The sequence below is a fragment of the Ahaetulla prasina genome, chromosome 2 (assembly GCF_028640845.1).
Source record: "Ahaetulla prasina isolate Xishuangbanna chromosome 2, ASM2864084v1, whole genome shotgun sequence".
Lineage (NCBI taxonomy): Eukaryota > Metazoa > Chordata > Lepidosauria > Squamata > Colubridae > Ahaetulla > Ahaetulla prasina.
In genome coordinates, this window is record NC_080540.1 from 92226107 (window position 1) to 92348002 (window position 121896).

The 121896-nt window shown below is 38.4% G+C and overlaps 1 protein-coding gene across 3 annotated transcripts; it reads left to right on the top strand.

Moving 5' to 3' along the window:
* The first annotated feature begins 22165 nt into the window (after window positions 1–22165).
* Window positions 22166–121684, top strand: RASGEF1C (RasGEF domain family member 1C). 3 transcript variants are annotated; one of them, XM_058168496.1, is made up of 14 exons: window positions 22166–22469; window positions 66723–66904; window positions 68141–68263; window positions 72523–72660; window positions 86388–86600; window positions 88529–88642; window positions 95243–95338; window positions 97606–97708; window positions 97808–97887; window positions 98354–98449; window positions 108397–108492; window positions 109995–110118; window positions 112930–113002; window positions 115461–121684. In XM_058168496.1, exons 2-14 carry the CDS (start codon window positions 66725–66727, stop codon window positions 115483–115485), a joined length of 1461 nt encoding a protein of 486 aa, XP_058024479.1. In that variant the 5' UTR covers window positions 22166–22469; window positions 66723–66724; the 3' UTR covers window positions 115486–121684. The 3 variants fall into 3 exon arrangements, with proteins under 3 accessions (XP_058024479.1, XP_058024478.1, XP_058024480.1); XM_058168495.1 differs by having other exon boundaries at window positions 22167–22469; window positions 66719–66904; XM_058168497.1 differs by having other exon boundaries at window positions 22171–22469; window positions 66719–66904; window positions 88568–88642.
* The last annotated feature ends 212 nt before the right edge of the window (window positions 121685–121896 follow it).

Consider the following 121896-nt stretch of genomic DNA (forward strand, 5'->3'; position numbering starts at 1 on the left):
ATACATGCAGCAGACTGACACCCACTACGAAGATGTAGCACCACGAACACGAAGCCAAACAGCAGCAGTGCAGCTCACCAGCTCAAATCCCCCTGCAGCACAGATTAGACTGAGCACAACCAAGCCCCCACCAACACAGGACACACCCCCAGCCAATCAGAGCACAGAAAAACCCCCATCCAATCAGAGCACAGCCAAGCTCCCACCCAATCAGTTCAAACCCCACTAGCAGTTAAAAGGAAGAAACAGCTGCGATCACACATTGCTCCCAGAAGCACTGAAGCCTGAAGATGACGAATGAGACTTCGTCAAACGCCGCCAAGACACTTCCAATTTTACACGGGAGAAAACCCGAACAACTAAAGAATATAATACTGAAAACCTCAGAAAACATATATATATATATATATATATATATATATATATATATATATATATATATATATATATATATATATATATATATATATATATATATATATATATATATATATTTGTTTTCTGAGGTTTCGGGTGTTTGATTTCTGCTGCAATGGGCATCTGCTCAATGCGCATGCAGCTCCTTTCAGGTTGCTGCAGCTTAGAGGTGTGAGCAGCTGTTTCTTCCTTTTAACTTTAACCAGCAGTTAAAAGGAAGAAACAGCTGCAATCACACACTGCTCCCAGAAGCACGGCTGAAGCCTGAAGATGACGTAATGAGACTTCGTCAAACGCCGCCAAGACACTTCCAATTTTACGGAGAAAACCCGAATAACCAAAGACCTATATATATATATATATATATATATATATATATATATATATATATATATATATATATATATATATATATATATATATATATATATGTGTGTGTGTTTTCTGAGGTTTTCACGGGTGTTAGTATATAGGTCTTTGGTTGTTCGGCAAAGCACAGATCAACTGGCAGCTGATCAACTCAGAGCAAGACACTCATCTCCAGAACAAAATGCTTAGCTGATGAACAACACCTAAAACCCGAACTAGACACTCTCACTAACGTACTAACATCTAATGGATTCCAAACAAATAAGATTACCAAGCTAATCCAAAAAGAACCCCCCACTAAAATCCAAGACAGAGAACAAGAAAACGGCACAGCCCTCCTCCCATATATAAAAGGCACCACAGACAGAATCAGCAAGATCCTCCACAAACACAACATCAAGACAGCATTCTGCACAAACAGAAAAATATCCACCATCCTAAGAAACCCCAAAGACAAAATTGAGTTAGAAAATCAAGGAGTATATGAAATCCCATGCACCGCCTGCCCCACCACATACATTGGACAAACCAACAGAAGAATAAGTGCACGCATTGAAGAACACAAGAACTCATTCAAAAAGAGGAACTAACTTCTTCCTGGTCCAACACTTTAAAGTCACAGGACATGATATTGACTTTAAAAAGACCAGAACTATCGCCAAAACTGAACACTTTAACAACAGAATAATCAGAGAAGCCATTGAGATAGAAAAACGCCCACACAGCATGAACAAACGAGATGACACCTCCCGCCTACCAGCCATTTGGAAACCCGCTCTTATTGACAAACGAGTCCCTAACACGAGGAATGATACCAGACCCATACTCACAAGGTCCACACAGGATGTCACCACCGCACATCCACCCAGAAAGCAGAACCAAACCCACACTGATCATGAAGCACGACCAAGGACCAGAAGCCAGACCGCAGCTGCAACATTAGCCATTTCAAACCCCTCCAATCCATTCATGCAGCAGACCCACTATGAAGATGTAGCACGACCACAAAGCCAAACAACAGCTATGCAGCTCACCAGCTCAAATCCCCCTGCAGCACAGACCAGACTGAGCACAACCAAGCCCCCACCAACACAGGACACACCCCCAGCCAATCAGAGCACAGAAAAACCCCCATCCAATCAGAGCACAGCCAAGCTCCCACCCAATCAGTTCAAACCCCCACTAGCAGTTAAAAGGAAGAAACAGCTGCGATCACACATTGCTCCCAGAAGCACGAAGCTGAAGCCTGAAGATGACGAATGAGACTTCGTCAAACGCCGCCAAGACACTTCCAATTTTACACGGAGAAAACCCGAACAACCAAAGACATATATATATATATATATATATATATATATATATATATATATATATATATATATATATATATATATATATATATCTTTTTGTCACAACAGTATACACAAACAATTGTCATAGATAAAACAACATATTTTGAAGAAAATATATACATATATGTAAAAAAAATGCATCAACTATATCAATTTGATATGATGAAGGGAACAATAAGACAGGAACGGCAGGCACTTTTGTGCTCTTATGCACGCCCCTTATTCTCTCTAGATATCTGTATCAAAGAGGCAGAATTGTCCCGAGCCAGTGGAAAGAATATTTTAAGTAATAAAGAAGGACAATCCCCAAAAGCACTTGGTGATTCCAGATTTAACATTTACAGGTAGCCCTCGACATACAACAGCTCATTTAACATAACATAACATAACATAATAACAGAGTTGGAAGGGACCTTGGAGGTCTTCTAGTCCAACCCCCTGCCAAGGGAGGAAACCCTACACCATTTCAGAAAAATGGCTATCCAACATTTTCTTAAAAATTTCCAGTGCTGGTGCATTCACAACTTAGTTACAGTTCGAAGTTACAATGGCATTGAAAAAAGTAAGTTATGAACATTTTTCACAATTATGATAGCTGTAGCATCTCCTTGATCATGCAATCAAAATTCAGATAGTTGGCAATCGACTCATTTATGATGGTTGCAGTATCCCGGGGTCATGTGATCCCTTTTGCAACCTTCTGACAAGCAAAGTCAATGCAGAAGCCCAGTTAACAGCCATGACACTTAAGTGTTAAGTAATACTTAACAGCTCTGTTACTAACTCAACAACTGCAGTGATTCACTTAATAACTGTGGCAAGAAAGGTCATAAAATTGGACAAAGCTCACTTAACAAATGTCTCATTGATCAACAGAAATTTGGGGGTCAATTATAGTTGTAAGTCGAGAACTACCTGTATATGTGTAATGGTAGCAGAATAGAATTAGAAAGTAGGATACCAAGAGATTCTCCTTTCTGTTGTGCACCACAAAAACAACAATTGGATGGAAAGGAGGAGGAGGAGGAGGAGGAGGAGTGGTAGTTATCCAATACTAACAACATACTGGAACAGTTACATTCCCTGTCTCTTGTCATTGCTATTGATTGCTATTTGTTTCAAGGAAATCAGGCATCCATTTGCACCAGCTGGTCTCTTTTGCTTGTCCACATGCTGCTCTGGAAAACTGGTGTTGGTCCTACACAGTTGCTGACATTTCAAACTGTTTTTTTTTTAATAAACTCCTTTGATTTTAATCCATTATTTTGGTGTTTGTGAGCTTTCAGTTCTCTCCAGCTTCCCACTGGCTGCCTTTTAGCCTATGTCAAATTTTTCACACATTTTTCTAATAATACATCAATACTACTTGGTGCCATGGTTGGATAAATTGTCAGTTTACTGGAAAGCAAGTCCCTTAAATTATTAACTGGTCATACTTCTAGAAATCAGGCATAGCAGTGCACTGTAGCAGGCAGCCCTAAAAAGATTAATGCAGTGTAACAAAACCAGAAGTGTCTCAATGTGTTTTTGTTGTCTGAAGCCATATCAATTTTCAGCCCATTGTAAACAGCTTTTCCCCATAGGCCCCTGGCAAGGAATAGTTATGTGATTTTTTTTTCTCACAATACAGTTGCATACATAAAGAAAAATATAGCAACCAACTAATCAAATATTGATTAACGATCAACAAGAGAATTTCATGTATTTCATTTACAAATCCCTTTTGTCCACTACTCTGTATGTATCATGTGGAATTTGATCTCCTTACTTATACATTAATCTTAATTTGTCTCAAATACATTTTCTTTGTACTACCTGCGCCTAATGAATGTTCAAAAAGACAATGGCTGATATTGTGCTTAACAGGCTCTCTGGATAGCAGTTTCTCTGAAGGTTCTTATTAGCAATTACAATTGAATTTTTTTAAAAAATCCGTTTTTGCTGCAATTGAAATTGCTTAGTTGGTAATACCTTTGTTATGTTCATTTTGCTACAACTAATGGAACAGAAGAGATTACAAAATATTCATACTGCTAATAGGTGCATTCTAAACATTTCACAGGTCTCTGAATATTTCTTAGGGATAAATGTCAAGCTGACAAGTGTTAGGCGTAGCCTAAGAATGACATAGGATAATCCAGCCTAAGTTCAGTTCTTTATTTGCTAATGCCAAATAAACAGAACCCAATATCCCGCGGCATTTCAAAAAAGTCCCGATTTTTTCCCCCACTACCATTCTGAAAATGGGAGGCGGCAACGCAAGAGGAGGAGGAGGAGGCGGAGAAGGGGGAGTGGCGGAGAAGGGGGCGCGAGATCGCCCGCTGCCTGGAAGAGCCGAGAGGAGAGCCGAGCCTGCCTGGAAGAGCCGAGAAGCAGCAGCCGCTCCTCCTCCTTCAGCCAGGTGGCGAGACTCAGCGCAGCCCCCCTCCCCCCGCGTCAATGTTGTCCCGCTTTGCCATCACTGAAATCTGGTCACTTTATTCAAACACTAAAATATATTGGCCCACTGAACCAAGAAATTCCACAGCTGAAATTTAGGCACATTGGGTTTGTTCCAGGGGTGAAATGCTCTCAGTTCAGACCGGATTGTGCAATCTGGTAGCGATCGTGGCCGCTGGTTTGGCGATCCAGTAGTGATGGTGGAGCGATGCTCCACCCTTCTGCCTGGGTGTCATTTTCTTGGTTTTAACCAGGAAGTAATGTGTTTTTTACCTTCTGCGCCTGCACTCAGGGCGCATGCACTTCCAAACCGGTAAGGAACGTAAGTAGATTACAACCCTGGTTTGTTCTAGTGTATGGGTGTCAAACTTGATCACGTCATGTGACGTATCATGACATATCGTAATGTTTTCTACTTTTGTGGAGCTGGAGTGGGCATGGCCTATGCATGACACATCCAGACCATGGGCCGCCAGTTTGATACCCGTCATCTAGTGGGTTGTGAAAATCCAGCCAAACATCTTGTTGTAAATCCTCTTGTATCTGAAATCGATGTGTCTTTTTGTGTGGTAGAGTGTTGGATGGTTTCCCTAATAGCCAAGTGAAGCACGCTGAACCTCTTTGAATATGCAGTGTGCACATTCCACACGGCCAGCTGCAGATTCAAGTCATGATTGACCCTAATTGGTACATTCTTATATTTCACTAAGCCAACACAAACAAGTCATGTTAGTAGCTAGAAGAACACATATTCCAAAGTAGTTTTTAAAACAACCTGTGGCATGTATCTGTGCAAGTAGCGCTCAATAAGAACATTCAGATATAAGAACGAAGAGATACGTCTCAGTATCTTATAATTTATTTTTCACATTTTTGAACTTCCCATCTCCCTGACTGAGGGACTCTGAATGATGTACAATAAAATGTTAAAAACTAAAAACAGCATGCAAGAATTTTAAAAAAATTGAAAAAAATAGAATTTAAATAATATTTTAGGCACAAGGTGGTCTAAATTGGGGTTTGACAAACTTTCTACTCTAAAGGGCCATATTTCACCTCTCCTCTGCCTCCTAGGCACAGCTGGGAAATCCTTGGTTCTTTGTTCTACCCCTCGTCAGGGGAGTTCAGCTGAGGAATCGGTCACCCTCCCATCAATTCTTAGCTTTTGGGTCTTATAAAAAGAGTTGATGGCTGGTTGTGGCCTGCAAGCCATTGTTCGCTAATTCCTGATTAAGCCAGTAGCAATTAGCTCATTCTGTGGCTGTGGAATCCATGTGTCATAGCAATAGAATATTTTCACTATTTTCTGAAGTACTGTCATCCCTTGCCTTTAAACTATAAGAATGTATAAAGATGGTCTAGAGAATGGCACAAGGGTTTGTGGAAACAAATAGAACTTCATTTTGTGCACCTTATTATATTCCTCTCTTTGATCACAGCCATAACAATAGCAATAGCCCTTAGACTTATATACCGCTTCACAGTGCTTTACAGCCCCCTCTAAGTGGTTTACAGAGTCTGCATATTGCCCCAAACAATCTGGGTCCTCATTTTACGGATCTCAGAAGGATGGAAGGCTGAGTCAACCCTGAGCCTGGTGAAATTTGAACTGGCAAATTGCAGGCAGCCAGCAGTCAGCAGAAGTAGCGTGCAGTACTGCACTTTAACCACTGTGCCAACCTGTGGCATCCTTGGTGCTCTTTCAGCAAGGTGGTTTTCTAGCAGAAGTTTCTTTACCAAACTAGGTAACATCTTCAATGGTCAACCTGTATCAGACAAGTTTGACCAAATAGATCAATGCAAAGCATTGTACCCTCACTAATTCCTACCTAGAATTAAAGTATCTTGAGAAGAACTTCTGGTTGATGGCGACCAGGAAGGTTGCACCGGAGAAATGCTCTCTGTAAAAGGGCTCTTTTGAGTTCTTAGGAGAGCAGTTTCCCCGAAGATTCTTTGCTGGCGATACTCCAGAGCCGAAGGTTTTTCCAGGCTGCCGTGGATTGAGGCTGCCGAGGTTCTTCCAGGCTGCTGAGGACTCAGGCGGTGGGCGAAGAGTCGGAGACCGCCGGAGCCTGGACTGCCGCAGCCGTGAGGCCGTCGACTGAAAGAGGCTGGAGCCGCCCGCTACCGCGGAGCCGCCGCCAGCCCTGTGACTGCCGCTGCCGCTTGTGCCGCCACGGAGCCGCCAGCCCCGAGACTGCTGCTGCCACTGGTGCCGCCGGAGCCGCCGCCAGCCCCGTGAGTGCCACCGGAGCCGCCGCCAGAGCTGCCGCCAGCCCCGGGATTGCCGCTGCCGCTTGTGCCGCCGGAGCCGCCGCCAGACCCGAGACCACCGCTACCGCATTAAAGGCGGCTGGAGACGCCCGAAACCACAAAAGCCACCCCGCCAGACCCGGGACTGCCGCTGCCGCTGCCGCTACCGCTACCGTGAGTCGCACCGCTGCCATCACCGCCCTCCATCATCGCCCTCCCTCATTGCTACAAACTTTAAATTTCCCACCAAGGAGATAAAAGCCCAGCAACATTTAAAACAACCCTAATCAACCTATCCCCCAATCGGCAGGACTGCTGCAGGACTACTGGTGAGTTCCTAGGAGACTCCAGTCTCCCGGCCTCTACTGACTTTTTGAATCTCCCGCCATTACAGCCACCTGTAAAGAAGCTTCTTCAACCACCCTATCTCACCATTTTAAATTTCCCGCCAAATCTCACTGTTACCATAGTGACTCCCCATTACCATAGCAACTGCCAAATTGACTACCATTTAAAGTTAAAGAGACAGATATAAAATCAAAGATAATTGATTAAGTGACAGACACTTAATCATTACTAAAATAAAATAATAATAAATAAATAAAATAAAATAAAATAAAAATAAAATAAAACAAAGGAATAAGAAAGATCATCATTATGCCAGCCAGAAAATCAAACGCTGATAAAATCTTAGAATCAAGATTAACAACTATTGAACAAAACATAGATAAAAGATTACAAGCTATTGAACAAAACCTAGAAAAAAGAATTCAAAATATTGAACAAAACCTAGAAAAAAGAATTCAAAATATTGAACAAAACTTAGGAAAAAAAATTCTATCAGTTATTGAACAAAGTTTCACAGATTTGATAAAACAAATTTCAACACTAAAAAATGAAAACTCTAATGATCTAAATCTCTTCCAAACTCATCTATCTCCACAAAATATACAACTTACAACTCTACCTAGACAACAAATTAATACAACACAACCCAAACAACAAACAACTACTAATCAACTAATCAGAGATGCAATGGAGAGAGGACAAAAAATAAATAATGCAATATTATTTGGACTTGAAAACACAAATGAACCAGATATCAATAAGATTCACAACATCATTGGAAATTATAATTCATCAACCATCTCCCCAAATGAAATAATTGCTGTCTCCAGAGATGGACCAGAATATAAAAACAGCGATGGGACAACAGCACCAAGATTTTGTAGAGTTATATGCACTAATGAGGACAGTAAACGCAAATTCATAAATACTATAAACTCAATTGCTAAATCCAACCCTACCTACAGTAAACTTAGATCACGTCCTGACCTATCCTTTCTACAAAGGATACGCTCTCGTGAACTTCGCACAGAACTTAAAAGAAGACAAGACAATGGTGAATCCAACCTATACATCGACTACCATGCTGATTGCATAAAAAATAAAACCTGCAATCAAAAAATCACCTCCAAACCCCCCATCACCCATAACAATCAACCAGCCATCCCAGTATTCAATCAAGTACCCATCCCCCTACCTCCCATTCAACCAACCATCTTACCAGCTATCCAACCAACAGCCATCCAACCAACAATCCAACCAGCTATCCAACCAACCATCCAACCAACCATCCAAACAGCCATCCAAGCAGCCATCCAAGCAGCCATCCAAACAGCCATCCAACCAGCCATCCAAACAGCCACCCAACAATCCACCCAACCAGCCAGCCATCCAAACAACCATCCATCCAAACACCCAAACTACCATCCAACCATCTATACAACCATCTATTGTCCACAACCCCCAACCTACTAACACCCAAATCTAGGTATGCACGCCCCTTACCTCTTCAACACCAATCATATCAGATCTCAAATGCAAATTGATAAATGCAAGAAGCATAGTCAACAAATTACCTGAATTTATCCTCTTATTAAACAGTGGCACATTTGATATCATTTTTGTTTGTGAAACATGGCTGAATGCTTCCCTTCTTCCCTCCATTATCTCAAACAAAGAATATCAAGTCTATCGATCAGATCGGGAAAACCAAGAGGTGGTGGAGTGGCTATCTTTACAAAAGACACTGAATCTAAAAATATCCAAGTAGCACATAAACTCTCTCTTCCTGAAACTATAGTATGCGACCTATCCTTTCTACAAAGGATACGCCTCGTGAACTTCGCACAGAACTTAAAAGAAGACAAGACAATGGTGAATCCAACCTATACATCGACTACCATGCTGATTGCATAAAAAATAAAACCTGCAATCAAAAAATCACCTCCAAACCCCCCATCACCCATAACAATCAACCAGCCATCCCAGTATTCAATCAAGTACCCATCCCCCTACCTCCCATTCAACCAACCATCTTACCAACTATCCAACCAACAGCCATCCAATCAACAATCCAACCAGCCATCCAACCAACCATCCAACCAACCATCCAAACAGCCATCCAAGCAGCCATCCAAGCAGCCATCCAAACAGCCATCCAACCAGCCATCCAAACAGCCACCCAACAATCCACCCAACCAGCCATCCAAACAACCATCCATCCAAACACCCAAACTACCATCCAACCATCTATACAACCATCTATTGTCCACAACCCCCAACCTACTAACACCCAAAACTAGGTATGCACGCCTTACCTCTTCAACACCAATCATATCAGATCTCAAATGCAAATTGATAAATGCAAGAAGCATAGTCAACAAATTACCTGAATTTATCCTCTTATTAAACAGTGGCACATTTGATATCATTTTGTTTGTGAAACATGGCTGAATTCATCCCTTCCTGACTCCATTATCTCAAACAAAGAATATCAAGTCTATCGATCAGATCGGAAAACCGAAGAGGTGGTGGAGTGGCTATCTTTACAAAAGACACTGAATCTAAAAATATCCAAGTAGCACATAAACTCTCTTCCTGAAACCATAGTATGCGACCTATCCCTTGACACTACTCTTGATTCTTACTATGCTACAGAGCCCCGACTATGACATTACCCACGCAAATATGCTAACCTCAATGCTAACATGGACTACCTCTTGCCCATACCCTCTTATCTTCCTTGGTGACTTAAATCTACCTCTCATTAACTGGACAACCAATGAATGTTCAACTGACCCAATCCATACTACACTATACAACGCTGTTACAAACCTAGGTCTTGAACAACTTGTAACTAACAATACAAGACTCAACAACTGCCTTGACCTCATCTTCTGCAACAATCCAAACTCAATTTACGGACTACAAATTAAAGAACCTTTTTCAAACAGTGACCACTGCATGATTGATTTTCGTCTCAATATCGTCCATACTTAAATCGTCATAACACCAGAACTCCCAACTACAACTTCAAGAAAGCCAATTACGACCTTATAAACAACGATCTTTCACTTCTGAACTGGCAAAATCTGTTTGCAACCTGCATAACCGCTGATGACCTCTATAGAATCTTCCTACTTGAAATCAATAGAGTCATTAAATTATATGTACCACGAATGACTACCATGTCCAAGAAAACAAACTACCCATATCAATAAAAAGCTTCAATCAAAAAAAATCCTCTGGAAAAGAAACAAAAAGGCTATGTTACAAACTTCAGAAACCGTTACAGAAACATATGCAACCAAATAAAACTGAATGCACAAATTACCACACCAAGCAAGAAGAAAACCTTCTACGCACAAATTCCAATCGTGCCTTTTATAATTTTGTCAACAGTAAACTTAAAGATTCAAGATCCATCCCACCACTAAAAGATTCTAACAACAAAGAATGCAATGACGAAACAGTCAAAGCAAACCTCTTCAACATTTTCTTTGGCTCAGTTTTGTTAACTCCGATAACACATATCCAACATTCCACAAACGAACCAGCAATGACTATGATGATTTAACTCATATAGATTTCACAGAAGACAACGTTGGTAAAGCTCTTCACAACTTAAAACCATCGCTTTCTATTGGACCTGATGGTCTATGTGCATATTTCTTAAAAAAACTTTCCATTAATATAGCTGAACCCCTAAGTATTATCTTTGATAAAGCTTTCACTACCAGTTCTCTTCCCAAACTTTGGTCACTAGCCACAGTCATCCCCATCTTCAAAAAAGGAGACCCCAGCTTAGTCGAAAACTACAGACCGATCTCCCTTTGCTCGTCACCTGCAAAGTCATGGAATCTATCATCAATCAATCCATTACCTCACACTTAGAAACTAACAACCTACTCTCCAACAAACAATTTGGTTTCAGGAAAAAGTTATCATGTAACTTACAACTTCTCCACTGCAAAAACATATGGACTTCAAATCTAGATCAAGGCAAATCAATAGATGCAATCTACATAGACTTCTGCAAAGCTTTTGACTCAGTAGTACACGATAAACTTCTCCTTAAACTAACATCCTATGGCATCTCAGGACCCCTCCACAAATGGATATCTGCTTTTCTGTCTAACAGACAACAAGTGGTCAAAATTGGCAATGCTTTATCAAATCCTGTTCCTGTCAAGAGTGGCGTTCCTCAAGGCAGCGTCCTTGGACCAACACTCTTTATTCTATACATTAATGATCTTTGTGACCATATCTCAAGTAATTGTGTTCTCTTTGCTGACGATGTCAAACTATTTAACACCACAGACAACACTTCTATCATTCAAAACGACCTTGACCATCTAACCGCTTGGTCTAAAATTGGCAGCTCAAATTTCAACCAGCAAATGCTCAGTCTTACATATAGGAAAAAGAACTCTAAAACTAAGTACATACTAGATGGACATTACCTTACAGACGACCCCATCCCGTTAAAGACCTTGGAGTTTTCATGTCAAATGATCTAAGTGCCAAAGCCCACTGCAACTACATAGCAAAAAGCTCTAAGAGTTGTAAACCTAATTTTGCGTAGCTTCTTTTCCAAAAACACCACACTACTAACCAGAGCATATAAAACATTTGCTAGACCAATTCTAGAATACAGCTCACCTGTTTGGAACCCTCACCACATCTCTGACATCAATACAATTGAGCGTGTCCAGAAATATTTTACAAGAAGAGTTCTCCATTCCTCTGAAAACAACAAAATACCTTATCCCACCACACTTGAAATCCTAGGCTTAGAAAACTTGGAACTCCGTCGCCTTCGACAAGACCTAAGTTTAACTCACAGAATCATCTATTGTAATGTCCTTCCTGTCAAAGACTACTTCAGCTTTAATTGCAATAATACAAGGGCAACCAATAGATTTAAACTTAATGTAAACCGCTTTAATCTAGATTGCAGAAAATATGACTTCTGCAACAGAATCATCAGTGCTTGGAATACTTTACCTGACTCTGTGGTCTCTTCCCATAATCCTAGTAGCTTTAACCAAAAACTTTCTATTATTGACCTCACCCCATTCCTAAGAGGACCATAAGGGGCGTGCATAAGCGCACAAACGTGCCTACCGTTCCTGTCCTATTGTTCTTCTTTTCTTCTTCCTATATATGTTTATATGTGTATATACTATATAATCTTTTTGTATGATGTTGTGACAAAATAAATAAATAAATAAATAAATAAAGATAGCTTTTCTTCTTGTCCCCTGAAGTAATAATGATTGAGGAGGCTATTTTCTAGTGATCTGTTCAATAACATTGTTTTTTTCTGGACAGTTGTTTTAACCTATGAAATAGTAATCAGAAATGAGAATGTGTAAGAAAGGGAATGGGTTCACACAATATAATAAAGCATAATGTTAGTTTATAATTTAACATGTGTGAATCTAGATACTATGGTCTGCAAAACATGGTTTATGGCTAAGCACAATGTGTGAGCCCAGCTAATGGTGGTTTATTCATAAAGAAAACTATAGTTTATACTATTTATATACTGCCAGAAACAGGTATTGTATATCTCACTAAACAATGTTTTAATTATGATTTAGTAGCAAAACCATACTTAGATTCACATCACATAGTATAAACCACATAATAAAGAGCTAAAGTGTGTATTTCATTAGTCATTCATTTAAGAATTTGTAGCTCTTTTTAATGCTTTTTATTTTCTTTATAGTTCCTGGGCTAAGTATGTTCTGAACAGCCAGAAAACTAAAGCATCATTCTGTCTTATAATGTTCAAATTCCACAAATCATAATCATAAAATTCCAGTCTATGCTGATAAACAGATTCTTTCCACAGAAACACTGGGTTGGATAGTAAAATTCTGGGCAATAGAAGTCTTCTGAACTATAATGTGGAATTTCTTGTAAATATCCCAACTAAAGACTTTTTGTTGAACAGCCGGAGACTTGCTGATTATTTCATCGTTCTCAATTGTGCCTTTGTTTAAATTCAGAGGAAAAAAATACAAATGGCCTTGAGAAGACAAGAACTCATCCTAAATAAGGGAGCAGCAAAGATAAAACATAGCCTGCAGCTAAAGCAGTGCAGTAACTAATTGCATTCAGACTTTGCCACTGTAACAGCCATCATCGATTTCTACTTTTAGTTATAATGGCATTCCAATGATACTCATCACTTTTCACCTGATGTCTTCTGCATCTACAACTTCCATCTTTCAATGAGCATTCTAAGTTAGAATATCTGGAGAAGTGAAGATGGAGAAAAGCTACACTAGTTCACGCCAGCAAGAAGACTATGCAGTTGAAACATCCTAAATTGCATTAACAAAGGGATTCAATCAAGATCACATGAGGTACTAATACCACTCTATAAACCTTAGTAAGACCACACCTAAAATACTACCATGTTTCTCCAAAGAAGCCCGGGTCTTATTTTCTGTTGACTCCCAAAAAAGTGGCTAGCCCTTCTTTTTGAAGGGTTGTAATCAGGGGTAAAATGCTCCTGGTTTGGACCGGCTCACCCGATCCGGTAGCGATGGTGGCTGCTGGTTCGGAGGACCAGTAGCAAAAATCCCTGGCCCCGCCCCCTGCCTCTGCTGAGCCGGACCATCAGCAGAGGTTGTTTTTTTTTTACTTTTAAAAGCAGTTTTTCTTCAGCCGAAAACATGCCTTTAAAAGTAAAAAAAAAAGCCTTTGAGGATCCTGCGGCTCAGTTGAGATCGGCAGAGCCTTTAAACTTTTTTTTAAAACTTTTTTTAAAAAAGTTTTAAAAGGCTCCTCTGGCGATCTCACCTGAGTTCCTCATCACCAGAACCTTTAAAAACATGTTTTCTACAAGCTCTTCGGCTGAAGAGCTTGTTAAAACAATTATTTTAAGAGGTTCTGGGCTGCTATGAGGGAACTTCAGCTGAAATTGTCAGAGGAGCTTTTAAAATCTTTTTTTTCCTCTGGCGATCTCAGATGATTTGTCTGATCCTCACAGGCTTTTAAAATCATTTTTTAACAGCCCCCACTTACAAGAGCCCCCACCCATGCCCACCCAATGCCCTCTCCTCACTTACCTATAATTACTGCTCCTTTCGGGCTGGCAACTCCATGCTTTACTTCAGCTACTGATTACAGCCTGCTTTGACTGCCTGCTTTGCTGAATGAGGAACTGGGAGTTGAAGTCCACAAACCTTAAAGTTACTAAGGTTGGAGAACCCTGATCTAAAAAAATAAATAATTTAATAAAATAAAATATTTGTGCAGCTTTCTGAGATTTGGTGTGTTTCTGTAGTGTTTCACTCTAACTACACGAACACACAGAATCTCACAAAGGTGTATGTGGCATTTTGTGTGTGTATGTGTGTGTGTGTGTGTGTGTATGACTCAGTTGTGTTGTGTGTGTGTAAAGTGTGAAAGTTGGTTTTTGGTACCTCTTATTGTTTTGTATACTTTGTTTATTATTTTTATTATTTATTGTTATTGGCCACCCCCACCCAGTCATCTGACCACCAAGCCATGCCCACCAATTAAGCCACGCCACAGAACTGGTAGGGAACATTTTTAGATTTCATCCCTGATTCTAATTATTGATTTACCTCGTGGCGGGGGCACTAACAACCCCGGCATTGGTGGGTTCACATAATTTAACAACCGATTCTCTGCCCTAATGATTTCTTCCTACAACCAGTTCACCAAACTGCTCAGAAAGTTAACAACCAGTTTTCCCGGAGTGGTGTGAACTGGCTGAATCCCACCACTGAGCCCCGCCCAGGAGCCCGCTGCTGGCCTACTTCTGCGGCCACTTGCTGTCACTTGCATGCATCGCCCCAGCCTCCATTTTGGCTTCAGATGCCAGCTGGAAGGCATCTGAAGACAAAACGGTGGGTGGGGCGATGCATGCAAGTGGCAGCAAGCAGCCACAGAAGAAGCAGCTGCAGAAGAAGGCGAGGCAAGTGTCGGGGTGTGCAAGGCCTGGTAAGTAGGGCAGCTCCACACCCTATCCCCACCCTAGCTTATTTTTTGCCTGTGTGCCCCAGGGTGGACGGGGGTCTTAATTAGGGCTAATTTTGTGAGTGGAACTTAATTTGATTGCATGCACTCAAAAATGTGATAGGGCGTCTTTTCAAGGTGGGTCGTCTTTTTGGAGAAACACAGTATAAAAAAATATGTTGAGAGTCTAGAAAGAGTGCAGAGAAGAGCAACAAAGATGATTTGGAGACTGGAGGCTAAAACATATGAAGTCTGGTTGCAGGAACTGGGCATGGCTAGTCTAATGAACAGAAGGAGAGGGGAGGACATGATAGCAGTGTTCCAATATTTGAGGGGCTATCACAGAGAGGAGGGAGCAGACGTGGGATTCAGCCAGTTCGCACCGGTTCAGGCAAACCGGTTGTTGACATTTTGCCTAGTTCAGAGAACTGGCTAATCCCACCTCTGGCTGGCCCCACCCACCCCTCCCCTGTGCACCCCGTTTTGGCTTCCAGGTTGGTGCAGGAGGCCGTCCAGGCCCAAATCCCTGTTCTAGGGTGAGTTGGGAATGGGGATTTTGCATTATGATTGCTCATAAGTAAGTAGGAACCAGTAAAAGAGGAATGGAAAAATCCCTATTTGTAGATCAGAGTTTTTCAGTCATGGTAAGTTTAAGATGGGCACATTTCATGCTGTCTGGGGAATTCTGGGAATTGAAATCCATGCATCTTAAAGTTGTCAAAATTGAGAAGCATGGATCTACACTAGAGCAGGGGTCTCTAACCTTGGTCCCTTTAAGACTTGTGGACTTCAACTCCGAGAGTCCCTCAGCCAGCAAAGCAGAGCATAGGATTTTCAATTCCTGTTTTATTTAGAGTTTGGTGCAATTAAATAAATCAGTTGGTTTTGTTAACAAATAGTGATTAAAGCGATATGAACTATTACTGGACTTTTTGTGAGAAACTGAAATTTGTGTGTAGCTAAAAGTCAGTCTACATTTAGCGTATATCTGACTTTGGGGATATGTCTTCATAACCAAACGAAAGTGTATTTTCTGTGCAGTTCACACTCCTTGCTCACAAAGCAAAGTCCACATTTTGTAATTAACCCCGACACCCCATTTTGGCTGGCAGAGTGCTGCAGGAGGTTGAGTGCTGCCATGCTCCCTGGCCATGCCCACCCAGCTGGACCCACCCAGCTGGACATTAAGGTAGAGAACCGGTTATTAAATTATTTGAATCCCACCACTGGGAGGGGGTCAACCTATTTTCCAAAGCATCTGAAAACAAGGAATAATGGATGGAAATTGATCGACCTAGAAATAAGGAGAATTTTTCTGACAGTGAGAACAATCAACCAATGGAACAGCTTGCCTTCAGAGGTTGCAGGTGCTTCATCATTGGAAGCTTTCAAGAAGAGACTGGACATCCATCTGTCAGAAATGGTATAAGGTCTCCTGCTTGAGCAGGGGGTTGGATTAGATGACCTACAAGGTCCCTTCCAATTCTATTATTCTATATACATCACAACTATAGCTATAAATAGCATTCATGGGCACTTTTTCTTTCATGTTTTATGAAAGAATGAAAGAATGAAAGAATGTTTTGATTCTCCCTTCCATAACAGCTTACAACCAAAGTCAATGAAGAAGCCACATTCCTTTAACTAATTTAACAATTGTAGTGATTAATTTAACTGCAGCAAAGAAATGTTGTAAAATGGGGCAAAACTCACTTAACAACTGTCTCACTTGGCAATAGAAATTTTGGGCTCTATTGTGGAGGACTACCTGTACTGGGAGATTGAGAAAACATCTTGGAGAAGGGCACTGGCCTTCCAATGTGGCAAAGCGAAATACATAATTATTCCAATAAGTCTTAAAAAGTTTAGACTGAACTTTCCCTGATTAATTGAAGGTAGTTATTCCTTTTTCAGTTATATATACACCATTTACTAAGACAGCTTTCTGGATGAGTCACAATACCATCTATAACCAAGTTAATGTTACATACATAGGATAGTTTGTGGTAAAAATAACATTATCCAGCTACGAACTTGTCATGTCAAAATTCGTGGTGAATTATGAAGCAGTTCAATTTGGTATCTGCATTGCAATTAGCACCTCCTGCACCATAAGAGTGAGAACTTACTTTATTTTTCCTCTAAACAGCCATTTCTTCTCCTGAAAGTTTCAGACTCTGTGGCTTCCTTGCTTGAAATCTTATATTTTGTTTGGAGGGAGACAGGAAAATCAGGCTGCCCCACAGATAGCAAAATAAAATAATACTTTTATCCTCTAGGTATCCGAAGAACAGTTCAGGGTCAGGTTCAAGTTTGGAGCATTTGTAAAAACAGAAAAGTAAATGATGCTCTATAGCCATGATGGCAAACTTATGGCACAAGTGGCACGTGGAGCCATATTGGTGGGCACGCAAGTGTTGTCCTAGCTTAGCTGCGGCATGCATGCGCGCGCTGACCAGCTGATTTTCGGGCCTTCTAGGCCCACTGAAAGTTTGGAAACAGGCTGTTTTCAGGCTTCCAGGAGTGAGGTGGGGAAGGCCCATTTTTTGCTCTCCCCATGCTCCAGAGGCTTTCTAGGAGCCTGGGGAGGGCAAAAACAGCCTTCCCTATCCCCCTGGAGGCCCTCTGGAGGCCGGAAACGGCCCGTTTGCCGACTTCCGGTGGGACCGGAAGGCCCATTTTTTGCTCTCTCCCCATGCTCCAGAGCCTTTCTAGGAGCCTGGGGAGGGTGAAAACAGGCTTCTCCACCCACCCACCCCCCGGAGGCCAGAAACAGCCAGAAAGGGCCTCGGGGATGGTGGAAGGCTGTTTTCACCCTGTCCAGGCTCCAAGAAAGCTTCTGGAGCCTAGGGAGGGTGAAAAATGGGGCTACTGGGCCCACCATGCCATTGTGTGCCAAAAGCAGGGGAAGCCATGTGCAGGAGGCAGGGTGCATTGAATTATGGGTGTGGGCATGTGCGTGCAACCCCCTCCCCCACGCTCCCTCCACTTTTGGCATGCAATGGCAAAAAGTTTAGCCATCACTGTTTATAGGGTTAGGAAAGAAGGCAGCCATGTCAATAGAAACATGCATGGGTGCTTCCAATTCTTCTCATTCAGAAGGTGTTAATGGCAAGGTAAACATTAAACAGCAAAGCAGCATGGATACTATTTATGCCTGAATCCGGAGACTTATCATGCCCAGTTACTGTGCAACATCATCCTTTAAAATTCTGGCTGCTATCATACAGCTTTCTAGTTTTTATCATAAAGTGCAAATAATATTATTTTGCATTGATATAAAAAAAGAGAATGCCCAGTGGCAGAAACTGATCTCTTTAACTTCGTACATAAGAATATCTCATTTGCTGCATGGATTAACCACTGTACAGATTTATTTTGCATCACTTATCGCTTGTATAAGATTAGTTAGAATTAGGTAATCTAAACCCTTTATAAATGTTGCTCCTGCCCACAACTGTAATTGTCAGTATAAAGACCAGCAAAATGAAAAGCTTTGCCTGCACCAATAACGGTTTCTTAGTTGAATGGGATAAACTATGAATCCTGTTTGGTTCTGGATTTCCTCCAGTTTGGGTTCACTGTATTTTATTTCTTTGCTACAGTTGCATTATCATACATCCTCCATGAGGCAATGATAATTTATTTGTGGTTTTAAATGACTACATTGATATGATAGGATTTTTTTCCCCAAATCTATATTTTTACTATCCACCATCACAGGTTGTATATATTAAAAACCCACTATCAACTTTTAAAGGAAAACATATGCAAGCCACCATCTTTCCAACAATGTGTGATGTGAATAGACCCATTTTGTATGGCAGCCATGGCAAGCTCAGTGAATGAAGAATGAATGCCAGATCATTGTTTTTAAATTTGAATTCATTTGCAAGGGTGATTACCTCCAATTCAAGTGGGATTAGAGATAGAGATTAATAAATTAGAAGCTGGATCTTAAAAACCAAGATATATTCCCATCCCTAAAGATTATGTAATATATTAGAATTGATTTTATGTCGGTAATTTATAACTACATTTTCCATAAATTCTACGTAGACCAACTCCACTTTAGTTGTTAGTCTCACTCAGACTTAGAATATGCCAAACACCTTTGCTATTTTCTTAAGAAAACACAAGAAAAAAAAGAAAAAAAGATCTTGTAATAACTGTGCTTGCCTTTTTGTATCATACATTTTGAAATGGGTCAATTGAGATTATTATTATTATTCTGAGGACTGTAAATTTTAGTGCCACCGAAGTCCTGTTACAATTGATGCATTTAACAGAGTAGTTCTTTATCTGATGTTCTTCTTCTTTAACATGCCAAAGTAAAATAAATGGCTGAATCATGTCCTAAACTAACTGCTAGTTATCTTTTTCTTTTTCTCACAGTGTCCCACTATATTTTAATTACTAAATAGGATGATACAAAGATAAACCATCTGCATCTTCGTAGCACCACCAACAGCATACACAAATCCTTCAATTCAATGGCCTTCAAAATGACCTTATTCAGGTCTCTTGTTCCCGACCCTTCACGTTTTAGATCTACAGAACTGTGATTATTTTCTCTCTCTTCTCTTGGATGCCAATTCCTGCCATCCTTCTTCAAGTCTGCTAAATGTATGTTACAGTGGTGCTCATTCAAATTGCTTCCCAGCTATTCTAGAAGCCAGGAACTTGTAACCATGCTTTTAAATCATCATTTGAAGGAAAAGCACAATTCAAACTATCAGTTTGGACATTATTTATTTATCATACTTTGGAACTACCCATCTCCCTCCTGAGGGGCTCTGAATGGTATACAATTAAATATCAAAACATAAAAAAAGTATATAAAAGGTAGAATGTTTTTTTAGAAAATCAAGGATGATTAAAAATTAAATTAAAAATTAAATTAAAAATTAAATTAAAAATTAAATTAAAAATTAAATTAAAAATTAAATTAAAAATTAAATTAAAAATTAATTAAAAGGCAAAGGGAATGCTTTCTGGATACTTAACCAGCCCCACGGCTGCCTGCTCCGCTGTGCTCTCCATGGAAGGCTGCAGAGACACGTTTTTCTCTCCTTTCCAGACAGCATCTGACAAGGCAAACCAGTAAACATGATTAAGTACGGTATAGTCAAGCTATTTTTGACTCATGGCAATCACATATATTTTCTCCAATTTCTCCAAGGTGATCTGTCCAGTGGTGGGTTTCAAATTTTTTTTACTATCGGTTTTGTGGGTGTGACTTGGTGGGCATGGCATGGCTTGGTGGGCGTGGCTTGGTGGGCATGGCAGGGGAAGGATACTGCAAAATCCCCATTTCCTCCTGATCAGCTGGGATTTAGGAGGAAGAGAATACATGGGGGCGGGGCTAGTCAGAATTTTTACTGAACTACTCAAAATTTCTGCTACCGGTTCTCCAGAACTGGTCAGAACCTGCTGAAACCCACTTCTGGATCTGTCCCTAACTGCCTTAATTGAGTCCATCTGCCTGGCTACTAGTTGTCTTCTTCTCCTTTCTTCTGACTTTCCTAACATTAGAGCCTTTTTCAGAGAGTTAGGACTTTGAATAGAATAGAATAGAATTTTATTGGCCAAGTGTGATTGGACACACAAGGAATTTGTCTTGGTGCATATGCTCTCAGTGTACATAAAAGAAAAGATACGTTCATCAAGGTACAACATTTACAACACAATTGATGGTCAATATATCAATATAAATCATAAGGATTGCCAGCAACAAGTTATAGTCATACGGTCATAAGTGGAAAGAGATTGGTGATGGGAACTATGAAATGATTGCATAGTAATGTGTAGGATAAGATAGGATAATTGGAGCCTGATCATTTGTGTTTCCAATGAGAGTTGATTTGTTCAGTGATACATTGGTTGGGGGTTTTGCGGAGAGGGGGAAGGGCTGTCCATATGAAGAAGGAATAAAATTGAAAGACAGGAAGGAGGGGCCAGTCTTTCTAGTGATGAAGTAACAGGTAATCTTCGACTTACAACAGTTCATTTAGTGACCTTTCAAAGCTACAACAGCAGTGAAAAAAGTGACTTACGACCATTTTTCACATAACCATTGCAGCATCCTCCAGTCACATAATCAAAATTCAGACACCCGGAAACTGACTCATACCAGGATTTATGACGGTTGCAGTGTCCCAGGCTCATGCCATCCGCTTTTGCCACCTCCTGAAAAGCACAATCAACTGGGAAGTTGTTACCAATTTAACAAGTGCAGTGACTCACTTAACAACTGTAGCAAGAAAGGTGGTAAATTGGGGGCAAAACTCACTTAACAAATGTCTCATTTAGCAACACAAATTTTCAGCTCCATTATAGTTGCAAGTCAAGGACTACCTGTACTAATTTGTTTAAATCAAATGAAGGTTCGCTTTTTCACATAACTGCTTCCCTGGCTTCCCTTAGCATGAGAGACTCCAGCCACCTCAGTTAAGGAGCTCTAAAATCTCAGAAGCAACTGGTGGAGCTTCATGAAACAAATAAGGGCCCCTACTTCCCTCGCTTAAGAGCATTATCCGTTTCATAGAGGGCCACGCAATCAGGAACCTGTCTTAGACAATTTCTTTCTTTCTTTCTTTCTTTCTTTCTCTCTCTCTCTCTCTCTCTCTCCCTTCCTTCCTTCCTTTCTCTTTTCAGGAGGAGCAATTGGCCGCAATGGATCGAGAATTTTAAAGTGTAGGTGATGCAATTGTGGGATTTAACGGCAGAGCCTTCCTTAAACTGACCAACGCGGAGCCAGTCACCGCTCGGCGTCCCAGGGACAAACTACAGAAGGAAAGCGAAGAAGGCCTGGTGCTGGAGGCCCGTCCATTACGTAGGCTACACCTGTCCACCCTGGCTTGCCGCGCTCCTCTGTTATTGGCTGTCCGCGGCCGCGGGGGTGGGGTGGGGGTCCGCCCTAACACGTGCCTGGGAAAAGCAGCAAAGCCCGGCTTTAGCCAAGGCGAGAAGAGCTGAAGAGGCGGGGAGGCGCCCTGTTTCCGCGCACGGCGGCCAGGCGGCGCTGCACGCCTCCCTCCGCCCTGGCTCAGCTCGGAGGTGCGGCACGCGTGTTGGCCGCAGCCAGGCTCTTGCAGCGAGAGCGGCGGCGCCGCCGTGGTGCAAGTGGCTGGCTCTTTAGCGCCGGGCAAAGCGGGCTGAGCTTCCGAATCCCCTGGTAGGCGTAGGAAGAATCCGGCCGGGCGGTTCCGATCTCGGAAGGCTCGAAAGCCCTTTCGGGAACTCTCTCTGGCTCTCGATGGCGCTGAGCGGACCGAGGAGCACGTAGCTGGGGTGAGTAGCTGCACCTTCTCTCGCCGTCGATTCCCTTCCAGGTGGCCGGTAAGGCGGAGGGTGCCTGGTGCCTGCCGCCTGCTTTTTCGGGGCGGCCGTCCGTCCACCTCCCCTTCCACTCTTGCGCGCATCACTTACGTAGCGGGTGCTAAAGCTGCCGAACATCGGTGATCCCCCCCACCACACCAAATCTCTTCCTGGCCAAGGCTCTTTCCTGAGCCGAAGGTGTCGCACTGATCTCGCCTTCAGCCGTGGGGAGGCAACCTTTGCGGGCGGGGGCCGCGGGCAGTCAGGCGCGGATCACCATCTCCTTACCTGGCATCTCGAGGGAGGCACCTTGCAGCGGCTGAGCAAGAGTCGCTGGGCTGGGCATGTGGTTTTCAAATGTTTGGTCGTGCTGGAAGGGAACTACCGGTACTTAGATCCCTGGATACAAGTGTGTGTGTGTACGTGCTGCGCACACATACACTTTAGGCAAGAGGAAAGCTAGGGCCCTGGGATGTGGGCAACCATCGTAAATACATGCTGGTTGCCAACTAGGGGTTGGGAAGCCGGTCCTAAAACGTGGGTTCCTTAGACTTTTGCGATTAATCAGGAGAAACTTTTAATTCAAGTAATGCACTTCCTTATCGATTACTGGTGGAGTCTGGGCTGGAAACGGGAAAAGACGAGCCGGTGAGGCTTGTTTATATCTGTAAGGAAGATTGGGCTGCCTAGGAGTCACCCAAAATGAATGAGGTTGACCTTCTGTGTGTTCTCTGGGAAGGGGGATCGGAGCCCCTTCTGGCCTGCCTAAGACTGGAAAATCCCGTAATATCCATTGAACTGAGTTTAATGGAAGAGGGGAAGGGAATCTGTCTCAAAGCTACTGATAAAAGGAGAATATTTGTTGCTCAGGGTTGAAATGAGGGGTTCTTGGTGCTCTCTGAATATGGTTGTTTTCTTACAGAGTTTCATTATCCAAAGTAGGTAACACCATCAGGGTTAATCCATCCCTTATTAATACTGATGATGTTATCTAGGTTGGATAATGAAATCTCTGCAAGAAAACAACCAAGTTCAGAGAGCATCAAAGACCTCTTAAAAAATGTAACCATCTATTAGTTGACCTTCTCTAGGCTTTGATAGGGTAACTGTTCTTAAAGAAGGAGAGCATTCTCTTTGCTGCCTCCTTGTAAGGGTCACCCATTGTTTGGAAATACTGGCCTTTAACCTAGAGCACAATTATTTTTTTGAAAATATTGCAATTCGCAGAGATGTCACTTGCCCCTCCCCATCTTTTCAAAATGTTTTATTGCCAGACAGGCTTGTGAATCCTGGCATATTTACTTGGAAGTTGTGTGCCTTGTGTATGCTGTTGTTTGCTTCCAAATAGGTTTAGGTTCATTTCTTTGTTAACTTTGTTCAGCTGCATTCTTCATCATTATCTAACTCTTTAACACGTGTTTTAAAATATGAGTCTAGCCATATTAGGCAGAAATAAGCACCTTGCAGTTTCAGGGACTGGTCCGTATCATGTGTCCAAAGCAAGAGTATGAGATATGCAGATCAAAGAGGTAACAATAAGTACACATCTCAAATGGAATCTGAGGTACAATTTTCCCTCTTTAGTTGGGATTAAATTTTACAAGACATAGTAGGTTTTAATCACAGGTATATGTTGCTTAGGGTTGCAGTGACAGTTGTTAGTTCCTTTTTCACTCATTTGCTGGAAACCTAATTACAGGCTTCAGCTTAAAAGGATCATCTTGTTGCTTGCTATTGTTAAAATATATCATTATTTTTGCTTAGATCTTAGTTGCAGAGTATAATTCATCCTTGAAAAACTTGTTTAAGATTAATGTAATGTACTATCTCAGTTCAGGCATCTTTTTCAAGGAAAAAACCCTCCTTGGCTTGGAACCGTGCCTCCTTCTATACTGAGCAAATGTTGTATACCTAGCTTGAACTAGCTAAGAACTAATTCATTGAATAAATAAAACTCCATTTTTACAACCCTGTAGTCCCTCTTTGGGGCAGAGTCAGGATGATTAGATGGAACGGAGCATTTGTTGGCTGGATGCCCTTCCAGATGCCTATGCGGAGTTTGCAGCAGATATTTGTTGTTTGCACCCTAGGAGAGAAATATCTGCCACTACCTATGATTGAACTCTCAATCTCTTGAGTGGGAGGCAGGCATCTTCACCACTAGGCCATCACGGCATTTAATCCATTCAATAAAGAAAGAAAATACATTCTTGGAAAAAACACTAAATCATACAATAAAATACTTGCATATTTTTTTTCTATAAACACTTTAAAAATAGAATACGGGCAATATGTATTGTCATTGCTATTACTTAATTACTTGGTATGGCATGAATTCAGTGAGGAATCAACTTTACTATACCGCAGATGTTCGCCTATGATAATTAAACTACAGTGGAACAACTGTTGTATATTCCAAAGTAGCAATTAGTTTTAATTCCTTGCTTTGAAAATAAATGAGTGCAGTATCATCCTATTTTTTTAATGTGAAGAAACTGAAATACTGTGGTACATCAACTGTTTTGATTAGCTTCTTCTCATTTTTTACTGTTTGTGAGATTAAAAAGATAAAGATGTTCTCAGTGTGAGCTTAACTCCTGATCGTTGTATGGATTCAAATCAGTAGCTTTCCTACAATATTGAAATGGTGATCACAGGACCCTGGGATGTTGCAGCCATTGTAAATACATGCTGGATGCCAAGCAGCCAAATTTTGATCATGTGACTATGGGGAAGCTACAATAATTGTAAATGTGAAGACCAGCTGTATATCACTTTTTTCACTGCCGAGTAACAGTTTCTAAACAAACGTTTGTGAGTCAAGGACTACCTTTTATTAAAGTGATTTGCCATTGGCTTCTTCTGGCGTTCTTGGATTTTTCTAATCCAGTTGATGGGTATTCCATAGTGATCTCTCACTCTAATACATACAGCCTACTTAGCTTTGAAGTCCAAATGAGATCAGCCAGATATGCCACCTGAGTCACAGCATCTATTTATTGTAAAGGCGGGAGACACTAAGTATTGTATTTCAGATAGACTTTTTCCTTACTTAAACATTTATAACTGATTTGTTAACAGAAACATTAACAATTAAAGTTGGTGAGATGTTAGTTCATAGTTTATACCTTAGATGGTTTAGCCTGTGGTCTTCTTTTAATGCGTGTGAAGTAACAGAGCCTTTCAGGGAAAATGCATATGAAATTTTAGAATACTCTAAACAGTTTTGAGTTTTCCAGGAACAATAAGTCAATCTAAATCATTCCCTGGTTGAAAAAAATACAATGTCAGTAGATGAGGGATAGGCAATATGCTGCCTTGCAGTTGTTTAAGATTGATGGGAATCAAAATCTAATAGTATAGTGGCATAGAGTTATGAGAATTGCAATCCATATTGTCTAGGAGACAGTGGTTGTACTTTCTTGCTGTATTCATTGATTCATTGATTTCAGTATGCGTTTGACATAAAAATCACTTCTAGAGAGATAGCCCTATGAGTCTTCGGTTCCATAGGGTTGAGCCTGTAATTTTACACCTTAAACCTAGTGGCCTTTCAGCATTCCCTTCTTCAGGCAATAATGAAAAAATTGCTTACACAACATTTAAAAAAAAGAAATACTAGATGCATAGAGTTTGCATTTGACTGAAGATGTGTCATTTTTGCACATGCTTTGAAAACTTCTATTAAATAAAGGAATTCTTACTTTATACCTCTAAACAAAGGCAACTCAGGGTAGAAACACTAGATTGCAGCTAACAGCTAACAAAACAGTGAGAAAGGTGGTACAGCATGCTTCAGAGTTTCATTTGTGGACTTTGGCTAAAAAAAATCCCTCTAGCTTTTCTGGTTTTACCATTATATAACCTATTTATTTCTTTTATCAAATTTCTAAGTTCCTTTAATCCCCTAATGACTCTGGATATTGTGCAATGTTTTTAAAAAACCAATTCAGAACAATATAACAGATCAAAAGAATGGCAAATATCTAGAAAGAGCGATAAAGCATATGATTGCTTGATACAAACAGTTCCTATAAGAAGCCTGCTGGATACCCCAATCCAAACCAGGGAGAGGGAAAGCCAGGGTTTTTAGGTTCTTTTAAATGAATTTGGGTCAGACAAATATGTTGCGGGGACTGGCAACAATGCTCTAGAATAGAGAAGGCTTTCTGGGTTCCATCAGATGACGTTGCCTAATCAATGGGATCTAAGTTGCTAATGCTGCTCATACAGATTGGACAGAAAGTACAAGATCAGGTAGTCAGACCATGGGCCATCAGAGGCTTTATTGGTAATAACCAGCACCTTAAATTGTACCTGGTAACCAGTTCTGTTCATAAAGCAGAGAGATAGGTATTATGCAGTGGTGGGATTCAAATAATTTAACAACCAGTTCTCTGCCCTAATGACCAGCTGGGTAGGTGTGGCTCAGTGGTCATGTGACTGTGTGGGCGTGGCCAACTCAACATCACTCATGTTGATGGGCGCTTCGCCTTAGCTGTTACATTGTAATAAGGGTTAAGCAAAGAGGCAGTTTCTGTAAGCAGGACAATAAAGATTAGGCTAGAAACAACACCAGAATGTTTCCTTCCTGCCTTCCTTACCAGATTAGTCCTGTAAAGTGGAAAAAAAATAAAATAAGATTTCTTCCAACAACCGGGTCTCTGAACTGCTTAGAAAGTTAACAACCGGTCCTCCCGAATAGGTGCGGATTGGCTGAATCCCACCACTGTTATTATGTGATCACAGTGTGGCATGCTCACAACTACTTGTGCTGCTACATTCTAAACCACTTGCTGCTTCTGATTGTTTTTCAAAGCAGTCCCACTGCAGTACTTCATACAGAAAGTAACCAAAATGAGTGACTGTCTGAAGACCTGCCAAACCAGGAATAGTTGCAATTGGTAGCAAAGGGTCTTCTTTATTGCAAGGACTTTTTGGCCACAGGTGTCTTCCCTGAACAGTATCTGTAAGTTCAGGAAAACTCAAAGGGAAAGTACAGACCTAAACTCTATTCAGGACTAAGGAATCTCTGGGACTAGGACTGAGTAGCCTAAATACCCTTCAGATTAAGCCTGAGTTTGCTCCTTCCCGTCTAGATACCCACATCCTCAGACACTGAGTCAAGATTTGGACATCATTATTTGGTTAGTGTGGGGTTGAGATACATAACTTGAGATTGATGATACCTGACCCTAAACTAATAGATGACCAGACCCAGCAGCCTCATGTGGATGTCAAATAGGAAAGGCAAGTGTATTAGCACTAGCACTAACATTTAGTCTTCTATATCGCTTCATAATGCTTTACAGCCCTCTCAAAGCAGATTACAGAGTCAGCACATTGCCCCCAACAATCTGGCTCCACATTTTACTGACCTCAGAAGGATGGAAGCTTGAGTCAACCTTGAGCTAGTGAGAATAGAACTGCTGGCAGTTGGCAGAATTAGCCTGCAATACCCATTCTAACCACTGCGCCACTACAGCTCTTCAAGCCTTGTTTCACTACAAGTGTTAGAGGCCTCAGGGTTGATCTCTGTCCCCTCCCAGTACCACATGGAACTGATAACAGAGAAAGGAGGAGCAGCATTGCAACTCCATGCCCCCCATTTCTAAACCATGTTGAAAGGGGAGTCCATTTTTATAAGATCCTTTAAAGCTATAACTGCCCCCCCCCTTTCAACAACCTTCCTTAAAAAGGGAAGATTGGATGACAATTGTCCAGGATGGGTGGCTCCAGTAATGATTACTTGAAGGCTGTCCAATAGTGTTCAAGCTTGGCATATATTAATTAAAATGGTCCCTGTTTATGGGGATTATAAAACAACCACATTTTCTTTTCCAAGTAATTTTTTCGTAATGATTTACTGCTGAAAAGACAGTTGGGTAGAATCAGATTCAGAAGTAATTAACAAAAGAGTTTTTTAAGAGACCCTTAGGCATAATTAAGCAACATTGCTCACAGTTTTGGGCTATTTCCATTGAGTATTTTTCATTTGTAAGTTATTTATAAGTTTAGTTTGTTATATTCTTACATAATTTATAATGTTTACAGAACTGTTTTGTGATTAAGCTTTTTTCTGCTGTCCGTTTAATTTTCTTTTTCCTGCCATCCATTATTTTTATTTTTATCTTTGTTCAATGTGAAGTCATAGTTCAAAGCCAGCTTTCTATATGTAGTATTAATATTGAACTGATAGGCAACATTGATTTTATTAAATAAGATTGCTCTGATAGGAATGCATAATTATGCTTTGGGACTTAGTAGAAAGTGCTGACTAAGAAGAATATTTCTGATTCTGTAAATAAGTTTCTCAATATTATGCATGGCCAATCATTTACCAAGTTTAACCACTGTTACATAGAATACATGAAATGGATCATAAGGCTTTAAGGTGCTGGAAAATAGTATTTGGAGCAAAGCTTTGTACTAGCCTAGAAAAGAATAAAAACCCTTTAACTCTTAAACTGAAGGCAATTTAGGGACATAGCATATGAATGAAAATGAAAATGTAATTATTGCCACTTAATATCTCTAAATGATTAACAAGCATGGCAAATGCAGAGGTACAATTCCTAATCCATGTTTTCAGGCTGCCACTGATATATAATGTATTGTAATCAGACAGCACACAATAACCCTAAAGAAGTATAAATATAGGAGATTTAGCTGGAGTCTCTCTTGAAGATCCAACCTTTCCCAACCTGACCCAAAGAGACAGTGCACTGTAATTAAGAGCACTTTCTCACTCACACTGGCAAAGAGAACAATGCTAAGTTTGGGTTTGAAGCAGTGGTGGGTTTCAAAATTTTTTACTATCGGTTCTGTGGGCATGGCTTGGTGGGCATGGCATGGCTTGATTGGTGTGGCTTGGTGGTCATGGCAGGGGAAGGATACTGTAAAATCTCCATTCCCACCTCACTTCAGGGGAAGGTTACTGCAATATCCCCATTTCCTCCCGATCAGCTGGGACTTGGGAGGCAGAGAATAGATGGGGGCAGGGCCAGTCAGAATTTTTACTAATGGTTCTCCGAATGAGTCAAAATTTCCGCTACTGGTTCTCGAGAACTGGCCGGAACCTGCTGAAACCCACTCTGGCTTGAAGCCTAGGACTGTCACACTGCTGAGGGCATAACAGTGAGAAAGTTCCAAACTTTGAAACCTTCTGGTTCTTTTAATTGTTTAAGTATTGCCCAAATAATATTTGTTTCTCCTGGAGGCTGTCCCTGATCCAAAATGCCATTTTTCACTGGTGGATGACTCCTGCTCTACATTACCTTCCTTCCAGCATTTGTAGGCTCCAGCTTAGTGAGTATATGAAGTCGCGTCGAGAACTGAAAGGAAATATTAGCATGCTGGAGAATTCTTTGAAGGTTTTGACCACATCTGTTTGTGTTCCCGAAGGCAAGCTACTTACCACTTCACACTTTGAAATCAAGCACATATGGCACACTCCAAAATTAAGAGCAGCCCTCCATGTGTATTGGGGGAGAGATGGTGTCAAGAGAAATCTGGAGTTTTCATCTCTTCCAAGAGATGTCAGTCAATCAAACTCCAGTCTTTTGAGTGATTTTGCCCTAATGGCAGCCATGTGGGTCATGGATTGAAACGTGGAGCATTTGCTGAGCAGCTCTTGCATATTACAACCATCATGGAGAGCAGCTTCTGTGCAAAAACCTTTCAAGTGGCTTCCCATGTGGCAGAAGGAGTAGGACAGCTGCCTCCTAAGAACACAAAACGCAGCGATTTCTTATTTAAAGCTTTCCAAGTGGTTTCCCACATGGGAGCTGTAACTGAAGAGTATGTGGTGACCCACAAGACTTAAGCAAGGCAGATCAGTTATTTTTCTCTTGGAGCAAAATTTAAAAGTTGATTTGCGCAGTTCACAACTATCCAACATAAACCGACTGTTTATATTTTACATTGGGATATTTGGAGTATCATTTCTTTTTCTGAATAATGGGACCAATAGTAACTTACCTAACTTTCAGAGGTAATGTGAAACCTAATTACTTTTGTCATATTTTTTTTTTGTAGATGAAAGGCAGTCCTTGTTAATTAGAAAAGTATTTCCTGATGTGTACAGAGGTAGTATGAAACATCTTGATTAAAAACTGCATGTGTTAAAACTACTGGGAAGTTTTGCTTCCTCCATCTGACAATTTCTGCTTTCATCCAGACAATTTCTAGGAGCTCTGGCTTTAATCGATTTTCATGTAATTGCCTGTAGATTAAACCTCATGCTTAGAAGCTTTGTCGCTCCTGCAGAATCTGAGTATTCAAAATATGATAAAGATAGTACAATTGTGCCCTTTGGAGATAATTCCTTGGGAAATGCCTTATGGAGAGAGATTGTTGCCAAGCAGCTAGAGCCTATGTCAAGGCTATAAATATTGGAATAAATAAATAATGTGACTACGTGTCTGGGGAATACAGAACAGGCTTATAATTGAATGGAAACAGGCTCAAGTACAGCATTAGTAACTGTTGCACTCTAGAGTGGCAAGGTCTATTTGCACTTCCATGTTTTGCTTATCAATTATTGGTGTGTGTTATTTTTTACTTTGCAGAAAGGGCCATAATACTAGAAGGCTGCATATGTGCAGTAATATGGATGGGTTTGGGAACTAATGGTGCAGAACAACTTTACGGCCATGAAGGATTGCATTTAATGGATATTCACCCAGCCATAACTTCTATCTGATCCCATGCTAGCCTGAAACGTTTCATTTTATTGTACTACAGCAAACAGAGGTTGCCATCTAAACAGGGAGACTTTTTTTTTTGTCAGGATGGGATGGATCAAAGGTGGTTGACATATGCCAGCCTTAGGAAGCCACACTTTATCCAGCACATATAATACTGAGCCACGGCTCGGTAGGCAAGTGATATTGCTTCTAACATTTAGCTCGTGTCTTTTCTGACTCAGACGTTGCCTTTTCTCCCTGTGTTTGTTTAACTTTATTTAAACACATTTCCAGCTGTATATAAATAGAGTCTGGTTAACATTTAAATCCATAAATATTCAGTTGGAATTTTGCTAATAGCAATTCAGGGCCAAATTAGATGATAGGAGAAATGTGTGATCACATTTCAGGTGCTCTTTTTAAAAATGCATGTGGTAATATGCAAAAGAGAGTTAAGTACTACTTACCGCTATGTCTGCATTGGTATCCCAGGAAAAAAAATTTTTTTTTTCCTTTTCTGCCAACTTTACATTATAGCCTTATGAAGTGTTTGTGGAGATTCTCAGCCATCCAGGTCATGGTTGTCCCAAAGATGCTTTTTCAAAAGGCATCTGGACTTTCTTTGCTATTATTCTTGAAGATGTTTTGCTTCTCAGTTCTGAAGAAGTTTATTGGATGAGAAGCAAAATGTCTTCAACAACAAAAAACAAAGCAAAGAAAGTCCAGTTGCTTTTTGAAAAAGCACCTTTGAGACTTATGAAATGTTGTTAAGTACTCTCACCTATTTAGGCTGTGGTAGTCTTCAGTGCAATGAAATTGTTGATAAATTTCTAGGGTGTATAGTATCAGTGCAGGCAAAGATCCATATTATTGACTGTTGCTTCCTATAAAATAGTGGACTTTTTTAAAAAAAAAACCATACAAAATAAGATATCTATCTTAAAATTTTTCTTTTATGTTCCAGGTTGCTTTATATGTTATTTTATGTGGAAGAACATTAATGATATTAGCTCCCAATTACAACTTTGAAATGCTACACATACAAATGATACAAATGATACACACTGGAACACTTTACCTGACTCTGTGGTCTCTTCCCATAATCCTAAAAGCTTTAACCAAAAACTTTCTAATATTGATCTCACCCCATTCCTAAGAGGACCATAAGGGGCATACATAAGAGCACAAATGTGCCTACCGTTCCTGTCCTATTGTTTTCTTCTTCTTATATATATATATGCTTATACCTCCTAATATTTATTCATATATATGTTTATATACTATATAATCTTTTTTTGTATGATACTTATATATATTTTTGTGACAAAATAAATAAATAAAATAAATAAATAAATAGTTTTACCACATTGAGAACTAGAGTTGGACTCTCTCCATTATGAAATCAGCATCTGCTGATCTTGGGAACTGTGACATGTCATGTAAAGCTTACACCTATTTCTGAAAACCTGTTTTCTTCTGGTAGAAATCTCCTTGGCTTTTGTTCAAGTTAGGTTCCTCCAGGCTTAGTGAGATCATATGTGCAACCTCTGCTGGGCTGTTCTTATCCTTGTAACTCATTTTCCAATCTACTGGTTGGCCAACAGCTGAACTTTGCAGTAACACTATATAGCTGTCGGGTATGATGTGGACAAATGGGGAGCATCTGGCTTGAAGCATGCATCCATATTGAGAATCTTCTGTGTGACTTTAGGAAAATGTTAAATTTAGCAACTTAAGAAATTTTTTTCTCTGGGTCTGAATTTGTTTCTAGCATTGTACTTGTACCTGTTGCTTATCTATGTGATAGCTTAGACAAATTTACTAACAAGTTATACCAATAACTTACGAGATTCTTTTTTCTCTTATGAGAGAAAAAAATCTTCACCTTATTGACTGTCTAAATCTTCTGTTCTTCTCATGAATTTTGCTGCTTTCAGCACTGCCTGGAAATACCTACCGTGTTTTTCCGAAAATAAGACCCTGTCTTTTCTTTTTTTTTTTTTGAACCCCGAAATAAGTGCTTGGCCTTATTTTCAGGGAGGTCTTATTATTTTGGGGTGTGTGGAGCAAGATGGGGCTCCTCTTGCTGTCTTACCTGATTTCCAGCTCTGCATTTAAATATTTTCGGGGAGGGCTTATTTTAAGCATGCACTCAAAAACCCAATTGGGCTTATTATCAGGGGATGTCTTATTTTTGGGAAAATAGGGTTTATTCACTGTCTTCATAGTTCTACAAAACTACAGCTTTGCTCAGAACTATATCAATTGCCCTGGTTAAGGGTACAGGAATATTTACTTTAACTGTTGTTGAGCTGCAGAAATTCTACAGGTTATACATTATACCTTTTTGCTTTGCTTGATGGAAATAGTGCCAAACTAATTCTCTTTCTAGAAGCATTCTTTTTATTTAATGTAACACTTTTGAGATTACCTACTGCAGCTTGTTTGCACCATATCTGAGAAAACTAGAGTAGTTGCCTATTTTTCATCTTATTGTGAGAGGTCCTTGGTGCTCTCTGAATTTGGTTGTTTTCTTCCAGATGTTTCATTACCCAAACTAGGTAACATCAGCAGTGCTAGTTAGGAATGGGGTTTGCTTTCAGTTTATATAGGATAGGATAGGATAGGATAGGATAGGATAGGGTAGGGTAGGGTAGGGTAGGGTAGGGTAGGGTAGGGTAGGGTAGGGTAGGATAGGATAAAATTCTTTATTGGCCAAGTGTTGGACACATAAGGAATTTGTCTTTGGTGTATATGCTCTCAGTGCACGTAAGGAGAATAAAATACGTTCATCGAGAATAAAAAGATAAAACACTTAGTGATAGTCAAGGTTACTAATCTATCAAATCGTACTAGGAAACAAATAAAAACAATATAAATTGAAAGATACAAGCAACATGGTTATAGTAATAAGTGGGAAGAGATAAATACTAATAAGGAAGAGAAAAATAATAGTAATAGTCTTAGTAAATTATTTGACAGTGTTGTGGGAATTAGTTGTTAAGCAGACTAACAACTAATGGCATCTAGTGGCATTCGGGGAAAAACTGTCCTTGTGTCTAGTGGTTCTGGTGTGCAGTGCCCTATAGCGTCGTTTTGAGGGTAGGAGTTGAAACAATTAATGTCCAGGATGTGAGGGGTGTATATCAATTTATATTTTAGTGGCTTAGTCAGGGTTGGTGGGGTTGGTCTTGAAGATTCTTTGGTTGGGCTGTTTGTTGTTGGTTTGTCTAGCAGTTCCTTGATTGGTTCACTGGTATTGGTAAAATACGTTTACTTCTTGATTGTTGGTCTGATTTTTTTTGTTTTTTGTTTTGCTTTTGTCCACTGATGACAAAGTTTGTTCATATGAGTACAAAGGGTATTCACTTCTTATGCTTCATATATTTTTAAGATGGTCTTTCTTTTGAGATACATGGCATAGGCATTCCCATATGAATCTTTCTTCTGGGAACTACCCATAATAATAAAAAAAATTAAAAACAGATTTATGAAATGTGGCAGCAGCTTTTGCTATCAGATCAGCTTCTCCTTGTTTTTGCTGCTGTAGACTGATAACAGTATGCATCGAAAGCATTTCTGATCTGTTCAAAAATATTGAAGAATTTCCAAAGAATCTAATATGAATTCTAGGCGAAGAGATTACCTTTCTTTCCTTTCACACATCATGGTTCATTTCTATGAACATTTGTCCTTGCTTTAAAAACATCAAGTAGTATACAGTATATGTTCATTTTGCATGCATAAATATATCTTTACAAAGATAAAGGTGTAAACTATGTGAACGAATACGGGCAAAACGTTTTTAATATAGTATTTAACAAATGCCTTGATCCCTGTTTTAAAAATATGCAAAATATTTCCAGTACTGTATTAATGGAAGAATGTGTTAAATTTGCACACAATGTGATAATATCCTATGATTAAAACAATAGTAAAGTCTAGTGACTTTAGAGAAAGATTGGATCAGATATCCAACATCACATGCAGATTTTCTAAACATGCTAAAAAAGAATGCATATATTACAGTAATTTTAGATGATTGTAAGTGTGGAGATTATGACAACTGCTGTCGTTAAAATGACATTTGTTCCCAGGAACAGATGGTGCTTGGGTGGTGACAAATGGATTCACTTTGGGTGTGATTCATACATGGCATTAGATACTGAACAATAAAATATCAAGGAGACTTTTGAACCAATACAGTTACAGTTATGTTTTAAATTTAATGTGGGTATTTATAATAGCAGCCTACTGATGCCTTGTCACAGCTGAGTCTTTTTTAATAGCCATATCTAAATATCAAACTCAGAGAATGTAGTTTAGAACTTAAATACTCATTTGGGATAAAGGTCACCAGACCAGTAAAAATGGGTAGCATTTGATGGGGAGAACCATAGCCCAATAGACGCACAACAGACAGTTTTCTAGGCACCTTAGAAGGCCTAGTGAAAAGAAAGTGGCATTTCACCCACACTTTGTTGATGGATTCCTCCCTGATCATTGAGAAAAGAGACTTGTAGCTCCAACAGCACAGTGTTAAGAGGAAAATCTCTGACAGCTTCTACAACTCATTCTATTTAGCATGAATGCCCATACTTCAGCTTCAGCAGCCAGTTTTTGAAAGTCCCGTTAGAAACCCTACAGAGTAGCTGCTAGTGTATGGCATGAAAGCTGGTCATAAATGCTGTGAGCAGAAGGAAATCGCCTTCTAGATTTTTATGACAATTTTAGGAATTTTACGGTGGTTTCCTGTTAGTCAGTAGTTACCTCTTCATCGTCTGCTGAGTTGTGACTAGCAGCGTAGATATATAAAACTATATATCGTGGCACAACGAAGAATAAGCTCCCAAATCAAAAGAAAACGTAACAGTCTCTAGCTGCTTTGCAAACCAGATCCCTCATAATCAGTCCTCATCTAAACTTAGACTTATTGCTCATATAGGATGAATAATTGAAGTAATTACCCTCCTGTAATATCTGCCTCAACATTGTTAACCTCCATATTGAAGTCTGAAGCAGTCACAAGGATATACTGATTTCATAGTTGGCATTTTTCTTATAGCTGGAAATAAATGGAATAGAATATTTAATGAAGTATCATAGAGGCCATGCTTTTTTTATATAATGGCCTGTCATACCAGATTTGCAATTTAATTTCCTGAAAGCCATTTCAGTTTGCTAGGTTTAAAAATTAGCCACATTGACAAAGAACATTTCGCTCTGTACCTCAGAAATTCCAGGCATCTCTGAATCATTTTCTTAAGCTTTGGGATTCCCATTTCTTTTCACTCCCCAACTTGCATAGACATTCGCTCTCGCTGATGCTAAACTGGAAGCCTTGCTGTCAATATTTCAAGAACACAGCTCTTTAGATAGGGAGGCTTCTTGCAAAAACTAGAACAGCAGTTAAAAAGAAAAATGTAGCAGCTGCCAAGTGTCAGTGCAATCCCTGTTTTCAATAGAAACAAAGTTCGATATTTATACCATTTTCTCCCTTCTGTGTCAGACAAGTAGCCAAGAGATTCATGATTGTAGTTGAGAGGAACAGTGATTACGTATGTCTGTTTATCCATCTGGTCTCAGGCTGTTTGCCTCTGACTTATACCTGTCATATTATCTCTTTTCTGCTTCTTCATCTGTAAACTTCTTTCACAAAATTTTCTTCCATAATTTTGTGTTTCCATGCCACATTTCAAGCAACAGACTCAGTGAGGTGGAGCAGTGTCTGGGGTTTCCTGTTGAGCTCTGTTGTATTTGAGAGGTGCCCAATTCATTTCTGGTCAAAGAATCTTACAAGAACAGGTTAAGACCTATGTCATTAGTAGCCTGTCATGGTGATGGAAAGTGTCAATTCTACAATATGAAAGTGGTTCTAGACTTGTTTGGGAGATTCAATTTGTGGCCCAGTAGCTCGTGGTAGCTACTACTTCCCATCAATCAATTACCTTCCTGAGGCACGGTAGCTCAGTGGCTTAATGTTGCTAGAGAACCTGGTGGTTCAAATCCTAGCACTGCATGATGGAGTGAGCTCCCATCACTTACCTCAGCTTCTGCCAACCTAGAAGTTTGAAGTTACATGCAAGTAGATAAATAGGTACCAATGTGATGAGAAAGAAATGACACATCAAGCAGCAATATGAATTAATTCGGTGCTGGACCTGTTCAAATGCGACGGCTGAATGTGAAGTGACATTGGTGGTGGTGAAAGCCTTGGAGGCTGCTGCAGAGTGCAAGGAAGTGGCCACAGGAAGGGGCCTAGCTATGAGTGTGTAGCTAGGCCACTTCCTGTGGTATTCTGGAGTGTGTGTGAGCATGAACAGAATGGACTGGCAATTGTCGACAACCAAATACATCTTCTAACAATGTGTTACCACTCCTAAATGGCTTCAAAGTGAGCATCAAGACTTGCAGGGTCTGTACTTTTTTTGTCCCATTGGGACCACGTTAAACTCCTTAACCATTGCTAAAATCTCCTACTCTCATGTCTTTTCATATAGAAGAGTTTTCACTTCAGAAGCTGATGGAGATGGAGCATCTCCAGAGAGCACTGAATCTCAGCATTCCTTGGGTTTGAGGGAATTAGGATCCAACAACTTCTTGATAGCCACAGATTGTGCTCCAGAAAGGAGATCCTTTGCTTTTAGGAGAATAGCATCACCAGACCGGAGAAAAGTGGAAACTGAATGTTCAGCACTATGCAAGCTGTCAACCTACAGCAGCTCACAATTTTAGCAGCAGTCTGCACTTAATAAGCCTTGTATCTACGCATCCACAGGCATCTGCAAAGGGAGGTGAGAATGAAACATGTGTCATGAGACAAATGATGTGACTAATAGTGTTGCATTAGAAACACTATCAGAAATAGTGTTGCATCAGAGCAAGTGCAAAATTGCATCTTTGGTGTGATGATACCATAATCGATGTGTCATCATTTTTATGTTGTGATTTTTAGGAACATTGGCATATCTAACCAGTGTTGTTTGTTAGCAAAGATCATTATTATTGTTGTTAAGGGTTGTCATATAGAAAAAAAGAAAAAAAATTGTTCCTAGATGAACTAACCACCTATGTGTCAATATTTTTTAAAGATCTCACTGCAGGTGATGAAACATCTCATTTAATTCATTTTATAACATCTACATAAAAGCACAACTTTCAGCTAATCATCCAGTGGTTGTGATGTTATTCGGCGTATTACGTTCCTCCTGATACTGAGCCATGGTGGTGCAGTATTTAGAATTGTAGCAGCAATTAAAAATAAATGTTAATTTAATGTTAAAAATGTTAAGTGTACAGATTAGGTGCTTTGCTTATGGAACTAAAGAGTCGCATAGATATTAAAAGGCAAGGGTGAAAGAGGACATCCTTGTCTAGTTCTTCTGAATAGTGGGAAGGATAGGTGAAATCTTATAAGCACTCCCAGGGGAATCAAGTCTTTGACTATCAAGTGAGCAGAGTTCCCAAACTAGAGGTTCATTGCACATGTACATCTTTTATACAGGTAGTCCTCGAGTCCCAACGCAATTGAGCCCAAGATTTTTGTTGCTAAATGAGACATTTGTTAAATGAGTTTTGCCCCATTTTACCACCCTTCTTGACACACTTGTTAAGTTGAATCACTGCAGTTTTTAAGTAAGTAACATGGTTGTTGATTGAATCTGCCTTTCCCGTTGACTTTGCTTGTCGGAAGGTTACAAAAGATGATCACATGACCCCCGGGGCACTGCAACCGTCATAAATATGAGTCAGTTGCCAAGCATCTGAATTTTGTTCCCATGACCATGGCGATGCTGCAATGGTCTTAAATGTGAAAAACAATCATAAGTCACTTTTTTCAGTGCTGCTTTAACTTCAAACGGTCACTAAATGAACTGTTGTAAGTCAAGCACTACCTGTAGGTGTGCTAAGTTCATTTTCTGGGTGAAACCTGCAGAGTATGAATGGAAGAGAGGCATGCGGGGAAAGGATAGGTCAGGGATGGCTAATCTTTTCCGGACCGAGTGCTCAAAGTGCGCGCCTGAACCCCCAAAATGCAATGCCCGTATGGTCCCTGAGCATGCGCCCTGCCCCTTGTGCATGCATGTGCCCCCCCCAAGTGCCCCCTGCACATACTTGCACTGCCCCCCTGCATGTGCTCACCCCCGCTCATGCACCCATGGCCCCCCGCACGTGGCCAGCGGGAGGTGCGCATGCATGCACAACAGAGCTAAATTGGAGTGATGGCTCATGTGCCATCAGAGAAGGCGCTGCGTGCCACCTCTGGCACGTGTGCCATAGGTTTGCCATCATGGGGATAGGTCATTCCTTCCCGCATGCTTGTATTATTGTATAAAGGGACAATATCTTATCTCTCTCCATTGCATAGCTCTTTGTATTGGGACAATAGATGGCCAACTTCTTACGCTGTAGAAACTTCCTCTTTCTCATAGATGCCTTTGGGCTTCATTTATTTGTGGCTCCTTTCTATGCATCCAGTTATTGTCTTTCCTCCATGCTTTTCCTGCCTTATAGACTACTTGTTACTCTCCTTTTGCTACCATTTGTTACTTCAGCCATCTCTTCTTCTTCCTCCTTTCTGTATTCTATTTCTTAGCTGTTCATTTGCTCCCTTTTTTTCCTATATGCAGGTTCCAAATAGTTATAGAGGTCAAGAACTGACCATCTCGCAGCAAGTGTGGGAAGATGCCTGGAATTGCAAAATGCATGGAGAACACGGCTAACTCAGCTGATGCTCCTGAGATAGCAAGGCTATATGGCCTAAGCAGATTTCTGGCCTCTACCTGCACTAATGATGGTTTGATGACCACTTTGGTGTAGTGAGCATATGGAACCCTAGTATGATGAATGGAAAGAAAATATGGCTCTGTGGTTCCAATATGTTCCAATATTGCTCATGTAGGTCTCAGTAATACCTGCCAAATCTGTATATTCATCTGTTATCATACTATATATGGACATTGGGTTACTTTGCACAAAGCAGGTATTTATTAGTAGCAACCTGAGTCTAAGGCATATTTGATCACTGATGCTCAGGGCCAGGATAAGAGGTGCATCAAATGCAAGTTCCCCTTCTCCTGCCTCCAAAATACCTGCTTCTGCCCATAGGATCCTCACATCACTGTAGATAACAGAAATAGTCCCTTCCCAACTTATGCATTATCCATCTCACCAATGTCATCTCCCACCTCCAGGGAACTTCTTCAGGGAATGACTTCAGTAACAGAGTGGTCAATTCCTGGAATGCACTACCTGACTCTGTAGTTTCTTCCCCAAACCCCCAAAACTTTAAGCTTAAACTGTCTACTGTTGACCTCACCCCATTCCTAAGAGGTCTGTAAGGGGCGTGCATAAGTGCACCTGCATGCCTACCGTCCCTGTCCTAGTATTCCTTTTTACTCTTACTCTTTTCATGTATCCAAATTATGTTTATACTTTTACCTGTTATCTTATATATGATTGACAAAATAAATAAATAATAAATAAATAAAATAAAATATGTTAAGGGACAAAAAAAATATGGAGAGAAATGGTTTCTTGGGCTTCTATTTAAATAGATTTGTTCAAGATGTAACAATTTGCTGGAGGCACTCTCTTAAGATTCTGGATCTCATTGTTTTGATTTGATGTATTAGATTTGTTATGGTTGCTGACTCCAGAAGACTCTGGTGGCCATTGCCCTCATAAAGGAAGCTGTTTCCTTGATGTACAGTGGCAGCCCAGCTTATCATTCCTCAGCTTCATAAATATTATAAAAGTATCATTTCCATTCTTGTGAAGAAGGAGGAGGGGAGGAGGAGGAGAAGATCCAACAAACATATGCAAATTATTTCACTGGAATAGATAATGGTATTGCCAAATCAAAACCCGAGACATGTCTGGAAAACCATGGTAAAGAAGCTTGCTTTTTCTTGCCCAATTTTGTCTAAGGTATGGAGATGCCTTATAGTCGATTCTGAATAAGATGTAGAGGTTTTAAATTTCCAGGAGAATGCAAACTGTATAATTCAACCTGAGTGTCATTGATTGAATTTTACTACAGGCCATTACAATTTAACTAGCCTACCTTGTTGAATTCCTAATTAAGTGGCTGTTTTTTTTTACTCACTATTCTTCCTGATGAATGAAAGTATTTCGTATGTCTTTTCCCCACTTCTAGAGCTCTGAGCCTTTAACAGCAGTGGACAAATAGGGATTTAACAATAGGAGCTTGAAATGCACAACAAAGCAAATTGGTGGGATCTGCCAAAATTGACTACGGTGTGGCATAGTCCCAAAATACCCCCAAAATACTCTTGTGTTTGTGACATTTTGCATGGTGAAGAACATCTGTTTCTGAGAGGTACACATAAAAGAGCCTTTTACATTTTTTAAGAGCTTACATTAAGGTAATTCTCCTTTTAAAAGCCAATACTGAAAAAATTTACATAACAAAGAATTTGATCGGCAGAAACTTGTGTTTAAGAAGTTGTTCCGAGAAAAAAAAATACATATATTAGAGGGAGTTGTAAAAATATGCATTGTTAAGGAAAACCATGAACGAATATGGATGAGTATTTTTTTTATCAAAACCTTAAAAAGAACTATTAAAAAAAAAGAGAGAAAGCATTTGCATAGACATCCACCTGAACCAATTTAGACACATCTCTATTCAACAGATACAGACTTCCCCTTCATTCTTCCTTCATGCTAGTGGGCAGAAAAACTTTCTCTGCTAGCAAATATAATTCATGTAATTAGTAAACATCAAATACTCTTTCAAACATAATCTTAACCACAATTTGGTTTATTTGATTTGAATGTTAAATGTTGCATGAACCCAACATTGCATGGGTATGTATTTGAGCCACTGATTCTGACATAGTTTGTTTTGCAACCCTAGTAAATTGTTGGGGACAATGTGCTGACTCTGTAAACTGCTTAGAAAGGGCTATAAAGCACTATAAGTCTTTAGTGCTATTGCTATTATAAGCCCCAATCAAGTGTTTGTAACCCTGGAGTGGTAACATGAAATTTGCTAGTGGTTTCATCCAGGAACTCAGACATTCTCATCCATGTCAGACACCTCTTATTGTAGCAATCTTATTGATTTAACTGCCAGGGAAAATACTCTTGAGCCAATTTGTGATTGTTTCCTGCTGCTTGATTATCAGTGATAGACACAGAATACAGAACCACCAGACCAAAAGCCAAGTAAATTGTAGGGAGAAAGATTTGTCAGAAGAAACAGAATGAACCAAACTTGCGATTTAAAACAGGAGACATGATTTAGGATCAACTTAATAGGATTGTCTACGCTTTACCTAATCACCATATATCTGTATATCTGTGTGTGTTTGTGTGTATGTGTGTGTGTGCACATATAGCACACACACACACACTGCACACACGTGTATATGCAATACATTGTTATTTGTAGTAAGCTACAGGGTCTTTTGTAATGCCTTTGGAGTGGGGAGGAAAACTTGTCATTTCTGCAGTTTAATGTAGCATACTGCGTGATGAAAAAATAAAGCAGCCAGTTTCTGGGTAGTGAAGTTCCTTCACTGCTGTTGGAGTGGCTTTTGATTAATCATCAGACAGCTTGTCTGCCAAGCCACTGCCAGAACAAGAAATAGCAAAGCTCAGCAGTTTGCGATGTAAAGAGTGTTATTCTTGGTGTCCATTATCCCAACAACTGGGTTAATTCCAGTGCCCCATCGCTCATTTTTCCCATTTATAATTTCCAGGTCACTTTCACTTTCTAGCCTCCTTCTTCCCTTCCTGCTTATTAATATTGCCTCCTGTTGATTTGTTAATAATACCTACCACTCAGATTCAGATGGGCATATTGTAATGAAGATCCATCCCAGCACCATGAGGCACAAATAGGGTATTACTTACAATCAGCAGACATCATAATCTTCTGTGTTTATGGTTGTTCCGTCACAAATGTGAGGTTGGGGGTGGGGGGGACAGCAAGGATGGGCAAAGGCAACACATGCATGATGACGCAATCATGCAAAAGCTGTGAAATGTGTGCTTGGGTTAGATGTCCTAATACAGGTATCTAATCTCAGCATTTGCACAATTGCGTCATAAGATATCTTGTGCTGACATCATTGCAGTTTGCATGTATGAATGTTGAGTGGCTGAGTTTGCACGTTACATCAAGCTATAATGTGCTTGATTTTGGGTTAGTATACTGCGGCATGCACTCAAACGCTATGGTTTCAAAGTTGTGCTTAATGTTATGGACCCCAGCCTATTGTGGCTAAGCCAATTAAGGACAATGGCATAATGCAATGAATATATGAGGTCCCTGGCTTGGTTCATGTCAAAGCTGTGATGTATTTAATAAAACTTCAGTCAATAAACCAAGTTTTTGGCTTGTTAAACACTCAGCCTGAACCACATTATGCCTTACCTTAGAGTCGTTTGTGGAAAAATATCTTAACATAATTGATAATAAATAGAAAGAAGCTTACTTTCATGAAGCACCTTGTTATTGTATTTAGACATTACATTGACAGTACAGTTTTAATAAATAAATAAATATTTAAAAATAAGATGATTTTGTTAAGCTATGTTTGCAGTTATCTTCATTCACAAATTAATAGTAAGTGAATTAGGAAATTAAGACCTGACAAGACTGAAATCTTTCATTGCAAAGATTTTTCTTTTGAAATTCAGGGTAGGTCTTTCTGCTCATCAAGATAACACTGATTAATTCCCAGCATTATTATTATTATTATTTACTATAACCAGTTATATGCTGACTAGTTCATAGTAACTTGATTTAATCACCCAAGGTTCTGACTACCATTAGCTATCAATTTTATTTTTACAATGGAAGGAATTCCAGTCATAAAAGAACAGTGTGACATATATGGAAATACATATAAACAGTATTTTCAGAAATACATTCCTTACATCTCTCAATCTATTCCAAATTTTTAGTCTTAAAAACTGTTATTTAGTCTGTTGTATCTAATTTAGAACAGAATAGTAATTTAAGTATTCATTCTTTATTCAGGAATGCATTATTGTTAGATAAGATTATTTATTTATTTACTTATTTATTTGGATACTTATAAATTTTAAATGGGCCCTATAGGCTATTTTAGCTCAGATCTTAAATTGTACTGCATCAAATTATTATAGTTATTATGATACTCAGTTCTATTATTTTGCTGTGGTGCATGAAAATTAGAAATATTATTATGAAGAAAATATCAGAATATTTCTTTTAAAAGGGTCTGAAAATCTGGAACAATAAAAAATGTCACAAAATTCCCTTCTGAACTTCGCTAAGGAAAGACATAGTACACATTTCATGAAACAGAACAAAAATATGTTTGGATTCTGCCAATTCTCATGATTTCATCATTTTGATTCCATTCCTTAGTAAAATGTGAATAGTGGATTTTGAGAACTGGATTGACACTTTGAAAGCAGTGGTATATTTGATGCCTATATGAAGCGTAATAAACTTTCTGTTTGTGTGCCTTATATGTTTATGACTGAAGTTTTATGGGCTTGATGATGTCTGTTGGTGTGAAGAAAGAGACACATGGTCTTATTCATCATTTCTAGCATGAACCATGTCTGAAATACTTTCCCTTAATCCAGATTGCCAATTATATTAGCTCCAGTAATCTCTAATTATATTAGAAAAACAGAATCCGGAGGAGCTTGTTCTGTACATGTGGAGACTTGAATAATACAGACTGAATTTATTCTGACTGCCTATGTATTGATGTCTGGAACAATTTAAATAGCTTTTCTCTCCACACCCCAAAACCCCCTCTCAATTATTCCCAATATCTCATATCTGTTAATTATATTGTTTCCCTTTGAGAGACCTCCTGGGACTTTGTGAAAACACAGCAGATAAAAATTCCATTTACTTTTCTGTATGACTTGATATGCTTTTGGAGGGAAAAAAAACTGTTTTCTTCAGTGCTGCCCTTTTTTGCTTAGGCAGTAGTGCTTGAGGCAGAGCTTTTCATGAAAGATTTATGTAAAGCAGGGGTTGTTCTCTGAGGCGGCAAGAGAAAGTTGTGTTATAGCATGCTAATGCAAAGTCTGTTTTATTCCAGTGCCTTCTGCAGCATAAGTTGGCACAGCCCAAGACTTCATGTGGCTGCTATTCTTCCAGTGGCATTTATACATACGCATTTGTTCTTTTTATTGCAGATTACAAACATACAAATATATCATCAAGTTTGAAATTACACAGACTTTATATTAAAGGTAAAGGTTCCCCTCATACATATGTGTTAGTCGTTGCTGACTCTAGGGGGCGGTGCTCATCTCCATTTCAAAGCCGAAGAGCCAGCGCTGTCCAAAGACATCTCCATGGTCATGTGGCCGGCATTACTCAACGCCAAAGGCGCACGGAACACTTTTACCTTCCTACCAAAGGTGGTCCCTATTTTTCTACTTGCATTTTTTATGCACTTTCGAACTGCTAGGTTGGCAGAAGCTGGGACAAGTAATGGGAACTTACCCCATTATGTGGTACTAGGGATTTGAACCGCCGAACTGCCGACGTTTCAATCGACAAGCTCAGCGTCTTAGCCACTGAGCCACTGTGTCCCACCAGACTTTATATTATCTTTGTAATATTTATAACATTGAAAGGGCAGGTTTGTGGATATTTTTTGCTATGTATTTCGCTCCATGGTAGATATAAGGTTCAATGGCTGACTTGAAAATACTTCTTGATTTTGTAATGGTGCCTGAAGAGAAATGTAGATCAACAGAAAATAGAAAAACTTTACTTTTCTGTTGTAACTCTGTTGAAATGTCTCTTCCCTTTGACCATTGTTTCATGCCTCAGGAGTTTTCCTTAAGGATTAATGGCAGATGCAGGTTATTATGTGGTGTTTTGTTTTTAAAAGGTCTTCTAAATTGGAAATTCTTTAGTCCATTTGACACCAAATTTAGACCATAGTTCACAGAGTGCCCCAAGTCCCTAGGTTTGAGGAAATACCTTACAATATGAATTAACATTTTGTCACCCAAAAAATTGATGAAATACGATATCAGGATAACTGGCTAGTTCTACTCTGGTAGGTAAGACTTTGATCTTGCTTTTTCTATCAATCTTCAGCCCCAGCCAAGCCCTACGATCTTCTACCTGCTTTTATCATGACAATGTGTCTTCACAGTTCTTTCCATGCCTTCAAATGTTTTAGAAAGTCTCATCCTGTTCTTAGCCAGCATCCTCCAAATTCATTTTTGGTAGCCATTATAGCTGTCGAGCACAGGTCCGGCTTGACACATGATGTTGCAGGGATCTGCATCTGGCAAGCATGAGAAAGGAGTCAGCACACTGGTGGCCGGGATAGAGGGAGATGAGGGCTGAGCATTAGAAAGAGCTGCTTTAGTTCGGGGGTTTAGCAGATGATGTGGCAGCTGAGGCTGTCAGACGAGGAGGGAGAGAGCGGCCGGTCGTCCAATCAACGGAGAAGTTCAGCTATGGGGCGGGGCCTGAGCACCGCGGGGTGTTTAAAAGGGGCTGAGAGGCAGAAGCTCTCAGTGCTGATTTTATACAAAGAAACCTCGACTTTTCCTGAGACCCGGAGTGTAGCAGACCAAATAAAAGAAGTCAATATCTGAAAGAAACCCAAGTTGGCTTGTTTATTCTCACTGCGCAATGATCAGCTGGTCTTTGTGCATGCAGCAAACTGGAACAGCTGGCCTTCTGTTTTCCTGCGTGATCCTGTGCGCTGGCCAGCTGATCATCGTGCACGCATGCAGGCCAAAAATCTGGAAGACTACCTGGCCGGTGCAAATAAGTGCTCCAGGAACAAGAAGTTCACATGCACCCTGGGCTGCTTCTCTTCCAGGTTGTGACCCAGATAAGCGCATGCACCATCACTGGGCTAGGACTTCCATACCTCACTTTCTTCTCTCCAGAATCCTGTCTTTGGTCTTAGCATCATTTTAGGGCTCTCCACTTTTGGCAATATCTGTATTTGTCCCTCCTTCTCTCACGAGTACTATATCCTATGATGTATCATTCATTCTCAGTTTTTTATAATACAATCCCCAGCAATAAAGTTTGTGTGTCTGCTTGGGAAATTGGTGAACAGCCGTAGCAAGCAACAAGATCATCACATAACCTAGCCCAGAGGCAAAACTATTCTCTTTTTACTGATTTTTAGAAAATATATGATGAATTGAATTAAATACTTTTTAACAAGCATGACTATGGAGTAAAAAAGTTGGTTTTTGAAAGTAATAAGAGCAATATATGATGGAGGTTAAATGTCTGGAATGTTTAGGGATGATCCAATATTGAACTGGAAGTAGTACAGGGATGTGTGATGTCTCCTTGGTTGTTTAATGTATTTATGGATAAATGTATAAAGAGTGCTGGCAATGTCAGTAGAAGTGCATTGACTGGGAATGCAGATTTACATCTACTTTTCTGTGCAGATGATGCCATGCTCTTCCCTGAGAATACAAATAATTTAAGATGAATACAACATGAACAGTATGATGTTGACTGAAGTTGGGGAAATGGGTGGAGAAATTTTAAGATGCGAAAATGCTGCTAGAAGGGTCGTAACTGTTACGTAGTCTGAGAAATGAACATGTGCCAAAGAAGTCAAAATGGTTTTTCTCCCTGCAAAGCTTTCCCCAATGTTTAAAATTACTTTTCTTTCTTGCTGGTGGGAATAATGTAGCAGATTAAGTGGTTTGGACAGAAAAAGCAGGCATTATATTTGTAAATATCTCTTGGCAGAATATACAGTACTCAAACCAATAGATGTTGCTCTCCATGTCTGTGCCAGTTTATCAAGGGTGTTTGTATAAAAACACTGAGCTTAGATTATATTTTTATTGGACTTCTGGTCAGAAAAATGAACTGTTATGGTGGAAATGAAAGTCTTTGTTGAGACTCTGGAAGAAAAAGTGGGTGGTATTGTTGTAGTTGCAGGCACATAGCAATAGTGATATGACTAACATCTATAATTACTCAAATCAAGATTCTTATATTATCATCTTAATCAGAAATGTACTACATGTCTCTCATTTCATAACCCACCTGGCTGCAAAATTAGTCTGACAATGAGGGCAGCTGTGTTTCTTTCAGGTGCTTGAAGCAGTTTCATCAGTGCTCTTTTGGCCATAAACATATTAGTAGCTTTGAAAAAAATCCATATGTTGCTTCATGGAATAGAAGGAGATGAAAAAAGCATGTACAGTGAAGATGGCACCGTCTTTGGAAGTATGGTGCAAGCTAGCCACCCTGTTTTACAAAAGCAGCTACCACATGACTACAGCCACTTAAAACCCATTTACAGCAGAATCCTATGGCATTCTGAAGTCATAATGGGTTTAACCCTAACCCTAATCTCACATTGTACAATTTTTGAATCTCCATCATTGCCAATGTTTGTGGTGGTTTAATTATAAAGCATCCTAAGACACTATTTCAGTCACTGGATCATCTAGCATAAGCCTCAAATGCAATTAACCTTTTAAAAACATTATTTTACACTAGCCTCTAAATGGGTTCTCATGGTGGCTAAAAAAAAAAAAGTAAAAATAAAATAAATGTACAGGAAGTGTGGCTGTTACAGAGTAGGGGTATAATTTTTACAAAAGCCCCTCTCTGAATTTTTCCAGATTGTAGGAACAGCTAGAATAAGGAGGTATCTACCACCCAGCATTCAAAAAACATGATCTGATTGGTACAAAAAAAAAAGGTTATCTTCATATCAAACCTAAAATCTGTTTCTCAGCACTGATCTCTTTAATCTGGAAATGGACAGCTCCATGCTTTTGCTGGACAGCTCCTTGTGTCCAATATTGTACTGACTTTTATACTGATTCTTCCCATTCTCCCTTTTAGTTCTGTCCTATGGCCCATCTTCGTGATGGCCAACAGATGCTAACAAAATAGGAAAAAAGGAACCCTCTGTGCTGCTGATTTTTTTCAAAATGTCATTTTAGCCCAATTTTGCTGTAACTATTCATACTCGGCACACATTCTACCATTATTAGGGCAGCACGAAGGCGACTTTCTGAAAACACTTTTGAGAAAAGAAAGGTTTACTTGTGCCCAGTTCAGAGACAGACAACATACATACCCTTTTGATCTGTTCTGACTCTAACTCATCACATTCTTCCCTTTAAGCAGTGGTTCTCAACCTTTATAGTGCTGTGACCCCTTTAATACAATTACCCACGATGTGGCGACCCCAACCGTAAAATTATTTTTTTTTAGGCAGCGATCTTAACGCGGCTCAGCAGCCGCAGAAGGGGGAAAAAAGCATCAAACTGTTTTTTTGAATTTATCGCGCCTGAAGTCGTATTGGCTAGTGATCTGAACTTCTTGCGATTGCCTTGAGGATGGAGGCATTAAAGCAGAGACTCCTCCCCTATTAAGTTTATCGCGCCTGAAGCCAGATAAGGCTAGCGATTGGGAGTGATTGCAGCTGGCTTGAGAGGGAGACATCAGAGCAAAGATTTCTGTCTTTTTTAATTCATCGTGCCTGAAGCCGAATTCACAATTCTTCGACTCGCAAGTATACTTCCCATATTTCTGATGGTCTTAGGCGACCCCTGGCAAATCGTCATTCGACCCCCAATGGGGTCGCGACCCACAGGTTGAGAACCACTGCCTTTAAGGTTAACTAACATAATAATAATAATAATAATAATAATAATAATAATAATAATAATAATAATAATAATAATAATAATAATAATAATATTTTAATTTGTATACCGCCCTTCTCACGAAGGACTAAGGCAAAGTGCAGACAAGGAGTAAGTCATAGCAAGGCAAAGAAATTAAAGGCATAGGAAAAGAAAAAGGAAGCAGAACTAAAATCATGTCCATCCATCAATTTATTTGTTGCCCTTTTTTTCTTTAAACTAATCTTGCATCTGGTTTTTCAGGCTGTCATCATCTAGCAAGTCTGTCTTGGTCTTCCCTTCCTCCCCATTAAATCATTCTTCTTTTCTGTATTTGTTTTGCCATTTGATCCTCTGTCGCTCCATATGATCCCACCTCCTCAGTGTTCTTCTTTTATATTAGTTGCCCACTTTTGTGTTTAATCCACATTCATCACTCATTCAGTTTTGATTCTATCTCTTCCTGTTTTACTATACACACTTCTGAGGTTTCTCACTGTGTTCAATTTAGTTTCGTGTTTCTCCTGCCTCCTTTGTCTGTTCGTAGAGGGGTAATGGTATTTTCCAAATTAATGCAGTCTTCATACATGTATTTAAAACTCATACACCCACTCCATAAGTAAACCGCCTTGATTTTATTTCTCCAGTTACAGAATTTACCCTTGCAATTTTACCATATTTCAACATTCCCACAGCATTTATGACTTTTTCATCATTTTTCCTTGGATATTAATATTACTTTATTCCACTCTTCAGAATATCAGTTTCATCTCCTTATTTCTCTCCCCACCCCCCAAATATTTCTCTCAGTTCTTCCCTCAGCTCAGGCTTGTGCCAAATCAGAAAGCCTATTACCTGGTTGTTCTGTAGTTTTACCACAGAAAATAAAATATGAAAAGAACAGCTAAACATGCCAGGTGCTCCTATCAAGCAATGATTTGCAAAAAGGCTATTTATCTTCCTTTTAAAATTTCAGTTTCAATGTTTTGAAATGAGTATAGTTGTAGGCTTATTATACCATTTTTTTTGCAAGTTCTCCTTTAAAACATAGACTCATGCCGAATGTATATTAGGTTTTTGTAAAATTGCTGTGTGCTTTTCATTTGCATATCTCCTTTGATTTGCCCATAATCCATTATTTTGTGAACCCATTAAAAATGGTGGCATCCTTCCAAGAGTGGAGGGTTGCTTGAATTAATATCTTCTCTCAAGTATCTAGTTCATGTTATCATTTCGTCCTCTTTGTTTGTTTGCTTTTAACACCAAACCAATGACCCGTCATTATTTTTTTCTTTTGAAGTAACTGAAGCTTTTTTTATTTTCTTTACAGAACTGTTTGCAATCACTTTTAAAAGGAGTTGTATATTTACAAAAAGATTCCATTTATTTATTCCCTTAAAAATTATTAGGACTTTGCTGGCTGGGGAATTCTGGGAGTTGAAGTCTCCCAGACTTTGAGTTGCCAAGGTTGGAGAGCCCTGCTTTACAGAGTTGGCATATTGCCCCTGATAATCTGGGTCCTCATTTTACTGATCTCAGAAGGATGGAACCTTGAGCTGGTCAGGACTGAGCTCCTGGCAATGAGCTGAGTCAGCCTGCAATACTGCCTTCTGAGGATTGCACCATCATGGCTCTTAAGATGTTAGTGTGTGATTGTGTCATGTCATTTGAGTGGTATACCATTGTCGTCTCCTATTTGGTATGAAATTATATATTTACCATCGTTATTATGGTGATCATTTCTCTAAGATCTTCCTACATTGCTGCTGTCCAGCATAGGTGCCTGCTTATATTACCTGGGAAACTGGGATGATCTTCATGCTTTTTGTGACCTGTGATGAAAGTATATATTGTTGGCATATTCTCCCAGGGTTCTTCACTCATCCCTTCCAGGAACAACCCTCTCCCACCCACCATCCACCCCTGTGGATTGTGATGAAAGCACAGCAGGAACTTGGGGGGGGGGAGGGAATACCCAATATGTAATAGGTATGTTGTCTTTGTCCTGTGACTCAGAAGTAGCCATCTGGTCGATGGGGACTTTTGGCAGCCCACTTTATTCCTTTGCAGTTTCCACTTATTATTTATCGTGCCTAAGCCTGAGGCTTCAGCTTTGATACTCATTTAGTCCCTCAAAACCACTCCCACTAGGGCTTTAAGTTAAGAATTAGCTTAAATTTAAATTAAAAATTCTTTAATTTCTTAAAGTTAGGAATATAAACTAAGAATGCACTTCCTTCTGCTCTCACTCCCCAGAAACTCTTCATAGCTACTCTCTGTCCTTCATACAGAGAGTGATAGGCTTCCAATTAAATTTACACCTAAGAACTGGAAGAACTATCACTCTGATCTCCTGGAGTCCAGAAAAACTGCTGCAGTCCGATTTTCCTCAGAAAATACTTACTCTCCCAAAAATAGTAAATAATTTTAAACATTGCTCAATTTTCACCTGGCATTATAAAAAGGAGCGAATCAGTTTTTGTAATGGGTCTGAGTGTAACCTTGGGACCAGAGGTGGGATTCACTTACCTTCCCTACTGGTTCGCAAATGTGAGCGCATGTGCTACCTATGCACATGGCCTTCTGTGCATGCGCAGTAGTTGCGCATTACGTCCGGGTGGTTCGGCGAAGCCTCCCACAGTCACTGCTACCAGTTCGTGCGATCTGGAGAGAACTGGCTGAATCCCAGCCCTGATTGGGACACAGCAGGAAGAACCACAGCCTAGACAATAGTCTGATAAATGAAATCTGAATCTAAAGAAAGAATGGGGCTGGAGAAAACATCTCAGAAGGGACTCTCCCTAGTTCTCTGGAACGTAAAGGCAGGGGAGGGAGGAAGTGCTTTCAGATTTGCAAGCCATTTGAGGTAGTCTAGACACAAACCAAAACCATGAGTACTAATACTAGTTTTACTGTGAAGTTACAATAATAGAATCCTGTTCTGGTAATTTTCACAGAATCTTATTAAGGTTTTTCTCACAGCTCCTTTATAAACACCCTTTTGGAAAAACAGTATATAACCATTTCTCTTTCTTCTTACACCTGCACATTTATTCATTTTCTGAAAAGCTCTTGAAACATATCCAGTCTCTGAAATTTTATCTGAATACTGCTTTTGAATTTGTATGCGTCACTGGTGTACATCCATTTTGTGCATTTTCAGTTCCCAGTGGCATTGTGCACACAGGCATGAATTATACAGTAGATTAGAGATAGGTGATGTACTATGTCTGGTTAACTTAATTTTGGATACTGCTTCTGGCCCATATAGCTTGCCTTAGCATCTATGGACCTGACCCAGAATATAAATTTTGGGTCTGTTCTAAGCTCATCATAGATGGTGCTTAACACACACTTCTTCAGCAGCCATTTAAAGTTACAACAGTGCTGAACAAGATGTCTCATAGCTGCAACTGACACAACACCTCTGCAATCATGTGATCACAACGTTCAGCAACTGGTTTGCAATTACAACACTGCAGCTTCATGCAATAACATGATTGCCATTTGCGACCTTCACTGCCAAAATCCAACAACTAAAGTCAATGGGGAAACCAGCAGGAGGAAAGCCAGCAGGAGGCAATCATGTGACAAAATACTATTTTTGATGCTCTGCGCATGCGCAAAAGGTTCTGCTCTCACATTTGAATACCACCCTTGAATTTGCCTAATGATGCAACTGGAAGTGCCACAACTGCCATCATAAATCACCATGGTCAGAAGACATTGTGCCTTATGACTATTATGCTTAACAACAGAGTTCCTAATCCCAATTAGTATTGTCAGTGAGAACTGCTTGAAATAAGAAGTGGTGAGCACATGGCTAAGTCCCTCCTTCTTTTCCTACTTTGATTTTGAAGCTGTCACCAATCCTCCTGATTGTCTGCATTTGCTTGTTTTGGACCACAGAGTTGCTTCTGCTTTACTTATTTTCCCTCAGATCCTGAAATGTCACCTTAACAGTCCAGCGAAAGGAAGAGGTTTTCCTTCTGCTTTTCCTATCAGATACTCCTCAGGAAGAAGACCTCCATATTTTTAAACTCAGGATCTGCAGGACGTATTTGTGTGTCCAGACAGTTAGCAGGAAGAGAGTTGGCTTTACATGGCGATCGCATTGGCTGTTATCATTTTTTTTTAAAAAAGACACTGAAGTAAATGAAAAATCTTATAAATACTATATACAGTATGTAAGAAGTCACTCCCTTGAGCATCCCCCCTTGCCCAAAAGCCATGATAATTATCTGGTTTGGTACTAAGCTATTTCCTAATCTTTTGTATAGGTTTAATTTTGTTCCATTGCTGTATTTTAAGGTCAAATAGTTTAGTTATCCAGATGGTAGCTGAAGTTGTTGGGTTTTTTTAGTTGGTGGTGCAAACATAAAGAAGGAAGTTATATGAGATAATAGATTAAATGCTCAGGAGAACTGTTGTGTGGCTGAAATTTTGATTGGTATTTAATGTAATTGCCCATATATCTTCTTGCTGTTTATATTCTACTTGGGACTTATCTTCCAAATTCATGTTAATTACTTCATTCCCCCTTTCAAACAAAATTTACAGACATGAACAAATACTAGCACTTTGCTAGAAAGGTGACCTTGCTCTCACAAACAGGATGCTGGCAATTAATTTTAATGTAACACTGTTTTGTATGCCTTACACAACTTCCAGGACATAAAGAAGGCAGGGTTAAAAAAAAAAAACTGGATGAGAATAATTGAGATTAAGCAACAAATAGTTGGCTTGCAAAATATTTTTGAAAAAATACAAACATTATAATTATCTGAGGTAAAAAAGCTGGTGAACTCAGCCTGAGCATGCCTGATAATCCAAGTCCTTTCATGTCTACTTAATTCAGAAAGCATTCTGTAATACATTTGTGGTTAATCTACTTCCAGGTTTCATAGGTTGACACTATAGAGGAGCCTATCTCCAACCTGTTAGCCTCTCTCTCAGGATTCTCAATTGATGTACTTAACAATAACCATGTTGATTGAAAGTTTTTGGATTCACCATCTGGTACATTTGGAAGAACAGCAAGTTAGCTACTGAACTATTACAACTTTTATTGTTGTGTAAATAGTATGTGATGTGACTCATTTTGTATTTCTGTAAGAATGAAAAAAGAGTAGCTTCCCAGATTCATTGTCCTATGCCAGTGTTTCTTTTTCATCTCTGAAAGATAAAATTCTGGTAACAGAGAGGGACACATATGAGCTAGGAAGGTCACAGAAGACGAGGAAGACGGTCTTAAATAGAAATTCAGCTTTTGTTTTCCTCTTCTTTTAAGTACTGAGCCAGACACATTTCTGGCTTGTAGCTCTTTGCCAGATTTTGATTTCACTTAATTGCTTTGCTCTTCTGGGGATTAGAATTATTGGGATTTATTGGAGATATAGAAGGGATAGGTAGTCTGTGTATGCATACATATGAAAGGTTGTCACATAGAAGAAGGTTAAGTTCTTGTTCGCTCACGTTCCAGAATGCAAGACATGGCATAATGGACTGAAGGCTAGAGAAAAACCTCGGAATAATAACAGCAATTCAGCTTTGGAACTAATTGCTCAGGGATTGCTTTTGTGCCATTTTTTTCCCCACTGAATATGTTGAAATAGAGCCTAACACCCATGGCTCCTGGGATGCTATATTTTGAATTGCAGCTTTGAGCAGGGTTGAACTTGATCTAAATGCCCCTTTTGCCACATTATTCTGTTGGTGTGTCATCTTGCCCATATGGTTTCCTTGTTTCTTCGAATCTCCTTTATATTCATGGAGCAAAATGTTAGTTGCTGTTGCTGTTGCTGGTGGATGAGACAGAAAGCAGGAAGCACTGAGCTTATAGGAGCACTGAATTGAAAGTATGGCATGCAGTCTCCTTGTTGCAGACGTGATGTGAAATTTCCAGGTTCATTTTGTCACTGTTAGGTCTGTGGGTTGATCTACCCCAATCTTCTAGCCCCAAAATATTGAATGTTTCAGGAAGTCAGGATCTCATACAAATTAGATCATTTTAATAAAATAATTACTTCCTTAGTCTGCCATTGTATCCCATTCTAATATCATTTGAAAATTTTGGGTTTTTTAAAAATGTAATCTTCATAAGTCTGTTTACATTTTAAGAGCAGAAGAACAGAACTTAAAATATGACAGATTGATTTAGATGGCCAGCTTTTTAAAGATTAGAATGCTTGAACTCGTGTATATACTCACTGTTATAGCATTGAATTCCAAATAATTACTTCAATTCGATGAAGAATCCTTGTCATTAATTCCTAATAGGGTTCAAAGGGATTTTCCTAGTTCTGAATAATCCAGGCCCATAATGATACACAGCTAGTTCTCGATTTATGACCACAATCGAGCCCAAAATTTATGTTGATAAGTGAGATATTTGTTAAATGAGTTTGGCCCTGCTTTACAACTTTTCTTGCCATAGTTGTTAAGTGAATCTGGCATCCCCATTGACTTTGCTTGTCAGTCACATGTCCCCGAACACTGTAACCGTCGTAAATATGAGTCAGTTGCCAAGATTCTGAAGGTTGAGCATGTGACTGTGGGGATGCTGCAACAGTCAATAGTGTGAAAAAATGTCACTTTTTCAGTGCTGTTGTAACTTCAAAGAGTCACTAAATAAACTGTTGTAAGTCAAGGACTACCTGTAATAATAGTGCCAATTGAAAGGAAAAATCTGTTTGAAGAAAAAGCTTCTGAATTTACATTTTGCTATATTATGTGAATTTGAAGCTGTTCCTGTTTATCTTTTTTATGATTCACATGGATTATTATGTCACATAGGTTCATTATTCTGCTTGTTTGGTCACTGGGGTCTTTTTTATTGTGGCTGACAGGAAGGATGTGCACTTATTATATATTTATGGCCTGCTGAAAAGGTGAACAGAAGACAATTCTGCTTCTAGCTTTAAATATACAGGAATATTTTGAATGTGTTGAAAATAAATTTATACAGTAGACCTTTAAGAAGAGGGAATAGTTTCACAAGATACTAATAGCTTTTTTTTCCTTTGTAAGAAAGTACAAAAATTTAAAGCCGCAATTTAACCTTGTTAGACTGTATATAACATTATGTAGTCCCAAGTCTGTTGCATAGTGGAACTTACTCCTATTGTAGATTTCTGCACCTCCTAAAACACCTCACTTGAGGTACTCTGAGCCTCAGGAGGAGGAAAGAATAACTGAAAATCAAGCAGGCACAGTTTGCTGGAGTCCTTTGGCAAAGATCCACAGATACTGTATATATTTTTATTTCTCATTAGCTGAAGAAGATTCACAGCAGCAGTCAAGCCTTCCACTTCCCAGATGAGCCAAGCGTGATTCCAGCTTCATTCTACTTTCTTGTAGACAACATGAATTATTCGCTGTTCCTGTAATCACCACTGTGGTTCCATCAGTGCCTGTACTGCAGATAATTTGACAGCTACTAATGGCTATCTTTATCAGGTACTTTAAATAGGCAACTTGTTAAAATCGGGGGAAAGGCTTCATCTTCCTTCTGTTCTCAGCAGTTGTAGAAAATGATGTATGAGGCAAAGATAACTCAATATCTTTATGAGTAAACAGAAGCAGCTGTTTTGCTCTAAGCAATAAGTCACTCATGGTTTATAGTAATAAAATAATAGTTCATTGGGAAATGGAATGACAGCAACAAATCAACTATATTGGCAGCAAACAGCTACAGTTTGCCATTAAATAACTTGGTGCGCATCAAAATATGCAACTCTGCCTACGTGTGTTAAGCCAAGAGCAAGTGTCAGCCACAAAATTAGTTCTTTTCCCTCCATATCATTTCAGAATGCTATTGTGCCAAATCATGGCAATTCAGTCCTTGCAATGCTTTTTTAAAAAAAATTCTTTAGTCCAATATTTAAAAATATTTGCATTTTCCTGACCATAAGCAAGATTATTTGATCAGTTGATAAAATCAACTGATAAGATCTTTACTTGGCACGAAACCCCATTGAGCTTTGTCAGATTTACTTCTGAATAGATATCCATAAATTTGTGCCAGGAAACCTATTAACATCAGGCCCTGTTGCTGATATATGTCATCACCAGGTAATGAGTTTCCAAGGAGTGTAAACCATCCTCGCAATTGTGTTTTGTCACACTGCATGTGTTAATTAGTTCACCCCTGCAAGAATGCCTCTGTTACAATCCCACAATTGCTTTGTGGTGAACCTTTGTAAAGAATACAAGCACCATTGCCTTGAACCTTTTCCAATTCTCCACCCCAAACCTAATTGTTCACTTCCAAGAGCAAGTATCCAGAGAAGTCGCAAAAGCTTTTTAAATGACTTTAGTTGTTTTATAAGAGATGTTTGTATATGTTCATTGGGAAGCCTGCTTTCAAAGGCTTCCCAATGTGCAAAGGCTTCCCAAAGTGCAAAAAAGCACAGCCTTACTCTTACTGTTTCTAAATTTTAATTTCATTGAGAACGTTGCTTTTTCGATTTGCATACCTCCATTCGGCTTCCAGCTTACTTTGTTTTCCATTGTCCATAAAGTCATTTCAGTATAGTTTTTGCCACATTGTGGTATCTTCAAAGTTTTTGCAAATAATATTCTTCATCCATCTACTATTGTTTAGTTCTGTGGAATGATTTCCAGCTTTAAATGCTAGGTTATAATTTTCAGCAGCTCTTGATTAGGATAGAAATCATATTTCATGTTTCTTTGACAACTGACTTTTGTGGGCAGGATGCATAATGCTCCCAAACAATATTGATACAATCTGTTTTCAGTTATTACTTTTCTTGTACATAATACATCAAGATATTCCACAGCAAAAGTCAATTCATATCTATTTTAATAGCATTAGCTGCAGGCAACTATGATAACAGCTATGCTGTAATTTAAATGAATGTAGCAAATAAAAGGATATGGAATAGGAAGAACTGATAAGAATAGAAAGATATTACTCAGCCTTTTATATCTTTTCTACAAGCCAGAACCATCTCTCTGTCCATAGCTCTGCAGTATTTCAGAAAGAAAAGAAAAAGAACTTTGCACTTTGAAGCAGAATAAGAACAAAGAAAAACTTCAAACATGTCCAGTTTACCCTTTGATTAGGGGTTCAGAGAATATGAAAATATTGTGTCAATTTATATTTTTACTAGCAATTTTCACAGCCTGAAAAATTTACTATCTCCTTAGTATGAAAATATGCACTGTCAAAATAAAATGTATTTATTATTTTAATAATTTATCTTGTTATTTTTACTTGGTTGTAAGCTGCCTAGAATTGCCCCTTGGTGACATGAGCAGCGTATTAATTTAATAAACACATAATAAGTAAATAAACAAAATGTTGAATCTGGCTGTATGATAGACAATTCTTCTGTGGCAAGGGGAGGAGCAGCTTCCCAGCAATTCTGTTTTCAATTGTGTTACACATGAAGGGTTTCTAAATTTTCACTGTGATAATAGTGGATTGTGAGATGAAAGTGGAATCAAGACATCTGAATTTAGAATCTTACTCAGCTACAAAATTTGCTTGGAGTAGTTACACATTTAACCAAGCTACAAACCATTTAAGCCAGGACTCCTCCAATTTTTCATCTGGTTGACTCCTTCATGAAGTTTCTGATTGTTCATTGACTATATGAATATAATTTAATAGTTGGTGATTTAACTAATAATACTACCGTGTTTCCCTGAAAATAAGCCCTATCCCAAAAATAAGCCCTATATAGTGAAGGGGTGGGTGTGGCCAGCACAGGAGGCAGCCCAACCACATGTCCCCTCACAAACACTGACAGTGATCCCTGAGGCTGCTTTTGGCACGATGGCTCCTTCTCTTCCCTAATCATCTCATAGAGGTATGGCCCCTTCCCACCCTGCCAGCGTGACTCCAATGGCCACATCTGTTTGTGGGAGGCAGTACGCAGTGTGATTCAGTGAGCCGTTAATTTCGGCCCCACGGATCAGCAGAGCTGGAAGCTGCCTCTTGTTCTGTCTCTTTGGGCACCTGAAGGTGTTTCTGGAGCTCTCTCACCAGCCCTGACCCTGCCTCCATTGCCAGGCAACCTTGCAGCCAAGGGACCCTCTCTTCTGCAGCTCACCTTGTGGCTCTGGAGCAGACAGAAACCACGGTTTGTGCTCTGTCAGGCCTGGAGCTCGGATCTTGCTCAGGCTGCTGCTACCGTATGACAAGGCAGAAGCCCATGCAGCACACTTGCGACTGTGAATCGAATTGAAGATTAACCAATAATAGAGATAATTCAAGGCTGTTCTCGCTGGGGGCTGACCATCCAACTCTGCATAACACTGTCTCTCCTCCAGCCACCTCATCTTCAGGAAATGATGTAGAAATCTACAGAAATCTAGAAGGTTAATTGACCCCAATTGATCTTCCATCATTTTTTTTAATTATTTCTTTTTGTCACAACAGTATACACAAACAATTGTCATAGATAAAACATATCTTGAAGAAAATATATATATATATATATATATATATATATATATATATATATATAAAAGTAAAAAAATATGCATCAACTATATTAATTTGCTATAAGGAAGATAACAATAGGATTTATCAACTTTATTTATCAACTTATTTATTTATCAATTTATCAACTGCCTTTTAATCCTCCCCCTTTTATTGACTCCTTGGATGGTCCCATCAATCGTGAGGGTACTATTGACCACTGTATACATTTATATATACATTGTGTAGCTGGATTTGTGAAGTGTAGTGATTGGTTCTCATAATATTCTTAAGCTTCTATCAAGCAGATCTACTAAATGGACTCATATATTCCTGAATTTCTTGGGAGAAAAATGAAATGCCAATACCAAAGAAAGATAAATGAGTTGGAAGTACTGAGATAACTAGAAGCAAGAGTACAGGCTATTAGAGTCTAATATAGAGTCTACTATCTTTTCTGCATGGATTCATTTTTTAATAATTCCAATATTAGTTTGTGTCTAAGTTTGTATATATGCTAATATGTGTGAATCTAGCTAGTATGATTTGCAAACTATGGATTTATGGATTAGTATCAACCAAATGAAATTAAGCAAACTATGGTTCAACATCTTGTATGAATATAGCTTGAATGTGTCATAGTTGCCACCATAATCAGATATATATATTGCGATGCTGAATGAATAAAAAATTAGCAAAAATTATTCGGCAGCAGAATGAAACGGCATCACAATATATTTTTATTATGATGACAGTTCAGAGAATAGGGCATTTAATGGTATATGTTTAGCATAACTTGGAGTTATTTTTATTATAAATAGCATATTATTTCAGTAATCCTCACAATAGCCCTGTAGTATTTCCGTTTTTGTATTTCAGATATGAGACTGAAAGAAACTGCTTTCCTCAAAATAGAGATAATTGAATTGTTGCATTTATAGCCAAAGTACTTTCTGAATTAAGGGTTCCACATTCTCTTAAGTACTCAATGTATGCTGCACAGCAGATCATTTCAAAGCCGTTCATAACAAACTGGGCATGCTCAAGAAAAGTGATAAATTCTGACTAATGTATGACTGAAGTAATTTTCTGGATTCTGGACTGTTTTATTGGCCTTATACAGAAAAAATGAGAAAATGTTCAAGTAGATAGTTTAAACCATATCTTTGCATTGAAGCTAGCAAATTTATTCTAAACAGCCTGGTTTTGGTAATAGCCTCATCTGCTGGTTCTTAGAAGATTGGTGGATGGATCATGCTTTTTTTTTTTTAAATTTGAATTTATATCCCGCCCTTCTCCGAAGACTCAGGGCGGCTTACATTGTGTAAGGCTTGACTTACCACTCTGAAAATTCTGTGTTAGCATAGATATCACCATATGTCATAACATTTTTTAACAACTCTGAAAACCATCCATCCATTTCCTCACTATATTTTGCAAGCTATATTTAAATCTAAATATAATTCCGAGAATAATTTGGTTGTGCTTATATTTTTAAAGTAACTGAAGTGCCATTTGATGGTCTATAAAGAGGGACCCCTTAAGTTTCTCATTGTCTAACAAAACTAGAAGTGGCATGGAGATAATAATAATTTATTGCTTCACATAGGATAGGTCTATAGAGGTTTGTCATTTTTATTGAAGAAAATAGCGTGCAGACTTGGGACTGTGATAGTTCAATATCGGCTATTTGTTCCTGATTTCGTATATGTTCGTAGATAGCCCACCCTTCCCCGATCTGCTCACCTGGAAATTTGAAATCTCCATCCATTGAAAGAGAGTAGGATGAAGAAAACTATCAATTCCGGCAATCTTTGTTTCCGTGTAAACAAAATAATACATTATTGAGAGAATTGGAAATTAGTAATGGGATTTGACCATATTTCTAATGTTCAGGCAGAATGAAATCTAATGGTGCATATAATATTAGAAATGAAAGGCAGCCAAATTCTTAGTCCCAGAATATCATGCATTCAGCCACCGATTACAAGTATTTTGTCCTTTGAAATTAAGAACAAGACTGCATGCATTCTGTTTGGATTTTTAATTAGGAAAGGGCTGTTTTGTTTCTTTTCTTAGGACTTGGCAATTCGGGTGGCAGCCAATACCGACAATATCATTATCACTTGCCACAAGACTTTCTGTTAAATGTAAAAGTGCCAGTGACCAAACTTTCCTGGCCTTTTGATTGAATGGTGATGTAATGAGCATTCTGCAGCTGGAGCCTGGACTTCCACACAGTTGGGTCCAGAGGTCTTCCAACAATTCACATGAAATAATTTCTGCCTTTTCCCCCATCCCCTACATTGTTTTGTTCATGTGATTAACCTGACAGTTGTTAGCCAATGGTCTAAATCTAAAGGAGCATTAGGATTGGTGTCTTTATCAAATTATACCTAAATAGAACATTTTCATCATATAATCTGATTTTGTCAAAGCATTGAGGTGGATGATATGTTGATAAGAATTGTAGCTGCCTAATATATGTAAACAAAATCATAATAACTAAGGGACGTGCAAAAGATTGACTTGACTTTTCTTTGTACTGTCAATTTTCCTTTAAAAAACTAATCCTGGTACTTTTATGTTCTATATGTTCAACCAATTTCTTGATTTTTGCCACCATATGGTATTCATTTTGATTTTTCTGCTTTGAAATCCTCCTTCCCCCAAATGCTGATATGTATGCGATCATTATTTGTACAATAATCATTAATTATTTCAGTAGCCTTGATGACACAAGCAGAAAGAATGCTTCTAATTTTAAGCATTTCTTTAGAAAAAAGGACAGAGGATAATGGATGTCAACCAGTTAGAACAAAATATTGCTCCCTAACACTTCCTAATACTCAAGTTACTAATTTGCCCTAGAGACCTAATGTTCTGTCCTTTTGTGGGAATTTCTTAACCTAATAGGCCCTATGTACAAAGTATTTTCTGATCTCTGTAAGCTTTTTAAGCATTCTATCTTCTGCTATATTGATACAATATAATAATCCATAGATAACTTTTGTGTCATCATCTTTATTGCCACTTTTCAATTTAAGGTGCTGCTTATTACTTACAAAGCCTTTCGTAACATAGGGACTGGTTATTTGAGAGGCCTCCTATCTCAAATTACTTTCTGCCCATCTGGAAAGATCAAGCAGAGTGGATGCCGCCAATCAGGACCTAGAAAGCACATCTTCTCTGTCCTGGCACTTGGCATCTTAAGCAGCTTCCCTCCAGAGATCCATATGATTCCCATGCTGGTGATATCTTTGAAGATGATGTGCCTCGTCTGCTTTCCCCGCAGCCGGGCCCGTCTTATCTGCTTCCGAATGCTGAGGAATGTCCTAGCATGCCTCCCGGCCCCAGCCCTGGCTCCATGCCCAGACAGGCTGAAGAAGAAGAAGTGCCTCCAGCCCCCAGCCCTGGCTCCATGCCCAGGCAAATGGAGCAACTAGACCCCTCCCCCTCCCCCACAGCATGTGAGCCTGAGGAAGGTCAATTACCAACAGCTGCAGACTGGAGTGACCCTCGCTTCAGGAGAATTGATAGGCGGCGGCAACAGAAGGAAGGGAGGGGCAGGCCTGGATAAGTGCTGAGTCATGGAGCCACACCCCATGGCCTATATAAAGGATCTGCTTTCTGGCATTCTCTGAGTCAGGCAAAGTCTACCTTATCTTGCTGAAGTCACTTTCTGGTCTCCTGCCTGTCTTGAGAACTTTGCTAGGACTTTGGCATAGCTGCAGAGGCACGCCTGATTTGGATTTCCCTGACCCGGCCATCAGCGGAGGAGTGGGACACGACAGAAGACCTAGCAGTTCTCTCAAGTGTGGAACTAAGAAGGGTGTGAAGCCCTTGCCGATTGTTGGTGTTTTGTTTTGGTTTTGTTATAATGTATGTTTTCTGGATCTGCATTGTTCTTGCTTGCTTGATGTCACAATTCTTTCTTATTTGTTCATCGTAAGATGCCCAAATCCTGGAGTCATGCAGCCTCTAGATTTAATAGAATAATAATTAAAGTAACCATGCATATATTTTTAGTATCTTCAGTTTTTTGCTTCTTAACAAATCTTTGCAATTGCTTTTAGGCAGAAGGAAATGGAAGTTGAGAAAAAGCAGTGGCCTATTAATCCCAAGGTGGATTCAAATAGAGGCCCTGCTACAGTAGATGGCAGCAACCAGTTCTCTGGGCTGATCAGGGATGAAAAAAGCTAAGATGTGTCAAAGCCTAAAGAATGTTAACTAATATATGGTGATGGCTTACATGTTTACACAGATAAACCAATCAGTATCTTGGCAACGGGAAATCATTTCTATATATAACGTTAGCAAAGAAATCACCTTTATGGGACCAGGTATTTTCTAGCAGCAGAGCTCCATTCAGAGGTCTTCCTTCCTTCCTTCCTTCCTTCCTTCCTTCCTTCCTTCCTTCCTTCCTTCCTTCCTTCTTTCTTTCTTTCTTTCTTTTTTCTTTCTTTTTTTTGTTCTTTCTTTTGTTTGTTCTTTCTTTTTTTATCCAGCCCTGGAATTTTAGATTTAAAGGGTTCATGATATCGGCTCATGCTGGCTTCCAATTCCATTGAAATAATAGAAGCTTTGCAGTGATAGGTTGGATGAGTTCCTGCAAGGCTTCACTACAATCAAGAGCAAGGAAAGTAGTATTTAGACAGTTTGACTTGGGCTACAGACAGCAGCTCATTAACTCAATCTGAATAAATTGACTGAGGGAATCAATAGTCATGCTTGGGCATCTGTGGAGGGCAGCAGAGAAGCTAACGTGGCTATGATCAAACAAGTTTTCATCTATTCAAAAGAAAAGGTAGGAACACTGAAAAGAGTTGACAATGTATTTAAAGAGTCCTCGCAAAATAACAGCAATTGACCCAGGAATTTGGTCATAAGTTGTTGTGGTTATTTAAGCAAGTTACCACACAACCTGTCTCAATTTTACAACTCTTTTTATGATGGACATAAAGTGAGTCACTGTGGTTGTGAATGGAGTCTCCCAAATGGACTTTTTTTTTTTTGCCCAAACCCAATAAAGAATGTTGCAAATTGTGCTCACATGACCATCAAGACACTACAACTGGTTACCAAGTGTCCAAAATGTGATTGTGACTACCAGTGGCTGAGGCAGTGATAACTTCAAAGATGGGTCATAAGTAATTTTTTTTTGGGGGGGTGGGGCGGCATCTGCCATAACTGTGAATGGTTATTAAGTGACCAATCATTAAGCAAGGGCTGCCTGTGCTATTTTAAAAAGTGACAGCAATGCATATTGGTACAGGTCCTCATTATATCCTTGACAAACAGCAGGATGGTGATTGAGAGATTGTGCATTACGCCAACCTCACAAGATAACCCATTGAGCCTGGGCAGTGTGTATGTGAGAGAGAGAGCAGATTGGTGTATCCCAAAATATTCAAGTTTTTATATCACCAGGAGGGTAAAAGGTGTTTCCCTTGTAATTTCTTACAAGGGTTATTTTAAAAATAACAATATTCTGTTATTAAAAGACAGTGCTTCTTAACTCCTAATATGGTTGAATCTTTTCCAACAACAATAAAATACTTTCCAATAAAATGTGAAGAGCAGGATGAAAGGGCAGCATTGAAGCTTGAGTTTGAGAGAAACATGGTCAGGGATATTTCTTCACTTTGACTTAAGTTTAAATCTCCAGGACTAGTTTATTTGCATCCTAGGAAACTGAAGGAGCTGGCTAGGTTTTGACCAAACCCCAATGTATTATCTTCAAGAATCTTGGAGAACTGGTAAAGTGCCAGATGTCAGGAAGAGCACAAATGTCCCTATCTATATAGAAAGGGAGAAAAGGAAGATCTAAGAAACTATTTAATTGATTATATATTCTGCAAGTAAAGATAATGAAATTCTTTTCAGTTAGCAAAACCAGTGGATTTGAAAGACCACAAACCCAATATGAAACTTTCCAAGATTATCTTCAATATTTGCCTTTTCCAAATTTGTGCTGCCTTTGTATTAATAAAAAGATATGTGTGTATTTGCTTTTAAAAATAGATATTTTATATAGAATATATTACAATATATTAAATAAAACTGAATATACAGATATTTATGTTAATTTTTTTTGCTGAATTCATAACTGTAGCAGAGCAGCATTTGAAGATAAGCTATAACAAGTAAATGTATCTGTTTTCTACTAATCTAGGGCTATTTTCCTGTTGGCTGCCAAAGGCATTTTTATTTCAATTGACTTTTTTCTTTGAATAGTTTGCTGATGTTCTTTGTTGATGATGATGTTTTACTTGTATGATTATTTCGTATTTTATATTCCACTGGTTAGAGTTCTTTGATGCAATTGATGGTGGGAATTTTTTCAAATGCAAATGTTTCCTTACATTCATTCATTCATTCCCAGGCTCTGTGGTAATTTTTGGGCGTACCTTTGACTGATGTTATCTGTGCTTCCTTTGTTCCAGAAAGGCATGCTCCAAACGCTGAGCTCTGCCAGCATGTTTACTTCCTGTGGCTTCAGCCCTCATCACCTCCATCCCTCCAAAGAAGATGATGAAGGAGGACTGATCTTTCAAGATGGAAACCTTACCTCAGCATCTCTTGATGCTTTAATTCAACACCTTATACCTACAGCTGACTACTACCCTGAGGTAAATGTTTGGTTATTGTGAACTGCCATTTGCTCTGATGAACTGCTAGACCGTCACTTTTTGCAAGCTTTCAACAATCTTTTAATTAAGAAAATTTCTTTTGACACAGGTTACAAACAAACATATAGGTAGTCCTCAATTTACAACCATTCATTTAGTGACTGTTCAAAGTTACAACTGCACTGAAAAAAGTGGTTTATGGCTGTTATTCACATTTATGACCATTTCAGCATCCCCATGATCACATAATTAAAATTTGGGCATTTGGCAGATAGCATGTATTTATGATGGATGCTGGGTCCCAAGGTCATGTGATCACCTTTTGCAACCTTCTGACAAAGTCAACAGGGAAGTAAGATTCTCTTAACTGGGTTACTAACTTAACAACTGCAGTGATTCAGGTAACAACTGGCAAGAAAGGTGGTAAAATGGAGCAAAATTCATTCCACAACTGTCTTGCTTAGCAACAAAAACTTTAGGCTCAATTGTGGTTGTAAATTGTAACGTCTTCTGTTCCATTTGCCTTGTGTCGCTTGTGTAGATGTTTACCAGAAATATAAATTGATATGTGTGCACTTTTCTAAGCATCACTGTTATGTAGCGGTTTGGGTTGTTTGTTTTTCATGGCATAGAACAAATAAGTTTTAAGGTAGCTGAACTTCAACAGTGGCTGTTATTCTTTTGTATTAGCCAAAACTAATGAGACTATTGCCTTATACACTGTAAGCCGCCCTGAGTCTTCGGAGAAGGGCGGGGTATAAATGTAAACAAAAAAAACAACAACAATCCGTAATTCTGAAAAGAAATAGCATGATTTATCACTCTTATAAGACTTCTGTATTGAGAAGTACATCTTTTGCCCATCCATTGTAAATATTGGTATCTGTTGGCCATTGGTTTTTTTGTTTGTTTACATATTTATTTTATAGTACTTATAACCTGCTCCCATCCCAAAAGAGTCTAGGTAATAGAGAATGTCAACAAAAAGAAAACAATAATTATTCTTAATTGATAATCCTTGTTAGTTTTTATTTATTTTAAAATCTAATAAAGTTGCTTTAAAAAATTCACACCAAATACACAAATACAGTGTCCCCTGTTTATATCCATCCAGATAGATTGAGATTGCAACCACTGTATTCTGTTTCAAAATAAATACATGACCTTCTGCCTTTGAGAAAGAATTTGGCATATTTAATTCTCTAGCCCGCTGTTGTTCCTGTCTCCTTTCCTCAGAAGGCCTATATCTTCACATTCCTGCTGAGCTCAAGACTGTTCATTGAACCACATGAACTTCTGTCCCGTGTTTGTCACAAGTGCATCGAGCAGCAGCAACTGGATGACCCAGTGCTGGATAAGGTTGGTACATTTGATGGTTGCAGGTGCTAGGATGAGTAAGGATAGCATTCACAGAGTGGCAACAGGATTACAGTGAATTGGGAGAAAGCTTCCTATTGCATCTGTTCTCTCTCTATCTCCTTTGCTTCATATGTCCCTTTGTCCCCATGGAGAGTTTTGTAATCCTAAAGGTTTGTCATGTTCAAATAGGACTTCCATGCCTGACAGCAAAACTCCACGTAGTAAGAGCATAGTTGTAATTCATGTATCCTTCTTTCTTCCTTTTCTTCCCAGGTGATGTTCATTTCATTTCTTAGAGCCTTTAGGATGCCAGGGAATAAGAGTCAATTATACTCTTTCATGAGTTGGTGTTATTGTGTCACCTCTTATCTCCTTTGCCTTAGGTTTTGATTACAAGCTGGCTTTTTTAAGGTAACCCATCACTCTCAGCTCCCCAGAGCAGCACACAGCTGCTCACAAAAAGTGCACATGACGGTTAGACGCTAATATATCTGTATTTGGAAGTACAGCTCTCTGTCTGGTGCCTACCTAAATAAATGCATTTAGGAATGGTTTGGCTGTAATGTGGAGAACCAGAGCCACAGGCAGCCGTTTTTTCTGTAGTTGCTGGAGCCACTCCTGACTGTAATTGCTGAAAATTACTGCCCTGTTTCTTGCCATTTTAATAATGAAATTGCAAGCAATATAATAAGGTAAGCCCTCAAGTAGGCTTAATGTGCTTAAAACAAATTCAACCCAAAATTCTGCTTCTCAAATCTCAGGCTAAACAAGCAGAAATCCCTGTCCCAATCTGTGTAGAACTGCCCTGATGATCTTGCTTGACCATCCTGTTCTGTACAGCCCTCGTGCTCCCCCAAAGTTCAGATTTGTTCTAACAGCATATGCCGAAGGCCTGTGTTGGAATTGTCCCATTGTCTCCATCTCTTCGACTATAATATCCTTGTAGCATTTTCAGCAATATGGTATGGGTAGTCCTCAACTTACAACCATTCATTGGGTTGACCGTTCAAAGTTACGACAACATTGAAAAAAGTGTCTTATGACTGTTTTTTACACTTACGACCGTTGCAGCGTCCTCATGGTCACATAATCAAGATTTGGACGCTCGGCGATTGGCATGTATTTATGACGGTTGCAGCGTTCCGGAATCATATGATCACCTTTTCTGAGCTTCTAACCAGCAAAGCCATCGAGGAAGCCAGATTCATATAACAACCGTGCTACTAATTTAACAACTGCAGCAATTCACTTAACATCTGTGGCAAGAAAGTTCATAAAACGGGGCAAAACCCACTTAAACAACCATCGTGCTTAGCAAGAAAATGTTGAGGTTAATGGCAGTTATAAGTCAAGGTCTACCCGAACTTGTCCCTTGTTTCATTCTGAAAAACACAACGCAACTATCCCAAATTATTTCTCTGCACATGCTGAGCTTCCATAAGAGCTAATGGGGTGCTTGTAAAACATTGGGCAGAATTTTTGTATTACTTCCTGCTGCAAAAATAACAACCACTCTTGCACATCTTTAAAAAAAATTAATGCCTTATGACAAAGGGCACCGTGAACTATCTTCAGTTTATGTAGCTAAAGAAGTGGGCTAGAGTCTTCATAGCAGTATTTGAAATACCAGGGCACTTAACTGCTCTTTGTAATTATAGTTACAGACATTTCTCCTCCTGCCACTCTATGTGAGGGTCAGTGCTGCTTTGTTAACAGAAACATTTCTTCTGTAAAGCTGCATGCAATGGCTGGCAGATTGTGCATTCCCATTTGGCAATTCTGTCCCTGAAAATAAGAATTGATATAAAGAGTGATAGTAAATGTTGTACGCTCTACCTAGAAATCTTATAAACATTGTTCATATTTAAACAGGGTGTACTGTTAAATTCCTCAGAAAAAGTTAACAGCAGATCTTCAAGAATCACTTATTGTTAAAATGTTATTCATCTTTTTTATTCATTTATCTCCACTTCTTCTGTCTTGATCGTTCTGTTTATTCCCTCCTCCAGCCTATGCAGACATACAAACCTGTACATATAATCTTTGGACAGAAGAAATGAAATATAAAAATAGCTAAAATGACTGCACACTCATAAAGACTCTAAATCTCTAAATCTTGCAACATAGACCAAGCAGAAATAGCAGAAAATTTTATTTTCAGCAACCGAGGTCCCCAAGCGAGGGAGAAGATTCAGTTCCCTTCTAAGCAAGATGCGGCAGGATAATAACAAATGCAAAAATAGACTCGTTGCTAAATTGTCTTTCTGTTAAAGTCAGTGGTAAAATACGTAAATGTATAATGCATGGGTACACAATTTGCAGTGAGGTTCCATCTGTCCCCTTTCCAACACTTCTGGCACTTTACTTTGCTCTCAAGAAGCAACAAACGTTAAGCGACAGCCAGAGACACGTTATACCCAGGGGTGGGCTGCTGGGGTTCACATGAGTTCGGGAGAACCTCCAGTTAAGATTCCGTGCAGTTTGGAGAACCCCCAAATCCCACTCCTGGCTGGCCCTGACCCACCCACCCTGCCCCTCCCAGGAGTCCCAACGCGGCCTGTTTTGGATGCAGATAAGTGCAGGGCACGCAGAGAGGCTCAGGGAGGGCAAAAAAAGGGCCTACTGGAAGTTCGGGAAGGCCGGAAACAGGCCCATTTCCAGACTGGGAAAACCTCTGGAGCCTGGTGAGGACAAAACGCCCCCCCCAATGGCCATGGTGCAGGATGCCAACTAGGCCATGCCCACCCAGCAACTAGGCAGAGAACCCCTTGCTAAAATTTTTGAAGCCCATCCCTGGCTATACCTTTCCAGAAGATCTAGCAAGAGATACTTTCCAAAAGAAGAGATCTGGCAAGAGATGCTTTGCAAAGGAAAGTATACAAACTCATTAATATTTTGGGGCATGTGCTAAGTTACCCTGTTCAGAGTATGATAATAAACAAGTGTTTCACTGTGATAGGAGTTTTCAGTGCTTGTTCTCTGTATCCTAAGGATTTCTTTTCATCTGCCCTGGATTAGCAATACAGGTAGTCCAGTTTGTTTAGTGACCGTTCAAAGTTACAATAATACTGAAAAAAATGACTTATGATTATTTTTCACGTTTATGACCATTGCAGCATCCCCATGGTCATGTGATTCACATTCGGATGTTTGACAGCTGACTCACATTTATGACAGTTGCACTGTCCCAGGGTCATGTGATCACTTTTTGCAACCTTTGGACAAGCCAAATCAATGGGGAAACCAGATTCATTTAGCAACCATGTTACTAGCTTAACAACTGCAGTGATTCACTTAAGAAATGGGGCAAGAAAAGTCATAAAATGGGGCAAAACTCACTTAACAGATTTGTCACTTAGCAGCATAAACTTTGGGCTCAAATGTGGTTGTAAGTTAAGGACTACCTGTATTTTGTAGACAACTTGGAAAAAAATGGGGAGGGAGAATGCATGGTCCCTATTTCCTTGACATTTTCAAGAGTCTTTAACTGCTATATTATGTCCAGTGATAGTTCCCTTGAAACCTATTTTGGCCAAATACTAAAATAGCCCTACCGACCAGTTTTGTGGAAAAGGCAGGAAGTTTCAATACACACAATATAATTTTGTTTGATTAAAGGGTACCTTTCATTTGGAGGCCAATGCGAGGAAAATTTCTGTTCTCCTCTAGTGTTTCTATTACTATAATGGGTATGTGTGCTGTTTCAAAGGAACTTGTTGAAATGACTTCTAAAAATACTTCGGAAGTGACAATGCATCATGCATAATCACGCACAAATGTATTAAAAATAGAGACTAGGAAAAATACTAAATTGATTTATATCAGCAAAGGCTTGTTGGATTCAAACTAAATCTTTTCAGGCAAACTTTTAGCTGTGTAACATGAACGGTCCAATATTAGGTGTAGCCAAAGAAGCAATGGTTGAAAAATTTCATTTTTGCTAAATCCAATACCAAAAAAATGCTGATTTAAATAAAAAAGGCAGATTAAAGAAAACCCAATGGTTTAATGGAAAAGTGAATTGAGATGTGATTATAAATGACTAAAAAAATTAACCCAGAAGGAAAGTTGAATGATTCACTCATCCCTACCTAATTTCAGGAAATTTATCATCCATGTTAAGATTATTGCACATATGTAAGTTTTCCAGGTATCCTGCAAATGATTTAATTTTAAATTAAGGTCCTCTTTTCTCTCTCTGTGTGTGCTGATATACGTCCCTTTATTTTTTATCTTTCATTCCTTAACCTCTATTTTAGGCACGAATCAGAAAATTTGGGCCCAAGATTTTACAGTTGTTAACAGAATGGACGGAAACCTTTCCTTATGATTTTCAGGAAGAAAAGATGATTGGATGTTTGAAAGACATCATCCACCGGATAGCTCCATGTGATGAGGTGAGGATGATCACAGGTAGGGATATGCTGGGAATTTATATCACCAAGATAAATGGCAGGTAATGGATGGATAGATGGATGGATGGATGGATGGATGGATGCAGGGGTGAAATCCAGCAGATTCTGACAGGTTCTGGAGAACCGGTAGTGGAAATTTTGAGTAGTTCGGAGAACCGGCAAATACCACCTGTGGCTGGCCACAAATGGGGTGGGAATGGAGATTTTGCAATATCCTTCCCCCAGGAGTGGGGAGGGAATGGGGATTTTACAGTATCCTTCCCCTGCCACGCTCACCAAGCCACGTCCCACCAAGCATGCCCACAGAACCAGTAGTAAAAAAAACTGAATTTCACCACTGGATGGATGATGTGATGGGTGGCAATGATGGGGTGTTATTAACTATTAGGAGCCTTTGTGGCGCAGCGGTTAGAGTACAGGTACTGCAAGCTTCTTCTGCTGCCTGCCGGCTGCCTGCAATTTAGCAGTTCAAATCTCACCAGGCTCAAGATTGACTCAGTCTTCCATCCTTCTGAGGTGGATAAAATGAGGACCTAGATTATTGTGGGCAACATGCTGACTCTGTAAACTGCTTAGAGAGTGCTGTAAAGCACTGTAAAGCGGTATATAAGTCTAAGTGCTATTGCTATTAAAAAGTAAAGGTTCCCCTCGCACATACGTGCTAGTCGTTGCCGACTCTAGGGGGCGGTGCTCATCTCCGTTTCAAAGCCGAAGAGCCAGCGCTGTCCGAAGACGTCTTCTTGGCCATGTGGGTGGCATGACTCACTGCTAAAGGTGCATGGAACGCTGTTACCTTCCCACCAAATGTGGTCCCTATTTTTTCTACTTGCATTTTTACGTGCTTTCGAAACTGCTAGGTTGGCAGAAGCTGGGACAAGTAATGGGAGCTCACCCCGTTACACGGCCTCACTAGGGATTTGAACCGCTGAGCTGCCGACCTTTCGATCAAGCTCAACGTCCTAGCCCCTGAACCACCTCTGCTATTGCTATTACCTGTATGCTAAATTGAATAATATTATTCTGAACAGATATTTAGATAGGGACGGTCAGATCTTTATGTCAGGTCCCCAAAAATAAACAGACTGTGATTCTTCCAAGCAGATGTCTTTATTGTTCCTCATCTATAGACAATATCCTGCCAAACTAAAGCAAACTACCACCTCCGTAAATCATATACTATGGGAACTATTAGGAAGGAGTTGTCTTTATATTTCAATATTTGTACTGTATTGTCTCTTGGTCCTCTAGAACAGGGGTCTCCAACCTTGGCAACTTTAAGCCGGGTGGACTTCAACTCCCAGAATTCTGTTAGGTTAGAGAACCCTGCTCTAGAATGCACCCTCTCCCACCTGGGAATCCAGACTACATTCCATCACAGATTTGCATCAGTAAGGAACTGGGCATGAGTACTTAATGAAATGCTTTTCTCCGTCCTTATGACCAGCAGCCTTAATCATATTCAACTAGTTGTATCCTTTTTTTGGCCCAGCTTGTATAATTTTTTTAAATTTATTTTATTTTGTCACAACAGTATACACAAACATCAACATAAAACAACAACACATCATATAAACATATATATAAGCAAAAGTATGCAACAACTATATTAGTTTGATATATTGAAAGGGAACAATAAGACACGAAAGGTAGGCACTTTTGTGCTCTTATGCATGCCCCTTATAGTCCTCTTAGGAATGGGGTGAGGTCAATAGTAGACAGTTTTTGGTTGAAGTTTTTGGGATTTTGAGAAGAGACCACAGAGTCAGGTAGTGCGTTCCAAGCGTTAACAACTCTGTTACAGAAGTCATATTTTCTGCAATCAAGATTGAAGCGGTTAACATGTAAGTTTGAATATATTGTTTGCTCTTGTATTATTGCAACTGAAACTGAAGTAGTCTTTAAAAGGAAGGACATTGCAATAGATGACTCTGTGTGTTAAACACAGGTCTTGAGGGAGTCGGTGGAGTTCTAAGTTTTCTAATCCCAGGATTTCAAGTCTGGTGGTATAAGGTATTTTGTTGTTTTCAGAGGAGTGGAGAACTCTTCTTGTAAAATATTTCTGGATGCGTTCAATTGTATTAATGTCAGAGATGTGGTATGGGTTCCAGACAGGTGAGCTGTATTCAAGAATAGGTCTAGCAAATGTTTTGTACGCTCTGGTTAGTAGTGTAGAGTTTTTGGAAAAGAAGCTGCGTAAAATTAGGTTTACAACTCTTAGAGCCTTTTTTGCTATGTAGTTGCAGTGGGCTTTGGCACTTAGATCATTTGATATGAAAACTCCAAGGTCTTTTACAGGGTGGGGGTCATCTGTAAGGTAATGTCCATCAAGCTTGTACTTAGTATTAGGATTCTTTTTCCCAATATGTAAGACTGAGCATTTGCTGGTTGAGATTTGGAGTTGCCAAGTTTTAGACCAATCGGATACAAAGTCAAGGTCTTTTTGAAGGGTAGAAGAATTGTTGGTGGTGTTAAATAGTTTGACATCGTCAGCAAAGAGAACACAATAACTTGAGATAAGGTCACAGAGATCATTTATGAATAGTATGAAGAGCGTTGGTCCAAGAATGATGCCTTGGGGAATGCCACTTTTGACAGGAACAGGATTTGATAGAGCATTGCCAATTTTGACCACTTGTTGTCTGTTTGACAGGAAAGCTGTTATCCAATTGTGAGCGGTCCTGAAATGCCGTAGGATTTTAGTTTTAGGAGAAGTTTATCATGTACTACTGAGTCAAAAGCTTTGCAGAAGTCTGTGTAGATTGCATCTATTGCTTTGCCTTGATCAAGATTACTAGTTCATATGTTTTTGCAGTGGAGAAGTTGTAAGTTACATGATAATTTTTTTCTGAAACCAAATTGTTTATTAGACAGTAGGTTGTTTGTTTCTAGGTGGAGGGTAATGGATTGGTTGATGATAGATTCCATTACTTTTCAGGTGACGCAGCATAGAGAGATTGGTCTGTAATTTTCAACTAGGCTGGGATCTCCTTTTTTGAAGATAGGGATGATAATAGCAATGTTTTCTACTTTTTTAAATTTAATTTAAAATTTAAATTTAATTTAGGTAATTTATGTATTTCAACAGGCATAAGGCTTGTTCAACTCAGACAGTGTTACTCTGGGTGTTGTACAACATAAATATAACATAACATAACATCAATTACCAAACAATCAATATATAAATAAAAAACTAAATATTGGGGTGAACTGTCCTAATCACTGTTAGAATTGATCCCCAATTGAATCATCTTTTGTATACCTAACAATAGCATTAGGATGCAATGCAATGTGTCTCCTCATCTATTTCTATCACAGTTATTTTCATAGCTGGTTGCTTTCATCTCATCCATCTGGTCCACTTACCTAGTGATTTTCTGACAGCAGGAATGAGATGGAGAAGAGGTATAGAGAGTTACTGCTTTTGAGGTTTGACATTCTTTTATGTTTGACACATGTTGATTCAGAAAGAACAGATAGGAAAGAAGGAACAAAAGAAAACAGTGATGAAAAGGCCCAGCTTTGTATTGCAACTCTTGAATCTCTTCAGTGTAACCATAGGAACATGCATAAAGAAGTGCATTTTCATTGGCTGCGAGCATGATTGTCTAGTTTTGGGGCTGCAGATATGGGTCTAGGATGATTGGCATTGCTAAACAGATTTGGCTGGCATTGATGAGGCCAACATTGGGGAGAGAGGGGAAGAAGGATACTGAGACTTTGATTATTAAGAACTAAATGAGATGGGCTCCTCTGAATCCTTGATAGGACCATTTTTAAAAAACAGAATACACATTGCTGTGTTTTTGCATTTGTTTGTATTATAACCCTGAAAATTGAGCAATTTATACTTCACTCATTGGGTGAATGAAAGCAGAAAGAGAGTGATTAGAATGAAACATATCAAATTTATCTCGTGCCCTTTTCTACATTGGCTTTCACTGACTGCTTTCTATTCCTGCTGTTTTTCTGATGAAAGACAGACAGGGCTTCCTTCTTAAAGTACATTTCACTCTGTTTTTCTTCTCACTTTGCCAGTCTTATGGCAAGGAGGACATTTTTTAATGCTTTCATTTTGGATTCTTTTTTCTGTTATTATATACTCATTATATGCTGTTTCTTGCCCCAATCTATGTAATTATCTGCTTTTCAAGATTTTACCTCTTTCTACCCAACCTTCCTCATCCAATGGCATTTTAGAAGGATCATGAAATACTGACATATATTTTTGGTTTATTTAATTATTGTTTACTCTGCCACCAATAGAGGTGTTGGCATTCAGGTTTATTAAATTCTGATTTCCAATCCTGCTGAGTAAAATAAAAACATGTTAGTTTTCTGCTTTGGGTAAAATGACAGCCTTTGATTTACATCAAAGTAGGAGCTATGGGTGGTGAGCCCCATATGTGAGAGAAGGAACAGGAAATAAAATTTTAACAGCCAGTAGTAGCAACAACAATGGGTACATTTTTAAAATGTAAGTTAGGTTAGCACAGAAGTCTTTTATGACACATATGCACACATATTCATATAAGCACATGCATACACATATTCCTAAAATTTAGTTCCTTAGAAAAACTATTTACCCGGTGGATTTTTTGGGAATCAGGCCAGATAGAGAGGCCAGCCATTAAACAGGATCTGTCAATCTGAACAAAGAAAGGATGCAAGCATAATTATGAGAGTTCAAAGGAAGCAAAATACACATACTGCCAAAGATTTATTTGCTGGGAGTTATTTGGGCAGAAAGAAACCCAGATAAAATAACGCTTATTCCAATGATTTCTTTATGATTAGAATATCTAGCAAAACCAAAACATGGCCATCTCCAGACAATTCACAAAAATTGAACTAAGTATACTGATACAAGGAGATGGAAGAACTCAGTTCTAATAACAAAGACACAGCCAAGGGCCAAGGTCACAAACCACTCAGATTCAATTTCCAAACCAAGGTAAAGCTGGAAAAGTAAACTAAATGGCTTCACACTTGAATGTTGGGCATCTAATCTCCATTTTCAAGGAGAACATCAAGAATCACTTTGAAGTCTTGAACCTTAAGGGAAGCAACTGAGGAGCTGTGGGGTGAATCAAAGTCATGAAAGATAGACTATCAAAGTCTAAAAGTCAGAAGAAAGCAAACTTGATGTCAGTACATATTGGGAAATGCCAGAAAGAGAAGAGAAATTAAAACTAAGAAAGACTAAGTTCTTAGGAAAGAATTTAATAAAGAATTTCAGAGAGCTGTCAGAAGAGTTAAAATAGTATTACAATGTTATCTGTAGAGACAGGGAAACAATCATAGAAAAACAAGGAACATCTCCCAAAAGATCTCTGGATTCAAAAGGATGTTCCAATCTCAAACTGAAGTCTGAGGGTATCAATATACAGATAGTAACTGATTCAAAGAAGATCGAAATATGGAAATGGATTACTGAAATACTGTACAGGAAATATGTCAATATTCTACATACCTTAGTGTTTCCTATTTCCAAAAATCCTTACTACTAAAAGATGATGTTATATTGGCACTCTGGTCATTACCATGTTGAAAGGCTCCATAAAATATATACACAACACAAAAATAGCCACCAAGAGCAGAAACATCTGTCAAGGTTCTAGCAAACCATGCTAGCAAATCCAAGAATGAAGAGCAGCCAACAAATGGAAAGAGTACCTATTTGGTACCTATCAGTACCAAAAAAAAAGACTTAATGGAGGTTGCAAGTACAGTACAACCTACTTATCCTTATGTAAGGGCCTGAAGATGTGGCTTTGCCAGTCAGCTTGGGACACCAGTAGGGGATCAGCTCAATGAAGGTGGTTGATTGAGTAATAACAAATCCCATCTCCCCCCACCCCCATTCCGCCCCCACCCTCCCCCACATGTCTTTGGTTTTATTATTTGTTTTTAATATTTTATGTTTTTGTTTTTATGTAACTGTGAGCAGCCCAGAGTTACCCTATGGTAAAATGGGCAGCTAATAAAATGAATGAATGAATGATAAAATTTCATATATTAGCAAATTCTAATTCTTAGAAATCATCTGATGCTGTTTAGAGCTAGATGTTCTAGCTGACTTTAGAAAAGACAAACATGAGACATAATTTTGATACATGCTGGATCATTGAGATAGCCAAAGAATATCAGACAGAAGTCAACCAGCCTCTACTGCCTTCCCTTCTTTCATTTAGAATAGCAGATATATTTGTGGGTTTTGAGTGTGTCACTTTCCTTGATCAAAATCAGTATTTAATTGGCTTTGGCAGGCCTATGCTTATTTGAACAAAAAAGTGCAGTTCAGAATCAGATGTGCAGAAAAATCCTAGGGTCATTGAATTCATTATCTCTCTTGCTGATAATACCTCACAGCAATATTTTTCCCTGCTCGTGGTCCTATCCATTTCTTGAGGCTCCTTGCAGTGCTTAGAAAGGTATGTAGCATACTAAAAAGGTTCTCTCTCTTTTTTTTGCCAAGAGTTATGTGCTTTGCATTTTGAAAGAAAAGACTTAATTAAAATGTGAATTCCTAAGCCACCTGCTGGGGCTTGCCATCATCTTTAAATGCATTGTTACTTAAGAATGATGTGCTTTGGCTACAGAAAAGAAAAAACAGCATCCATATTTTTTTTTCCTGCTGTGATGAATACTTTTGCCTCATCATTCCGCCCACCCTGTCATTTTCTTCCCCAAACAGCATGGAATTTCTCTTTTTCTGTTTAATAACATTAAATTAATTAGATTATTCTACATGTAGTGCTTTAGCATTTCTGATCTGGATATTAAAAATTTTAAAAATGAAATTAGATTTAATAGGTTACTTTTACAGTAATACCTAACATGAACTATTTTTTTAAAAAAAAGAAAATACTGCAAGTTAAATTTATTTGGCCAATGGGATCGTTCAAGAAAAAAGGACTTTCTTTGTAGAATAAAAGATAAAGCTCACCCTGAAATCAGGTGAACAGGGAACCAACCCTTGTTTAACCCCTGTAGAATATTGCTGATTCAATTCTAACCAATAGATTTTGTAAGCTTGGTTTATATTATAACACTTGTGTGCTTTTTTTTTTATTTGCATTTATATCCCGCCCTTCTCCGAAGACTCAGGGCGGCTTACACTATGTTAGCAATAGTCTTCATTATATTTGTATATTTATATACAAAGTCAACTTATTGCCCCCAACAATCTGGGTCCTCATTTTACCTACCTTATAAAGGATGGAAGGCTGAGTCAACCTTGGGCCTGGTGGGACTAGAACCTGCAGTAATTGCAGGCAGCTGCTGTTAATAACAGACTGCATTAAGACTGCATGCTTCAAGGCCATGCCCTTCTTTTGCCTGTTTGAGTAGCCCAGCAATTGGGTATGTATAGGCATGTAAACAACAGGATGTGTGTATGCCATCCCTATCCCAAGTACGTTCCATATATATCTTCCCTGTCCCCTTCCATGAGCTTTCTCTGTCAGGGATAGGCAACCTGAGTTCCAGAACCAAATTGATCTTGGGGCCCCTTCCCTCAGATTACACCCCAGGATTGCAGTACATTTTTGGACATGTGTACTTATTTGCCATTTTGAGGAATAAAACAGAAGCTGAAGAATTTTTAAAAACATCTTTTTGTCAAGCACTGAGAAAACCAGGAGATTCAGGCAGTTCAAATGAGTATAAAGATTTATTGCAAACTTCAGCTCTCTACAAGAATCCGAGTTACAAACTATCAAGGGAAATTAGTGGGAATTGAGGAAGGCATTGAAGGTGGGCTGGACTTATATCTCTTAGATCTCACACGCAGGGACTCATGACTGATGATGCATTTGACCCCCTCCCTCGGGCTCATTTCCTACAGTTTTGAAAAGCATACTTTACCCTCTAATCCAAAAAATGGGAGAAATTCTATACCCCCTGTGGTTATTAAAGTAGCTTTCAGTCATCCAAAGTTTGGATGTGCTACACATGATCTTTATCAGACTGATCATGTACAAGAACGTGCCAATAGAACATATGTATCCTTCAACATTTGGCACTCAGCAGAGTTGAAGGTGAAGGTCAAAACGTACCCTATACATTAGTATTCAAGCTATCTTTGGTTTTTATTGCTGAACAAGGCCCTTCTCTTCTATGTACTTCTTGTAGAAATTGGTCTCCATTGCAGAGCAATTTCCATCCAGGGGGGATTTGGGGTTTGTGTCAGACTAGATTCTGACACTGCTTCCACCCCTTCTAAAATCTATTTGGCTCCAATCCTCCTGACTTTCAGGAAAGTATTAAAAACTTGGCTTCTTCAACAAGCCCTGGACTAGGGTAATTTGTGAATTCATTTGAATATAATTTTTTTGTGTTACTCCCCATGTATTTTTATAGCATTAAACTTGAATGAGAGTGAGAGTACAAGACAGAGACTTGGAACTATAGGAATCACATTGGAGAACAGACTAATAATTTAAACATTTCATAAAACATTTACCATTCAATGAAGTATTAACATGACTGATTTTTATGGATATTTTAAGGCAATGAAACTGTTGGAGAGAAGTGAACATTAAAACTTGAATACAATAGTCAATTTAATGTAAGCTCTAATACAAATTTAAGTGGCCATCGGCTATAGCTCTGAGGATACCTACTATAGATTAATTAAATGTATAATCATAATACCCCATACTTAACCATTGTCAGTAAGAAAGACATAGCACCAAAGGAGCTAATTCTGGCTCCACAAAAATGAAGCCTTAAGAGTAAATGCATATCGGACCAGAGCAGAGAAGTCAGCAACAGACAGCAAATGCCATCTCTGCAAAGAAGCTGAAGAAACATTGGACCACCCTGTTAGTGGCCATAGACTGTCTACAAAAAAAACATGACAAAGTAGCAACAATAGAACATTGGAATATATGCAAGAAATATTGCTACTTAACAAATAAGATCTATTCCTGAACCACAAAGTAAAAAAAGATAATAGGAAGATGAAGATGCTAAAGTGCTCTGGGACTTTAGAATTCAAACCGACAAGCACCTGCGAAACAACACCCCAGACTTAACTATTGTTAAGAAAGACAACAATGTCTGGAAAGTGGATGTTGCAATCCTTGGAGACAGAATTGAAGAGAAAGAACTGAGAAAAATCACAAAATATAAGAACCTGCAAGAAGAATGGCTGTGGCAAAAAAAAAAAAATATGCAAAGATAGTACCAATAAAAATAGTCCAATTCTAAAGCATCTGAAGCATCACTCGAACACCATTGGCATTGACAAAATCGCCACCAGTCAATTGCAAAAGGTAGCTTGGAACCACTTACATCCCGCAACAATCCCTTTATTATTAAGCAACAACATCTGCCTATCCCAGGTCCTTTGGAAGGACTTGATAGGTGGACAAAAATGCCAAATCCAGTCAAAAAGTTTGGCTGAAAGTGCAGCCCACAACAATAATAATATAACACCCTATAGCAGGGGTGTCAAATTGCATGTGACTCATTCGCGGGCCGGATGAGTTACATGCAGGCTATGCCCACCCCAGCTCCACAAAGGGGAAAAACATCACGAAATGTCACGTGACGGCAACATGACGCCGCGAGTTTGACCCATGCCCTATAGAGTCCAGGGTGGGAAAGTATGGCAGAGTTTTTTCATGGGCCATTTCAGGGGAAGAAATAACTAGAAATAGTTTGTGAACTGACCCTCGTTGCTCAAAACTATGTTAGTTGCCACTCCTACTGGGAGCTTTACTAAAAACAAACTCTTTCTGGGAGCCAGGAGGTTTCATCACATTTCTAGTAGAACATCAAGATTGCTGACCTCATTACCTGTTTCTGGAAGTTGTGATGAGCCATCCACAGTTACCCATTTGCAGCCACCCAGAGCATCAGCAGTTCATTTTCTGCAGAATGCCTGTGGTAGTATTTTCTTGTGTTCTTCTTAGTCATACGGCTAGATGACATAATCTACAGAGATTTTCTCTGTCTGTGACCTGCCTCACTAGTTACATTGACCTGGCTGATGGCTTCTGTATCAGTTGCTCCACAGTGACTCATGTCCACTTTAACAAGAAGGCTCAAAGCATAGCTGTATGAGCCACTGCTTCAGAAGTGAATTTTCTTCTCAGTGCCTTCCTTCCAACACTCAAATCTTGTTAAAATCCTTCAGACGTTTATGGAGAATTCAGGAGATGTAAATGTACACAGGGCAGTATTAAATAAGTTTTCCCTTAAGAGTCCACCCAATGTTTAGTCTTGTCTTTATAGGTCATTTAGAAGCTTCATATGATTCCTTTTCCTTGCAGTTCAGATTTTTCAATCACCTTGTAAATGCTTTGATCAGCCTCATTTCAATGAAATAGCTTTGGGGCAGTAAACCTTTACATAACTGATATGATGGCAATTATTGAATTTTCTTGGCAGACAGATAATAAAACTATAGCTATAGTCAATAATGTATCTTCTCAGATGCCAATTTCTATAAAAGGTTTGTAGTTCTCCATATCTTTAAGGCTGGAGTATAATTCAATAAGTAAACAAATGGCTGATTACATTTTTTACACCCCTATGCACCTTTCAGATATTTTATAATGCAGATCTATAGATTAAAATCAGTTAAAGGACAGATCAAAGACATCCTGCTAAAGAGATGGAATGCATGACGAAATTACTGAAAAAATGTGTCTGTGTATTTCTCAATATGAGGTTGATTTCCAAACCACAAATATTTCATTTGTTTGTTTAGTCTGGGTAGTTATTATCCCCATCCAATATTTTGAAATATTGGGCATACTTACATCTATAATCAACAGCCTATTCAGAACAGAATTGCTGCCCAATTTTGTATTCTGAACTTCAGCACATCTTAAAAACTCATATTGATAGAATTAACTTCAATTAATTTGGGGGCTTTTGTTGTTTTTGCTTCATTGGGAACAACTGCTGTATTAGATTAACTTGGAACATCTCACTAAATAGTGTGTAACCCATACACCTGTGATCTGTTTCATCTTTGTTTTAAAAATAATTTCCTGATAACTGAGAGCAGCTTCAATACCTTGGTGCCATAAGTGTTAGCACAAGTAATTTAAGAGAAGTGTTGTAAATGTTTTGGTCATGTCAGTACAATGCTACATTGAATGAACATCATAAGCGGTATATGGGGTAAAATGATTCAAAATGGCACAGTTGCCAACATTATGGGATGTTTTACATATGTAAGTATTTGTATTTGGAATACTGAGGACTCTGTGTGATGCACATAAATCAGCCATGACAATCTAAATCATTTTTATACCTACCGTCCACTTTTGTTAGTTAGTAGTAAAATTTTCTGTTAGTAGTAAAATATTCTAACCGCCCACTGGTTCCACAGTAATGTGCTGTGTATCGTCATCTGCACTTGCCTCTCACGCATCGTGGATTGGGTTTGGGGCGCCAGCTACCAGCTCTGCTTGTCTGTTAGAGCTGGGTGGTGTGGGGGGAGATGTGCGTGCTATTCTGGGACAAGGCTGTTTTGTTTGTGATCACACTATAGCGCCATTTAGTTTCACTTACATAACATGAACTAAACTTATGCGCGGGCGATACAAATAGTATATTTTCAGAAATTTAAATTGTCACGGAGAATTTTATGAAAACCTAATGAAAATGTTTTTAAACTATGCTATGAATTTTTTTTAAAAAGTCAATTAAATTAAAAAAAAGGAAAGTGCTTCAGTATCGGACAAAACCCCTACCGCCCACCATGAAAGCTGGAACGCTCACTAGTGGGCGGTAGGGACCAGGTTTTTATTTATTTATTTATTTATTGAATTTTTTATACCGCCCTTCTCCCGAAGGACTCAGGGCAGTTTACAGCCAAGATAAAAACGACAACTATATACAAATAAAACAATGAATTAAAAAACTTATTAGACATATGGCCGAATTAAAACATTAAAATAATAAAACCCCATAAAATTTATAAAATTATATCAATATTAAAACTATTAAAATCCTATGCCAGTCCTGCGCGAATAAACAAATAGGTCTTCAGCTCGCGGCGGAAGGTCCGAAGGTCCAGCAGTTGACGAAGTCCAGGGGGAAGTTCGTTCCAAAGGGTGGGAGCCCCCACAGAGAAGGCCCTTCCCCTGGGGGCCGCCAGCCGACATTGCTTGGCGAACGGCACCCTGAGGAATCCCTCTCTATGCGAGCGTACGGGTCGGTGGGAGGCATTCGGTAATAGCAGGTGGTCCCGTAAGTACCCTGGCCCTAAGCCATGGAGCGCTTTAAAGGTAGTCACCAAAACCTTGAAGTGCACCCAAAAGACCACAGGTAGCCAGTGCAGTCTGCGCAGGAGTGGTGTTACATGGGAGCCACGTGCGGCTCCCTCTATCGCCCGCGCAGCTGCATTCTGAACCAACTGGAGCCTCCGGGTGCTCTTCAAGGGGAGCCCCATGTAGAGAGCATTGCAGTAATCCAAGCAAGAGGTAACCAGAGCATGAGTGACCGTGCATAAGGCATCACGGTCAAGGAAGGGGCGCAACTGGCGAAATAGGCGAACCTGGTAAAAAGCTCTCCTGGAGACGGTCGTCAGGTGATCTTTAAAAGACAACCGCCCATTCAGGAGAATGCCCAAGTTGCGCACCCTTTCCACTGGGGCCAGTGATTCACCCCCAGCAGCCAGCCGCGGCTGCAGCTGACTGTACCGGGGTGCCGGCATCCACAGCCACTCCGTCTTGAAGGGATTGAGCTTGAGCCTGTTTCTCCCCATCCAGACCCGTACGGCTTCCAGACACCGGGACAGCACTTTGATAGCTTCGTTGGGGTGGCCTGGGGTGGAAAAGTACAGCTGCGTGTCGTCAGCGTACAGTTGGTACCTCACCCCAAAGCCATTGATGATCTCACCCAGCGGCTTCATATAGATGTTGAGCAGGAGGAGCGAGAGGATCGACCCCTGCAGCACCCCACATGTGAGGGGCCTCGCGGTCGATCTCTGCCCCCCTGCCAACACCGTCTGCGACCGGTCAGAGAGATAGGAGGAGAACCACCTATAAACGGTGCCTCCCACTCCCAAACTCCCTAACCGGTGCAGCAGGATACCATGGTCGATGGTATCAAAAGCCGCTGAGAGATCTAATAGGACCAGGGCAGAGGAATAACCCCTGTCCCTGGCCCTCCAGAGATCATCAACCAACACGACCAAAGCTGTCTCCGTACTGTATCCGGGCCAAAAGCCGGACTGGAACGGGTCTAGATAGAGAGATTCATCCAGGTATTGGGGTAGTCATCCTGGTTGACTACCACTGATTTAAATGATAGTATTTCACTGGCATTTCTTTCATAATATATTCTACATGTGTTTCAAATGATCAACAGTCCATGTTTAAGAGATTTTAAAAATGAGAAGGACTCATGAGATTGGTAAAACAGAGGATATTGGGGGGGGGAGCAGGAAGCTATGTTAACCTATGTGGTCAGTGAGCTCAATTGGCAGTGAGCACAAATGCACAAACGTTCTGGCTAGATGCTAGTCTTGTGGTGGACAGCTATAGGTTGGAACTTAGGGTGGAACTATAATTAAATTGACTGGATATTCTAGAATAGATGGTTGGAAGTAAAATTATTCTAATCTATGTCTGATCATTCTATTCTTGAATAGAAACATTGATTCAAAAAATTTGTTCCCCAACATTTAAAAATGTTTTACTTGGAGTGTAAAATTGTCCCTTTCCTCCTTTTTTTCACATCAGGCCTATTGGAAAAAGATGAATCAGCTTCTACAAACCTTGAATCAGAAGCTTGCAAGTCTTAACCATGGCCAAGAAGGGATAGTCAAGATCAGTGCAGCTGTTTCAGATAAAGTGGTAGCTTTTAAAAGTAAACCTCCCTCCATCCAAAGAGAAATGTTGAATGTCTGCAGTGATCCATATACTTTGGCCCAACAGCTAACTCATGTAGAACTGGTAAGTGGATAATAAATACTTGGTTTCATCTCCTGGTTATTTATAGAGGAAAACTTCTGAAAAATTCTTGTTAAGACTTCTAAAATGTATAATCCAGTATGAACATTTAAGTCAATTGCATTGTCATTCCTGTTTGACTGCCATCCAGGAGGGCTCATTTATTGACAGTGGGGTCCACATCTTTCATAAGAATTCAAAAATTGCAATATCAGAGCAAATCTATCTGCATTGCCAATATTCTCTGAATTCTATCAGCAAAAAACTAGGAAGACAGGAGCCAGGAAGGAGCAATTGTGGTCACTCTTCCTGCCTTTTTATTTAAGAGACAATCCAATTCATTTCCAATAAAGCGGTCAAGATGGTTTAGACTAGATCAGGGGTCTCCAACCTTGGCCACTTTAAGACTTATGGACTTCAACTCCCATAATTCCTCAGCCAGCTTTGCTGGCTGAGGAATTCTGGGAGTTGAAGTCCACAAGTCTGAAAGTGGCCAAGGTTGGAGACGCCTGGACTAGATCATCTGATGGCTGATGGTCAGATTGTGCTGGATACCAACTGATGCAGTTTGGAGTGTGAAAATTGGAATCATGTATCACAGTTGATTTTTAATTGTTTCTATTATGTATTTAAATGTTTGCAGAAAAATACATAAAGATGGGTTCTTGTAGATGTCTTCCTATCAACCCATAGTTGCTGATTAAAAGTAACAAGTTCCCAATGGGGAAAAGTGGGATTTTAATGGGAAAAGGTTGTGAGGAGACACTTTTAATTTATATTTGCTTTTTTTAAAAAAATATTAAATTTCTAAATTGATTGCATTTCCTCTTTAATCTTTTTTTATTTGGACCTGAAGCATTTCCTTTTTTTAATTAATTTGTTCTTTGTTGCTGTTAGAAACACCAGTGTAATATTACCAATTTATGTTTCTGTACACTTGTCCTTTCTAACTTTCTTCTTGAGAGAACTAGACAAAAGATTACATTGTGGTGATGTTAAATAAATTTTGAAGGACAGACATGACCCTGAACGTTGTCAACAGACCAGTAGCTTTTTGTTAAATTAATTAATGCATATTATTTCCCCCCTAAAAGATTTCAGTTTGTTTTTCAGTTGAATTGTGTGTTATATAACAGCTTATGTGTTATATTAAAAGTGGAAAAAATGCTGAAGGGATTTAACTTGGTCTGATTTTTTTTTACATCTGAAAAAAACTGGCATTTTAATATGGGTGTGTAGACTTTCTATATCCACTGCACATATGAAATACCTTAAGCTCAAAAGTATCAAGACTATCTTAAACTTAAAAGAAGCCAATCTACTTAAGCCCTTAACCTTCCCTGCTTTTATGTTTATTTGTTTTTGTGCTTTTGAGTCAGTTTTTGACTCCTGGCAGTTGCCCAGGCTAGTCTCTGCAGGTTTTTTCACAAGTGGTTTGCCATTGCCTGCTTCCTAGGGCTAATTGGAGTGATTGGCCAAAGGTTACCCAGGTGGCTTTGTGCCTCAGACAGGACTAGAACTTTGGTATCCCAGTTTCTAGACTTAACCACTACATTAATATATAACATGTTTCTATGGTTCTTTATGTCATAATATATCAACATCCTAGTATATGTCCATCCTGGTCCTGGGAAATTTCCTATGCTGAGTTCACATACATAACATTTCTATAGTGATACAGAAAGTATTGTAAAGAAATCTGATATAGAAAAACTTGGTATACCACCAGATGACCTGAGACACTTGGACTGAGGATCTGGGCTGCCACACAGCCCCTACTTTAAGCTGAGCTTGTCCCTAAGTGTTACTTATAGTGATTAAACCAGAAGAGGCCAATCAGCCAATGGTGATAAATCACTTTTCAAATCTGCTCTCAGTTCTAGATGGCGGCACTTTAGGGACTGTAAATAACCAATGCATTTGATTCTCAGGGGTGTTCTTTTATTCTCTCATTTTACCTACTGCAAAAGGAAAGACTGAGTCATATTGGTCCTGAAGAATTTGTTCAAGCATTTGGCCATAAAGATCCCTTGGACAGCACAAAGGTATGTCTGTCCAATCCATATTATTCCTTTTAAATGAGTGCTTATAGTATCTACAACAGCATGAATGTATGATTTTCCCGTGGTGGGAAATAAATTAGGGCATGACTACAGACAAAATGAAATGAATCTTCTAACAAAATATTTCACTGTTCCCACATACATAAATTCATACATGTGTAAATCTGGATCCCTGGACAAGATATTGTTTTCTAGGCTGACAATGCACACATTGCACAGTTGTTTCATTACGTTCAAGAATAATTATTGATGACACAATACGTTATTAAGTATTTTAATTACAATAGTAAAAACCAATATAAAATTAAACTTAGAACAAGAAGAGAGAATGGAAATAAAGAATAAAAATAGCAAGAAAAGAAAAAACTAAAAGAGAATATAACAAAAGAAAAAGAAATATATTAAAAAGTGGCTACCAACCTTCATCACAACAATATAAAAGTTTATTAGCTCTTCACCTCTTGTAAGGATAAACAGGTATCTCTTCATCCCAGATTCCATTGCTTACCTATAAGCAAATCCATAAAACATCAACTTTTCAATCCTGCTATCAGCAAAAGGACCATAAAAGGTTGCCAGAACATTGCAACAAAATGTCTTATTTTAACCTTGATCAAATAAACCTACTTTCTATTCCTTCCTTTTATATCTAATAATCATAGCGTTGTGGGATTTGATTTCTCTTCAGTTCTTCTTCATACCCTTAGAGAGATTTCTTCAAGCCTTTAATAAACTGTTTTTGTAGATTCAGTAAGAAAATACTTTCAAGGTCATTCACTTATATTTCCCTTTTAATTTTGAAAACTTTAGCTAGTTTCTTTTGTATATCCAGTAAAGTATCCTTTTTCAAATCATTCTCTTGTCCGGTCATTTGTAATTCCATATTCTGTACTTCCTCTGTCTTATCAGATAAAATTTGTTCCATATCTCTTTCCTTCATTACCATCATTAGACATAATCTATCATAGAAGCAGACATCATTACTGGCAGCGCTGATTTTCTACATGCTAACCAGTGATTCCATTCTTGAAAGATCTCCTTTAATATTTCTGACATAATGTTTTGTATCATTCTCTAAATCCCAGTATTAGCAAACATCAGGCTGTCATTTTTTTCTTCTGTTTAAAATCTTTAGCCCCATCTAGTGTTTAGTTTCTAAAATCATCACTTCTCTTTTGTTACAATGTGCAATTGCCAAATAACCAAAATAATTCTGTTTCCCACAAGAAGCTATTTATTTTTATAATTAATTCCAAAATCTTGTAGTAAAAGTCAATATTCAAAATTTATCTTGACCCATTATTTTATTATAACTTCTTAGATAAAAATATTATTTAGCTTTTGTTGTTTATTTCAAATTATTTAAGTTCTTCAGTTTGTAATTAATTTTTATTTTGTTCAGAGTAGAAGATAAACTCACCCAATGAACACTTTTCTACCCTGTTGTTCCAAAAATCTCTAATAGCTTAGAATTAGCTAATAAGCCATTTCCAAAAGTAATTAGAAAATTCGGTTTGTGAACTTAGTGTCCTTTAAAAGTTTCTGCTGTGGTTACAGGCAAGATGATCCCATTGTCTCCTGATGCTCAAACCTTTGGAAAACTGTTGTCCTGCAGTTTCCTCCTTAGAAATGGCCATCTGAAGCATATCTGGTGATTAAGATTCCTTCCATTATCTTAAGATGGATCCATTATCCAGGGAACCCATCTACTCACCAGTTCCTTAGTATTTGCCACAGTTATCTGGGATGCCTGCATCTTCTGTATTTTGATTAATTGACAGATTATCTGCCCTCAAGGACTTCCAGGAGAGGTACAGAGAACTCAAAAACAGAGCCAACAACCATGGCAAAGACCAATGAACCAGTCAGCAGTTCAGTTTAGAATTTAGAACCATCTAGTAAATTGAACTAATTATAAAGAACAATCAGCTTCTGGTTGATAGAAGCTTTCTATTATTTAATTTCTTCTGAAGAAAACTGTGCCAATAAAGGAGTGGTTGAAAATGAGCAGAAGCCTTCCAGTTTCTGCAGGCTATTTTCTATGAAAGTTTACAGCAGGAGCCTGGTATGCAGTAGTTCAATGTAAAACTGAAACAGAATTGGGATAGTTCACTGCATTATTTATTTTGCGGTCACCGTGAGAAAACTGCAAATTTATTTATGCATTTATTTGCTGGCTTCAAATAAACTTGAGATGTGTCTTTGTAGATGGTTAGGGCTGGCAGGCTGTAGTCCTTTAACTCTCTTCTTCTCATTGCCCTCTCCCCAACATGAAAGGAACAGTGACATAAAGCAGGATTGGTGGGCTGCAATATAGGAGAAATGCTGTATTTACCACTTCCTCCCCTAACCTGGCAAATATAAAGATTCAGTACTGATATTTATTAATACCTAGAAATTCTTCTAGCCCAGAATTCAGCTCTTTGATTAAGGCATAAGTTTTCATTTAAAAAAATAACAACACATTTTCAGATAGAAAAATGTTAACAAAAAAAAAAGTTTTAAAAAGTTTTAAAATGTTTTTTAAAAGTTTAAAATGTTTTCTAACTTTAAAAAAGTTTTTTTAAAAAAGCCCTAGAACTAAAGGAGAAATTTCCTAACAGTGAGAGCAGTTAACCAGTGGAACAGCTTGCCTTCAGGAGTTGTGGGAGACCTATCACTGGAGGCTTTTAAGAAGAGACTGGACAGCTGTCTGACTGAAATGGTATAGGGTCTGCTGCTTGAGCAGGAGGTTGGACTAGAAGACCTCCAAGGTCCCTTCCAACTCTGTTATTCTGTTAAAATGTAGTAATATCATGCTACAAACTGAACATACCTGCAGCTTTTCTTGGCTTCCTTTCTATGTTCTTCAGGAGTATCCACCCACCTTTCCCTGGCTTTCTGAAAGGCTACGATCTGTCAGTCAGGCAGAGATGTGAGGAGATGTTACACTGCCAGAAGGAAGTAGTGTGTCAGCTGAACCCTCCACCTCCTTCACAGCAGCCACATTGACAAGATAAAGGCAGGAGTTCTTGGCAGGCAGAAGAGGCCATAAAAAATGACAGTTTAGAGCAGATTGTGCCAGTCTAGCCCTTTTTCAAAACCCAGGAGACAAAAAACTGGAGATCAGTTAGGAATGCTTGTTATTCAGGTCAAAACAGCAAGAGAATTGAGGAAACAAAGAGATGGTTGGGAAGCATAAAAGCCCTCTTCTGGTCTAAAATCTGTTGTTTTGGTAACAAGCTCACGTCTTCATGCATTGGCTTTGCCTTTCCTGCAAATATCATAAGCCTTTTCTGGTCTGGAATAAATGAGAAATAAAAAGATTGACTGACTACATTATAAGACGGTGTGGCTAAAGGCTTCAGTGATGGGTCAGTTGTAGTTAGGTTAGGAATCTGTCTTCCTTAATAATCCATTTGAAATAGCTCAGTTGCGAGAACAATCTCAGAGAAAACTACACAATTGCTATCCTACTAGCTTTTGGGTTTCCATTCTTTTATACTTTCTAACAATAGTCTGCCAGCTTCCACATCATCCAGGAAAACTTCAGGTTCCCAATGCAGCTGGAATACTAGACTGCTTCAGCTACCTAGGCATGTTTTGCTTATTTTGCATTTGCAGTTGCACTGATTAATATTAAATATTAATATTAATATCAGTGCGGTTGCACTGATATAATATTAAATCAGAAACTCCGAGGAGTGGGTCGTTAATACTGCTATGAGTAACCTAGTGTTTCTCAACCTTGGCAACTTGAAGTTGGGTGGACTGGGGCATTCTGGGAGTTGAAGTCCACCCATCTTCAAATTGGATTAGCCAATTTGAGACCACTTGATTAGCTTATTAAGAGATCATTGATTGCTCTGTATATTATAATACCTTGGAATACATCGGAAGAGGGAGGGGGGCAGATAGTCCACTGTTCCAAGGAAGTTGGCTTAATTAAAATTTTTAAATTGTTTATAAATTAAAATCCATATCATTTTTTTTTGTAAAATACTACCATAATAAAAAAAGATAATAATTCATTTCATATTTAGGTTGGTGGACTGAACATAAAATATTTGTAATGTTTCAGCATCTAGTAGCTTCCATTTGGATCCGAGACTGCTACAGTTGCAGCAGCCTAACTGTAATGTCCTTTTAAAAGCCTATCTTTCATCTCTAATTATAACTGAAGCATATCAGAAGTGTAGGGTTGTGGCAGTGGAACTCATGATATAGCAAACAACAGGTGTGGGGGGTGGGGATTGCCTTTCCTGCATCTCACTTTGGCTATAATTTCCTTATCTTTCTCTTGTTTATTGAATAAACCTGCTAAGCATCTGGTAGTTATGGCGATTATCATTACAAAATAAAGTTAGCATGTAGTTGGTGTGCCAAGGATCAATTAACTTTTTCAGGACTGTTGTGCAATTTCACACAACTTTGGTTCTTTCATGGGAGGAAGAGGAGCTTGTTTCTTTGAATCTTGTGAGCAGCGTGTTACTAAATCTGATTTGTTGGTGCAAAGAAAAAGTGCACTGGTACAATCTTCCTTGCTTGTACTGCCGCATGTGCTTTTATTTATTTAGCATTTGCAACATCTGGCCACTGTATAACAGTATCCAAGACAATATGTTTAGTTGGAGGCCTGTGTAATCTATAGAAAACAAAGTGGCCTTGGCTATTAAATGAAATAAAAATAGATGAGAAGTAGATGTTGGTGGAAATTAAAGAAAGAATGTCTGGAATGAAATTAAGTTAGATCAGTCAGCAAGTTTTAAGAATCCGGGAAAAGAGAGACAATGTGTTAACCATGTATTTTAGCACTGAGTGTATCCAGATTGAAAAGGAAAGGCTGCTGCAAAGGGAAGAAAGTAAGAAAATAATTAGGGATAGCATATCAGCTATGAAAGAATTAAAAAACATTCTAGAAAGTGAACCAAAAAGTACAGGTAATCTTCGACGTACGACCAAAATTGAGCTCAAAATTTCTGTTGCTAAACAAGACAGTTGCTTAGTGAGCTTTGCCCCATTTTACAACCCTTTTTTTCACAGTTGTTAATTTTTAGTGCCATTATAACTTTGAACAGTCACTAAACGAATGGCTGTAAGTTAGGGACTACCTGTAGTATAGAAATAGGGAATAAAACTCAAAATAATTTGTTAACTAGACAATACCATTCTAAGCAATATGCAGTATATGGAAAAGGATGCTTAAGTCACTTCTTAAATGTCTTTTACCGCCTCTTGCCATGAACCGCAACAGCAATGTTATTTCTTTTCTAGTTATATTCCATCACACTGAATTTGCTTCAGGCTACTTGCATTTTAAAAGTACTTCCTGCTTTACATAAAATTCCATCATCTCTCATTAATCAACTTTAGCCTTAGGAGATGTTTTCTGCAATGGAGAAATTTGCAAATATTGTGAAAACCAAAAATCCCAATGGCATCTTTTTCTATATTTATTCCACTTATGGGAATCCCCTTTTCTCTGCATAAAAACTTCCTCCTCGTTGATTTATTGCATCCTTAAGACCTGAGCTAGAAATTATGACATTAATAAGAGATATTTGTTCTATATTTCCTGATACCCTCTAGTGGTTGCTAAAAGTTATACAAATATTTCAAAATACAGATTCATAAATGCTTTTAAAATACTCTCTGCAGCTGGAATCTTTTTCAGTAATTTATGTTGCAGAGTGTGCATACCATCTTGGGAACAAGTCTCACTGGACTCAGTGGGAATATATACAGAGTAGATGTTATTGAATTGCACCTTAAGTCTCTAGATTGAAATTCATTTGAAAGAGAGCTGGGAGGTCCCAGTCCTGAGCGGTTGCCTAGGAACCTCTGTCTACAAAGTTTAGGTCACAAGAATGACATTTGCTGATGAATTTTGCCATTTGGGTGACTTGTTTCACGGCAACTGATGATACAGAGGTAGGGCAAGACGAAGAGATCAGTAGCAAAGGTATTATCTTTTGAAAGAAACAATTCTTCAAAGCAAATAACATTCCAATCAAGAACCAGGGCATTTGCTGCCATGACTTCCCCTGTCATTCTCAGAAATATTGTTTTATGTTAGACAACTCCGACGACGACGTCACCCATTGCATTTGTCAACATTGGAGAACTCCTCTGTTAAAGGCATAGATGAAATATGGCTGTTACACAAAAAAGGACATTCCTCTGATTTCATTTCCCAGATTCTTGTTGCTCTTTGCAAATAGTACTATCATGCCTGTTAATATCCCAGTGAGTGTAGATTGGGGGGTGGGGGAAGCATTCTGAACTGTTGCTGTTGGCAAAATGGAATTGTTCATCGCGCATTGATTTGATTTGCAGAAAGGGCTGTAGGCTGTGAAATCAAAGACATCTGACACTTCCCATCTTTTTATATTTAAAACAGTTCCACGTGCCCGGTCTGTCAGGCAGCCATGTGTACACATGTGCACATGTTCAAAAATATACGTTCTGTTGTATCTTGAGCAACACTTTTAGATAGCTTCAATAATTTAAAACAACCAAAACTCCACCACCACCACCCCCCAAAAAAACAAAACAGCCTGGAGGATTTAGTTCATGTCATGTTTTATCTTTTTTTCCCCCCAGCCTTGTTTCAGTGAACAGAAGAAGACTAGTAATCTTGAGGCTTACGTGAAATGGTTCAATAGACTCTGCTATCTTGTAGCAACAGAAATTTGTATGGTAAGTCAGTTCCTGTTATACTGATGGCATCATTCTGACATTTTGAAAGCATTTGGTAGTAAATTCTATGGAGAATTTTTTTTCTCTTCTTCTTTCATTAAAAATAATTGTTTGAGCAAGTTTGTCTTTTTTAAAATGAATAAAAGCTTTAAGTTTGCATGCATTTCACAGATATGTTGCAGTAAATCTCAAGCAATGAACAGGCTATCGATGCAGTGACAACACAATCATTTTGGTATAGTGGGGGTGGAATAATTGAGAGGCCAGGGATCAAACTTGGCCATTGAGTAGCATTCCTGGAGCTCATACTCAGCAAAGAAGGTTACCTCAAGGCAAAGAAAGGAACAGATCTAGGTCACAAAAACTAAATTTGATTTTAAGGTTAAAGTTATTTAACATATAAATCCAACCTATATGACTCTTTGTGTATTATTACTATTATTACTATTAATATTATTGTCAGCCGTGGAGGGCATCTTTTTCTTTGGATCTTCAGAGCTGCCACACTTAGTGCTGTGGGAAACTGGGTGGGGGGATTGCATGGAGTTGTAGAGATATCTAGCCATAATAACATTCTTTTCTCTGGGAGTCAAGGACATTTTGCCTGCACCTGGAGTGCCGTGACTGGGAGGCATTTCCAGTTGGGACAGTGCACTGATTGGACCATGTGATGGACATGTGGGTGCAGGGGTTGGACTTTCTTTTGGGTGGGGAAAGCCTGGAAACTTTCAGATTCGGGTTTTCCCAGATGTGCCAGTATGACATCTCTAATAAAATGGAACTTCGAGGAACTTCTACTCTCAGAGTCTTCTTTCATTGGGGGTGTTACTTGGAACCCTGACAATTATCTAAATTTAGATGCTGCCCAACTCTCAGTGACTATGGGTGGTTACAAATAAAAAACTTTAAAAACAAGAAAAAATGCAGTGATAGACAATAACAAAGAGTGAAAATGGGAAGAATGAGAGAAAACTGGATGGGAACAAAAGACACTCACGTAGTCCAAAGGATGGTTGACAACTCATGCTTGACAAAGGCCTGGATGAAAAGCCAGATTTTCAGGGTCCTTCAAAACATCAGCAGGGTAAAAAAACATTCTAGACAGCAGATGCTGCTAGGGAGAAAGGATCAGCCTTACAAGGTAGCCCAAATCAAGAAACAGACTCTAGGGGTGCCAAAAACTATTTTTATTAAGATTGGGTATAGGGACAGAATTTTTCTCCATTATCTTCGAGTGAAGTTGGGGGATGTCTGAGATGCTTTAAGCCCCTTCCCCACTAATCTGAGTTTCTGCAATCTTTATCTGCTTGTTGCCTTGATAACAGATCTTCCCTCCCTCCATCAAGGTCATCCTTTTTTGCTCTCTATAGAAGGCACACTTCCAGGATCCCAATAGAAGGCATTGTTTAATTGACAAATTGGCCAGGCAGATACTATGGGAGACAGACAGTCCTTAAGCAGGTGAGGCCTATGCCATATGGGGCTTTATAAGGTAACAAGGAGCACCTTGAATGGCACTCTGAAGCAGGCTGGCAACCAATGCATAAGTGTCACATGGGCATACCAAAGCATGCTCATTACTGTCCACACTGCTACATTCTGGACCAGCTGTAACTTCCAGGTGGTCTTCAAGGCAGCTCCCTGTTCAGCATATTGCAGTAGTCAAGCCATGTAGTGACCAGGGCACGAGTATCTATCTGAAGAGTCCCTGATCTAGAAAAGTAAACAACTGATATATCAGATGAAGCTATGGAGAGGCCTTCCTGATTACAGTTCCCATCCATTCATTGAGTTGGAACTCTGAGTCCAGGAAGACTCCCACTCTTTAATGATGAAATAAAGTCCCATCTAACATATACAGTGGAGAAAAGATGAACTTATTTGTGGTCTTCAGAACTAAGACAGATGTTGAGGATGCCTTTGCTGTCTATTTAATTTAAAGCCTGTGAAAAAATTACAATAGTTGTCATTGCGCTGATAATTCGCTAGACAGAATAATTCTGGAATTAATTGTCTTTTGCGTGTACATTTGTCAGCTCAGTGGTGAAGACTTTTTTTTTAAAGGTATACTAGGCTTCAGTCACCGTCTAATGAGAATTTTGATTTCTGTAGCTGCCAGGAGCGAATGCCAATAATCAAAGTGATAGAATTAGATTATCTAATATGCTAAACCATTGGATTGAGCAGTAAAAATAGGGCATTTCCTATTGGTGGAGTGATGACATTTCAATCATTTTTTACATTTTCATTGGCTTGTTTATTTACAGCCTGCCAAAAAGAAGCAGAGGGCACAAGTCATCGAATTCTTCATTGATGTTGCCCGGGAGTGCTTTAACATAGGGAACTTTAATTCACTGATGGCAATCATCTGTAAGTGTGCCAATGTCACTTCTGTATCACTTTAAGACTATTCAGCAATTATTCTGTTGCTTAATGTTCTCCTCCATTCGTCATCTTCTTTCCCTCCAGCTGGAATGAACATGAGTCCAGTATCTAGGCTAAAGAAGACCTGGTCAAAAGTGAAAACAGCCAAGTTTTTTATTCTTGAGGTAATACGTTGAGAATTGTACATTTGTTAAGACTTGAATGTTCATAATCGAGGGTCACGTGATTAAATGGAATTCCCATACCATGTCACATTCTTCACCCAGAAATCCCAGAATGGAAAAGTTCTCACAGAAGAGTAAATTCATTTCAATCCAGATACATCCACAAATAAAGTAGGAACAAGTCACCCCCCAAAAAAATTAGCATTAGGAAGCCTTCTACATGCATCCTTAGGAATTTATTCCATAAAAAATATTATAGATTTAAAGAGAGAACATAAAAGGAGATAACAGAAAATGACTGACTTTTGGGGTGGTGGGGGGAAATTAAGTAATCTTTTCAATTCACTGTGTCGTCTAGTCTTTTGATCAAGTTATAAACTCTGTGATGGAAAGATAATACCAGCTTTTAGCTGACTTGAGAACTTACACATGGCCCTTCTCTCTTCACCACTCCCTCTTATTTCAGCACCAGATGGATCCTACTGGCAATTTTTACAACTACAGGACTGCCTTAAGGGGAGCTGCTCATCGGTCCCTAACAGCACACAGCAACAGGGAAAAGGTACCATTCTTACTTTATTTTATTTTTTTATTTTATTTATTTATTTGTCAAACACAATAGTATATATAAGTATAAGCATGAAATAACCATACGAATTGGATACAATCAAAGGGAACATTAGGACAGGAACGGTAGGCACACTGGTGCTCTTATGCATGCCCCTTACAGACCTCTTAGGAATGGGGTGAAGTCAACAGTAGATAGTCTTTGGGTAAAGTTTTGGGGATTTTAGGAAGAGACCACAGAGTCAGGTAGTGCATTCCAGGCATTAACAACTCTGTTACTGAAGTCATATTTTCTACAATCAAGATTGGAGTGGTTCACTTTAAGTTTAAATCTATTTAAATGTATTGTTACGATTGAAGCTGAAGTAGTCTTATTATAACTACAAACATTCTACATGCCACTTCCAGGAATTCATCATCACCCTGTGAAGTGAGTGAGGCTAAAAGACAGCTGCTTGTGATAAAACATGGACTTCTACTTGGATACATCCATTTTTAGCCTTGCATTCTAACTATCACATAATACAGGTAGTCCATGAGTTATGAACCACAACTGAGCCCCAAATTTATGTTGCTAAGTGAAACATTTGTTAAGGGAGTTTGCCCCCATTTTATGACTTTTCTTGCCACAACTGTTAAAGTCAACCACTGCATTTGTTTGTTTGTTTTTTAGTAAAAAAGTTTTATTTTTACAATCATGTCAAACAATTCATTCAATGTACAGTTATATACATTTAGTCGGGCCCGCCCAGTCACCACCCCCCTTTTTAACACTCCCCTCTTCTACCTTCTTTTACTATCCAAACCTTCCTCTCCTTCTCTTATCTACATCCTCTCCTCCCTCCACCCTACACCTTCCTTCTCCCTCTTCTACCCCTCTTCCTTCCTCTTCTCCTCTTTCCTACCTCCTACTCTCTCTTTTCTCCCTCCCCACTGTTCTAAAATGGTAACTGGGCAGACCCGACCCTACATTAATTATATTTATACATCTTCAATAATCCCTGTACATTCACCATCACTCCATCTCTAGCCTCAACCCCCAATTCCCTCCCCATACCCCCACCCCACCCCAACTTCCCAGAACAAAATGCAGGGTATCAAAACTAACAATCATAATCTAAAATAATTCCTAAATTATAATCTCTAGTCTCTCCACACTTAATCACACTCTCAATTCCCCTCTCCTTCAGAAATATATCTAATACAAAATATTTCCTAAATTTACTCATATGCTATTCGATATTTTTTTATCTGATACTTATTTTGAATATAATCAATCCACATTTTCCATTCTAAAATATATTTTTCTTGTGTATAGTCTTTCAAATAAGCAGAGATTTTTGCCATTTCTGCCAGATTTGATACTTTAAGTGTCCATTCTTCAATTGTAGGTAATTCTTCTTTCTTCCAATATTGAGCAATCAAAAGTCTTGCGGCTGTTATTAAGTTCAAAATCAATTTAGTCTCTATAGCTGTACAATCCATAATTATTCCTAGTAGAAAGAACTGCGGAGTAAACTTAATCTTCTTTTTCAAAATATTCTGCATGATCCACCATACTTTAATCCAAAATGCTTTAACTTTTTTACAAGTCCACCATATATGGTAATAAGTGGCATCTTCACAATCGCATCTCCAACATTTAGCCTGTACATTAGGATACATACATGACAATTTTTTTGGGTCTATATGCCATCTATAAAACATCTTATAAAAATTTTCTCTCATATTTTGCTCTTGTGTAATTTTAACATTCCTCACCCAAATTCTTTCCCAAGTTTCCAACATTATTGGTTGCTGAAAATTTTGTGCCCACTTAATCATACAATCCTTAACCAATTCAGTCTCTGAGTCTATTTCTACTAATACATTATACATACCACTGCATTTGTTAAGTTAGTAACATGGTTGCTAAGTGAATCTGGATTTCCCATGGATTTTGCTTGTCAGAAGGTCGCAAAAGCTGATCACGTGATCCTAGGACACTGCAGCCGTCATGAATCCGAACCAGTTGCCAAGCATCTGAATTTAGATCATGTGACCATGGGGATGCTGCAATGGTCATAAGTGTGAAAGAGGTCATAAGTCACTTTTTTTAGTACCATTGAAACTTTGAACGTTATAGGACTACCTGAAGTGGGATTTTATCAAGAGTGGGAGTTATAGTACCACACATTCATGAAACTCTTTCTTCCCCAAGTCTTCAGTGATTGCACAAGCCGTTTTCACGCATTGCATACAGAACCATGATAAAATTGACACCAGAGTCATGTAGTTAGGTCTGCCTCCAGGTTGTGCCGTTCCTTCCCCTCCTGCTGCCAAGGGGATTTTTGCACTTATTATTTAGAAGTCTATTAGAAAAGTAATGAAAACAGCAAGGGCAAAAAAGGTGGTGCAGCGTGAGTGCTCATTCCCACTGGCATCCTTCTCTACCTTTGCCTTCTAACTGTAAGTCAGTCGGCACTCTGTTTTAGTTCATTCTCTCCCTTTGCTGAAGACACGTCATTGGTCTTTCCTGTATATTATTTTAATTATTCTAGAGCTACCCCTCATTTCAACCCTGAGCTACAAATATTTTTTATTTTAAAGATTCTTTGCAATACGCTGTATATTCTCCAGGTTAGCGCATCTCCGTTACTCTCCTGTATATTATTTTAATTATTCTAGAGCTACCCCTCATTTCAACCCTGAGCTACAAATATTTTTTATTTTAAAGATTCTTTGCAATACGCTGTATATTCTCCAGGTTAGCGCATCTCCGTTACTCTCCTGTATATTATTTTAATTATTCTAGAGCTACCCCTCATTTCAACCCTGAGCTACAAATATTCTTTATTTTAAAGATTCTTTGCAATACGCTGTATATTCTCCAGGTTAGCGCATCTCCGTTACTCTCCTGTATATTATTTTAATTATTCTAGAGCTACCCCTCATTTCAACCCTGAGCTACAAATATTCTTTATTTTAAAGATTCTTTGCAATACGCTGTATATTCTCCAGGTTAGCGCATCTCCGTTACTCTCCTGTATATTATTTTAATTATTCTAGAGCTACCCCTCATTTCAACCCTGAGCTACAAATATTCTTTATTTTAAAGATTCTTTGCAATACGCTGTATATTCTCCAGGTTAGCGCATCTCCGTTACTCTCCTGTATATTATTTTAATTATTCTAGAGCTACCCCTCATTTCAACCCTGAGCTACAAATATTTTTTATCTGATACTTATTTTGAATATAATCAATCCACATTTTCCATTCTAAAATATATTTTTCTTGTGTATAGTCTTTCAAATAAGCAGAGATTTTTGCCATTTCTGCCAGATTTGATACTTTAAGTGTCCATTCTTCAATTGTAGGTAATTCTTCTTTCTTCCAATATTGAGCAATCAAAAGTCTTGCGGCTGTTATTAAGTTCAAAATCAATTTAGTCTCTATAGCTGTACAATCCATAATTATTCCTAGTAGAAAGAACTGCGGAGTAAACTTAATCTTCTTTTCAAAATATTCTGCATGATCCACCATACTTTAATCCAAAATGCTTTAACTTTTTTACAAGTCCACCATATATGGTAATAAGTGGCATCTTCACAATCGCATCTCCAACATTTAGCCTGTACATTAGGATACATACATGACAATTTTTTTGGGTCTATATGCCATCTATAAAACATCTTATAAAAATTTTCTCTCATATTTTGCTCTTGTGTAATTTTAACATTCCTCACCCAAATTCTTTCCCAAGTTTCCAACATTATTGGTTGCTGAAAATTTTGTGCCCACTTAATCATACAATCCTTAACCAATTCAGTCTCTGAGTCTATTTCTACTAATACATTATACATACCACTGCATTTGTTAAGTTAGTAACATGGTTGCTAAGTGAATCTGGATTTCCCATGGATTTTGCTTGTCAGAAGGTCGCAAAAGCTGATCACGTGATCCTAGGACACTGCAGCCGTCATGAATCCGAACCAGTTGCCAAGCATCTGAATTTAGATCATGTGACCATGGGGATGCTACAATGGTCATAAGTGTGAAAGAGGTCATAAGTCACTTTTTTTAGTACCATTGAAACTTTGAATGTTATAGGACTACCTGAAGTGGGATTTTATCAAGAGTGGGAGTTATAGTACCACACATTCATGAAACTCTTTCTTCCCCAAGTCTTCAGTGATTTCACAAGCCGTTTTCACGCATTGCATACAGAACCATGATAAAATTGACACCAGAGTCATGTAGTTAGGTCTGCCTCCAGGTTGTGCCGTTCCTTCCCCTCCTGCTGCCAAGGGGATTTTTGCACTTATTATTTAGAAGTCTATTAGAAAAGTAATGAAAACAGCAAGGGCAAAAAAGGTGGTGCAGCGTGAATGCTCATTCCCACTGGCATCCTTCTCTACCTTTGCCTTCTAACTGTAAGTCAGTTGGCACTCTGTTTTAGTTCATTCTCTCCCTTTGCTGAAGACACGTCATTGGTCTTTCCTGTATATTATTTTAATTATTCTAGAGCTACCCCTCATTTCAACCCTGAGCTACAAATATTCTTTATTTTAAAGATTCTTTGCAATACGCTGTATATTCTCCAGGTTAGCGCATCTCCGTTACTCTCCTGTATATTTATATAACTGAGAAAATGAATGTCTGTTAAATGTCTGTGGAGATTCTCAGCCATCCCAGGTCATGGTTGTCCCAAAGGTGCCTTTTTTCCCCAAAAGGCAACTGGACTTTCTTGGGCTGTTGTTTTTTTCCTTTGAAGACGTTTCCCTTCTTATTTGGACTGAAGAAGCAAATTTATTTGGATGTTATTTGGATGAGAAGCAAAATGTTTTCAAAGGAAAAAAGACAAGAAAATCCAATTGCCTTTTGGAAAAAGCACCTTTGGGAAAGTGAGTTTAAGTGTATTTCGCTGTCAGAAAACATAAAACATAGATAGCGGTGATTGAAAGATTTCAGAAAGACACTAGTGCAGGCTGTCTAGATTGATCTGTACTGAGAACAGGCAGCTTCACATGAACAATTGCTATACTCAGGCTAGCTTAGGGACAATTAAAGGAAGCTGAAATAAATTGTATCTTTGTCGTGTGTGCGCGCACGTGCGTGCGTGTGCACACACATAAGTGTGCTTTCAAGTCAACGTTGAGCTCTGGCAGCCACCTGGATAAATTCCTGCAGTTCTCTTGGCAAAATTTTGGGAGTGCTTTGCTATTGCCTGCTTCCTAGGGCTGACAGAGAATGACTGGCCCAAAGTTACCCAGCTAGCTTTATGCTTAATGTAGGATTTGAATTCACAATCTCCCAGTTTCTAGCCTGGCAGCTTAACACTACACCAAACTGGCTATGTTTTCTTTAGAGACATTGAGTGTGTAAAATAGTATTTCTCTTTCCATAAAGAAAAGCTGTGGGGATGTCTCATATGCAGAATTACAAGATTGTTACATAACTAAAAACAGCACTGCTTGTTCCTTTGTGATTATCCCACACTTGCCAGTTTAGGTTAGTGGTTACGGCACCAGGCTAGAAACCAGGAGAGTGTGCCTTAACTATGAAAGCCAGCTGGGTGACTTTGGGCCACTCACTCTCTTTTAGCTCTTTCTCGCCTCACAAGGTGGTTGTTGTAAGAATAATAGGACGAAGAAGATTAGATATGAATTATTTATAAAAATAATAAGGATGAAATTAAAATAAATAATATCTTGCCAAGAAAACTGTGCTTACATATAAGTTTATGTGAGGATTTATTTAAAAAGGTTTCCTAAGTAGATACCATTAAACCATAATAGGTAGGGTCACATATCATTCTAAGCAAAAATGAATTAAATTATATGATTACTTAGTACTATGTGTGAACTAGGTGTGTAGCTTCATAGGGAAGATGAAATTTGGAATCTAATAAGATCTTTGAGCACATATTTTACCCCTTTCTAAAATGTTATTACCTCTTGAAAAGATGCAGTAGACAATATCTTTATTCATGCTTGGAAAAATGTAATAAAATCTTACGAATACTTATTTAAGGGCAATATTATTCATTGCTAAACCTATAACCAAATTCCATCCTTGTCTTTTGAAGGGTTCATATAAAAGAGAGTGCTTAGATTTGTTGGTTTGTTTATCACTTGAATAAAGAAAACAATATTTTTCTGCATTTCTTAAATTAGGCAGTGACTACCGGTAATTTTAAAAAAAAAACTGTTGAAAATTGTCAGCCTAGAAGCTTAGAGTTGTGAACTGCCAGAAGCAAGATCTGTACAGACAAAGATAAAGAGAGTGTAAGAGACAATCTGTTATTCGAATGGAGGCATATATAATATCATGAAGTGAATTATTTTAGGCAAATGAAAGAGATGAATATCTTAACACTTTAATTGACAATCTAATTTGCCTTGCAAATCTTCAACACATTCAAGCATGTGCCATTCACATCCATTGCATTCTAAAGGAGCATTATCAAGAAGCAACTGCCTGATGAATTTAATTTGGGGCATTGAGAATAAAGGAAGCTAAACAGGAAAGCCAAAATGATGTCGTAGAATCCTGGCCATCAATGCTTTTTGGAAGTTGGCATCCATACCCTTTACAGTTTATCTGAAATTATTGAATTTTGTTACTTCTACCATTTTTATCAACACACATCTGATATGAGACAGTTAAAAAGCAGTAGGAATTTATAGAACCAGCGTATGAAGAAAAAAAAAAGAAGCAGTAAAGGACAGCATGGAGATAGATGAACTCAGTGTGAAAGAAATAAAATCCAAACTGCTGTCAATTAAAAATGGTTAAAAACAGAGAAATAGTAACCTTTTGCAGAGAAAGTAATTAAGAGTAAATAGCCGGAGCTGCTTGTGTGGGATGATCCTGTTACCCTGGGCACACAGATACAAGAGACTTCATTGAAAGTGTAATTTGATGTTTGAGAAAATCAGATAAATTTATACTTTCAGTCAGTGAAAATATAATCTCAAGCATTATTTCAGTCCTCTGAAGTCATCAGTCAATCAACAGACAAAGAGAGGGAAAGTGAAAGGAAACCACCAAAATAAAATGCAATGAGGAGGGAATGGTGGGATCTGGACATTATGCCTCTTTTCTTTCTCAGAGTTTTATAAAACAAGGAATCTATTCTTTTCTGCTGCTGCTGCTACAAAAAAAAAAAATCTTATTTCATGTGATTTTAGAGTCACAAAAAGGTCACGATGGATGGATGGGCTCATGCAGGAAACAGCAATCCAGTAGATGTTTTGGTCTTGAACCTTGTAGCTCTGAAGGTTAAGATCAACAATCTGGGTTGAGTTCAGAAACTTACTGAGTCAATGCAGAGTTGCTTGACATCTTATTGGGAGATGACAGATATACATACATCAATGTAACTTTTGGTAAATAAAGGATCCAACATCAGTTTATAATACAGTTATTGTAGGGTTTAGCCTTTTGTGCTTCCTACATACTTTCTTCCTATTCTCCAAAAACCTCTTTAACACAGATGGATAGAAATGGCGCACCAGCAAATTTTCACATCTGCTTCCCTGATGTTGAGACAGAAAAACAGGAAAGCCAACTTCCACAATGTTTCATTATGCATGTCTACCACAGTTTTGCCCCATCAGAGTCAACTTTGAAATCTGTTTATCTCCCAATATTTTAGGGAGCTGAGTCAGCCTTCTGTGGTGTGAAACTTCCATTAGATGCTCTGTGAACTTTGCTTCAGGATAATATTTGCATTGGCCACTAAGCACAGAGGCTACCCACACAACATGATCTGTAAGATTATGTAAAAGATTGTCAGTGGAATTCTCTTACAGCTTTTTCAGGGGCTGCGTTTAAGTTTTATATAGGACTTTGTTGCAGATAATTGTTACCATGCAGTAATTAGCAAATGTATAGCTATAGAATGGATACTTGTGACCTGTTATTGCTCTGAAGTTTGTATAATGTATTTCATTTTCTCTTTTACAATATTTTAAGGCCGAACTTTTACTAGGAGAGTATAATGGGAAGAGAAACTATGTGATCTATTTATTATGTTCATCCCAAAGAAAGCAAATTGCTTGTTTTCTCTTTCAGATACACAGTAGAGAAAAAATCACAAATAACTTGAAAATGTATCCAAATGAGTGACTTGTTTATTGATATCTATGGGCTCTGGAGATTTGATTGACAGCATTCCAGTTTTTATCATATTGCTGATAAAGCAAATTTGGGAGAAGAACATCATACCTTCAGTTTCTCAGTTTCAAGCGTAGTTGATTTCATTGCAGGACAATGTGAATGATTTCTCCCTCTTCCCTAGCATAGATAGGAAAACCATTGCCCAAGCAAAGGTTTCTGATCTCAGAATTTCATAATAAGCAAATCTAAGATCCTCCCTCTCCCTCCCTCCCTCTTTTTCCTTTCCTTATAGAATAGAATAGAATTTTTTATTGGCCAAGTGTGATTGGACACACAAGGAATTTGTCTTGGTGCATATGCTCTCAGTGTACATAAAAGAAAAGATACGTTCATCAAGGTACTTCAAAGTACCTTGTTCATCAAAGGTTCATCAAAGTATCAAAGTATTCAGCATACTTCATCAGATTAAGCTGATAAATATTGCTACTCTGTGTGTGTGTGTGTGTGTTGTGTATAGACACATAACCACACATACAATACATGAAATTTTATTTTCTAAGACTCTAGATTAGAAACCGAGGGACTGTGAGCTCTAGTCTTCCTAGAGGCACAGAAATCAGGTGGTGACTTTCAGACACTCTCTCTTGAGCCAACTTACCTCACAGAGAAGTTGGGAAAATAGGAGGGAATATTATACACACTGCCTTAAATTGCAAAAATAAACAGATATGAATCTAAAATGGATAGATGGGAGGGAGGGAGGGAAGGAAGGAAGGAAGGTAGGTAGGTAGGTAGGTAGGTAGGTAGGTAGGTAGGTAGGAAGGAAGGTCAATTGTACCTCTTCAGGCTAATCTGGGAAAATAGCTTTTTCTATAATGAATAATTTAGTATTCAAAATGCATTTGGTGTTGGACTGCATCTTTGTGTTCCTTTGTACTGGTTTCTACTCCACTCCAAATTATGCAGTGTTAGTCATAGTTAGAAAATTTCCAAATTCAAAATACATATAAAGGATAATAGCAATAGCACTTATACTTACATATCGCTTCATAGTGCTTTTACAGCCCTCTCTAAGCGGTTTACAGAGTCAACAATCTAGGTCCTCATTTTACCGACCTTGGAAGGATGGAAGGCTGAGTCAACCTTGAGCCAGTGGGACTTGAACTGCCAAACTGCTGGCAATCAGCAGTCAGCAGAAGTAGCCTGTAGTACTGCACTCTAACCATTGCGCCACCACAGTTAAATATAGCTAAAGTAAAACCATGTTGTTTCACTTGATTTCATTGGTGTTCATCCATGACAAAATCAAGCTCTGTATAAAAAGTATTTAATCCAGGGGGGGCAGTGTTGCAACATGTGAACATATTTTATTCATATAATTGGAATTTCTGCTGTGTACATCACAGGCTTTTGTCACAAATATCTATTCCATATGTTTGCTAAATGGGATTAATTGTAAATGTTTACTTGGCTTTGTAGATCTCTCCGTAGATTGTTGATATTTACTAAATCACATTAAACTTTTCCTTTGCATAAAATAATCTTATTTACCTATAAATATTATCCTATTAAACAATAATACCTAATCAGTCAAACACCTGCAATGTATTTAGTCTCTGTGGAATTATTGTACCTATGTTTGTGTCCTTTGTCTTTGTGTGTGCAGGGAAGATTAGTTCAGCTCTGCGGATATTTCATGGAACCACTAGGCCTAGCTCACATTACTGTTTGTTCATTAGAATTGAAAAGTTAATCTCTTTACTTTGTGTGAGTGAGTCGTTTTTTTGTGCATCAATAATAGAACGGCGGAGACAATTGTTATGCCATTCTCTTCACAGATTGTGATCCCCTTTTTCAGCCTACTGATCAAAGATATTTATTTTTTGAATGAGGGATGTGCAAACCGCCTTCCAAATGGGCATGTCAACTTTGAAGTAAGCACAGCAAGTATTATTTATCACCGCAAATGTTTTCTGAGCCATGGTGCTTTTGTTTCATGGTAAAGAAACAAAGGCAGTTGCTATATAAAAAGAGATCTTTTCAATCTTACTTCAAGATTTTTTTTTCAAAGCACAAATGCATTGCATATGTACAAGGCCTGCACAACAGTTAGCTACACAACAGAATTTTCTCAGCCCCTTTTCTCACCTTTAAAAAACATCCCCTGAAGATCAAGGGGATCTTTTCAGGTGATAGAAGAGGATGTAGTCAGAGGCAGAAACATTGCCTACAAAAATATATTTTGCTCCTTATAGGATTCATTAACTCCCCCATTTCTCTGCAACTATTTTGCGTTATCACCATTTCCTGCTCTGGCTATCAAACAGGACCTGCTTTCTTCATAGAATTTTGCAGGGAAGGAGAATCACAGCAAATTGTTTCTTCCATATTATCGCTTAAGAAAATGAGGTATTTTGGAGAGGATTATTACCTGGGAAGCAGCAGTAGCTGCCCTGCAGAGCAGTTGGGATGTAAATTAGCTGCTGTGGCAGCTAATACAGAACTGGGAAACATCTCCCCACCACCAAAAAAAAAAGAACCACCCAGGGGCAGAGACCCAAGTCTTAAGGGACAATTTTGTTTGCAGAGGCCACTTGAGAATAATACACATAATTGGCAGTTTATGCTCCTGCATATCTTATGCATATGCAATATCAGTATTTAATTTTTAAATAATATTTTACAAATTCAAATTGAATCAAGCTTTGCATCAGTATTCACTACCAAAATTATTCTAAATTCCAAGGATTGTGTTAAAACAATAAGCGTAATCAGGTTAAAAATGTCAGATGAATATATTATTCTTTGATTTATGATTATGTATTAATACCAATGACTAAGAATAATTAAGAACTATTCAGGAATAATTAATCTGTCTAATTATAACGTTGGATAAATAATTATTCAAATAGGAATATTTGTTGCTGTTTATGTCTTATATTGATGAATGAATTTTCATCAATATATTTATAACTTTTGATATTTTTTTTGTATATTTACTTAGTCTTTACTAAGAATTTAGCCATTACTGTCAAGTAAGAGGTAATAGTAAAGAAGTTAAAGAAGGGTGGATTTGGAGTTAATGCTGTATTATTATAATTATGTCAATACTTAGCTATATTCATATATTGTATAAGTACTTAATCTTAATTAGCGAGATGCCTAATTTTAGAAGGCTGCCAAAATAGTCTTGCAGCAAATTTATGTAAAGAACATAAGCTGCTGAATTCCAGATCAGAGTATTTTATCAGAACTGCAAATTAATGTATTCCATTCCACATTACAGAAATATAGAAAAGCTTCATGGGGATCACATACTCTCATTTTTTGCAGACATGTTATCAGATTAATATTGGATTACTCTGGAGCCACAGTCCTAATTTTAATGGAATGTTATTTTCTTTGATCTAAACACTTCTTTTTACAATTGATACAGAAATTCTTGGAACTGGCTAAACAAGTAGGAGAATTCATAACATGGAAACAAGTGGAATGTCCATTCGAACGTGATGATAATATAATCCACTATTTACATACTGCCCCTATCTTTACCGAAGATGGTAAGAACACCCTGATTTCATGAATGAATAGGTATCTGCTACTGACATTATTCTATATGATTGACTGAAAATATGTTGGGTTTTTTTTGGGAATGTGCTGTTGTACAAATCCACGTTGTCTACAATTGGTAGCAATTGGGATGATTATGGAGGACATCTTTTTATAGTCAATCATTCCACAGAGCAATAGACCTGATGGCCTTACTGTGCTAGTGTTGCACACATCCAAACAAATCTATTCTTTTGCAAATCATCCTTGTGATGGCTTCAGGCAGAAAGTAGAGACCAACTCCTAGCAAAGGAAGAATCTTTTGTGCTACACTTGAAAAAAACTATAGTTATTTTGGATGCAGTTAATCATGCCCATTTGCTATGGAGCTTTTGTCTGATTTTTCTTCCTATCCTCTTGATAGATCATGTTACCCTGTGTCCCTTCATGATAAATTAATTCAGTCATATCCAATTATCCTCATGTCAGTGATGAGGCTGGATGAATTAACTCTGCCTACAGGCTTTATAGACTTTTGGTATGTTTATGACCTTTGTGCTTCTAAACCAAAGTCCTTAAAACTCATTCACAAAAAAATTGTATGCAACATTATTGGTTATAGGTGAGTTCAGAATACAGCAAGGAAAAAATCATTTTTGAGACCCATAAGAAACCGTCAGAACTGTAAATGAACAAATGAAACAATTACAGTTGATCCCATAAAAGAGAAAGATTCAGATCAATCTGAAGTTTCTTGCATTCTGGAGTGACAAAGGGTACTTGAGCAGATGGGTCTTAGGCATTGAGTTTTGGGTCTGATGAAGCGGAACCTTTGCATGGAAATACAGGTATGTTGGGGCTGCTTTAGGGACAAAGAATGGCAGGAAAGGCTTACATGGCATCTATGGGCTTCGCACTTCCATGTTGTTTTCCCAAGCATTGCAACTTCTGCATAGAAAAGCAGGAGGAAAATGCACTGTTAGCAGATTCATTTCTAGGAGGCTTGTAAATCTCATGTGAATAGAACTGCATTAGGCAAAAATGGGAGCACCCTAGTAAGTCCCAGTTTCTTAGTCAAATCCCTGTCATCTGAGCATCAGATGGCCCCTGTGATGGCCCTCTCATGCTTTAGAATACTACCTCCAGTATAAAGACCAAAGTACAACAAGCTTTATATTGGCTTTCCAGTATATGGAGAAGGAAATTGGATAGCAGGAGCACAGTAGAAGTGGAACCTATAAATGTATCTTTCTTATGCTCCATCATGTAATCTTCGGTGCTTGAATATGGCTCATAAATGTAATTTTGTAGTAGATCCAAATACAGCTTCATTTTTATTCGATGTATAAAGCCAATTATTATCATTTTAAGGTGTGTATGTTCCAAACGCCCATTAATTTTAAGCTGTAATGACGAATACCTATGTACTACATCCTTGTGCATTATGATCCTATGCAGATTCCATATGGGCATATAAATTAAGCTCTCCCCTACATGTTTAGGATAAACACATGTCACATCCTCTGGCAAAAATTTAAAAAATAAAATAATAGAAAAAACTCAAAGGGCAGACTTGATGGACCACTAGATCTGTTTCTGCTGTCAGTTTTCTTTTGTATTTTATTATTATTATTACCGGTATATATTCTTGAGCTAATGCTGGCTTTTCTGGTAAATGAGGAATTTTCAGTGTTCTATCAGGAAACATCACTGCAACAGCAGAAGAATTTTGCTACCTTTTATGCACTAGGTAGTGTAGAGAGATCTGACTTGCTTGGTTCCCCTACGCTATAGCCTTGGGAACAGCCAAATAAGAGACAGCATAGACTTCAGCCGCATAGTGGGTGGAATAAGACGCTCCGCAGGGACCCTCCCTAAATTCTCGGACTGTACAGGTGACTCCGGGGAAAAATTACTTTCAACCTTGTAAGAATGATGTCAGCCTTACCAGGCAGAACAAAGAGAAAATATGACCAGATAAATTAATTCTGTTTTATTGTAAAGCTACATTAACAATATCTTCAGAACAGAATACGTTAACAGAATTCAGAAGAATTTGTGAACAAGAAAATTGGCCTGGCTGTGCAGATTGTTTCCTTACTTTTAACAAGCATCCCGTTTTGTTTGAGACTGTTAACCTGTTGTGATCTAGGCTTACTGAGTCATTAAAAAACAAGTAGTCCCAAAAACCTCTTTTATTGCAACAGCTGTGAATTACTTTCATTCATAGCTGAGTCCCAATTAGTTGCAAAAAGTCCTTCGGGAAAAGTCCTTCAGGAGAATCACCAACCTTTACCTCCCTTCACACGCTGCCAAAGACCTACTTGGCAAAGCCACATGGAGTCCAGAATCAAACAGAGATGCCAACTGGGAACAGAATTAACAACATTGCTTTCCTGCAAAGGGCCCACATCCCTTTGCTCCTCTTTTAAGCCTTATGGGAGGGGCCAATCTTCTCCAGGCCTTACTCCCGAGTCTTCCCTTTTGTTTTAACTATTCTTGCCTTCTGGTAGCTCTGCACATGCGTGCACTAGGAACAGGCTCCTCCTGTTCCTCTGCCTCTCTGATGTCTGACTCTGGAGGCTCTGGAATCTGCCCATCACTCCCAGATGGCCCTGGCCCCATCTCTGCCTCTGACAAAGAGCCCTCATCTGAACCTTCCCCAGACTCAGGACTGGCCCATGGTCCTCCCCAGCCTCTTCACTGTCTGACTTTGCTGCCAGTTCTGCAGGCTGCTGGTGGACCACAACATAACCATTTAGTTGTTAATAATAATTTGGTAATGGATTTGTCTTCTTTCTCTCGCAATCTCATTTTTTTAGGTTTGTATTTGGCTTCCTATGAAAGTGAAAGTCCAGAAAACCAAACAGAAAAAGAGAGATGGAAAAATCTAAGGTACTTACACTTTTAATCTCAGTTGAAATTTCTTATTGGTGTAGAAAATATGGATAACCTGCTGAAAAGGTTATCTTCTCTCTCACCCAAAAATAATGACAAACTTAGTTAGAAATAAAAGGCTACCATAGGAATTAAAAAGATCTTTGGGCACAAACAAATGTAATGGTTGCATGATTTATTACAATCATTGTTCATTGCTATTTTTATTGCTATCTTTGTTCATAACACATACCTAAACATATCTACACGGTATGTTTAGCATCTCTTTGGACATATAAATGAAAGCCCATAGATAACACCGGATGGAGATCTTTATTTTTCTGGGGAAAGCCTGAAGCTTTCTTCGTAGTTTTCTTTGTTTATCCATTTTATAGCCTTGAATTTTTATGTATTTCTCACTTTGATATGTTAGGCGTCTGAGCTACTAGCTTTCATTGATCACGAGGACAATAATCGAACGCCCAATTAGAATTCCTACAATACAAAAAAAAAAGAAAAAGAAATTTAAGATCTATGTAGCTGGAGCCACAAATGGACTGATCCAAAGTAGGTGGCATCATTAGTAAGGATGCCAGCAAGGAATGGGATTTGCTCTCAATTTATATTCTAGTTGTTGTTGTTGTTGTTGTTGTTGTTGTTGTTGTTGTTGTTGTTGTTGTTGTTATTATTATTATTATTATTATTATTATTATTATTTATTTGATTTTTATACCGCCCTTCTCCCGAAGGACTCAGGGCGGTGTACAGGCAAAAATAAAACAGATAATACAATATACAATTTAAAATGCAGATTAAAAAACTTATTTTAAAATTAGCCTGATAGGTTAAAATATACTAGACTAAAAACCCCATTTAAAATTAATTAATAAAAATTTAAAATTAATAAAATTCAGTTCAAGCCAGCCCCGCGCGAATGAAAAGATGTGTCTTCAGTTCGCGACGGAATGTCTGAAGGTCAGGTATTTGGCGTAAACCCGGGGGAAGCTCGTTCCAGAGTGTGGGAGCCCCCACAGAGAAGGCCCTTCCCCTGGGGGCCGCCAGCTGACATTGTTTGGCGGATGGCACCCTGAGAAGTCCCTCTCTGTGAGAGCGTACGGGTCGGTGGGAGGCATGTGGTAACAGCAGGCGGTCCCGTAAGTTACTAGTGGCTAGAGCAAACCCCACTCCTTATTAGCACTAATGATGTTACCTCATTTGGGTAATGAAATGTCTGCAAGAAAACAACCAGGCTCAGAGAGCACCAAGGACCCTCATTTCAACCCTGAGCTACAAATATTTTCCTTTATTGGTGTTGAAATAGGACCAGGAAAACTTCAGTTAAGGTCCACCCCTAACCATGGAAGCTCAGTAGATGACACACTGTCAGTGCAATCCATATCACAAGGATTTGGAGTTGTGGAAAAACAGCGGGAACAGTTTTATACCCTCTTTGAGGTTCTAGAGGGAAAGCATAAATATAATACACAATCTGATAAACAGGATGGGCAAGTATGAATAAAATAAAATTATTTAGTATGTGCAAAATGTCTATCAAAGGTACTTGAGCGGTAAGATCAGCACATTTGCAAAGCAATAGCTATTTTACCTATTTCTTTATTGCTTTTGTAAGGCCGTCTAAATTCCTAATTATTCTGGGCATCATATTATATTAAAAAACAGTTAAAATAATACAGAAGAACAATAGGCATCCAGCAGCAGAAATAAAATTGTAATCCATGTATTCTCAGAAGGGGCCCAACACATTCCCTATCTCAGGGCTTGAGGAAAGGGCCCGGTTTTCAAGACTTACTTGAACAAGGTCAAGATAAAAGCTGTTTGGAGAGTGTGTGTTTATGAAAAAGCAGCATTTGAATTTTCAAAGCCCTAGATCCCTACTGCTGAGTTTTATTTTCTTCTTAGAGACATTTATTTAATGGAGCAAGGGAACTGGGCATGTTGCAAAGCAGTGTCATAATTCCTGGACCCAATAGGTATTCCAGGAAAAACCTTTAGCAAAAATTTCTCTCTTGAACTTGCCTTGTTGTCTTCAAGCTATTTTTTATTTATTTATTTATTTATTTATTTATTTATTTATTTATTTATTTATTTATTTATTTATTTATTTATTTATTTATTTAAAAAATATGTGGCCACCCAACTCACTCTCAGTGACTCTGGGCAGCTTACAAAGATGACACATATGATAATGTATTAAGATAACGTGATCAGAGAAAATAGTTACAATAAAAAGGAGTTTTTATACATAATTATTCTCAGCTGTCTTTGGTCTCATGATTTAGTAAGGAAGCTACCCATTATGATGAGAATGTACACTGATTGTTGCTATTCCTGCCTTGAATTGCAGCTTTCCTTTATAAATCCGGCACTTAGATGAGTGAGGCCAAATTGATTCTGAATAAATTTATGCTATATTTGTTTCCCCTCTTTTTACTGCTTTCATGTTTTTGTTTTGTAGGTCAACTATCTTAGGAAAGACTTGAAGACAATAACCTATAAATATACTAGAAGAAACTAACTCAGCAAAACTACTTGCACTATGGATTCCAAAGATGCCTATTTGGGATTTAGAATATTTTATTCTTTATTTTTGTGTGCGTTTGGGGGCTCTCAAATGCGATTAACTGGATTCATCAGAAAGACTGAAGTGAGTAGTCTTTTTACTGCACACAGTGTTGCTACAGCCAATATGGAACCCTACAGTGAAAAGCCAGTAGAGACTTGATCTTGGCTTTATCAGAACCAAGTCCTTATTGCTATTTAAACTCGACTTTCTCAAAGAAAAAGCAAGAAAAGTCATGGTGCTGCAATCCAAAACAGTCTCCACGGAAGAGTACAGGGTTTGTATCTCAGAAGCAGGGTGTATCTGACAATAATTCAAAGAGAACTGTGAAAAGTAGATGTTGCCAATTACATTATGCTACTACATAGAGAAGGACTATTTTTCCTCCTCAATCCTCAGCCTCAGTGAAGAATATTCCAGCATCAGGAAATAAAAGACTAATAGAAAACCATATTAAAAGGAATAACCCACATATGCTACTTTTTTAATTCGAGCTGTGAAGATTTGTTATGTCTCCTTCAATTTGGAGTCCGAATCATCTTTGATCTTCATAGTGAACTCCTCAGCTCTTCAGATGACTTCTCGCGGGAGCCTTATGATTTAAAGCATGTAGCATATTCTCTAGTTCTGTTGACTGTTGAGAGACAGTCTTTAAAGAATCTTGCATCATTAACAGAAAGGAAATCTGTTAAGGACTGCAACAGTGGCTTTCACCTACTTATTTTCTCTTTATCAGAGAAAAAAAATATTTTACAAAAGATAATCATGTGATGGTAGGGCTCTTATTTCTAGTGTGTCTTAACAGTCTATGAATTGTTGCACTGAAATTATCAATACTACGTTCCTAAGATGGGTCCCTTAATTTTATGGTTCCTCTGTGTAGGCGATAGTCACTGCTTCCCAGCTATGGCATTCTTTCTCGAATTCCTGACTTCGAGGTGCATTAGGGCTACAGATTTGGGAGCTACAGGGAAAGCTGAGTAATGGGGAACGAACAATCAGGCATTAATATGTCTGCCATAATGCTTAGTGGGAGGGCAAGCAATGGTTGCAAATTATACTCAAATAGCCTTTTTATAAGTAATGGGAGTAAAACAAATCCACAGCTTACGGTATAGAATTGCAGTAAAGTGCAAATCTTCATTTTAATAACTGGGATGTTTTCATAAAATTGTATCAGAAAGACTCATAATTCAGATTCAGATATTTGCAAGTAATATCCAGCACAGTGTGGGCTTGGCTTGAGAATTACAGGTATCTGATGCCACATATATAGATGAGACTCATGCCAATGTACATATTTTATGCATCAGTTAAATGCATTCCGTGATTCATCCAGTTCCAACATAGAACACTTGCACAGTGACCAATAGGTGGAATTTATGCATCATATGCAAGAGTTTAGCATGCTGGTCAAAGACTCAACTGGCATTACATGAATAATAAAGCAGTCATTAAGTACTGGATAGGTTTGAATCTTAATTTAGATAGGCTTTTGCTTCTGTATATGTCTACAATGAAATTCTATGATATTCCTTCTCCCAAGGAGCCTTTTTGTTTCTTTGAGTAGGGAAATCTTAGCTTTGGGAGCATTTCACCCCTGCTATTTCATGTAGCTATTGCAAGAGACCTACAGTATTTGAATTATCTAGATCATGGGTGTCAAACTCGCTGCATCATGTTGCCATCACATGATGTTTTGCAACGTTTTTCCAATTTGCTGAGCTGGGGTTAGCATGGCCTGTGCTTGATGCATCTGGCTCATGGGCCACCAATTTGATTCCTCTGATCTAGATGTATTCAGACTGCTTCAGTAACAATCTCAGCATTTGAATAAGAAGCAAAATGAATTTCTTTCTCTATTTGTTAGCTCTTTTCTATAGAAAATTTTGAAAAATGGAGGAATGCCACAAAAATATAGTGAGGTAAATGTCTCAGATTTTAAACAGGAAAAAAAAATCCAAGCTGTAAGAATGGTCAGTCTGATGGAATTAGAAAAGATAGGAAAATAAGTTAGAAATATGTCTAAAAATACTGTTATGTAGAAAGGCACATAGAAGGTCAAAAATAAATACAGAATTTTTTCTTTTGGATTGGGTTACTGGCTTGAATAGATACTGAAAAAAGTGCAAGAAATAATATATCTTGATTTCAGCAAAGCAGCTGATAAAGTTCTTTGTATTTTGTGGCAAAATATCCTAATTGCGAGTGTGCTGGTGGTGATGTTCATAGATGAATTCACAGTTGTAAAATCATTGGGTTCTTATCAATTCTTCATTAAAAGCCTAGTATGACACCTCACTTTTGAGTGAGGTGCCATACTAGGAGGGGGGTATACTTTAACCATTGATCCATCTCTTATTTCTGATCCATAGTATAAATAACTGTTACCACATAGCAGTAACACATTCAAAATTCCATTGATGTAATGGAAGGCTGAGTAATATCATAAATTGCAGCACAACACAGTGCAAATGTCTACCTTCAGGTGCGCTCAAATTTAGAACACTAATGTATGGTAGACAATATCTGGTTTAGCAGTGGTACATGAGGTTTTCAGATTATTACAAATGTGAAAAAGCTACAAAAGAGTTATATGAACATTAATAGAACCATAATGTTTAGCAACAAGAATAAATACTTCCTTATTTGGGACTAATCAGATTTGTCTGGTGCTATATATATTTCTGAATAAGAATTAAGAAAGATGAGACAAACATGAGAAAGATAGGATGGGTATTTTCCAAATACCAGACAACAAGCCAATGCTGCTTTGCTTCTGCTACAGAAGACAAGATTAATCTAATGGGCTTAAGTTAGGGAAGATGAATGTTGACTGAATGCTGGGAAGATGAAAGAGCCATTTTATAATGGTTTAATGATAATTCACTGTTCTGCATGAGAAAAATTTGCAAAGCAAATTGTAATTTAGAATTGCAAAATGCCTAATTCAATCCCAAAACAATGATAATACAAATCTTAAAAGTATAATAAACATAACAAAAAAGCTGGAGGGGCAAAGGCAGCAATATTCTGGCTGCCTTTGAACCAAGACCAGAAGCCCATCTGGAAGATATTCTCATGCAGGATTTCCTGCATTTACAAAGGGTTGAATTACTAAATATCCCACAGTTGATACTAATGGGATTATCCCATTAATAATAATCTACTAAAAGATGATCTAGACTTAATAGACCAAGTATTTAACATTTAAAATAGTGATGTTTTCTTTTGCTGAAGAGAGCACAGTTTTTTCTCCTTGAATGCTACTAAACAAATCCAAGGATTATACTAATTCACCTTTGTCTGAAAGTAACTCTAGTTGTAGCCAGATTTTAACAACTGATGTATTTAACTTTCTGAGATCATAGTGATAAATAAGAGTGATAAAATAATATATGTATTTTAAAATGCTGAGATTGATTTCTCATAGCAGCTAGTATCAGTTGCAAATATTTCATTATTTGTATTTGCAAACAGTGCTTTGGCTATGTTTAAAAAACAAAGCAAATCTGTATTTCAGGTACATAATATGAATACATTGTACACTTTCTTTCAGAAAGCATAAAACACAATTTATTGAATTAATAGTACATACTAAGTTTCACAGGAGGAAAATATTCCAAATAATTCATCTAGATTTCATCAGAAACTATTATAAATGGATTCAGCTTTGCATATTGAAAATTGCTAAGTTTATGAAAGAATCCTCAGTCTTCTCTTGAAACTGAGCCTCTGGTCTGACCTTATACAATGAGCAAGGCAGTCATTTTATACCAAATTATGGACATACTGAATGCATTTTTTTTTAAATGCAGCCTGTCTAAGATTGGAAATGCAATTTGTTATTCATTTAATAGAAAAAGACAGTATTTCTTTCAGCTGTAGTTCTGGAATCATATTCACATCGTTACAAAAAGTAGAATCTTGAGATGAATGTAATTACTGCAATTCCATTTAAAACGTTTCAGAATGAGATGATCAAAAACCTAAGCAACAGTCAAATACATTAGGATCAGTGCTGCTGTCACTAAAAGTATAGTAAGAATCAATTATGACAATGAATAATTTTCATGAACCACTATGGAATGGGAACAGTGTGCTTCTCAAACAGATAAGGAATGAACTGCACAATCAAAACAAAGCATTCGTTGATCTAACTATTATTATAGTAGCTAATTTTAATAACTAGCAGCAGTCACTAAAATGTGGCTGTAAATGTGACTCCATGTAAAATGCCTAATATTTTTAGATTTAAAACTTGATGTGATGTCAGTTTTCATTTAATAAAATAATTACTGAAGCCCACCTACAATAACCATACAGTGTGTTGTATGTGTAAATACCAAATCATAATTGGTACTATGGAAATGCCTGGCACTCTTGTTATCTCCTACCCTGCTTAAAAAGTTAATTACTTGTCCTTTTCAATTCTCCTTGAATGAAAATCCTATAAAGGAAGAGGGATGAATGATGTACAGGTAGTCCTTGACTTATAACCATTTGTTTAGTGACTGCTTGAAGTTACAAGGCACTGAAAAAAGTGATTTATGACCAGTTTTCACACCTAAGACCATTGCAGCATATTTGTGACAGTTTCAGGGTCCTGTGATCATCACTTGTAACCTTCCCAGCTGGCTTCTGACAAGCAAAGTCAATGGGGAAAGCCAGATTCACTTAACAAACTCATGATTCACTTAACAACAGCAGCGATTTGCTTAACAACTGGCAAAAAGGGTGTAAAATTGGGGCACAATAACTGTCTTGCTTAGCAGTGGATATGTTGGGCTGGATTATGGTTATAAGTAGAGAGGACTACCTGTAGCTCTGCCAGGCTGACTTCCTTTGCCAGGCTCATAGCTTTCCATACGTGACACATGATGGTTTGCAAAGCAGAACTCCCCAAACCCTGCAGGATTCTCAACAAAAGAATCCCACATGTCATATTAAGGAAAAACTGCATTATCTTAAATGGTAACATTTATTCTGAGTCATCCTACATTCCTGGGGACATAATGGACACATTGGGCTTGTATTATGAATTCAGGAGCAGAAATCAACATGTAAAGTATTACCTACAACAGTATGAGATCAATTTGGTACTGATAATACTAGTAGACCAAAGCAGGAGAAAATTATATTATTTTATACTGAACTTTAGCAAAACCGGTTAAACATTTCAAGGGTTATATTTTGGCAAGAGTCTTAAAAGTCGCTTAACAGTGCTTTTCTTTTTTTATTGTTAAAATGCCTTTAAAAAAATAAACTGTTTAGCAATGTTTAGATACATGCACGTTACAAGAAACTGCTATTGAAAAATAAACCCAAGGTCTCATGAACAGATGTAAGCACCATTATCTATTAATCAATGGAATTATAGATCTCTTTCTACATATATATAGCTCTCAAATGGAAATTGTGTCACAAAGAACTTTAAAAAACAAGACAACACTACGCCAAGCAGTATTAACCATATTCCAAACTACAACCTCTTTCCAAACTGTTAAGTCCTAATAATGTGCAGCATTCCCCCATTCCCACCAAGCTTTGAAATTTGTAAAAAGCAGCTCTTCCTACTGTGACTTAGATTTCAAGTCAAACTAGAATGTATGTATCACAGAGCATAGAATTGCTATTGCTGATCTCAATTCTTACTCTTACTTGGTTACTCTGGCAATCAAATGTTAAGGTTACTTGAAAATAAGGAGCATTATGGCTTTGTGATGTTGCCTATCTTTATAAAATGATAATGGTGATGTGCTTGCCACACCTTTCATTAATATTTCAAAACAATGTGGTCATAAGTAAATGATAGCTGTTAGTGATGAAAAATCCCATTATTCATGTTTCATGTTATCAAACAGTCATAAAAGCTAACTTACCTATGTACAGAATTTATACAACGAATTTAATTTATACTGTGTTTTAACAGTGTGCCTGAACTGTTTATGGTTTCTAAATTTTGTAATGTGAGTGTAAAATTAAAAATATTGATATGGGGTTAGCCCAGATTTGGAATGTTTTTAATATGTATATATCCATTGTGTGAAGGGTTTTAGATATATTGTATACTTACGGTGACCATACTTTTTTGGAAAAAAATAAAGGACAAACCTGAAAAAGGAGCAAGTCTGAAAGAGGTTCATATTTTTTTTAAAAAAAATTGTTTATGTTTTTAACTTTATTTTACAAAGGAAAATTCAAGAACAAAACCAAGAAAACCATTTAAAAACAGTTATTTTAATAAAAATTAACTAAAACCAAAGAGCATATGTAAATTTATTTTAAAAATACAATTTAATTTTCAAATTTTTCACATGAATGTGAAAGG

Bases quoted from the DNA above. Each gene is read 5' to 3' on its own strand.
- RASGEF1C (XM_058168496.1), top strand. From the start codon at position 66,725: ATGCTCCAAACGCTGAGCTCTGCCAGCATGTTTACTTCCTGTGGCTTC. The intron at 97,709-97,807 runs GTAAGTGTGCCA...CTTTCCCTCCAG, and splicing joins TTCACTGATGGCAATCATCT to CTGGAATGAACATGAGTCCA. The intron at 98,450-108,396 runs GTACCATTCTTA...TTCTCTTCACAG, and splicing joins CACACAGCAACAGGGAAAAG to ATTGTGATCCCCTTTTTCAG.